Source organism: Sander vitreus, chromosome 12 (assembly GCF_031162955.1).
Source record: "Sander vitreus isolate 19-12246 chromosome 12, sanVit1, whole genome shotgun sequence".
In the NCBI taxonomy this organism is placed as follows: Eukaryota; Metazoa; Chordata; class Actinopteri; order Perciformes; family Percidae; genus Sander; species Sander vitreus.
Window position 1 is genome coordinate 19,948,858 of NC_135866.1, and position 144,179 is coordinate 20,093,036.

At 39.4% G+C, this 144,179-nt stretch overlaps 9 protein-coding genes across 11 annotated transcripts in view; 4 read left to right on the top strand and 5 right to left on the bottom strand.

Annotated features, from left to right (window-relative positions):
• Positions 1-2,243: 2,243 nt before the first annotated feature.
• LOC144526787 (uncharacterized) lies at positions 2,244-11,093 on the bottom strand. Of its 2 annotated transcripts, XM_078264442.1 has the most exons (4): positions 10,832-11,093; positions 7,134-7,287; positions 5,841-6,003; positions 2,244-5,760 (listed from the first exon to the last, which is right to left on the bottom strand). In XM_078264442.1, exons 3-4 carry the CDS (start codon positions 5,878-5,880, stop codon positions 4,538-4,540), a joined length of 1,263 nt encoding a protein of 420 aa, XP_078120568.1. In that variant the 5' UTR covers positions 5,881-6,003; positions 7,134-7,287; positions 10,832-11,093; the 3' UTR covers positions 2,244-4,537. The 2 variants fall into 2 exon arrangements, with proteins under 2 accessions (XP_078120568.1, XP_078120567.1); XM_078264441.1 differs by lacking the exon at positions 7,134-7,287.
• Positions 11,094-12,859: 1,766 nt separating this feature from the next.
• Positions 12,860-54,526, bottom strand: glis1a (GLIS family zinc finger 1a). Of its 2 annotated transcripts, none has more exons than XM_078264695.1 (9): positions 54,426-54,526; positions 36,146-37,288; positions 29,780-29,941; positions 24,406-24,519; positions 22,142-22,250; positions 20,321-20,471; positions 15,410-15,540; positions 15,206-15,304; positions 12,860-14,186 (listed from the first exon to the last, which is right to left on the bottom strand). In XM_078264695.1, the coding sequence occupies exons 2-9, from the start codon at positions 37,046-37,048 to the stop codon at positions 14,044-14,046; spliced, it is 1,812 nt and encodes a 603-aa protein (XP_078120821.1). In that variant the 5' UTR covers positions 37,049-37,288; positions 54,426-54,526; the 3' UTR covers positions 12,860-14,043. The 2 variants fall into 2 exon arrangements, with proteins under 2 accessions (XP_078120821.1, XP_078120820.1); XM_078264694.1 differs by having other exon boundaries at positions 36,146-37,293.
• Positions 54,527-59,264: 4,738 nt separating this feature from the next.
• LOC144526376 (uncharacterized) lies at positions 59,265-62,164 on the bottom strand. Its single transcript, XM_078263805.1, has 2 exons — positions 62,088-62,164; positions 59,265-61,966 (listed from the first exon to the last, which is right to left on the bottom strand). Exon 2 carries the CDS (start codon positions 61,958-61,960, stop codon positions 60,395-60,397), a length of 1,566 nt encoding a protein of 521 aa, XP_078119931.1. The 5' UTR covers positions 61,961-61,966; positions 62,088-62,164; the 3' UTR covers positions 59,265-60,394.
• Positions 62,165-63,508: 1,344 nt separating this feature from the next.
• On the top strand, positions 63,509-68,162 carry cldn1 (claudin 1). Its single transcript, XM_078264428.1, has 4 exons — positions 63,509-63,857; positions 65,733-65,897; positions 66,207-66,291; positions 67,722-68,162. Exons 1-4 carry the CDS (start codon positions 63,635-63,637, stop codon positions 67,882-67,884), a joined length of 636 nt encoding a protein of 211 aa, XP_078120554.1. The 5' UTR covers positions 63,509-63,634; the 3' UTR covers positions 67,885-68,162.
• A 42,072-nt stretch (positions 68,163-110,234) lies between these two features.
• bcl6ab (BCL6A transcription repressor b) lies at positions 110,235-117,306 on the top strand. The gene is made up of 9 exons (XM_078264431.1): positions 110,235-110,295; positions 112,468-112,639; positions 112,876-113,097; positions 113,212-114,075; positions 115,257-115,384; positions 115,508-115,675; positions 115,769-115,899; positions 115,982-116,119; positions 116,321-117,306. Exons 1-9 carry the CDS (start codon positions 110,265-110,267, stop codon positions 116,462-116,464), a joined length of 1,998 nt encoding a protein of 665 aa, XP_078120557.1. The 5' UTR covers positions 110,235-110,264; the 3' UTR covers positions 116,465-117,306.
• Positions 117,307-118,314: 1,008 nt separating this feature from the next.
• cmpk (cytidylate kinase) lies at positions 118,315-123,546 on the bottom strand. Its single transcript, XM_078264432.1, has 6 exons — positions 123,293-123,546; positions 122,115-122,261; positions 121,215-121,367; positions 121,037-121,113; positions 120,691-120,787; positions 118,315-119,137 (listed from the first exon to the last, which is right to left on the bottom strand). Exons 1-6 carry the CDS (start codon positions 123,434-123,436, stop codon positions 119,096-119,098), a joined length of 660 nt encoding a protein of 219 aa, XP_078120558.1. The 5' UTR covers positions 123,437-123,546; the 3' UTR covers positions 118,315-119,095.
• A 987-nt stretch (positions 123,547-124,533) lies between these two features.
• Positions 124,534-126,290, top strand: fam78ba (family with sequence similarity 78 member Ba). Its single transcript, XM_078265036.1, has 3 exons — positions 124,534-124,882; positions 125,081-125,360; positions 126,048-126,290. The coding sequence occupies exons 1-3, from the start codon at positions 124,548-124,550 to the stop codon at positions 126,288-126,290; spliced, it is 858 nt and encodes a 285-aa protein (XP_078121162.1). The 5' UTR covers positions 124,534-124,547.
• Positions 126,291-128,307: 2,017 nt separating this feature from the next.
• slc35a3b (solute carrier family 35 member A3b) lies at positions 128,308-138,656 on the bottom strand. Its single transcript, XM_078265035.1, has 8 exons — positions 138,490-138,656; positions 134,576-134,822; positions 134,209-134,351; positions 133,702-133,824; positions 133,060-133,234; positions 132,015-132,133; positions 131,733-131,866; positions 128,308-129,108 (listed from the first exon to the last, which is right to left on the bottom strand). Exons 2-8 carry the CDS (start codon positions 134,778-134,780, stop codon positions 129,015-129,017), a joined length of 993 nt encoding a protein of 330 aa, XP_078121161.1. The 5' UTR covers positions 134,781-134,822; positions 138,490-138,656; the 3' UTR covers positions 128,308-129,014.
• A 541-nt stretch (positions 138,657-139,197) lies between these two features.
• The window catches only part of imp3 (IMP U3 small nucleolar ribonucleoprotein 3), a 5,985-nt gene continuing 1,003 nt past the window's right edge, over positions 139,198-144,179 (top strand). Inside the window, exons 1-6 of the mRNA XM_078264434.1 lie at positions 139,198-139,436; positions 142,112-142,219; positions 142,936-143,010; positions 143,694-143,773; positions 143,909-143,960; positions 144,128-144,179. The exon at positions 144,128-144,179 is cut by the window's right edge and continues 21 nt beyond it. Coding sequence (XP_078120560.1) covers positions 139,300-139,436; positions 142,112-142,219; positions 142,936-143,010; positions 143,694-143,773; positions 143,909-143,960; positions 144,128-144,179 — 504 coding nt within the window. The 5' untranslated portion in view covers positions 139,198-139,299. The remainder of the gene's footprint in view (positions 139,437-142,111; positions 142,220-142,935; positions 143,011-143,693; positions 143,774-143,908; positions 143,961-144,127) is intronic.

The following is a 144,179-nucleotide window of genomic DNA, read 5'->3' on the forward strand; positions in this document are numbered from 1 at the left end:
AGAGCTGATGTGGCTCTGAAAATGTACAAGCGAATTCATTTAGACCTGACTTTTGTGGACTTTTCACTAATGATCAATCTGCAGATTATTTTCTTAAATTAATAAATACATTGTTTGGTCTACAAAAGGTCAGTTACAAGCTGAACCTTAGTATTGTTAAATGTTTAAAAAAAATCAATTAAACAATGTATCAATAATAATAATTGAAATAATAATGATAATCATTAAAATGAATGTTTATTTATATAATACTTAAACCAGAGATTGCAAAACAAAAAAGAATAACAGAAAGGGTACATGTTACATACATTTCAAACATACATGACCAACCTGCATACACACATACAAACATTTACCCAAATTGAATGAGGTTATAAAACAATATTTTGACGTTAATTAATTCTCATTCGAATTATTATTATTATATTATTTCTCCTAACATGTCTTTTCCAGATGCTACAAAAGTACTTTGGACCTGTTATCTAAGTAAATCCAACGCCCTGCCATTAAATCGAAAATCAAATAAAACACACACGCGCACACACACACACACACACACACACACACACACACACACACACACACACACACACACACACACACACACATATCTTTACAGTGTCAAATGGGTCCATCCCACACATCTCTTAGCCTTTTGTCATTGGCTGCTGTGCTCTACTCACTTGTTTGTTTTTCACATCGTTACAGCAGTCTGTTGTAAATCAGAGACTGCTTTATCTCTGAGTCAGAGATAAAGCAGACTCTGATTTATTTTGCTCTCCCGACAGGATATTTATGAGGCCATCTATCCTCCATCAGAGCCTGGACAAGTGATCACTGTGGACTTCCCTATTCTTCAGCTACAAAAGACTCATGAGCCTCACATCGTCTGTATTCGTAACTTATTGCTTTTATTACCAATAGATGTATGCAATGCATTCATCACAATAAAATTACTCTCTGTGTTTTGATTGGCTGATAAATGTTTTCATTCCAGTCACCAGATGGTGCTCTTGTAAAATGAAGCAGGGCTATCAGCCTCAGCCCTGAGGTCCTACCGTCTGTATTATGAACAAAGACACCTAAAGGCTCTTTTATTGACAGACTTTGCCTTGGTACATGGGGTGCACGCTCAACCAGGTGAGCTACCAGGTCGCCCCTATCCAGTGATATATTATTCTGAAATGGGCCATTCTAACTTACTATTTGTACTTTAAAGGTGCTGTAGGTAGGATTTTGTGAAGATATCCAGCCAAAAAATTTGAACATTGACAACTTCTCAGTCCCTCCCCCCCTTTCAGGTAAAGTCCAAAACGGTCTCCTAAGCCCCTCCCCCACAAGGGAGAATGAATGCGTGTGCATGAGCAGTGATTGACACGCAGCAAGACACCCTCCCTGGCCCTGATTGGTGCATCTGAACAGGGAGCGGTGGATTTTTGCAAATTGCACTACAGGCTGTAGGTGGTGCCAGAGGAGCCAGATTTTTTTTTTTTAAATCACCTGCTTCATGTAGTTCTACTCGAACATAGGGTCAGTTTCAGCAAATATGACAGAAAGTTAGTTTTATAAGTCTTACCTACTGCACCTTTAAGTATATTTTGATGCTTATACGTATGTACTTTTATTGAAGTAAGATTTTGAATGCAGGACTTTTACTTATTAGTATTTCCACACTGTGATATTGCTACTTTAACTTAAGTAAAGGCCTAAGTACTTCTTCCACCACTGTAAGTATGGCACAAAAATATATATTTTTTAACTATTTCAAAAAGAGTTTCAACTTATGTTTGTGTCTCCATCCTGTGCAAATCTAGACTCAGTGGTTGCTCTGTAATCTTGTTCTAGATGAAATAAACTCCCAGATTAGCATCCATGGATACTCCAACAACTGTTTTCTGCTTAGTCATATCCTGGCCTCAGCTACTGGATCTACTGGTCGTGGGCTCAGACCACTGAGAACAGGACAGACTGATCGTTCGGGTAACCCAATTCTGTAATTACAACTTCCCACGGTGAGTGAAATTAGAGCTCAAAGGAAAAGTGGGATTTCAGGTAGCTGGAACAGGCCTGGGTCATTGTCAGGGCAGAAAGAGCTGAGGGGCCACAGAAAAAAAGATCTGGAGCATGCTCTCAAAAAATGCAGCGAGCTAATGACACAGTTTGGATTTTCTTTCCTCTCTATTTTGTGGTGTTTGCCTTCATCATCATCATCATCATCATCATACACAATCCTGAGGCAGAAATCTTGAAAACATTTTTTTTTTAATTTTTCTTTCAACAATATTTAATGTTTTGCAAACAAAAACAATCAAGTGCATCTGCCAGTATAAACATAATGATGAAAATCAGTGCTTTTATTATGTATCATATACCAGTATACCCATTTTGTTTTAACAGAGAAGGATTATTCATGCTACTAGGCCTACATGTTATTTAGTAGCTGTCACTGCAGCAGTTTTTACCACTAAACACTCCATAAGCCCTAATTGTACTTCCAACTTACAATCACAACTATAGGCAAGAATTTTGAAATATCGAGGTCATGGGCCATGACCATGGGTCATGATTTCCAACCTGAAGGTCCTATTGCTCTTTCAAAGCATTTTTGAAGGTTACAGCCAGGTCTCCTATCTCCATCCAAATGATGAACTTAAAAGTAATCAAATTTAAATATATTATGTCTCAAAAGACAAGACAAGTTTTTTTCACCTTTTGCTAAACTCATCCCGCTAACAGCCCAATAATAGCTTAGCAAAAAAAAAGTGTTTATCTGCTGTAACATATCTTTCAATCATTAGCATGTCCTGCTATAGCTAGCTTACTATAGCTACAGTAGGCTAATAACTGAGTGTTACTTTCAACTAAAATCATCAGTTTGTAGGGTTACAAATTACGTTAAAAAAGGCCCTATTCTCGACCACACCCACTATTTATTGTAGTATTGATGGTCCTGGATGCTTTTTGAGATTAAGCTAATGTTATCTGCCTGAGAGTGTTTTCAACAAATTAATGGAACTATTGTTAGTTTAATTAGCTAACCTAGCTAGCTAGCTAGCTACAGCTAATAAAATCTGCCAGTGATCTCAATTTCAGCCAGCAAAATGAAAAAGGTCACCAGCTAGAAATAAATAGCCTGTTGTCAACCCAATTGTTTAAATAAATCACCAATTATAGTAAATCTGCCACTGTTATCACTGTTAACTGCGTATGTGCAGTCTAACAGGCGTAGCAACAAAAGGAACAAACAAACAGAGCTACCCAAAAGGTTGCTAAAAACGTTTTTGCCTAAAAATAAACAAAGAAACAAAATACAGAGGACATGAACTCAGTGACCAGTAGCCACGGTCGGGTTTACAATTACATTTATGTTATTTCTCTGTGTACAAAATTACAAAATGCAACATTCACTTATTTGCTTGTCTTTTGACCTATGGGCTTCTGGCAGTAAACCTTACAATGTTGATGAATAAAGCTTTGATGTAAAATACGTGAAAACCCTTCTGGAAAAAAATACACGTCCGTTGTTTCAAATTCCAGGAAGCTCCACACCCTTATAGCTGCACCCACTCCCTCATCTGTGTCTGTCTCACTGAACGCGAAATAGCATTGAGATGTCTGTTTTCCACACCTGATAATGATCCAGTGTTTGCATTCTGCACCTTTAGCGATGACGCTGATGTTTATTGTGTGTCTTTTGTGTAGGCCGCCTCTCCAGTGTCATTATGTTGTAGCACCACTGTGCAAAATTGCTCTGTATCTCAGTTTACTGAACCGGCACTACAGATATTTTTTATCTTAAACCAGCATTCACCTACATTTACATCTGACCGCCGTGAAAACACATATGCAAGTTTTAGTGTGTGACATAAAGCATGAGCAGGCCTTTTATCCTTGCTTAACAATGACATGTATACATTTTGACTTCTCACCTAAGCATTACATTCCACATTTCACAATAAATTAACTGTGAGCATTGCAATGGAATTAGTCATTGTTCGGAACCTACGTATTTGAGGTGCAGTTTAAGGTGAAGGAACCAGAACCTCCTGTATGCAGTATAATATGTAACAAGTTAAACGTGGAATGCATATAATTATTACATGTGGGTGAGGTACAGGAAAGTACATACAAATGCTTGCCTGTTCTTTGTTAAAGACGTGAAAACAACAGTGTACATTTTCATGGAGTGCAACATTAAATAAAATAAATGTCTTAGTTTTTTTCCAGAGTGAAACAAAGTGGGCCTCTCTTTCAAACCGTCACTGCGTTCCTCAGGTCCCACAGGAAAAGGTCCTGATTAAATCACTTCCTCTTACAATGTGATACCACAGTGGTTGGACCACACATTCTGTTTCAATAGATACTGTAACTTGCTTGCTTCTCGTGTGAACTAACCAAACATTTTGTGTTCATATAAAACCTCATCACTCTGAGAAGCTGATTGAGAAAATAGGTTTTAAGGGTTTTTAACACACAAACATGTGAGTGGTTCAGATCTTCTCATCTGAAAATGTCGAACTATTCCTTTAACATGGTGTCACGAGAGGTCGACGTTCTCATACTCGCCGTGGTCCGAGTCTTCCAGTTCGATACCTGGCACCAGGCTGTAGTATTCTGTTGACTGGGTCAGGTAAGCCTTCTCCCTGTCAGCTGAGTCTTTCATCACTTCTGTCACGCTGACTGTGTCCAGGTCTGTCTTGCTGGCCCCGTCCGGCCCCTGGGGGCCCTGCCTCCCCTCTGTGGAGCTGGAACCGTGTGTGGAGACTCGGGGAAGAGACTCCACTGAGCCCAGCCTAATCTCCACCTCTTCATAGATGTCCCTGGTGCTGCCCAGGAGGGCGGATGATGGGCGTAGCAGCAGCTGGTTCTTCAGGATCCCCTCATTGCCACAGTTTCCAGCTTTATTCTGCTGAGTTGCTGCAGGTTTCTGCTTGCTGTGAGGCTTCTGGCCATTGCAGCTGGAGCTGGAAGCTCTCTTTTTTGAGGTGCTTACAGGTGCTTCCTTCCTCTTCCTCCCACAGCACCAGCAGAGCACCAAGGTGGAGAGGATGAGAAGAGGAAGCACAATGAAGAGTGCGGTGAGGCCAGCTGGGCGGCATGCATCGCTTAGCCTCACCGACAACACAGTCCTGCTGGCCAGGTGCCGGGGAGAGACGCAGGTCAAGTTCCCAACCAGATCCTCCAGCTTAGTGGTCCTGTTAACCTTCCTGCCTTCCTCCAGGGCTTCCATGAACAAACAGGAGCAGTCCCATGGGTTCCCATCCAGCTCCAGCATTTGCAGACTGGGCTTCTGCACCACAGAGGCTGGGAGGAAGCGTAGCTGGTTTCCCTGCAGATACAGTTTCTGGAGGCTGTCTGAGTCCTGAAGAAAACCCTCAGGAAGCTGCTGAATCAGGTTCTCGCTCAAATCCACCTCTATCAGGCTGCGCTGGCTGGCCAGAAACTTCCTTGGCAACGCTGGTAGTCTGTTATGACCTAAGTAAACCTTCTGTAACGTAGAGGCGTCTCTGCCACTCACATGAATAGAAGTGATATTACAGAAGGAGAGATCCAGCGTCTCTATGTTTGTCTCATTGGTAAACACAGACCAGTGCACATGGCTGAAAGCAGAGCCGGAGTAGTTCAAGCAACAGACGTCAGCAGGAACCTCAGAGGGAAACTGGGACAAAATGGTAGCTGCTGGACACACACATCCACCCACCAGTCCCATCTTCACCAGCAATGTTAAAATCAGCAGGGCACCACACATGCAAGCCATCTCTGAAACAGAAAATACATTAACACAGACTATAACTTCATCATGCCATAGTGTCCCATGCCTCTTTCTCAGGCAGCCCTACCTGTCTTCTGGTGGCCCTTTCTCTCAGCCCTGGAGGACATCTACTTTATGTAGGCTCACAGTTGTAAACCTAGCAACTTCTCTGAGGATTTGTTGTTGCTGTGAGGATCGTGGGAGTTGGCATGGTGACACGGGTCAGTAGGGATCAGGAGTCCAGTGTTTGGCTGTTGGAGAGGAAACAGATGCTACAATGACTTTCACGTGAAAGCTGCTGTTAATCGGCAGATGGAAGTTGTACAAACATTACTCAAAGGTAAAGCTGGAGCGTAAAGTAGTTAAACAAGCAGGTTATCGAGTTTACGTTTTAGACTGTAAACCCTCTCAAATCTGATGTACTGTAAAAAAAAAAAAAGGTTTTACTCCAAAAATGTTATTATATATTATTTTACTTCAAATTCCCAGACTCCATTCATTCAATCAGTGTTTTCATCTGCTTCAGTATGAGATTGTGCTCGACAACTAACCTGAACTTTCAAATGTATTGACAGTGTCTTTAAATACAGGTATTAGAATAGGATAGAATACAATTGTATTGTTTTTGAGTTGAAACAAACAAATATGTGACAGGAAACCATCAAGTCAAAACCACAGTAGTACTTGTAAAAAAAAAAAATACAATTAAAATACTTAAAACAATTGAAACAGAATACAATCCTATTGAGAAAAAAATGTTTTTGTTTTCAGTTTAAAATGTTAATTGCTCTTGGAATAAAACACTTTAAAATTTTGGTTGCCAGACAACAGGCCTATATTTTGAATTCTGTTGGGAAACAGAAAAATATGTTTTTTTCATCTCTCCACTCATACATGTTGTTTACTATGGTACAACTTGAATGGGTTGGGCATGTCCAACAAAGTACAGTGCAGTGGGCAGGTTAATGTTAAAATTAAAAGGAACAAACAGGCAAGACACATTTGTACAGTAGAAAATAGCATAAATGACCCTGACAAGGTTTGAGAAGGCCCCTACAATAATGTAAAACTGCTTATTTCATGTAGTAGAAATTACCCCTGTATGACTACTTTAATCTCAGGTTTCGATCCTTCCGTGTGTCTAGTTTGAGCGACCGTGGCATTACAACATTTGGGAAACTCTGCTATTGGAGACATAATAAAACTAATTGATGGTCACTTTCTAAAACTCCTATGTTCTCTGTGACGCTGCCTAAACATAAAAAACAGATGTGGTCGACATATATAGGCCTGTGTTTTCTGAAGGACTTTAAATGTGAAGCAGCCAGGAAGAGAGGGAGAGTTAATGTGTTTGGTCGTGACATCAGACTTCCTCACTCACCACAATAAAGCTGCTCCACAGTTCGGAGGCAGGAATGTGCTAACTCCCCAAACAACAGGGCCAATTCATGACCAGTGGAGGGTTTAAGTAGGACCACTGTTGTCAGCTGGGATCATCTAGACCTCTTAACCACAAAGAAACCTCACTTCACCTGCTAATGGAAACGACACAACTAACAATCAAACAGAGAAACACACATCTGAAACAATAGGTCGAAAGAAAATAAATTTTGATAACGGATAAAATATTTTTCTAAGCAAAAATGCTTGAAATCCACTTGTTTCAGCTTCTGAAAATAAAAAGAATATTTGTCGTTTTCTTAGTAATGGCTTGGACTGTTGGTTTGGACCAAATAAGACATTAAAATATCTTAGCTAGACCAAATGATTATTCAATGAATGGAGAAATGCAGAAAATCAACAATGAAAATAATCATTATTGCCATAAAAACAACATAAATTGTTTGTTGTCCATATATATATATTAACCCTTTTTGGTTAAAAATGTCTAAGATATTTGAGTATTGATGTTCTGTATCTCTATCTAGCAACAGCAACTTCCATTCAAAATTAACAAACTCCATCTTGCAATCAAGTAACCAGTTTTTATACTACATCTATGGCGTCAAGCTCCAAACACCAAAATGTACCTTTATGTAAAACAATCAATGGGAGCTCCTCTTTAAGAGTCCCAAACAAAAAAAACAACAATGGAAATAAGAAGAGTACATGTAGATTATCAGCCTTGACTTCAGAAGAGCAGCAAACGCCTCTCTAACAAATGCAGGAAGTGTGTGTCAAAGGAAAGAAACTGACCCTTTGTTGCTTGTAAAAATTATCTAATATATCCAACATGTGAAGAGCGCAGAGTCTTTGACAGAGTATATGGGAGGATGAGATGTTGTAGGTATGAAGAAGGTTGTATATGTTACCCAGATTTATTTAGACTGCCTTGTGACAATATACTTAACAATAACCTGACATGTGGAAAGTAACTAAATAGGCTAAATGAACTCAAGTAGTGTGCAGAGACAGTTTTATACTACTGAGCAAAGTATTATGACGTCTTTTAAAGGGTCTTGAAAATGTGCCCCTTAAAGCTGCAAGAAGTGATTTATTGGCCACTTGGGAGCAGCAGAAATGAGCCAAGAACACAATATTAACATTTTTTTTTACCTTTTAGGTTGATACCATGCATTTATTGATTGGTATGGCAAATGTGTTAGCAAACTGTTGCTTATATTTACACATCCACCATCAGACACAGAACAACATTAGCATTCACATGAAGTCGTGTTTCTGGCCACCTGCTGAATATAAATCCAGTATTCACCCTCATTTTAGCTCTGTTTTTGGTCTCTACCGACTCCGGAGGTAAATATCTGGCTCTTTGCTGCTAAATGCTCCATTATGTTCTCCAGCTGGTCGCCAAGTTTGTCTCTCTGCTGTTTGATGCTGGACAGGTAGCGTACAGCTTTTTCATTGAAACCAGCTGCCTGCTGCTGAAAAGGATGAGAGCGGTGAGCCCAAACAGTAAAGTTGTGGGCAGTAAAAAACAAAACGAGCTAAAAAATCTCTGTAGAGCTGAGAGGAACTGCGGAGTCGGGTGATAATTCACTATGAGCAACCCCTTTCACATACAAGTAGCCATGTGATCCATTGTTAAAGCTAGAGTGGGGATCTGTTACATATAAATGAACATCCGTTACGTTCAAGCCCTTGCTAAACAAATTCACACAATATTGATTAAGCCTATCGGCACCGGGGAAAGCTCTCTTCATTTCTCAGTTGTGGTGTCTGGTTTGGGTTGTGCCATTACCGCGCTGGTGCACCAGATGTATGCCGATAGTCCGATACAGCTTATTTGTACTCAGAACGAGTAGTTTTGCTCAACAACATTGTTACATGAGCAGTACACGGAGCGCCATCAACCAACCTTGCTCACTCACTTACAGTTCTTCACAGCGTAGCTTGCTCCCTGATAAGTTACACGGTAGGCTATGTCAATTTACCTGTATTACCCAATACTTTGCAGATAGGAAGGGGGGAGAGTCCACAGTGACACGTCGTTATTAGGAATCCCACTGCTTTTCTTAAGCGTGTTGACAGTGTTCATGTAATTACTCTCATTGCCAGAGGGGAAAACTAAAGTTCCGCACTCCAGCTTTAATATAAAAATATTTATTATAGCAGCTTTAAATATAAAATATATGTGACTTTTCTTGTTTTGTGATGCTTTGTTTCATTTCTGTTCATTATCAAGCAGTGATTTATTCATACATCCTCCAGAAAATAAAGAAAGAGCTGATTTTGTTCAGTAGTGAATCAAGTCATGTTTGGGGAAATGTATTTACAAAGCATCTTTAACAATCACTTAATGCTTTGAAGGACATTAATACAGTTGAAGGTGTGATAAAAACAAGTATTTTTCAGATAAGGGGATACAACTAGTGTTTGCTTTTAGTCTTAAACTATAATCTCAAATGTTACCATATGAACTGACCTCCTGTTGGTATACAGCTTTTAATATCCTCTAACTCTGTCATTATTTGCATGCCGCACTGCTCTGTAAAAAGCTTTTGTCCTAACTGATAGCTATCAACAGATAATACATTCAAAGCTCGATGACTCTGAATAGGAAAAGGAAAGGTGTGTGTGGGTGCACGTAGGTTATCATTTTCTTAGATTTGGATGCTTTGGTCCACTTTTTGTAAAAAAAAAAGAAGAAAGAAAGAGCAAATTTAGAATGAAGTAAGATTTTTGTATTCCATGCATTCATCTCAGTGGAGATAACTCACTGAACTTAGTGGAGATAACTTAACTCAGCCTGATAACAGAAGCAGTCTAAAGGTTAGAGTCAACTCACCACTTAACACTTTTCAGAATCTGACAGCTGGGGGAGATCTGCACTTTTTGAGGTTTCTGTAAATTTGTGTAAAGCACTTGACAGATTGATCTTTGGATTTCGAAGTTACACACAACACAAGAGACACTAGTTGACCTTCACTGAGCCTCGGAACCAGAACTAACCGTGAAGCCTCTTCATCCAAACAGAGAGATTTTCATCTCCTCTCAGGGTGTGAAGAGTGCCCACAGGGTTTCAATCTGGAGAACATGGGTGATCTCACTTGCTAACAATGTGAGCTGTCACATCCTCTCTGGCAGCGGAGCTTCCTCTGAAATAACGGCCTCAATTCTCCTTTCATACAGCTTTTCATCATAAAATATTTGTATGTGTCCAACAATTGAAAGTTGTGATGTTTTAAATGCTAATTAAAGGCTAATATCCCTAATTTAGGGAAAGAAAATAAAAATTATTCAGGATTCACTACTTTGCAAGGAGAGGTCTTTTAAACAGCATGTAGGGAAATAAACTTTACAGAACATAATCTAACAGTGTCTAACAGTGTCAATAACATGTAGAAAACCCCCAGTTAATGAGATAATGTCATTCTTTTTTTTGCTGTCTGGTCAAATTTTCTGAAGAGGGGTGTGTTTACATGAGGGAGGACTTGGACCCATGACCTCAGTATTGCTCATTATCTGGCTGCAGTTCTACACAAACACAATAATACCATTATTTGAAGTTAAAACCCACCATAACTACAACTGCATAAAAACAAAATACAGATAAACACCCCAGAACATGAATGCACACCTGTTTGAGATATAAAACGTAAAAAATAAGTGTTGTCTTACCTTTGTTTGGCATGCCTGCTGCAGCCCTGTTGCTCTCTGTCAGAAGATCACGAGGGATCGAGGGTCCAAACATCACCCGCAGCGACGACAGCAGCAGTAGCGTCTTTCTCCTCTCTGCATCACATCAACTGCCCAGCTGAACGTCTTCTCCTCCGGATCTGAGGGTGTGTCTCCCTCCGAGCGGGATGTGGAAATACAGCTTCAAGGGAGGGGGGGTTTCGCGCGCGCGCGCGCGTGTGTGTGTGTGTGTGTGTGTGTGTGTGTGTGTGTGTGTGTGTGTGTGTATATATATATATATATATATATATATATATATATATATATATATATATATATATATATATATATATATATATATATAGCCTATATGTAGGCCTATCTATGTATGTATGTGTGTGTGTGAGGGTGTAGATCATGTTTAATCATACAAGTGCGTCTATCTGCGATTTGAAGCTGACAGATTTGATCTTTACTGAGTTCGGTACAAAGTTGGAACGGAGCTCCTGCAGCGCTGTGAGCGCAAAGCGCCCCCTGCTGGCAGAACTAACTTTCTCACTAAACTGTTACTATTTTACTATATTAAGAGTTATTATTATTATGTTATTATTCATATTTTTTCCTAAAGTAACAGTACAAAAGAATTAGCATTAACATATATTGAAAGTAACAAAAGTAAAAGTAGGCTACTCATTATGCAGAATGGCTCATTTCAGAATATATAGTTGGATTATAATTATTGATGCATTAATGTGTTCATCACTTTAATGTTGCAGCTGGTAAAAGTGAGGCAACTTTTAACTTCGTTACATGCTTGTGAATTTCCCCGGGGATCAATACAGTTTTATCCTAATATATAATATTACATCACCATTTTTGTTGATTATAGGCCTATATTGTATTATTAATCAGAATCTGCAAAGTAATTAAATATATTCAGTGGAGTAGAAGTATAAAGTAGTTGAACATAGAAATACTCAAGTACAGTACATGTACTTCAAAATTGTACTTAAGTACAGTACTTGAGTAAATGTACTTGCCACTACCGATGTACACTAACGTCTGTTAACCCAGGAGTCACTCGGCAGGTACTATCACCATGGCAACCATCAATTGCAGGTGTGGCGACACACAGCTGATTAACGTAAGAGGAATTCATTAGACGTCTTCTCTGATCTCTGTGGTGTCATTTGCAAATATAGCATCATCAACGGCTATTTCAACTCCTTTATTGCTTGTCAATTTGTTTAAATGACTTTGATCGGTTACACGTTTAATTGAATTGATCAATTGCTCATTAACAAGTTCTTTATTTAATCAGTTAATACGTTCTTTCTACACTTCCTCTGATAGTTAGCACTTCCCTGGTTATATATTACACGAGTAGATTGTTTTAATTCTAATATTTATCTTTCATGTTAAGTTAAGTTTCAAAGCCTAAATGTCATTTTTTAATCAATTTATGTTACATCAAAATGAATTTAAACTAAGTATTTATGTATTTATTTTCACACATATTCTCATCAGCTCTCTAATGGAATTGCTAAGTAAACTTTCTCCTTTCACTACAGTATATTTTTCATTTGCATATTTTGACTTCAGCTGTCCCTCTACTCTAGTAGAGTCTACTCTGTTTTTTAAATGTATGACCAATAGATGGCAGTATTAACCAGCACTCAACAAGTTCAAAACATACTCAACATAGATCTACACACTTTCCAACAACACAAGCTGAAATACGCTGAATAAAAAGTTAATTGACAGAGCATTATTTTGATAATCGCCTTATTGTTTCAGTCACATTTCACACAAAAATGCCAAAAACATTCACTGATTCGAGCTTCTCAAATGTGAGGATTTCATTTCATTGTTATTCTGCCAAAACAAGATATTTAAAGGTGTCATCTCGTGCTGATTTCTGACATTCCATAACTCAATAATCAAAACAATATCATCAATAATAACAATAAGCATTAGTTGAAGCCTTAAAACTAATGAACACAAACATATACAAACCAATTTATTTATTTATTTAGATATAAAAGACAGGTGCATTTTTATACAGTCTATATACACTGTTCAATGACACGAATAAGAAAATCTCTGAATTGCTACAAAATCAGTGTAAACATTTGGTTGGTCATTTTCTCTGTGATGAGACAGCGTAGTAGAGTGCAGAGAACTTATTGTAAACAATGCCCCCTCACTGAATATAACACTGATACAACAAACACGTAAAGGAACAGAAGACACAATATAAAAAAAAGGAGATTACGATATTGTCTTGTTCGTTGTTAGATTACATACATTGAACCGATTTGTTGGCACCACTCAGTCTATGACAGACAAATCATAGACGATACATTTTATTGCAGTTTTTGTTGTTTTTGTGTGTCAGTTTTAAGTCCCAGGAGTCATCCACACTGATCTGTACCATAGACGGTAAAGTACATTTATATACAGTCATTCAGACACTAGGTGGCAGCATTGCTACAGGTTCTCCTGCAGTTCCCTTCTGTGCAGCAAAATGTAAATTAACAAGCAGTTGGAGGTTTCTCAGTAACACTTTGGTTACATGCTACAACTTTCAAGAAATAGTTTGACTTTTGGGGACAGGGGCATCGGACTGGGGGGAAAAAGGGGACTGACAAAAATATGCTAGAATGAATAGCTGTGGATGCGGGGAGGGGCCCATCATTTTGTGCTACGCCCCTGTTTGGGGAAATACACTTATCATCTTTCTGGCCATGATACCATTCCATGTCAGCTCAGTTTTAGCCTATTTGCATGGTTTACCAATTTCTCTTGTTGTTTTGACATTTCCTGGAGGCAGAATTTAACCTCACTAGAGCCAGAGAGCTGGCTACATGGCTTTCCAACAGATCAAACCAGCAAATAAAAGCTCATAGCTCATTATATCCAGCTCACAAATGCTGTGTCCATCTCTGAATAAAAAAACTCACTCACTATTCACATTTATAATCCGAACAGATTTCCTCTTTGCCCGCAGCTCTGCCTCTAGTCTACAGCTTGTTTGTACCATTAAAACTCCCACTGACATATTTTCTGTCAAGAAGAACAATTCAACTTCAGCCTTGAATAAACAGTATATTGTTGTTGTGATTGTCTGCCGCCACACATCATACAAGCTGCATTTTGTCCTCAGGAAAACAAAGTGATTACTGATTCAGTTTTGTTTGGTTCTGGGCGGCTCATCATGAGTCCAGGTAGATGGAGTAGATCTGGTTGAGGCAGCGGTCGACGCCTCCCGCCTGGAAAAGGAAGCTGTCGTCTGAGCAGGGAGACATGGAGTAACCGGCCCCAGCCTGGCCCTGCTGGTCCTGCAACAATTCGAACCCTGAGGGGAGGAAAACAGAAAATGTACTTTTTCAAAGCAGCTCCTTTCTTTTCATGTGAAGGAGAGTGGGCCTGTGATTATTTTAAGAATCAACCTTTTACATAATTTTACAAAGAGCTCATTGCCAGTTAGCTACCTTACATTGTGTTGTCATTAACGCCAAATCCTCCTAAAGCAAATTAAACAGATAAGAGAGGAATACCCCAGCAGTCCAGTTCAGAAAACAAATGTACCATGAGATGAGTTTTACAGGCCAGCTAGAAAATAATAAGTTTGTACAATGTGTTATCTATGTGTCCTTACTGTATAGAGAGGGTGGAGACTCGATAATCATTTAAATATGGGGATAACAGAGCACATATTCAGACAGTTTCTCCTGGAGGACGTTCATAGTGTTGCACTCGGTTGTTCACAAAGTGACAGCAATAGTTGAGTCAAGAATTTTAAAAAAGGGAGCCAGAGGCAGAAGAAGAGGGCGCAATGAGATGCCAAAAGCAAAAGACCACCAGTCAGTGATGGGAATGAAATATAGATAACATGATGGAAATATTGTGTTCATGTTTGTTTCATGTATTAATTTGAGGCACGTTACAGTTTCCTCATCACTCAAAAGATCTGATGTTTTCGTCTGCCACCAGTTTTGTCTCTTCTGTGGGCATTCAAGTCACCTGCTTGATGTACGTCATGATTTATTCTCCAAGTCTGTTACCATTGCACTCTCGCATTATGCTTTTATCGATACACCAACTTTTCCACCTCAGCCAAGGTATAAAAAGCTTTTTGTGATATTTAGATTTTTTTTTCTTCATGTGCACCCTGAAAATGTACATAAATACAGATGGATGGAAACGCTCTTAGAGAGAGAAGTTTAAATCCAGCTTACTTTCTCACCAACGCACATCTGGCCAATCACAACGAAAGGTGTGGTGGGAGGAGAGGGGAGAGGTTTCAGACGCTGTCCGACCATCCAAGAAGCACTCTGATTGGGGCACATGGACGCCTTTACTCTGCAGTCTTACCTGTAGAGTGCGACGCGCAGGAGGTTGGGAAGTAACTGGCAGGTTCGAAGCCTTCTTCGCTGACTGGTTGAACAACCTTCCCTTCTCCGTACAGACATCCTTGGAGAAGCACAGAGGAAACATCAAGAACAGCACCAAGAACTATACGTCATTCTGTGTTGAGGCTGCTGATGTTGACACATGCTCGGTGGACTCTGTCAGTACCTTGCTGCTGTGAGAATACTTGTTGCTGGTTATAGGTTTTGTGGTAACCTTGCAGCTGGATGTCCCCTCTGTCTGATGAGGAGCTCCCGGGGCTGACGTCAGCGGACATGAACAACGATGTGGGTCTGTTCCTGTTGGCGACACAACATCAGGTAGCAGAATTACTCCCCAACATGAACATTTATGTGTGTGAAAAATGATATACACAACCATGATGAACATTTAAACTTGATTAATGCATGTTTTATTCATAAATGTTGTTGCTTCAAACATTCAAGCACCAACGCCATCGCAGCCTTGGACTCACTTTAAAAAAAAAATCTACTGTTGGTATAGTTATAAAAAACTAGGTTTCATTAACGTTCAAATCAAACCCAGACCAAGTATTTATGCTGATAACCATTATCTGGCAGCGTAGCAGCAGCTGTGTTATCGGACACAAACATGTAAATATATAAACCTCTTGTACAAACACTGCAGTTTATACAAGGAAGCGTTTCCACCTTGAGGGGGGGGGGGGGTAATGTAGGCAGGCTTTGTGTGGGGCTGTTGTATCCATCGCTACGCTGCAAGAATGTGCTGACTGTGCACAAACACACTGACTCAACATGGAAACGAATGAGTCAGTTGAGCCAAGTCGACAAGAAGAAAGAAAGAAAAGGCAGCCGAATATCTCCCCAAGGAGATATGCAGCTGAAAACCCCCAATATGGTATTTAAACTCCCCCCACCGCTCCTTCAAAGAGCTCGCTCTCAGCATTTCATGTGGCATGAGAACTCTCCTGGATGATGTACTGTAGTGTATTGGTCCCCAGAGAGCCAAATGGCCTTGGATTCTGCTGGAAGGGTTTTAGTAGGCTTCATAAACAAGCCAGGTCTGGTCAGAGATACTCTCTCTGACCAGCAATAAAAAAAGGAAATGTTTGGAGATTTCTTTACATATCTATCATTTATCATCCCCAGGTCTCTTTATTACCCATTTCCCATGTCAAATGCTATTACATTTAATTTAACAGTCTTTGCATTCAGTGAAGAAACACAATAAAAGCCAAAATTAATCAGAAGGACTTTTTGAAACCCAAACTGATATAACTTACAGATGGCTGTGGCTTACCAAGGTAATAAAGACCAGACTTTGTATAGGATTATGTAAACAAAGTGGGCTTTGATATAGTAGGCTACGACTGTTAAAATGAATGTGCTGCGATGACTGTGAGCCCCAAGAATTCAACACTTCTCTGGATTCCCTCTCAGTGGCCCCAGAACCATCAGAGCTGACCTTAACTATAAACAACCGCAGTTGTTGCACGGCTTACATTCTTGCGACTCTGCAACAACATAGCTGGGATGTCTGAGCCGTGCCGTGCGCGGCCCTGCTGGGTCGATCTGTCGTTTTGTGGCCGGTGTACCCAAAACTTCTCAGATGCATGAGCTTAACAGAGAGCCTGCGCCTGAGGGAGTGGCTGTCAGCACCACCTCAGGAAACTGTTTCTCTGATCATATTTTACAGGCTAAACCCCTTCATAATTTTTCTTTTCTTTCTAACTAACTGCAGCCAGCTGCCCTCCTTATAGCTAGAATGAGAAGAATCCTGCTTGCAGAATTTAAGCTCTTATGTTTATATGCACATTATACTGCATTCAACCCATGGCTGCTTTTCTAATAGCAGCATCAGAGGGAATGAGTCGGTTTACCAAAAGGTGCCAGCATGTGCCCACTAAACTGATCCGTTTTCAGTTTTGGCAGAGGAAAGATGCTGTGACATAGATTTACTGGATCACAGAGAGGATCATGTTAAATGTATGTAACACAGAAGGAGATTTAATGTGATCTAAGCGCTACCAATCAAGTACTTAGAGAAACTAGAGTACACTTACTGCATGTTAGAGATACAGTAAATACAAAAATGTGTGGACATGTCAAAACATTTCAGTTAAAGCGTCTATTTGGATCCGATGTCAGTCGGAGCTTCTGCAAAGTAAACTTCATTACTTCTCTTTCCTTCAAATTGTATAATAGTGTTTCTGTGTGAGAGCCATCCCGGTTAGTGTGCCTGTTTCTGATGGAGACGCTGCTGCAAAAAGCCAATCCAGCTCTCCCCGACCGCAAAACACACAAACACTGCACGTCACAAATACTCGCTGATGGACAAGCCTTAGCGCAGGCCTCTGAATCCCTCAAGTATTAAATAATTAAAAGAAGTCGAAATGGCTCCTCTCAGCCAGAGTAAACACGCGGATGGCTATGAGGTCAGAGCCTGATGCTGCGAAGCACAGATAATTTACTTTCACGTGTTTAATGTCTCGCTAAGTCATTTGGGGGAAAAACAAGTGCTTGTCTGGTATTGGCTTTGGCAGGCCGTCGTGTACTGCGGGCACCAGTGGGATTCTATGACATCCTCAGTGTCTATAAAGAGACGTCAATGGACAGATTGTGCAGAGCTTCATGGAAGCTCTGGCTGCAGACTTTGAGGAGATGAAGGCTGAGAGATTCTGCAATAAGACAGATTTGTATTCAGAAAAGAAAAACCCATCTCAACACCTCCGCTAAGATCTAAACATTTGAAAACAACACATGGAAACACTGGACAAATGTAGGTACAATATGTGTATGTGCACTTTGAAATATATATTTTTTAAAGGTCCCATGACATGGTGCTCTTTGGATACTTTTATATAGACCTTAGTGGTCCCCTAATACTGTATCTGAAGTCTCTTTCCAAAAATTCAGCCTTGCTGCAGAATTACAACCACTAGAGCCAGTCCCACAATGAGCTTTCCTTAGGATGTGCCATTTCTGTGTCTGTAGCTATTGAGGAGGACTGAGGGGGGGTTGTTGTCTTGACCAACTGCCACTTTGCTCATTTGAAACCCATGATGTACCTCTCTCATGGGTGGGCCAAATTCTCTGGGCAGACAAAGCAGAGAAAGGGGAGGTAACCTTGCTCCTTATGACCTCATAAGGAGCAAGATTCCAGATCGGCCCATCTGAGCTTTCATTTTCTCAAAGGCAGAGCAGGATACTCAGGGCTGGGTTTACACCTATCGCCATTTCTAGCCACTGGGGGACCATAGGCAGGCTGGGGGAACTCATATTAATGTTAAAAAACCTCATAAAGTGAAATGTTCATGCCATGGGACCTTTAACTTAAAGGACTTTAAATTGACATTGGTTAGTTTAAAACCTTAACATGATTGTCGCCATATAAATCCATGGGAAACCCTTTAAAAACTGCCTATTTCAATGAATGTGTTTTTTTTTTTATCGTCATTGTTATGCGTTTTATATTCATTTAAAAAAAAAAACAGCATTTTCAAAAACATCCTCAGCCAACATACATTTTTAACCAGAATTTACAAAAGACCTTAACCACCCACTTTCAATAATTTTTAAGGCCTGTTTGAGCACTTTTTCAGAAAACAATATACAATACTAATACTAATACTACTAACAGTAACATTACACAACTAACTTTTTTTCATGAGATGTGGCTGAAAGTTTTAAAAATCAGGTGAAAGCTTTAAAAAAAAAAAATCCGGTTTTCCAGTAAGTGGACCTTCTGCTAAGAATCTTTTGTCAAACTGTTGTTTCCAAGGTCAATAACAAACCTTCAGGCTCAAGGTTATAGGTTTGCATTTGTGTTCAGAGAGAAAAACCCATCTTAACTCATCTGCCAAGACCTAAAGCCCATTTGAACACTTGAATACTGGACAATTTCATGTGAAACTATGCGCATTGTATGTGAAGATTTTATATCACTTATTAAACCACCAAAAATGTTATTTTCGCCCGTATCAATTCTCTTTTATTAGATAGACTGCTGTTGTTGTTACTGTTGTTGTTGTTGTTACTAAAAAGTTATTTTACGGGCAATTCTTCAATGTCCAATGATTTGAAGCCATATTGTCCAGAAACTGCTGCCTTCAGCTGTATCTTTTTAGTCTCACATCTACTTTTATACTGGGCTAGACAACATTTGTCTCAGTTTACAGTACACATACGTTCTGCGGCCTCCAACTACCCAATCAGTGTAACCACAAAGCCATAACTCAAATCTCTGGTGATAATGTCTCTGGTTTATTTAAGAATGCACAAGCTCACATCACTCTCTCTGTTCTTGGGCACGTGGTGAGTCCCAGAGAGGCAAAGAAAAGTCACATCACAACAGGGTTTTGATGGCGTCCATGTATTCGAGGTTTAGCATAGCGGAGGCGGGAACAGCTTAGAAGGTTTGAACCGTTAAAAAATGCTTTAGTACATACCAGATCCGTCAAACGAATAAGACTTTGGGGTGAAATGCACAGAGGAGCAGAAGGTCGGGTCAGTTTTCACTATTCTTTCATAGAAAGTAGCTCTGGATGAAAACTGCCAAATGCAAATGGAATCCCATTCAGTTCCATTGTATTGGGCTGGCAGCAGAAGTCCCTGCAGGAGATAACTCATATCCTTGCCAGACACCACCAGGGGTAAGAGGGAAATTGGATGAGTGATTTGGATGAACTGACCATTTAAGTTTGCCTCTGGGTAGTGGGTACATCACTAGTACAGTAGTAGTAAAATACTCTGTTTTCCAAGAAATAAAGCAATTTAATTTCAAAATGCATGACAGTGAGAAAAACATATTTTTTGACATTTATTGTTTAACAGCTGCATCATTTTTCTTAACTTCACTCTATGAAGAAATAAAACAAGCGCATTAAACAGGAACTAAAAATGTGAAAATTAAACAACAACTACTGCTGAGCTGCCCATGAGCAAAGCACATAACATTTATTGGCAAGTTGTACAAAGTTTCAAGGAGCACTGCTGAGGAAGCCCATGTATCTTCTGTTTATTTAATAAACAAATAATTGACTTTAGGGCTGCAGCATATTTAACGTCATTGATCTACTTGCACTGATCTTACACTCACCCCTCTCGAATGCTCCCTGTGCTTGTAATTGAAGATATTGGGCTGTTGGCGTTTCCCTCCAAGCTTCGATACCTGGAGCAGGTGTCTGCTGATGGAGGGAGAAACTCCGAATTTGGCCTACTGTGGACAGAGCTGCTGTTTGAGTACACACCTGAAAGAGAGACATGGATTCATAAAGGATTACTTCACTGAAAATCAGTTGCTTCTTTGTGGAGTTTTGTGCAGCTACAGTTAGCTTAGGTTTACAACAGCAACCCAGTTTTGAAAAAAAGAATATCAGAACGGCCATAGAAACTTCCCAAACTGCCACTGCAGCATATTCTACTTCTACACTGTCTGTCTTCATGCTCCCCATGTCCCCAACGCTTATACTAATATGGCTAAATACATAGCTGCAGTTTGTTGCTATGTTGTTTGCGGTGTACCTTTGTTGTACATCATTCTCGCCACTGTCCCTGTCCAATGACAGCATAAAAAATACCACTAAAAGTAATAATAAAAAGGAAAACAGTTTATATAAACCCATTTTGCTAGACTCTAATTAATATCCTTGCCTCCAAGCTAAGGCTACACCTAATGATTATTGCATTCTCAATTTATCTGTCACTTTTTTTTTTTGTTAATTCATTTATCATTTAGTCTATAACATACTGTAAAGTATGTTGATCAAATTTTTCCAAATGCCAAATTTTGTCTTTCCAACAGTCCAAAACAAACAACAACAACAAAGTGTTACTAATAAAGGAATTATTACAAATGATTGGAATATGTCAATTGATTTTCTGTTCATCACTAATCCATTAATGAACTAATCATTTCAGCACCAAATCAAACACAGAAGCTTTCGTCAAAGCTTACGGCTACGCAACTAACTGCGCACACACATGGACAGATGAAATGTAGATAATCCTGTACAGTAAGAGTAGTTTGACATATTTTTATGGACATTTTAATATTTTTCTCACAGTAAAAGTCAAGTCTTTTGTAACAGTTCAAATCCAAGCTGACTACAGCTGTCGCTCCCTGCAAATAATCAAGCTACAAACTTTCCAGAGACACATTTGTAACCTATTTTTTTAATACTAAAAACATTTTTGGTGGTGCCCATTTAAATCTGTAACACAAATACAAGCAGGATTTTCAACACTTAGCTTTGAGTTTAAGGGCAGCTGATGATGATAGCATACACTATGTCACCATAAATCCAGCATACATACAGTAATGTACATACAAAGGCACATACACATAACAGTTGGAAAGTAACATTTGGCCATTTGTGATAAGGAGAAAGTCCTCTTGGGACATCTTTAAAATTACACACTGACATGCTTGTTTCACCCTGAAAAAAACATAGCTGGTAGTGTGCCGTTTGAGGTTTTTCCCTCAAAGTCTTCTGGGTAAAACTGCAAGTAGTCTGAAGTAATAGACATGGACAGCTCCCCTGGACACTCTCCCCTCTCTTTTGCCAACTGAGCCTCAGTGTACCTGACAGATTCTTGATCCCGGTTCAGCCATTGAAAGGGAAAGAAAAAGAGCTTGGCTGGAAAACCGGTTTGGAGAAGCTGAGGGACGGGCGGGGAAGAGGGCCAACTTGCCCGCAGTCAGTGCCCGGTAATTGGACAAGGTAAACACTGGCATGATGAGCTATCATCGAAGGAATGGGAGAGGAAAAGGAGCAAATGAGGCCATGGGAGAAAATGGGAGAGACAGCTTAACAGCCCAGGTGTTTGGGCAATTACCCTTTTCTTTGTTTTTACTAATTTCCAGATAGGTGTTGGAGACTAAACACAGATTTCCATTTGATTTTGCTACCGTTTCTACCTGTGAAGTCATCTAAGCTGGGTAAAGGTGAGCCGTTTCCTTGGTGGAGATGCTTCCTTGCCAGACAATCGCTCAATATGTCCGATTCCAGCATTGTGTGCACCTGAACCTGTCAAACAGACCAAATACAGATGTTCATATAGAAGTATATCGTGGTACATTTAGTATCATGTTTTTACGTTGGTGAGCATGTGCTGATGCCTGCCTGCGTGTAGGGATGAGAGTAATTATGTTAAAGCTGCAGCTTACTTGTCTTCCAATTGTGTTTTGCAGTTGAGCAACACAGCTCCCATGGAGCTAAGCTTTGAAATGATTAACTTCTCTTTTGATTACATACAGTAGATCAATTGAAAACAGTGAGATTTCTGCAGGCAGTTTCTACTGTTCATTTTTCACAGAGATGATGATTGAACCAGATGCCTGGTTCTAGTTTCGTCTTGCGATCCAGCTTCTTGAGGTACAAAATCCAGAAATCTTGTTAGGCAATCTTATTCCAAGATGTTCTAACAAAGTTAAGGCAAGATAATTTATTTTATTATCCAGCGTTAACAGAGGATCCCCCAGGACTTTCCAAAACAACTTATGGACAGCTCCGGGACTCGCTGAGAAGCTTGCGAAGGACACCCAGGAACCACAAGAGAGGTATGAATAATCAGCGGAAAACATGCGCCTAAACCAGTGTTTATGAAGATACAAACTTCAATAGCTGTGATGCATCAGCTGAAAGAAATGTATAACCTTGAGCAACTTATGAAGTGCATGTTTAATATTTCAAAGTCCTCTTTAGCCCCACAGGGTTTACTGCAGTGCAAGGCGTGTTAGCCATGTCACAACTTACAAGCACACGTGTTTCTGTTTAAACCAAACAAGGCATGGGAATACACACAAAGCCCCAGTGTCACTCAGGTCCATAGAAAACAAACAAGGCCCAGATAACATTGAACAATAGGCTCCCTATTCTGACTTCCAGGGAGTGTGTGTAATACTTTGTTTTGTTGTATTTTATCCTACTGAGTCATAAACATGCTTACTCTCTCCTCCTGTTGCTCGCCAGCTTTCTCTCAGAAACATGCAGAGACAGGGTGCTACCTAGAACCACAGGGTGCTACCTAGAATCTCTGACCCCTGAGAAATTCCTCTTTGTTAAAGAGTTTCTCCGAAAGGCAAGAACCATTTCACTCCTTTTAATTAAACTTAATTCTGTTCTTTCATACTGTCTTCTCGAGTCTACACAATCAGGATCGCTGTCCCTTCCATTTTTTCTCTCATAAACTACTGTGTTCAAACGTCATCCTGTATGTGATATCTAATACTTGTATTTCTGCCCTTCCATAATTAGCAGGTCTGAGTGTAATATTTTCCCACTCTGTGTGTGCTGTCATCCTCATCCAATCAACCTGAGATATGAGCCCCTTATGATCCTCACTGTTAATGTTGTTTATACTTTTGTTTGGTTCCGTTTGATATTTGCACTCTTTCTTACTTTGTACTGCAACACATCAATTCCCATCTTATTTTACATTTATCTAATTATTGAATAAAATTCTCCTCTCTCAGTGAGTAACGCTCCTTCTGCACCTATAATATCCATTTGGGCAAATGACACTGAAGTTGACTATATTTTATAACCATTTTTTTAATATACTGTATATATATATATATCTTTAAATTTGAACATTTTCATGAAATCAATTCAAGTCATGAATTGTGGTTTTTATGTTGAATTATACTTGTCATGGCAGAAAAACTTCTGAAACAGTATTAGCATCATCCTAAAACTGCACTGAAACCAAGATCAGTAAACATCAGCTCACTAATTTAGGCGCTACCATGGAAATGGATCTAATTTCCATACAATATACAATTTTAATAGAATTTCATTGTCAATCTGAGGTCAAGGAGCAAGATGACATGATGTCAATTAATGAAGAAATAGTTTATGGGGGCTTCGTGGTGTCATGGCGGTTAAGGACCCTGACCATGTGACAGCAATGCCAGTGGTTTGAGTCCAGCGGTGTACCTTTGTTGTACATTATTCTCCACTATCCCTGTCCAATGACAGCATAACAAATACCACTGAAAGTAATAATAAAAAGGAAAACAGATTATATAAACCCCTTTTGCTAGACTCTTATTAATACCCTTGCCACATCTGATCTAATCTAGTTTTAGAAACACAGGGAGGTTTTATTAAAGATGTTAGTGATCAGTATTCTGTCCTCAGCTAAATGTCCAACGTGTAAGAACATAACTGCTTTTGTTACCTTGACCTCCCTCTCCTGAAGGCCTTTGGCTGAATGAGCTTTGACATGCTTTCGTAGCGAGCTGGGATCGGTGTAGCGTTTGGTGCATCCTGGGATCTGACAGGCGTACGGCTTCTGTGAACGAACCATGACAAGAAGAGGAAAAGAGAAGTGAGGAAAAAAAACAAGGAGAGAAAACTACGAGGGACATGTAGAAGACAATACTGTGGAGTACTCTGAAGTGTGTTTTCATGTTTCAAAAATATAATCTGACATATAACATATCCAAAACATGTCACTTTCTGTGGATACTTGAAAAACATGCCACCACAACAACAATGCGTCAAATAAATAGAGTGGAGTAAAAAGTATAAAGTAGCATAAAATGGAAGTTAAATACAAGTACCTAAATATTCAGTACAATACTTGCATAAAAAGTACTTGGTTACTTTCCACCACTGGACATATTGGTACAGACTGAACCCTCTATTATTTAAATATACTTTCTATCAAGACTCACACAAATTCAGGACTTTGTAAATCAGGTTACAACATTCAACACATGGTATAGTTTATGGATATGATGTCAAACACAAAATATAATTGTGTTTACAAATAATAGTACATGTTTAGTTGAGTCACATCCGGATGGTTTACAGTAGTCCTGTGTATTATACATACAAACATTTAGGATAGGTGAGGTAACTTAACATGACATCTGTACAAACAGAGAGAGGAAGGACACGAAGATTATGTCAACATTTTACATAACGCACTCCTGAACTGAAAATGGGGTATATTTACCTTTCGTCTGCAGGCTTAAGGAGAGGAAGAGAGTGAAGAGTTAAGAGGAACAGTGCAGATAGACGTCCTCCTGTTCAGCCATACGTTAACTTTTTTATAAGGTCACCTTTAGATTATCATCTACCTGCAATCAGTATATAAATAAAAAAGACCATTTATTTTAGCAGGTAATTTCTAGATGGAGTAAACCCTTCAGGGCAAAGGTTCATAATAAATATCACGGAAGATGCTTTGAAGTTTCTGCTCTTGGAGACTGTGTCGCCTGTATTTCACAATCTCATCAGAGATGTACGTTTAAGTGAATAAGTGAGCTAATTTCCATGAATCTAATTCATTACAGGTTATTTCCCCTTTGTCATTACGTGTTTACGTGTTACAAGTGTTTCACCAGGTGGACTGAATTAGTGCACTTTTTCTTTTTTTTTATTGTCCGTTTGCTTTTTTTGTTGTTTTATTTAATCCCAAAGTGTTTGTTTGTATTTATCTAAAGACAGAAATACATTTCAGATGTGCAATTACTCTAACACAGATCTGGCATCAGAGCAAGGGCTCCTTATAGAGCCTGACGTTACATGCTGGCAATATCCTGCTGTTATGAAACTGTTTCTAAACAATATTCCCTGGGTGGTGAAAAGGATAATGAAGTGTTAAACTCTTACTGTCCTTGTATGCTTAGCGATTGCATGCATAGTGGTTATTATGTCAGCTGCTTAAAAATTAGGACATAAATTGATGAATATACCTGTCAGTGTGCAATTGCGTCATTGTCAAAATGATACAAATATTTAAAAAAAATATATGTTGACAGGACAGATTTAACAAAGCTTCCCTGTGTAGTAATGTTGCAATTCAAGATGTTGTGACTGAAATGCTTTAAGTGATAAAGGAGTCAAAGTCAAACAGAAAAAAGCTAAAGTGTTTAATTTGCTATTTCAATTGGACTTATCAATTCACTACGGAAGCGTAGTGCTGAAAAAAAAAATCAGTATCACGTTATTACGTTAAAAGTTTATTGTAATCACGAGATGTTTTTCACATAATAACAAGATATTTTCACGTTATTTCAACATACAAACTTATCAAGTTATATCTATCACGTTATAATGCGAAAAGTTTCACGTCAAAAGTGCAACCTGATCTCACAGAATTCTGTGAAATGAACACGGCCCCTTAACTCAAAATCTGTGGCAGTTTCACGGAATCGCCGAAAATTCTGTGATGGGCCCACAGAAGAATTCTGTGAAATGAACATGGCCCCTTAACAACAGTGGGACGGTTGGGATTAGGAAAAGAAGAACGGGACGTTTGGGTTTAGGAAAACAATAACGGGGCGCGTGACAACAACGGGACGATTGGGTTTAGGAAAAGAAGAACGGGATGGTTGGGTTTAGGAAAAGAAGAACGGGTCGGTTGGGTTTAGTAAAAGAAGAAAGCGATGGTTGGGTTTAGGAAACGTGACACGCGGGACACGATCCCCGGTCTCCTGGGTGAAAGTCCTGTGTTGTTTGACCCATCCACCACCCCAACCAACCTCCCTACATGGATTTTTGGCCTTTCATACTACTCACTATTGTAGTCGCTCTTAATGCTACGTCATCTTCTCATTGACTTTACGTTGGCATTGTTTTCCGTGATGGACACACGGAATTTTCACACATTCCGTGCCACCACCACGTAATGCGGTGTTAACAGTTTGTCATCATTTCACGGAATTCTGTGAGACCAGGCTGCAAAAGTGATAATTTATTCTTATAACGTGATACCTTTCACGTTATAACGCTATACTTTTCATTTTATACTGAAAATCAATACAGTTTTAAAAATGCACCAGGTGACAAATCAAGCAGAAACTGGTGTGAGGTGGCTGTTTATACTGATTAAAAAATTAAAAAAAACAAGCAAGATTGTCAGGTTATGTAAGCTGCAAATTTGAGTTGAGAGCAGTCTGCATGAGACTGACCTCATTTTGGAAACAAATCTTTCATAGCATGATTGTTATTTATAACATTAGTAACACAATACAAGATATTTAGTCAAACTTAAATAACTTGTATTGACACCAGTCTTTTCTTGGCTGGTTGTTATACTATATTCAGCAAGTATTTACATTCAGACAGTTCTGGGACACATCTGGGGCTCCGGGATGGCGCCAGATAGGTCTGATCCTTGATTTGTGACGCAACTGCAAAGCCGCCATTAGCCAGCGTGAAACCACAAAAAGGAGAAATATAACTTTCTCCTCTTGTTGTAACAACACTGGAGTGCAACGTACAGCTCCATCTCACCCGTGTAATAAGAGATCTGATTTGCTGGATTATTGCTAAGTCCTCATCGCTTGTCAGCAGGAGTAAAAATAACTGTGGTTTTTAGAATAAATCCACAGCAGGTATGTAGTTTCACAAGCCGAAAGAATGTTCTATACTGTATGCACAAAGAGGAGGAAAGAGGGGAGCAGTGGCACTTTAAATTAAAGTGAAACCCTTTTTACCAACAAATTTTATAGATCACAAAGAAATCTGTGTAAAGCCTACAGGAGTGAGGTTTTATACTCTACAGCTCATTTCAGACATGGGATACGTACGTTGCTTCATCTACATGTTAAAGTGACGGCTTATTGTCATTCAGTCATAGATGAGCTTTACGTAAATGTTCCCAGTGACTTGATGCAAAAAGTGATGGAAAGGATTCAGATATTTTACTTAAAAGAGCACTACGCCTATTTAGCACTGCACCAAAATAACCAAATCGATGCAACAGAACCAGAGACATCGTCCTTTTTATTCCACACATTTGTCAACACCTGGTGCCTACATTACCCACAATGCAACTCGGCCGCTGACACAAAATCTTCAAAGTGACTCATTGCTACTGCTGTAAGATAAATGTAGTGGAGTAAAAGGTTCAATATTTGTCTTTGAAATGCAGTGACATAGAAGTATGAAACACCATAAAATGGAAATACAAGTATCTAAAAATTTAGTTTAAAAGTTTGGATTTCAAGGAAGAAGAGTGTTTTCTGTTTTCTCTCAGGTTGCATCAGTGGTGGATTTCATAACTTCTTTTACCGCAGAAGCCTTCATTTATGACCAACCCCTGATACATTTTTCTGTCAGTTTCATATCTGCTGTTTTCTAAAGCAGAAGATGTTGAGAGACTCTCAATTTCATTCCTTAAATGCTCCACTGCGGAATGTAAAGCTCTTTGATTTTGATATTCACTCATCCATGCAGTTGGCATGAATCATAGCTTCTGTTGTCGCCAAAAGCTATGGTTCTGAATGAAAAAAAATTGCACCCTTGTGATTTGTGGAGATCCGAAGATTTTTTTTAGTTTTTTTATTTAAAGGTCCGATATGTAATATATTTACTGTAATAAATCAAAAAATTACCCCAATGCGTCATCATATATTAAGGAAACATGCTAAGTTGAAATACTATCTTTTCTGACAACAATGCTAACGCCAGTATGCGTACAAAAAGGACGCAGAGTTGGCTAATTTCCTCATTTCCGCATTAGCTTCAGGCTAATTTATCACGGCTACAAGGGACGGGCATTTTATGTCATTTCAACATTCGTGTACTCACATTGAATTATATAGAGTACCCTAGTTGGTTACTCGCAAAAACAATTGAGACACAGCCAGTAAAGTAAAGAGGACTTTCTCCAGTATTTTGAATTTGTATTGCAGTAACTATTTTAAACACTAGCAGTAAGTATTACATATTGCACCTTTAAAATTCTACTAGAACCCTGCTTGATTTCTAATGAAACTGTTTTCGGTTACTGTAACATGAAATACAGTAACATGAAATGTTGCTGTTTAACTGAGCTTTTTAAACTTTTTTTTTAACCACAAAGAGCAAAATACTGTATACAGGGAGAAACGACTTGATATTGTCTCATTCAATTCAATTCAATTCAATTCAATTTTATTTATAGTGTCAAATCATAACAGGAATTATCTCAGGACACTTTACAGATAGAGTAGGTCTAGACCACACTCTATAATTTACAAGGACCCAACAATTCCAGTGATTCCCCCAAGAGCATGCATGAATGCGTAAGTGCGACAGTGGCAAGGAAAAACTCCCTTTTAGGAAGAAACCTCGGACAGATCCAGGCTCTTGGTAGGCGGTGTCTGATGGTGCCGGTTGGGGGTATGACGAACAATGGCAATAATAGTCACAATAAAGATATTGTAATAGTTATAATAGTTCGTGGCGTCGTAGAGCACAGCAGGGCGTAACAGCGTGTTGGCCGGACATAGCAAGTCGAAGCCGGACATTGCAGTGCGTAGCAGGTTGTAATAAGTAATCGCAGTTTTTCATGGTTTATTGAATTTCTTTGTGCATCAAATATGTCAATTAACCACAGTGGTCTTAACTAAGTGGACAAGACACTCAATGTATCTCTCTCTGTATGTTTTACTGTGTGCTCCTGCTGACTAAGGATGCTGTGTGCAATACTATAACTGATAGTTGTACACTGGCTTTATATTATACATAAACTTGCATGGTAAAATAAGGTGCTTTTAAAATGTAAAGTGCCATCTTAAAGACGTGTAGTGTGTGTGTGGCTGTGTGTTACTCACTGTGTCCAGATGTGTGCGCTGGTGTTTGGCCCGGTCACTGGAGTTGCTGAAGGCCTTGAGGCAGCCGGAATGCTGGCAGATGTACGGTTTCTCTCCTGTGTGGCTCCTCAGGTGGATCTTCAGGTTCTCCAGACGTGAAAACGCCTTGGAGCAGCCCTCAAACTGACAAGGAAAATATAAACAAACGGGTCTTACTACAACCTGACACATCCATCATTTGAAGAGAGTGATTAAAGTGCTCATATTATGCTCACTTTCAGGTACATAATGGTATTTAGAGGTTGTACCAAAATAGGTTTTTGTGGTTTCATTTTCAGAAAACACCATATTTTTGTTGTAATGTACATTGTTGCCGCTCCTCTTTTCACCCTGTGTGTTGAGTTCTCTGTTTTAGCTACAGAGTGAGACATCTCACTTCTGTATCATCTTTGTTGGGAGTTGCACATGCGCAATAAGTACTGCTACCTTGTCAGTTGCAGAGGATGAGGGAGTGCCACGCTAGCAGCTAGGCGAGCATTATAATGTGTGTTACAAAGTGACGCACGTTCGTCACGGAAGTAAAGGCTGGACTACAATAGAGCTGTTTGGAGCAGTTTGTGAACAGTGTTTTCTCTGGAAGATGGTAAGTTCCTTTGGGGTGGACTTTGGGCTTTTTCACTTTGTAAACCTAGAATGTGCACAAAAAGATATATAACACAATAAAGGAAAGGGGAAAAGCCAAAAACCACAATATGACCACTTTGAAAAGGTTTTCTTGGGTAAGAGTAGGAGGTAGCTTAAAGGTAAGTTAGGTCAGGGCTACGAAGTGGTCTCATGAGGCCCAGTACATTTATAACATAATCAGATCTTTTGTCTTCTTATACAAATCATAAACAAATCTCTTCTGCATCTTTAAAAGCATGTTAGCCTGTAACTAACTCATAATAAAAAACACATTTCCACATAACAGAAGTGATGTTGAAGTCTGATCCAACAGAAATAACTAGTAAAAAGGTAATATATCACAATTTAAATTCATACATTTTAGGTTATTAATATAAACTTCAGGTAATGGCCTTCTCCCAAATAGCAAATTGGAACAAAACCACACACACAGAAACACACATGCAGGCACGCACGCACCCACAAAAGACCGTGGTAGGTTCTGCTAAAAGCGTTTCTTTTGGGCTCAAGCCAGACAAGAAGCAAATATCAGCAGGCTTCACACTGCAGGCAGTAAACTAAAACTTTATAACTTTACTGTGTCACACTCAATCTCAAATCTCAGACTTAAAATGTTTTCATTCGGGATGTAAGTCAAAGTTGAAATGGAAATATGGTCGATTTAAACCTCAGGGACTCTAACAGGGAGTGGTGATTCAGAAATGTATGAGTTCACTTTATGAATGTTATGAATGTGTTTTGAATGTTTTAATTTTTAATTGAGATAAAAATAAATGTCATCTACTAACAAAGAAAACGATAAAGAATAACATGACATTTAAATAAGATGAATGACCTATATACTTTAGAGACATTAAAACAATTTAATTCAGGTACAGCTTTGTTTCTGAAAAGGATTTATACTGTTTTGCTAACGAGTCTTCAAATGAGATCCAGGTCTGATTGTGTAACTAAATTACAAGAATAAAACACATTTTTCTACCCAAAATTCATTCCAGGGGTTTATTAGGTGTTGTTAATAAGACAGTAAATGTCAGTCACCTCGTTTAGTTTAATAAGTCTTTCTATAAAAATACTACATCATGGTGATTAATTAATCCAAAGCTTGAAATTGCCTTGACAAAAAAAGACACATCTTCAGTATTAGCACACAGATAACTGAGGAAACGGAGGACAGACAGCAACATGTTGAAAATGTTGCAGCTTTATGAACAGAGCAGACAAACCTAAACACATTAGTTTAAGGTGTTTGAAAGGAGGAAAGACTTCAAGCGCCTTAATCTTGCTTGTCAGTTTACCCTATGGCTACTGTAGTTAAAACATTTTTTTTTTTTTTTTTTAAATCAAACTAATGTAACCCCAGCCTTATGAATATATATGGCTCCTAAATAGAAAGAGATTCCAAAGTCTTTGACAGAGTAGAAATACAAACACCGCTTCATTTAGTTTATGTACTTTATATCCTTGTCATAACAGCATGTGCATGTACAATATAGTGTCTCTATTACTAAAAGAAAAAAGTTTCCTTTATTTTTACATAAAAATGGGGAGAGGAAAACTGTACATTAATCTTTACTCTGTCAGACATTTAAAGAGGTTTAGGTTGATATTGCCTTTACATTTAGTTTAATTCTTAAAATCTGTATTGTCATTTGTCATGCTTCCCATTTTAATGTTTTTATTGATTACTGTGTGTACACAGAAGTAAAGGCTGGGGATAGTAAACAACAAATCCCATGAAAAGACAAAGACAACAATGTGTTAGTCCATCTGTCAAAATTTTCTGACTTACTGTCTGTGGCTCTGAGCTCCAAGCCCATTGGGTTCTACGTAGATGTCTTATTTTTTATTTTTTTTATTTTAAATGGGTCACAAGTTTTTCCTTTTTTGAAAAGGCCCAGTGATTTCCTTAAACAGCTGGGCACTAGTTTTTAGCAAACATTACTCAGACAGGATGGATACTGCGTTATTTGGGGACCATGTTCAGCTGCGGATTAAAACTCATTTACTGCTTCAGTGAGTATTGTCTATAAGTATTGTCGGAATTGTCAAATTAAACATCAAAATACATTGTTTGTAACCGCCCTTTAGAATGATACATCGGCAGGACGACATAATTTGTCTGCGTCTTCCAAAACCCTTTACAAAAATCACTAGTAAAAAATAAATCACTTTATGATGTGACAACACCATGGTTATGGTTTGGTTAGGTTTAGGCACAAAACAACTTGGCTAGGTTTAGGGAAAGACCATGGTTTGGGTTAAAATTACTGCTTTGTTAAGGTTATGAGAGCTTCTTCTTCATGGAGACAATAGTAAACACTTGGCTAAGGTTAGGGGACAATCGTGGACATACTTTAAGAAACTCAACGTGGACAGTCGGTTGGCAACTTCAGATGTAAAGTTATTCGCTGTCAAAGTGGCACCAAAATGAATGGCAGTCAATGGAATGCTAAAGGGAGGTGATGGCTTGGTAGCATCAAAATGGCGCCATAGGAGCTACGCGTTCTGGGGAGAGGCTTACCCCCTTGATCCAACCACCTCAACCTTTTTCGCTATATGTCACCTGACTTCCTCATTTGCGCCTGCCATATTATGGCTGCTGGGGACTTGAACATTTAAACATTCATCGTCGTTTTGGAGCACTTACTGAAACAACTGATGCTGTCATTTTTCTTGGGAGGACAGTCTTGGCGATGTATGTGGGACTGACTCATAAGAAACTCATAAATATGCTTTCCATGTTTGTTTTTTGACAACGATGGAGGTCTATGGCACATATATATATATATATATATATATATATATATATATATATATATATATATATATATATATATATCAGGTTTGGCTACACAGACAATACTTTTTATAGGATCATTGTTGGTTTTGGTCTTTTCATGGGATTTATTGACATTAAGGTAAGACATCCTATAATTGCTTCAACACATGAATGTCATTTCAGCACCATAAATGATGGACGATGACTCCACAATGGTGGATTTAAAAATGCTTTGAGAACTCGTGTTTACAGTCTGAGTAACACCTGTCTGATCTGAGACTTGACATAACGAGCTGGTAAATGAGGCTGAATTCATTAACACACACTGACTACATTCATGTGAGGGATTCATTTTTCCATTGCTGCACTAGGTATGACTTAATTTACATGTTTTGGCATGAGTGCTGAATGAAAATAAAATTATATTATTCATGTGTGGTTTGGGTTTTTTGGTGTTGATTTCATTTTATTAATCTCTTTGCAGGCGACTCTCCACAGTAATGTATTTACAAGCTGGCAGCATATTAGCTCATTTTAATGAACTAATTCACTTAAGTAGGGAGCGTGTCCCTGAGTGAAGATTTCTGAATGAATTATTAATCGGAGTCTCAGGTTGATGACAACGAAAGAGTCGCTGGGGAATAACGGAGAGAGTTACTTACTCTCGGGGACGGGGATTTGGCGCCGAATTGAAGGTCATCATGGGACAAGTAGTGTTCAAGTAGCAAAAGTTGTGTTTTAGAAAATGACTCATGGCAGAAGTGATGCTCTGCTGGAGCTCAAACGCTACTCTTGTGATGGTCAATGCAGAAACCTCACAGTCTGTCTCTTTTTGGACCTGACCAGGTCTGGTTTTGTCTTTATCTTTAATGCGCGTCTTGAATTTTTCAAAATGCATGTGCTTCTTTTGTTGTATTCTGTCATTTTTGAGTTTATTATCCATCATCTTTATAAACAGCCTGCACTTTTTACTCTACAAGACAAGTTGCTCAGACACATGAAAAGGCAGGAAATGCTCAAAGAGTTTTCTCTGTGGGAACACAGTTCACAGGAAATGCGATGTAGTGCGATGTGTCACTATATTATATACAAGAATATTTGGTATTTTTGCTTGAAAAATGATTAGTCGATTATCAAAATCGCTGATTGATTGATTAATTTTCTGTCAATCGACTCATTTAATTAATGAAATGATCATTGTAGCTCTGTAATAAATCAGATTGTGGTTGCTCATGACATTATGACTTCCTTATAAAGACGATATTAGTTTGTTGTTCACATTAGCTGCTCACCTGTTAAATTTCTGACAAAGTAGAAAAAAGAAGTGTTGCTGCCCCAAAACTTCTGGGACTGTTGTAGTTTTAAACCTCACTTGCTGTTACCAGGGTAACCACAATAGTCACTATTAACCAGGATTGAGGGATTAAAACTATGTGTTCATGTTTCAGAATACAAGAGACTTCAAAAGGCAGGAACGAGTTTTCACAGGAATTAATGATTTGTCAGTTTAATACATCACTACTTAATAACTATAAATTAATTGCATTTGTCAGAATAATTACAGGGCGATCAGCAGGTTTTTGGATGCTCAGTGCTACAGACACATCTTCCATTCATTCAACGCTGCCATGTTTCTTCCTCTGGCATGCATGAGTAAGGGAAAACCTGTCGTAAGGAGAGGAAACCGTTGGATCATCTCTCTGTCTAACAGACTCTTGATCATCGGCTGCAGAGTGAAGTCGAGATGTACTGTAAACATGTTAATGCCTTTCAAAACCTGTTACCCTCTAAACGGCCCATTTGATGTTTTGATTAGGGATGCACCGAATCCAGGATTCGGGTTCGGATTCGGCCGAATATTGGGCTTTTTAAAGGTGTTCAGTTTCTGCGAACCCTACGCTTGCACTGCGCGCGTTACGCTGGTCGACGTAATGTAGGTGGACCGTTCAATGGAGTAGGCTGTGAGAAAGTGAAAATGGAACACACGAGCAGAAAAAGCACCGCCCGGCTGCACCCCCAGCAAAAAGAAAGCGAGTTATTGTGTAACCCCTCAGTTGAAGGTTAAAAGGAAGTTACAGTAAACATAGAGCTTTTATTATGACGGAAAAAACTAAAGTGAATAAAGTGTTGTATTTTCTGTGACTGTGTCGGGGTGGAATAAAGTGAGACATGCAGTGCCGTCTTGGTTCCGGCATTGGAAGCCTGTGTCTTTATTTTAAAGCCAAACCTGAGTCTAGACGATATAAGAAACCCTTAGACACACATTTAACTATTTTAGAGGCTGTGGACGTTGTTTACTTCATTAATGTGTTTACTGTGTTAATGGACTGAGGATGGGGCTAGGATTCGGTATTCGGTTTCGGCAGAATCTTAACCAGTGTATTTGGCCGAACCCCAAAAATCTGGATTCGGTGCATCCCTAGTTTTGATTGACAAAGAAATGATTGCAGCAGTGTTGGTGAAGCTGCGTTGCAGAGGTTGGCAGTTTCATAGTCTCACATTGCCAGACCTTTCTCAACAGTGCTGCGGAGGAGGGTCTGGCTAGTAAGACCACACAGCATTCTCACACAGCCTCAGGAATTAACTTGTTTTGGTGGAACATGTGTACGTTCAAAAGCTGTTTTAGTTGTGCAACAGAAAACTCAGATTCGACAGATAGTCTAGCTAGCTGTCTTGATTTACCCTGCAGTTAACCACAGTCCTCATAAATCGACCGAGTTTAAAATTCCAACATATAGAAAGCGTATGGTAACGGACATCTGGCCGAAAAGAAGGACATACGGCGAAATTTTTGTCGGCAATGGAGCAATCCCGGAAGTGGAAGGTCGTGGATATAGACTAGCAGTTTGATTACTCCAAACACATTGCTCTATAACACCTCTAGTGGTCAGGTATACTCCACAGGGTAGAAACAAACTCACCATGCATTTATTGGGTTTTTCTCCAGAGTGGACCCTCATGTGGATGAGCAGTTTGTAGCGGGCGTTGAAGGGTTTGTGGCGTCGCACGCAGCCGGTCCAGAAACAGGAAAACTCTTCCCCTTTGCGTTGGTCGATGTGCACCTTCTCAATGTGCCTCACCAGCTCCTCCTGACTGCTGTAAGTGGCACTACAGTCGATCCAGTGGCATGGCTGGTCCTGTTGGTCCACTGTGGGGTTGTGGCCTATGGGTCCGTTAAGCCTCGGGAAATTAAGTGAGGTGCTGTCCTGACCTTGAAGGGGCTGGCCCGCATAAAACAGCTCCCCTTGCTGGTTGTTAACTTGAAACGGTTCCCTCTTACATGGCGAGAAATCATCGGCAGGCTCTTGTTTTATTGAGCGATACTCCTCCTGTATCTTTCGCTGTAGATTAGGAGTCTTGTTTCCACCAGGTGCATCAGAAAGAGACAAGGAAGAGGTAAAAAATGAAGCTGATGAAGAGGAGGAAGAGGAAAGAGAGGAGGGTGGCGAGCCAAAGGGGGGCGAAGTGGCGCAGCTAGTGAGCACATAGGATAAAGGGAGGGAGGGCTGTGGATAACAGCTATACCTTTGGGTGTTGTTTTTAGGATCTGTGTGCGCTGTGGTGGCAAAGTCCTCCATAGGCTTTTCTATGTGGGATCCAGCGGTCTTACAGCTGAGCAGGGAGGTGAGGTCCCGGCCCAGCGAGGACAGAGACAGGGAAGACCTTGGAAGACAGCACACACCCTGACCACCTGAATGTATCGAGGACTGACAGAAGCCACTAGATGACAGTGGCGCCTGAAGGTCCTCTGCATCCTCAAACACACTTCCAAAACCAGGAAGAGTCAGCTGGACGTCTGGAGGCCCGAGGTCAGGGGGCCACATCCTGGCCCCCCGCTCGCTGACTTCCACCAAGAGATCCTTTCAGTAAAATCGTTAAGGCCGAGTCTCTTGGAGCAACTTTAGGAATCCATTGGAGGGAAACCAATCTCCATCATCTTTCAATTCTAAAATGTAATCAAATTAGGTTCATTTTCAGCTGCTGGCATCTTCTCATTTCAACCCCAGCATGTGTAATCTTCTGTCATTTGTTCCAAGCTGCAGCGTGGTCAGTCATCTCTCATGCTGCGCTGTTGGAGAAAGAAACCAAACCCGCATGAGTCATCTTGAGAGACAAACAACACAAATACAAAACACTTTCTGAAACATATCACATAACAGCAATAAGAACCAGCAGGGGAAGAAATAGCTATCTTTACTTAAGTAAATGTACTGATATAAAAATTAAAAAAATACTCCATTACAGTAAGTTCTGGATTCAAAATCCTATTTATGTAAAAAGACAGAGGTATTATCAGCAACATGTTCTTAAAGTATCAAAAGTAAAAAGAATGTCTCCTGTGGCTGATATGTCATATTTTACATTGTTAGATTGCTGATACTAGTGTATTAGTTAATTAGCTAATGTGTTAGTTTTAACTTCTTGACATACAGTAAAGTACTTTAATCCAGTGGTTCCCAACCTTGGGGACGGGTCCCTCCTGAGGGTCACAAGATAAATCTGTATTCATTTTTGGATTTTTCTCTTTTCTGTATATATTGAACTTGAACAGTTATTTAAATGAACCCATCTGAGAAGTTTGTAGGGGAAATGTCTCTTTGGTAAAAGAGGTAACAACTAGACATCTGATTGGTACATGATGTCCCAACTTTTTAAGAGCTCACAAGCCAAAGCGTTCCCAAATTATGTTTTTTTATATATATAAGCTTATCATAGCTGAGTACAAATTTGAGGTACTTGCACTCTACCATTTGATGCTACTACTGCACTGCAATTCAGAGGGAAATGTACTTTTTACTCCTCTACATTTTTACTTTTGATACTTTAAGTACATTTCAGCAATAATACTAGCCACAAAAGGCTACTGTATAGTACTTGAGTAAATGCACATAACACATTCCACCACTGTTATTAGCTAAACTCACTCAGGATTTGCTTATTGCAATGTTGCAAAGCTATGACTCAGCTGCTGTGACAACTTGCCATGCCATTCGAAGGGTTGAAATATAAAACCCAAAATGTGTCACACTCTGAAAGTTATTCCCTCATTTCCAGCCATCGGCAACTCTGTTCAGTCATTAACAACAAATGGACCAAGATGACCAGCAGAGAAGGTCCCAGATGAAGTAAAACCAAAACAAACAGTGTGTCCGACCTTCTTGTCAGCAGGCTTCAATCAAACAGCTCTGAGTCTGTCAATGCAGCGAGTGTATATTTGGTTTCCTTTGAGCTGCTGTAACAGTCGGGGCTGATTCATCCCTTCAGGCATTAAGGCCACCCTTGTAGCAAACAGCCAGGCGTTGTGTAGCAGCCGATTGCCTGGAACCTGGTCCAGATGCTTGTTAACAGAGGACGAGTAATGGACCACATCTCTCTGCTAGCTAGTCCTGCAGGACAGGGAGACTGGAAAATAGTGGGTCAAACGGAAGTTCCCCCACCCCTGTCACATATAGAGTAGCTCTACTGTGCAATAGTCATTGAGTGTTTATTAGAAAAAAAACTTATTTCCAGTGTTTTCTGCCATCTGCCAGATATTGATGATCTAATTTACAGGATCCCCGCCACGTGTAATTAGTCATCGGAAAGATTCAATGGGATGGATATTATATGAGCCAGAAACCAGACACAGCTAAGATGATGAGTAAGTTCACTTCTGTAGTTATATTAGCTGACGAAGGAGTCACTAAGTGTAGGTTCATGCCGAAAGTTTCCTGGTATAGTCTGGTTTACAGTTTTATGATTCTTCCCGTAAATCGCTGGAGTTCCCCCCCACCAGAGTCACGTAGCAGAGCAGTCATGGGAACTGTGGTTGACTCTTAATTAGAGAGGTTGCGATGTGTCCGTGTGTCAACAAGTTGAACAGTATTATTGATTCTAGTGTAGCATAAGTGGTTTGGTATGTTTGAAACTTTGCAAAATTGCAACATAGTAGGTGATCTGAGAACTAAAACCAATATCAGAGTTTTTGAGGCCAGACAGTGGGATTTCAGATGCAAACAAAACATTAAATTCACAACAATCAATCATTTGATAAATGATAATGATCTTTAACTGGTACTTTTCAGCAACAAACAAAGACTTGTGTAAACATCCACTCTGCCCTAAATCCGTTTGAATCCAAGTGAAATACAGCAGCAAATATAGCATAAAGGGGATTTTATTTTAGCAGTGTCTGTTCACAAACCACTCTGGTCCTGATCCAGAAAGAAGAGTTAGACAGTAAAACTAAGAAAAATGTCCCACAAAGCCTCAACTGAGCCAGCAAACCTTATAAAATAGCAGGCTCATCTCATGTGGTGTCTTTTAAAGACTCACTTGCTGAGGTTAGCTAAACACAGCTGTGGCATTTTAGGACAAGCAAATGTGTACTTGTCTCAACAATAAGCACTTTGGTTTTTGAATTACAAACTTATTTTGTGCTTTTTGGTTCAAGTTAAACATGGGGAAAAGATCCTTATTGAAGAGAGAGATGTGAACACATCAAAATCCAGTTTCCTAATCCTATCTTTCCTAAATTACCCTTGATGGTATTGCACAAGGCGTCGGAGTGGATAGGCAGGCAACAAGCGGCAACTTCCGTGCCTGAAAAGTGAAGCCAATAAGGTGCCTTAAACCTGCATTCTATCTAATTTCCAGCAGGGCGCGACTCCACAGTCTCCAAAAAAGTAGTCTTTCTATATCTAAGTCTATGGGGAAATTACCCTATTTCTCACTTGATTTATTACCTTAAGAAATATTTTTCTCACGAGTTTATGGCCTTAATCACTAGTTTCAAGTCTTCGTCAATACAGCATGATAGGGACGTGGCAACACGCCGACCTGTCAATCAGGACAGAGGCTTAACAATGTGTATCCATGGCACTGGGTACATTGAAATAGCCGCAAACTTGTTTTGGGGTGTTGCTTTTAAAAGCTTTTAAAGCTGCACTAATCAATATTTTTTTATTAACAATGGATCAAATGACTATGTGTAATGTGGCAGCTTTTGCTCGTAGTGACAAATGGGAATAGATGATAATACCTGTTGTGTTCATAGCTTGATCCGCTGCCCCCAAATGGCCAAAAAACAACAGCAACAACAACAAAATAATGCAGGTTTAATGCTAGGTACCTCTGGATTTGGCACCTATGAATAAAAAATAAATAAAAAACCCTTTTCAAATGCTTTAATGAAGAATTATAAAGGGAGTTCAGGAACAGTTAGCATGCAAAAGAGTTGAGTTTTGTACATTTTGTATTTTTAAATCTAGGGAAGGGCATTGCAAATTAGCTTAGGCTATAAATGCTGTCGTATGTTGGCCCAAGTCATATACATGTTCCTATACAAATAAACAAAGAATTTTTGCAAAGATTTGGTAATCTATTCTGCCAGGTAGGTGATGGTATACACACAACACCTTTACTGTATGTATAGTATGTAATCAGATATGGCTTTATATGCATGCATCGGTGCATGTAAAGGTGGTTAACTATCATTTTATTGAGTATGAAACTTCTCATCACTACTAATAACAGAACCACTAAGACATATGGAATTAGTATCATGTGTTCCTAGGTGCTGATTTGCAATCCTGATGTTGCTTTTTATTACATTTCTATATAAATCATATGAGATTTAATATGTTTGAGAGGGAAAATAAATCTTAGTTCCTGGATTTAAAGAAATACATGGGGACACATTTTGTGGGTTGAAATACTCACAGGTGCAGTATATATTAGGTTATGACAATATGTTTGCAAGAGAACAAACTCTCATACATGTGGCTGGCTGACCATTAAAGAAAACGTGAATTACGTAACTAGTTTCAAAACTGTCGCTTGTGTTTTTATAAATGACATGAGAGTCCCTGTAAGTTCCCTGTAACAGAAAAAGTTGGCTGGAGGGTGAGAGTTTACACTTCTCTAAATAAGTTGTGCCTCACGGTCTCCATTATCAAAACAGGTTAATCCTGTGAAACCAATTTTGTGGTCTATAATTGTTCTAATAAATCACAATTTACTATCTTCTTTCTGGTCATTAATCTTTATTTATCCAAAGGAAATTGAGTTAGCACAGCTGCCTGCTACATTCTTACACACATTCACACATTTGAAACTTACAGAAACACTACAGTTTCTACTGTGCAGGTGGAGTTTAAAAGCGAGAGTAGTTTTTCAGAGACAGACGAGTATTACTTACTCATTTTCCCCAGCCACAATTTTTCAAACATTTCAGGTAAACAAACCTTGCGGATACAATTCCACTTCTCAAAGCTTTAGGGCAACCGTTGCTTCCCCTGTTACCTCCACACTCTTTATAACACTCTCAATATCCTCAAATATCAAGCAACAGCTTTACTAGCATCAATTCATTAATAAATGCAGAAACTATACTAACATGTTCTCATTACCCACCTCAAGTCTCTGACCCGCATTTGAAAAACAATCATCATAAGTCTGTCTATAAAATGCAGACATAAACTTTCATTCTGATTTAAGCCCAACTGATATATCGGTATGGCAAATAAAATCTGCCAATTTTAGATTATTACAGATATGTTGGTATTGGCAAACCATTAAACGTTAGATGGGAGAAATTCCTACACATTGGACCTTTAAGTAACAAGGAGTTACCCTAATGTAGTTTGTATAGCTAAGAGCACTCACAAGTTTATTCTTTTAAATTGTTAAACCTGGTTACGGGGACCAAGACATCTAAGAGATACCTATTCAAATTGTATATCTTTAAAATAATACCGTCCAATATATTTTATATTTCTTTTACACTCAGTACTGGCCCCAAAAGTCTGTTGTGATGAGGTTGCACTTACTGTTGATTTGGACAAACCAATGCATTATAATGTATTGTCAAAATACAATAATCTACACACAAATACACCATACTATATGTCTGTAGCTGTGTCCCAGACAGTTTTCATCACCTAATTCAGTTACACAGAAAGTGTGAAACCACACAAACCTTCAGGCCCTCTTGACCCTCCTAAACAGCAATGCTTTTTTTCTTTCATCCACCACTACAGCTGAGGCTTTTTACAGACAATCTTTTTTATAGCAACTGGTAGGAAATCCCTGCAGATTTAGTTTACCTTATCCTTATCGCCATCAGAAGACACAACTCTGAATACATTAATCTATATGGCATGACTCAAAAAGAAAGTTGCTTCACGGTCAAAGAAGTAATGCAAAGAAAAGATAAACGTCATCTTTTCAAATCAAACACATGAGTTGGGAGCACAATCTGGGATGAACAGCTAGATTTTCTGTTCAAACAATAGGGGGTCAATTTAGGTCAGACTATTATAGGATATGGAGAGGAGTTTGTTCTTCCAAAACAGGCTGTACTTTCTACGTAATATGCATAACAGCTGAGCAAAATGTTCTATTGTTGTTGCGTCTTTGACCACTATAAAGATTTCACAGCAACACAAGCTGTCAAACCGCTTCAGCTGAGAAGAGGATCATGAGGTGGAGCCTCCTGAAACATTTATTTATACTGGAGGCCCAACCTGTAGCTGCTGACCTGACACTCAAAGCTGCAGAGCTGCACAAAGAAACAGACTGTTCATTAGTGGTGAACGATACCCCCCACCCCCCAAAAAAAAACTGGACTGAGTACAAAGTCATTCATGTGAAGAATGCTGAGAACAAACTCAAGATATCTATAAAACATAGGTTTTCGCATGAAGACTGAATGACCTGTGAAGCTGAGTTTCACATAAAAGGTTGAACGAGAACTTAACGTTGACCTTGAATGCAAACAGGAAGTCAAACACCTGTGGACAGTAAGGTCACTCCAATGTCCAGGTGTTCCAGGAATCTGAAGACATTAACGTCACTCATGAGGGGCCTGCAAGTTGCCACCTCGTTTCTGGACATGACGACTTGGTGTGCCAGTCGGATTCCTGCAGCCAAGTCTACAGAAAAAGGTGTCAATGACAAGTTTTCCAGAAATTCAAAGACATACCAAGCTAAAAACCTCTGCACCATCCAAGTGAGTTTTCAGAAGCTGCCGCAATACCATTTCAATGCTGATGCCAATGCCACTAAGACGTGTCTAAATTTGGAGGCTTTTCGCAAAGTCCAGGTGACAAAACCACTGATGACTGTGGAAAAACAGCTTGAAAATGAAGTGAGGAATGTAAAACCACCACAACACCCCAAACAGAGCAGGGGATTACTCTTCCATCCCTGGTTATATCGATACTCCAGCTGGAAGAGACAGACATGATGCAGGAGGGGAAGGCAAAATGTGTTTTCTTCTGAGTAATTCCCTCTGAACAATAAGCCACAAATCAAGATCCAATCGAGGGACGTAGCAAATAACCTCAACATTTACCAGGGGGACAAGGAGACATGTTGGTATTGAGACAATCCAACTTATCTTATCCACATTTTTGAATATATCCAATATTTGTTATATACCATAGTCTTGGATTTTAACATGCATGTGAGTGTAAAATAATTATAATCTCTATAACAAAGAAAATAGTCATTATACCCAATGTTTTATACTCAGTGGTGATTAAAATGTGTTCAGAAATAGCCTTATAGTAATACATTTGCCAAATAAATCATGTAACATTTTTCTAAGCTACATGGTAGTACAGCAGTCACTTTTAAAAATAAAAAGGTATTGGTATCTTATCGATATTAATGATTCTGGGTCTGGCATTACTTGGTATATTTTGTGGTATCGCCCACCTCAATATATCAACAATGTCCTGAAGCATACACACATCCTATAAGTGTTTTAACCCTGTTTGACCTCAAGTTATGTATGTGATCAATGTGGCTACACTCTGCTGAAGACTTTGTAAAACTTAGTATCTGCACTGGTAAATTCTCCTCAGTTATTTTGATAAATGTGATCATTTGTATCATTGATGTGTGAACACTCCCAATTCTATAATACTGCAGGCTACTTTGTTTTTTTCGATTGTTGCCAGAAAAAATTCTTTGGCACTTTCCAGATTTTGAGAGGCAGTTTGGGTCAAAGTAAAATCAGTGGGAGCAGGTGAATAACACAGTCTCATGTTGCACAAAATAAGAATGTGTTATTGGATCAGAAATCATGCATGTCATCTTTGCAAGAGGCTTGAATTGCTGGTAACTTTAGACACAGTGATCCTCCTGGGGCTCTTCTATGGTGAGAGTGTTGATACTCTAAATAACGCTTTTAGAAATGTGAAATCTAGTGTATCCCAGATTACAGCAGAGTTTTTCTTATTGTTTATTTTTATAGGATGTTCTTTCTTAATTTCTTTCACACTAGTGCATTGACCGTTCAAAACATGCCTGTTCAGAACGGGTCAGTTGCTGGTGCCATGTCATTTCTCCGACGCGCCATTGTTCCAACCTCTCAATAACCTGAAAAATTCACTTTGGTCCTACCGCCAACTAGTCCGAAGTCCACCAGCGATATTACGAATCCCACTATGGCCACGCCAAGACCCGCCCTTCAATATTAGGGGTGGAACGGTACATGTATTCGTATTGAACCAAAACGGTACGGTCGTCACGGTTCGGTGCATGAATTTACACGGAGAATACACGGTATAAAAATAAATAAAACTTGCGTGCAAATTAATTAACGTAATGCGGAACTAATGTAATGCGGAACTACTGTTAGATACGTTGGTTCTTTAAGGACACCTAATCTGTAGCTCTGCCTTAGCTCTGAAGCTCTGGAGTGCCGCCAGCTCCGCCTATGTATTCAGTTTAAAGAGTCAGAGGACCCTCTATAAGATCGCAAGTTTGGGAACACTTCGGTTTCCCAGTCAGTTACAGTAGTACAGGCGAGAGAGTGGTGGATAAGACTGCTGTTGTAGATTAGGTTTAGCTTTAGCCAGGCAGGGAGCAGCTTTCTGCGGTGAAAAATGTCCGGGAGACGTCGTGATAACGTTGCATTAATCAGGTAATTTAGTTCATCTTTGCAGAGAACAGAGATGCTGTATTTTCAGTTTTATAGCTGATTGTCTTATTTTGTTTACAAGTTACAGATGGAGTCTGGAGATGATGTGGGGTACTTATTGTTTACTGTTTACATCTTACTTTACACAAACAGGCTGTTGCAGTTAGCTCAGGGGAGAGACTGTATGACACTAGGTGGTACAGCCTGAGACATGCACAATAAAAAAATTGCCTTCTGCATTTTTGTTTTGCTTTTCCCTCCATTGTACCGAACTCGTACCGAACCGTGATGTCTGAACCGAACCGTGACTTCTGTGTACCATTCCACCCCTAGTAGCCATAGAGGGATTCGTAATTTCGCCACCAAAGGGACGTCGGACTAGTGGACTGTAGGGTTATTGAGAGGTCAGAACAATGGAGTGTCAGAGAAATGGGCAGTCCCCCAGTTGCTTGGCCTGATGTATTGCTGCTTGCAGCTTTCTCGAGAATCGCTCATCTCATCAACTTCACACTCACACTGCACTTCCTTGGGTCCTGAGCAATACAACTGCCATGACATAGCTGCGTCACATACCTAAGTCGCAGCAACTCACTGTCAGAAACATCGGTGACATACACTCTGGCTTACGGGAAAAAACACCATTAGGCAAAATTGTTAACTGCCTGTTGTCCTGTGGTAAAAGCGCCCCAAACAGCTATAGATTTTAGTTTAGTTTAGTTTATGTTAGACCCATTATAAACAAATGTGCCACAGCCATTGTCATAACAACCATAAGCAGCCTCTGCAGCAGCCAGTAATGTACATAATACATACTGTAATACTAAATCTGTGTTGGTAGATGGATTTTGTTACCTTTAGACAAAGTCAGGCTAGTTGTTTCTCTCTGTTTCCAGTCTTTATGCAGAGCTAAGCTAACCATCTAACTCTTGGCAAGAAAGCGAATAAACGTATTTTCCAAAATATTGAACTTTTCTTTAAAATAAGACTCGTAACAAATAAATATAACCATGAGACCGAAAGTGCAGGAAATTACTTATGAGTGCCGGATATGTGAATGTTTGTTATTTTCTTAGGTTGGTGTTAACACAGGCTCTCTCATAGTTCTGTCTCAGTGTCAGCAATAGTGCTGTCTTCAAACAAAATCACATTTCCTACACAAACAAGTGAGGTTTTTTTTCATTATTTCTAAACTGAAGCCAAAAAGGTGCTTCGTCCTTCATCAGTGCTCACCTATCCCTTCGTGCTCTCCTCCTGGCAGACGTAAAGATTTACTAGCAGGTGTGCATCTGTGAGAAACTTTGACTGAGCGCAGATGGCAGGAAATTCCAGTGAAATGACAGTCGCTCAGTCCAAACCACAAGACAGTGTGAGCAGAGTCCGTGAACCAGATACAGCAGGGCCAACAGCAGCAGCGCCTATGGACTCGAGTTGGACTCAACAGCCTGCCAACGTCTTGAAATAGGAGCAGCTTGACAAGACGTCTGTTAAAACTCTTCTGCAATGGGTTGAGTCTGGTTTGGTGGGTACTAACTGACTCCTACGTGTCTTTTAAAATAAATTTTGGGTGGTATTTGGTCTGTGGAACCTTATGAAAATAGATTATGTTTTGCATCTAGCAGATTTTTATCGTGCTACGTTCAGATCAGGCAGGACTACATCAAGCAATAATTTCCAGCTCTTCATGCAGCACTCCTCCATATGATGTCATGGGAGAATTCATTTTACACAACTAGCAGACAGGAGTGTAGTAGTGAGGGGAATAGTGGAACTAAGTTATTGTTGGCTGAATGAATAGTTTGACGGACTATTTCATGTACCCAAAATAATATTAGAGCCTCTCAGAAGCCTCCCCCCTCTAAAAGGTTCACATGGTTTAGTCCACTAGTTGTCAGGTGAACGGTGAACTTTGAAGCAATTGTGTCATTAAGAAATTGAGTGAAATACGGCTACCATAAAAGAAAAATCAGCAACAACAACAACAAACATCATCAAAGAGAAAACAATCAGAGGAAAAGCAGCCCTTGACAAAATTGCCAGTAATGTGTCATAGTGGTTTAATATTGGTATGTAACGTGGCTAACTACCCAAAATACTTTCATAATTAGCTTGCTGATGAATGGAGCATTGCCTTCAGTTTGAGAAACAGCCACACAGAGAGTAATCTGGCACTGCCAGCCTTACTCCACAGCGCTGTGGAGTAAGGTCTGGCTACACCACAGATACATTCTGGGATAGGGGGGGAAAAAACGTGCATTTCTTTAAACCAATCGCAATCGTCTTAAGCTCCGGACACTGCGACGGTGCCTCTGCAAAATGGTCTCGGGAAGGAACTTGCCATTTTCAGCGTGTAGCTTGCTAGCTCGAAGTTTGTTGTTTTTTCCCAAAGCGAACAGAGTTTGAGAACGGCTGCTCACATTACTGAGGATGTCAGACAAGGTACGCTCATAAAGTGGCTACTAAAAGTAATTTCAAGCAGTCATTTTCAGCTGTTTACACTGAAAGGAGATTTCTGAAGCTATTCGACCATCCGACAACCTGTTCTGAAGAAGCATACTGGCAGCTTCAGTGTAGAGGTCAGAGTTCGATGGTATTTCACCTTTGTCATACAAAAACATAAGTACAGTATGTTGAAAAGAATACTTTCTTAAATTGCGTTACAAAGACTACTGAATAACCTAATAACCAGTACTGATGCATGCGTTTCCTTGCTTCCTGATTTAGTTATTTGTACAGGTGAGACAATGGATGTATTGAAAAGGCCCTGATTTTGTGCCATACCACTGTTAGCAGACAACAGTAGATTCTAAAAAAGGACAGTTTAAGTTTTGGAGTGATATTGCAAATACATTTGGAATCGGAGGGAGGGAATGAAGCCAAGAGAGTACGGCAAAGGATAAAAAGCTTATTAAATCACTCAAAAATGAATTAATACTGTAAAAATACACTTGTTCCAGGTTAGGGTTGTAACTTTACAACATGTATTCTTGCTAAAACAACAGTTTTCGGTCCGAGCAACACTGAAAACATTTTACATTTTAGTTCCTATTAAACATTTCTCCCCCGTGTTTCCAACTGGACCTCTGAATCCTTTGAAACCCTCTTATTTTTTGTACTAAAACTTTGAAATGTAAATTCGTATTTCCTCTGGGAGCAGATGAAACGAGGAAAGCTATGTGTAGGCTACATCTGCTTTGCTGATTCTGCGAGGCGTCATTAATCTTGACAGATCTCTTTAATTTAACTGCTCCATTTGTTATGCTTGTATGTTAGTTTTAGGTTGTTCCCAGTAATAATATTTAAACTGTATTGCAACAACTCCCTCTGCATGGCCCTCTCTTTAGTGTACGCATCCCAACACTAACTCATGCAAAAACAGTAGCCTACATTATGTTGCTACTGGCTGTGACAACATACTCTGTAAGGCATATACTTTTAAGTTTACCATAATAATATTCTTATTTTGTAAGGAGTATTCCTCTTGGTTGTTGAGTTTATTTACCAATATGTATGCTGTAATATAGTTTGCTGCTGCTGCTGTACTGATTTAATCAAACTGCTGCAACTCTGACCTCCCACTTCAGACCTCATGGGAAAAAAACTAATTAGCTTTATTGTGTTACCCTTTTTAAAAGCTATGCGTCTTCATCTCCAAACCGTAAACTTTTCTAGAACAAAAAACAGGTCTTCATAAAGTAGGATGAAGAGGTTATCAAACTGTCTTAGAACGCACAGGTGCATCTCCTTCTTAAAGCTGTGTTAGTCAATGTTTGTTATATTAAAATGTAAATGACTGTCGTACATTTTTTTACCAACTCTTAGTTTGTTTTCATCTGGTTAGGCTTTATCGCCAACTCTCCTGTCATTTCAGATCTTGCCTTTTCATCAGGCCTGGCTATCTCTCATTTAGTCCCTCACCATATATATAGTCCACTCTCACTTAGTCCTTCACCATACATACCAGTCCAATCTCACTTAGTCCTTCACCATACATACCAGTCCACTCTCACTTAGTCCCTGTCAGATTGTCTTTTGTTTTACTGCCAAGGTCTCTGGTGTTACATAGTTTATTTTCCTGATCTGCCTGTTCTGACCCTGTTTTTTGGACCTGGGTTCTGCCTGCCCCTCCTCGCATTTGTTAGCCTGGGTGGTTTTGAACCTGCCTTAACTGTTTAAAAAAACAGAACTTTCTTTACAAACTCTGTCTCATTGTTGTGCTTTTGGGTTCAAGTCTGCCAGTACCAGTAAACATTGAAGGGGTCGCTCGTAGTTGCAAACCCACAGAGAATGACCACCAACTCTACAGTTTAAAAAGTTTTTATATTTTGAATAATTGTTTCGGTTGTGCGGCCCACATCTTTACTATATTGGTTCACTCGCACCGCTCTCATCAGCACAGTTTTCAGCAGCAGGCAGCTGTTTTCAGCAAAAAAAAGCTCTGATAAACCCACTGTACACTAGCTACCTGCCCAACACCAAACAGCAGACAGATGAAGACCAGCTGGTGAACACAGTGGGGCATTTAGCAAATAAAGAGACAGATATTTAAAAACAGAGCAAACAGGAGAGAGAATATTGGACTTACATTAATCAGGACACCAACACATGGGGCAACAAATACTTTGCAAAGATCCTAAAGCAGAAAATTACACAATTTGACATAATGCGCTATTTTTCACATTCCACACATAGTTTAACACAGGTGATAATCCTACAGAGCATATAACGTTCCTCAGTTTGCTGTTAACATTAAACATTAAACTGCTCAATTCCCCATTTGTTTGCGTTGTCAGTTGTAACGTTAGCTAGCTAGCTGTTTGCCCAATTTTACCTTGTTTTCCTGCTACTTTCATGTTTGATAATCCTCTCTGAAAGATGCCTGAGATCCTGAAAGCCTGTTTTGACCAGGTAGCATCCCCTTCAAAGCAAAAAAGTGTCTTCTTAAGCTAGCTAACATTAGCAATTTTTTGTCCCGGAGAACTGCGTTAAATCTGGTCATTTTTTACCAGCAGTGTTTACTAATCTCAAATCATACTTTTAAATGTGTGCTGTAGAAGATCATCCACATTGTTCATGGTGACCGCAGTTACTCTATTCCTTAAAGGAAATACTAATGTCTGACAACTACTAGCTAGCTAGCTAATGACAACAACAGTACTTGACAATTGCTATTCAAATTGCAGCAGCAGGGCTGAGCAACGAGCAATTAACTTTGGATGCGCATTGTTGTTTTCCCACACTCAGGGCACTTGACACTGTGTGGCAGTTAGTGGTCTCTCGAGCCAAGCACATTTGCCATGCTTGGCTCGAGAGACCACTAACTGCCATACAAATTTCCTGTAGCCTCTCTCTCTCTCTCTCTCTCTCTCTCTCTCTCTCTCTCTCTATATATATATATATATATATATATATCTATATATATATATATATATATAGTTACTGGTTAGTTTGCAGTTAAAGAACATTATTGGTATGGTTACTTTCCATACCAACTATTTTGCTGCTAACACTTTTACTTTTAAATGCAAGACTTTAACTTGTAATGTAATCTTTTTACATTGTGGAATTGCAACTTTAATTAAAGGTCCTGAATACTTCTTCCACCACTGTCCAACAAATCATTTAACCAGGAAGAAGAAAGGGTTTGTCTGCAACTAAATATGGAATCAAATCAAAGAGGCTACACTCACATATAAGTACATGCGTGCACATTGCTTTAATACATTTGTTTTATATTCATGTATTGTGAGAATAACCCCAAGCAAGAGTCTGGAGTTTATAATCATCATGTAGAGATAAACTACCCTCTGTGCATTAATGAAACTTTTCTAATCCCACTCATTTACTGGACTGTGCTAAGAAGAAAAGTCCTGGGACTTGAAATAATTTATCAAGTAAATTTAATTTAAAAATACATTAGCCTACAGTTAACACACACCAGAAACAATGTTGAAACAGTTACCTCTGTTACTCACAGCGGGTCCTATTACCTAGCTCTGTCACCCTTGGGTGTTGCAAAAGAGCATGCACCTCTCAGCCAGGAATAATATTTCTGAACCAAACCAAAATGAGCTCTGCTTGTAGGACAATCACTGTTAATGTCTGTGAAAGGTATGTAGGGGCTGGGCAGCTGAGAAAAACAAGTGACGAACCATTTCATCAGTATGAACAAAGGCACCGCTGTCATAAAACAGCAGTTCAAACTACCATGAGATCGGATGTGACAAATTCAGACTCCAGGCTGTTTTTTTCATGGTAACAAATATTTATGTAAGAGAAAGCAAATGTGTTTCTTGCCTAACACTAATAAGTCCCATATGATTTGAGTCTCTTGACTTTGAGCCCTTAATTAAATACATTAGGTCATCTTTGTAAACATAAGTATTAAAGGGGTATTAGTAAGTAAGCTGTGACTTTAAATGAACTCTATTGGTCACCAGAGGGAATTGCAGTAATAAAGTGCATTCATCCAAATGTTGCTCAAATTTCAATCAAATTTACTAAAAGTCAACAAAAGAAAATTTGTCTTAACAGGTGTTTTCATCAGCTGGTTTTATGCAAGTATATAGTAAGAAGAGGGTGTAACAAGATTACATAATCAAAAGTGCTCCAGTAATCCAACATTTCCCTACTTTCATGAACTTAATTTGTTTCTTCTGCATGTGGTGTTTTGAATTTGCAGCAAAATGTACTTAAACTGTGAAAAGTAAAAATACTCATTATGGCCCCTTTTAAAGTGTGTTATTATCATAGCATATTATATTATTCTGTTTTTATCACTAACAAATCCATGCAGGAGCATTTAAATAATTTTTTGTACCACTAGGTAGATTAGTATTATAGTACTGTATCATATCATAAAAGCATATCATATGTTTTTTTGTGTAAAAAATAGGCTAACTATGTCTGTTAAGTAAAAAGTAGCCTACAGTATTTCCTTTTGAAAAGCAGTAAAAGTATAAAGTACAAGTACCTCAAAACTGTACTTAAGTAAAGTACTTGAGTAATCGTACTTAGTTACTTTCCACAGAGAGTTTTACAGAGAGTTACTGTCTGTAAAATTTCTTGAAGGACATAACGGCTCAGCAAACTCCCGGTGTCTTGCATTCAGACTGATTTTGCCAGACAACCAGTCGAGACCCTAAACATAGGACATATAAACATTCACGTTCATCAAGAAATAGTACAAAAAATGTGATTCCCTTATAACAACACAAATTGCCATTTTTACATATGTATTTTTTATGCAGACAATATACGTGTTAATTACAAAGCTTTGGAGCTGCTTTAGACAGACCCAGGCTAGCTGTTTCCCCGTTTCCAGTCTTCATGCTAAGCTAAACTAACTGTCTGTTGGCTGTAGCTTCATATTTACTGGACAGATATGAGAGTGGTATTAAGCTTCTCATCTAACGTTTACTTTCGGCAAGAAAGCAGATACTAGTTCCCTAATTATTGAATTGTTCCTTTAAGTGGAGGCAGACAAGTATGAATACACTTTTGTTCTAATATTTAGGTCTTTTTCTCTCATTTCTTGTGCTACCGCAAAGATTTTCTAGGTGCTTAAAAACAGGGGATGGGCCATTAGTGATCTGACTACAGGTCCAAAACAGTCACTGAGGGAAGAGATCAGGATCTCAAATAGTATCTAAATAATCTTAACTCAAGGTCCACTTCCAGGTTTTCCAGAGTTGTCACAATTAATTCGCTGATGATGGTTGTGTGGTTGAAAGGTCCAGAAAAAGCTTGTAAGTGGTTAAGGTATTTTTTCGAACTACTATTTCCAAGGTCATGAAGATTCATCTAAACTTGAGGTCCACTTAATCGCTTGTTTGGGAGCATTTGTCAGCATCACACAGTCTTCAGCAGATTCAACAACTGTTTCTAAGGTCAAGAATGAACTGGACAAAAGTGTTGCATCAAAATGTGTGTGCCTTATAAAACTGTGCTTTCTCTGGCAATATGTCCTCATCTCACCCAACGAGCGACAAATTGACTAAATTAATTTAGTCATCAAATCAATGACAAGTAACCTCACAACTCTCTTGTAGGCTCAATGGACTCTGTTTTGGGGTTCATAAATTCACTTCATTATGAAACAGATGTTTACATTTTGAAAAGTCAGCATAGGAAAACAATCCAGTAAAATTGAAATGCTTTTGTTATTTTCTCCCCCTGGTGTGAAATCGAGGTGGACATACACTGCCAGGGCAAACAAATATTTTTGGGGCGAAACAAATCTTGGCTTGCTGCTGTCTCATTGCTCGTAGCTGAGCACTTGAACAAACAATCTGAGCATCTGGTTAAATAATTGCTGAGCACTGATCAACAACCTGATCAACCTCTCAAAGGCATATTTAAGTCATTTTGTGCTTTACGGAACAGTACAAATCTTGTTTATTACCCCCTTTAAATGCCACATATATATGATTAAATGAGGTATATGATGAAATTAGGTGACTCAGCACTTACTGCATACACCTCTGTGCAATGGATGCACTGGCAGAGGCCTGTGAGTATAAACCATGAATCCCCAGCACAAGCTCCATGTTAGTGATACCATGAGACTAATGATTAAAACAAGCCTCCTCATCTGTTTGGCTTCCAGAAAGCCAGATTTCCACCCCCTGCACAGCACTTTTCATTCCATCAACATTACATAAATCAGTGCTCTGCAGAGGAGTGGAATGGAAGAGTCCCATAAGTAATAAGAGGGGGAAAATATCACATTTGGGTAAGAGTTCACTACGGTATAGAGCGGCAAATCTATTAATTGCCTTCCTCAAATCCTTGTTGCACAATCAAAACAAGTTATTGTGTAATCCACGATACAGAGGTACAACTAAACCTGATTATTAACTAAACTTATTTTTAACAACAGTCAAGAGCTATTTCCTCCATTTTGGAAAGTTTTTTTCTCATTTAGCCTATCATAAACTCTTGGCATGCTAGTGGTTGTAAAGCTGTTGCAAGTCCACCAAACAATGGTTCATGCGCCAGCTGGAGTTGCATGTACTTTACAGACAGCTGCCAACATTTACAGTGATGTATACATCTTAATGCTTCTTATTTTTGCTCATTGTCAAAATAGAAAAAGTTGATTTTGAGGTGATCAAACTGAACAGTAAAAACACGAAATCTGCATTAAAACGTTTACTACAAACTAAGATACAACATAAATCTAGTGACATCTTCATTGTCACTTGTCTCCATGGCAACACGGTTTCTAAAACTTTATACATTTAAAACACATCATAAGAACAGTGAGGTGACATTGTGAGGGCTGTTCTTACCGTTTTGCGTCCAGTCATAATTCACAGCTTGTTAGTAGGTCTTTGCCTCGCGCTGGCTGCACGCGGATTGTGCTTCCCACTGTCACAGCAGCGCTCTCTGCACCGCGAGCTCACTCTCTCCATCTGCTATGCGCGCGCGCACATGCACGCACGGGCAAACTTTTTTTTTCTAGTCCTAACAAACTGAAGATGTGAAGCAGCTAATTCACTTAATAAAAGTTGCTGTGTAACTTAGTGGTGCCTTTTTAAGAATAAATTACGGAATATTTTTTTTTATCTGAATGTCTACAAAGCTCAATACTTTGACATCATCCCTATACTTCTTAGCATTACTTTAAGCTACATTTACCTAATGTTTACATAATATTCCAATACGATTTTTGAGACCACTTTACAGTAAGTCACCTTTTATAAATGGTTGATAAATATAACCACATTGAGCCAAAAACTTTTTATTGTAATTATTTGTCAATAATCTGGATAATTATAATTTACTAATGTTGTATAGATCATTAACAGAGGTGGAAAAAGTACAGAGATCTTGTATGTAAGTAAAAGTAGCAAAACCACAGTGTAGAAATATGGTTAAAGTAAAAGTCCTGTATTCAAAATCTTACTTAGTAGTACATTGGTATCAACCGTATCAACATATACATAACATACCAAAAGTACTAATTATGCAGAATAATATATATTATCAGATTATTGATGCATTAATGTATACATCACTTTAAAATTGCAGCTGGTAAAGGTAGAGCTAATTTGAATGCTCCCCCCCCCCTCCCCTATTATTGAACCTTTTATTAATGACTCATTAACAATAAACATAGATGATGTGCTAACATTCGCTGTTGGTTTATTGTGCATCTTGACCTTTAATTAACATTTATAACTGTGAACTGAATGGTTTATTACCTTTTATTAATAACTAACTAATTTATAACTGCAAATGTGATGGCTTAAGAGAAAGTGGAAAAAGTAAAAAAAACAAAACAAAAAAAAACTACATTAAACTTTGAAAGAAGTATCACAACCTGGCAACTGAAAAGTTCTTGTTAACAATGGCTTATAACTGCTCCATAAAGCATTAGTAAATGATTATAACATATCCCCTTCAGACATGTTTTAAGCCATAAAAAGTTAAATTACTTAGTTATAAATTCAAGTCAAGAGCAACGTCTATTATATTTAGTATGTTATTTCCAATACTACCTGTATTGAGGACCCCACTAAGCGATGCCCTTAATGTTATTGTTCTAGTAGGATAATGCAATTATATACGTATATATATACTCAGTGACGGACCGGCCATCTGGAATTTGGGCAAATGAAGGGTCGCCCCCCTATGGACCTCTATCGGCCACTACTGATAATTTGTCTTTGGTTAATTTTGATACGTTTTTGTATGCATGCAGCCACAAATATTCAAGATACTGCGGCGAGGTGCTGTTATACTTGCAAACTATGTGGGACTGGGGGGGTGGGGGAGAGGGGAAGAGGGAAAAAAAAAAAATATATATATATATATATATATATAAGCCCTTATGTTTGTACTGACATTTCCTGTGAAAATCAATAAAAACATATTTAAAAAAAAAAAGAAAAAAGAAAAAAAGATACTGCGGCAAGGTGGGTGGAAAGACTCACTTGGAAGGCAAAGTTACTAATTTCCAAGCTAGGTTATTGACAAAAATAGGGCCGGTGTGTTGCAAAGTTTGTATAAGTCTAAAATCTCATGGAAGTTTGTTGCTTCTCTATGTTTAGTTTGTACTCTGGGAACAGTAAGCAGCCCTTTACCTGATGATCTGAGACGCCGAGGGGGTTGATATGGTAAAAGACAGTCAGAGATGTATTTTGGTCCTAAGCCATTGAGAGATTTATAGACAAGCAGCATGAGTACTTTAAGCTGCACCCTCTGACATGCTGAAAGAGACCTGAGAACTGGTGTGATGTGTTCAGTTTTCTTGTTTTTTGTTTGGAGACCTGAGAAAGACCGTTACAGTAATCCAATCTGCTGGAAATGAAAGCTTGGATTAGGTTCTCTAAGTCTTGCCTGGGCATGAATCCTCTGATTCCTGTTATGGTTCTTAGATGGTAGAATGCAGACTTTGTAATTGATTTGACGTGGTTGTTAGATTTCTGACTTGGTTTTTGGTTTTCAGAGCGCTTAGTTTCAGCCTTCCTTCTTTTGCAACAAATGTATGCATTTATCTGGAGAAAGTCCAGGCTCATACAATCATTTACTTGTTCAATTCCCTTGCAGAGGGAATCTATGGGAGTGTCGTTGCTTGATGACAGGTACATTTGGGTGTTGTATGGATGATTATGATAGTTGTGTTGAATATTGAACAAGACAATGAACCTCAAAATGTATGCAAAAAGATTGTAAGACACTTTAGACAAACCCATCAGGCAAACCAACATAATACAATGTATTGCAATTATTATTTCCAGTGGTATCCCTATAATTTTGTACACAGTGTGTCTGTAGTGCAGTAATACTGACCATATTCTGGTTTTTGGCTTGCAGAATTTCCTATGGTATCTCAGTCAGCTCTGTATAATGCACACTGTGGTAAAAATGAATGCTAAATATTACCCTCATCACATTCATAAGGTGAAGTAAACTCCCTGTCCCTCCCACATTTGTACCAAGCACATCAAAACTTGGACAAACTGTATGACAGCCTGTCAAACATCTGGGCCTTTCTCGCACTGTTAAGATCGACATAAATACACAAAGGAGGCACAGAAACCTTTTATCTGTGTATCTGATTACACAGTGAAACTGCAAGTCAGAGTTGTATTTCTGATTCCTGAGATGATACACAGAGCTGTAAACAAGTCCTCTGGGACGGCGCTCAAAACAGAACCATATGAGCGAAAACAATTCACAAAAGAACATATTCTCCATGAAAAATTGCTACATTGTAGGGGTTTTATCTCCTAACTAAATACAGAAAACAGCTGGTTTTGGTCTCTTTTGCTTGACATCCTTTCTCTTTCTGTCTCTTTTCCTCCTCAGGTGCAATAAAGTTGTTCAGAAATATGAGTATGCCTTTTTTCACACCAAACATTTTGAATTTTCATAGCAGGAAAAGCACAGGTGTTGCTAATAACATTAACCATGGCTCCATTCTATTCAAGTGTGCTACACCATGCACAACACCAGGACCCTGAAATTGGAGCAGCTATGGAATCCAGCCATCATTGATTTTATTATTTCCACCTGTGCTTTTCCACCTGTGACATTTCAAAACGTCTACCATAATAAAGGCATTTGATACTACAGTGACAATAGCATCCATGTGTCATAATTTAGCACAAAAGTTCAAGTGAAAATCTAATTTAATTAAATAAACGTTAAACATTTAACTGTAAATAGCATGCTGATGATGCAGAGACCAATTTGAGACCCACATTTTACATGGGCTTCATCCAGTGTTTTTAATGCATTCATACATTTGCAGACATTTTGACTTTATCACTGTGGTTTCCAACCTTTGGGTAATTCTGAGGGGTCGCAGCGTAATTAACAAGCTGTGAAATAAGAAAGAAAAAAAAACGTCAGGCCTCTAATAACCTCTAAAAACATTCAGATAAAATAATATGAGTAGGGAACTTTCACCGTTTGATGAAATGCTCACAACTCAAAGACATTCAACCTGTGACGAGTGGTCACATGCAGATATTGCTTCATTTTGGAGAGTCACAAGCCAAAACAGGTTGAAGAACTATAACTGTCATTACAGGAACAGCACAGGTGTAATTAATAACATAAATAACGATTGCATTAAAGGTAGGTGTGCCGGTTCCAGGGACCTGGTTGTTGTATGCTTTCTTATTGGGACACTTAATTTGTGTTATTACATTCATGTGCGCTTTTCCTTAGATGACAAGACAAAATGTGTGCTGTGAAAAAGGTGTGTTGTTTAATACCTGTACTTTACACTGGACGTCCTCAGCGAGTTCCCCTCCTCTGTTGCTCACTGTGATTAGCCATCTCCCTTATTGCTTATTTACTTCTTATTTCCCGTGTGTGCATGTAGAAGATTTTTGTCGCAAAGTTGGCAAAATGTGTTACTTGGGTGTTTTAAAAGTAAGTGGTCAAAAACCAAGAGAGCTTTGTGTGAGATAAGATGACAACTCAGCTGACAATACTGACGTCAAAGGTCCTGCACACCAACGCAGTTGTCAGCTATTCTGGTTGATTAGACCTCTACTCAGGCACAGCTATAGGATTAAGTGAGATTATCAAACTCGTTGCATCAATAATGATAAAGGTGAAAGTTGCCCCTCCCTAAAACACCAGTGTGGGTGTACCATGAGTGTGTAGAGGCTATCAACGTCTTGCTAAACTTTATTAAGAAACTTCTTATCTATCTTTAGATGAGGGGCCTGAGACAAGACATTCAGGTCATCTGCTGTCCCACATGCTGCAGTCCAACCAAAATTACACAGCACTGAGGACATACAAGAATAATCAGTATAATCTGTGTATGGCATAGTGGTGGGGCATAATCCTTTATTCTTAGGTTTTCTCGTGGCTCATCAGTTTTGTTAAATATGACTGTCCTGTTCGTATTTTGTAAATGTGGTTTATCAAAATAGCTCCAGTGTCACCATTAATTTATTTTCATAACAGCAGTGTCACCTTCTGACTGTCTGTGGTAATACACCAGTGATCTGTTTAGTCTTTACAAAAGAACAATATATATATGGAAATTCTCTAAATTGTATATAAAAATAAATATTTTTATATACAATACAAATTGATTGATACAAATGAGTTATTTTACATTATACTACACTAAACGTGTATGACAACTATAATAACAGGGATGTTGAGCTCATATGATGTATTGCTATAGGTTAAACTAGCCAACATCATATTAAATAGTTGAAATTAGCTTCAACTTGACCAACTACAACATCAAAATGCTGCATACACATTAATGCATCAGTAATAATAATCCAATATCATAATATATATATAATATAATAAGGAAATAAGCTATTCTACTTCTACTTTTAAGTACATTTAGCTGATAATACTTCCACACTTTTACTCACATAACATTTTCAATTGCTTTTGAGTATTTTTATATTGTGGTATGGAAAAAATAGTTCCTACATATAACTTCTCACAACCGAGTCTGTGAAAAAAAGTGATTTCCAGAAAGAGACATTGCTGTTAAGTTTTTCAAATGTATTTTTTGGTGCTTTGAGCACCACAAGCCGAGTGCCTTCTAGTTCCATTATATTGGAGAGAAGGCAGACATCTCAACACTGGGCAACTCACACCAAAACAATCTAGACTGATCAATACTGTAGCACTAGATGTAAGAGGGAAAATATGTATTTTTGATTTTGGGATGAACTGTCCCTTTAAGTGAAAGATCTGAATACTTCCTCCACCACTGCCAAACACCTCTAGGTTTCCTGCCTTTTCAAAGTGTTGTAAATGTTTTAATTAAACTAATCATTTGAAGAAGCAAATAATACATTGTATTGACATTTTGCACTGGCAGCTGCTGCAAGACTTAAAACTGCAAAAAAAAACATGATATGCCCATAAAAAGACATATTCAAACATTTCTAAGTATTCTGCAATTGGTGTCCTGATGATTTTTTCAGTTTGACAATGCCTATGTACAGAAACAAGGGAGCCAGAAGCATCTACTGGAGATCCAACATGTAAACAGATAATGAGCATGCTACTCACTGATCCTTTTAGCAGTGATCTTAAAAAGTAGTGGGGTGAACTTTGAACTTTACAAGAAAAGGGTTCATCCACCCCTCTTATCAGCAGCATGCATGTTTGCTGGTTATCAGCAGCTGAGTTGGAGGTTTGTTTACAGTATTGACTTCGACAGTCGGAACATATAATATGACTCTCTTTGTATGAAGAAAGACCAAATGTAGAGAACATATTTGCACAGAGAACAAAGTCTGATTAAGAGAAAAAACTACTGAACAGGGATCTCAATCATTGTCTCATTGCTACATTGAGGCTCATTTTTCAAAATATGCTCTATAATGTTGCCGTCATCCTCCTGAAACTGTACCTTAACAGTGAGTGGGGAGCATTTATCCACTTTACAATTGATGATCACAGTGTCATTTGACAATTGTAAGCTGCAGCTGTTAAGATCAGGCATGTCATCTTTAGACACCTGACACACCAGCTGGTCCTTGTCGAAGGAGACGACTGGCCGTCTTCTCAAAAAGCTGGGGCTCGCGCAGAACATCCTGTCAACCATCTCTACGTCTTGGCTGTTTCTCAACACCCAGTCATGCAGGTACCACATGTGGCAGTCACATTTCCAAGGGTTCCCGTGCAGTCTGACTGTGTGCTGGAGGACAAAATGGTCTAAAAGGCCCAATGGGAGAGTTTCCAGCTGGTTGTCAGACAGGTAGAGCTGCTGAATGAGCACCTGGTCCTCAAACAGTTTGGCGTCCACCTTGCTCAGGTTGTTCTTATGTAGGTGGATGGCCTTGATTCTGAATAGATCCTTAAAGATCATTGCGGGCAGCAGGGTGAGCTGGTTTTCAGACAGGTCCACATTCTCCAGGGCTGTAACATTTCTAAAAAGGTCCTCAGGAAGGTCGGAAAGCTGGTTAGAGCACAAGATTAGGTCGGTAAGAGACGTCAAACTGCTTAGAGAAGACAGCTCAGTCAATCTGTTGCCCTTTAGGTTCAGCTCCTTCAAATTTGAGGCCTTGAATCCAAACACTTTATCGCTGAAGGTTGTGAGAAGGTTTCCACGGAGGTTCAGCACCTTCAGTTCGATTAACACAAAGAAGGTATTGTCAACGAGTTTTGATATCTTATTCCCCTCCAAGTGAAGCTCTATTAGCTGAGAAATATTGTGGAACATGTCAGATGTAAGATTGCTGATGAGGTTGTTGTTAATTTTCAGGATCTCCAGTCTCGTGGGACCAGAAAAAGTTTCCCCTTTTACGTCTTCGAGCTTATTTTGGGACAAATCCAGGACACGCAGATTGTGGAGATTTAGCAAAAGAAATGGGGGCAGATCTGATATGATGTTGCCCTTCATCTGCAGTGTTTCAAGCTGTTTGAGAGAGTCAAACATGCCAGGAAGCACGGTCTTGAACCTGTTGAAGTTAAGCAGCAGTTTAGTCAAGTTTCCCTGCTTTGAAAAAGTCCCCAAATATAAATGTTCCAACCTGGGGTTCCCACTGATTTCCAACTCCTGCAGCTCAGTGAGATGCTCAAAAGCCTGAGAGTTAACACTTTGCAGTGGATTATTTAGGAAGATAAGCTTGGCCAGTTGGGGGCTCTCCTCTAAAGTGCGGGGAAACAGGTACGCCACGGATGATTTAATTACAATGAAGTCCTTGACCTGCCTGGACGTGTTCATGGGTAAAGATGCCATCCGTTCATCAGCACACAGTATTTGGACTGAAGTGAAACACTGGCAAGTGTATGGACAAGAGTTGTGTGACTGTGTGTTGACTTTGTGACAGAGAAGCAGCACCAGGAACAGAATCAGGCCAGATTCTTTGTCCATTTTTCACTGTCAAAAACATGAAGAAGGTTTCTATGCATGAAAAGGAAATCAAAGACAATGTTGCCGTTTGTTGACACAGAGAGAAAAATTTGTACTTTTCTATTTAAATAAATGAAATCCAACATACCTCTGTGTGACAGGGATCCCGTAGCATTGAAACAAATTTCCCTGTGGATCTACAAGCCAGCTGACACAAAGTGCAAACAACAACAAGTCTGAATTAGGCAAGACAAAACCTTTGGTCAGCGGCCAGTTCCTGCCACGGTTTCATTTGCTCACAATTCTTGAATTCAGCAAATGAGCTCACAGCGCAGAAAATAGTTGACTTTTATTGGTTGCTATAATATAGGCTGCAACATGTAGAAAAAAAAGCATTTTGTATGTTAGTTGCTATAATATAGGCTGCAACATGTAGAATAAAGAGCATTTGTGTATGTTAGTTTCAGCACAAGTCTGTTAGAGATGAGTCACTATTTGCCAACACAAGACAAATCCAGAGGAAATGTGCTTTCATCACATTCCAGTTATTTGTTTTTCTCTTATGACAGTCAGAAATAACAAATAGGCCTACTACAACAACAACAACAACTACTACTACTACTACTACTACTGATACCACTACTAAAAATCATATTCATTTAATTTATTTATTTATTTAAAGCTTTAGTACGTAACCTTTTGATATTAATGAACGTCCGTTACATTCAAGCCATTGCTAAATAATTAAGACTATCAGCTCCACACAACTCTCTCTGTATTTCTCAGTATGGCTATGTTCAGAATATTTTGTCCTCCGGTGACTTTTGTGCGCAGAAACTCAAGTGAAGATAATTACCTCTTCTGAAGAGTCCATCATGTTTTTTAATCCTTTGTGTTCTCCTTGGCTACGGAAGGCTTGTATCATGTGGACGCGCCGACAGTATTGTTGTCATTACTTGGAATTCCTCATGGGGGAAACAGAAACTACGCAGTATCGCTTTAACCCGGAAGTCTTTTGAGACATCTTTTTTTACAAGAGAGAGCTGGTCAAAACAGCAGAGCAGAGTAGTTAACACACAGTCACATAAAAAAAAAATATACACATTCACATACAGTAGAGCACAATAACATAGGACCAGAGAGGCATAAAGAGGAGAGCTGGGCCGTTTCAACTTTTTTAATGAAAAGCCTGGTGTGACAGCAGTGTTTCCAAATTAAGCTTGTCTTTAAGTCAAGTCAAGGGTGTATACATCTTATACTATACATTATAATAGATATATGATGATGATGAGGATGATGATGATGATGATGATGATAAAATATTATTATTATTATTATTATTGTTGTTGTTATTTATATAATAATAGCACATACATTTTGCTCTAAAAATACAGCACACTTGTGATGTACAGAAACTGGCCCAACCTCAGCTGTAGTGTAAATACAAAATATGAAAATTGTGTTGTCTCACTGTGTTCTCCACTAGGTGTCGTCCTGCTCTTCCTAACCTCAGTCAGAGGGGATAGCATTCCTAGATCCTCCCTCTCCTCTGGGGTGTTCCCTGAGGATGCACAGGTAGACAGCACTGTTTGGCATCAGATCCACCACCCCAAACCTCCAGGAACTACATCGAGAAGGATTTTGGAACTTTTCTAACTTTGATCATTTCCTATTTTTAGTTTCTGACGGGAAACGATGGCCAACACAGGCATACAGCTTCTCGGCTTCACACTGGCATTCCTGGGCTTCATTGGCTTGATAGCATCCACAGTCATGGTGGAATGGAAAGCTTCATCATATGCAGGAGACAACATCATCACAGCTCAGGCGATGTATGAAGGGCTGTGGAAGACCTGTGCATCACAGAGCACTGGTCAAGTTCAGTGTAAAGTGTATGATTCACTTCTCCAGCTACCAGGTAATATTGTTTACATATCATGTTTTCATATATATATATATATTTTTAAGAGATTATTTTTTGGGCTTTTCCACCTTTAATTGTTGACAGGACAGTTAGGGGGAGGACACGCAGGAAATCGTCACAGGTCGGTTTCGAACCCTAGACCTCTGCGTCGAGGCATAAACCTCTTAGTACACGGGCGCCTGCTCTACCACTGAGCCGACCCGGGAGCATTTTCTTTACATCTTTTATAAGATTCCTTTGCAAAGACCAACAACTCATTATCAATCGTATTACCTATTATACCATGTCAGACACAGCATAGTGACCATATAACAATTAGGCCTAAAGTGTATTGCGTCCTAAATCAATTTCTTCTTCTACAAAAATATGGGCGTGGGTACAAAATGTGTCATCGGACAACGAATAGTGCATTTATAAAACAATAACGTTATATTCTTTTCTTTTTTTCTCTGATAGTGACTTCATGAAATTGAAATCATGAATTTATGAGATTTCTCAATCTTAGAAGTTTAAGATTCATGTGCTGATGTGCTGTGAAACAGGAATGTGTAAGTCTCTTTGGTCATTCAAACCTCCCTAGAGGTTTAAGAAAGTGCCCTCATCGCTGCCTTGCGTGCAGAGACACGTCAGTCAAATACCAGCACCTGGCTGACCAAAAAGATACTTCTTCTTTGAAATCAATTCAAACTGAAATACAAATTATGGATGGTGTTTGATCTCAAATACAAATGTATCTGTGTAAATGGATTTTTTATTCATTCATTATTCATTATTCAAAAGGGGGTCCAAGACCCCTAGGGAGTCCTCGGAGTCTATGCATGGGGGCCAAGTTTTTTCAAAAATTAAAAAGTCTGACATAAATCCAATATATTATTAGCAAATATAAATCCCCACTGATGATAGGCTTACTATCCTATAGGTAAGGTAGTCACTAAGGCCATCCACAGATACAGGTAATCCTAAGGATTCACTGTGCCACATGTATGTTAAACATTAAAACATGATTTATAAAATCATGCCAACAATTAGTAGGCTATTTTAATAGCTTAGTATTATATGCAAAAAGGTATGTATTTAGGCTTTAGGCTGCCCTACAAGTTATTGTAGGCCGAGTTCTTTATGCAACTTAATTTTATACAATGTATGTAGTAGGGGGTAGGCATGGGCCGGTTACCTGTTTCAAGGTATACCAGAGTTTGAAAAAGTCACAATTTCAAAACCACTAAAGTTTTCTGTCATATCGTTGCTAAGATATGAACTGTTTTTTAGTCTTAAAGGAAAGAAAGTGCAGTTTAGGAATCCCTTTCCCTGCCAGTGTACAGTGTGTTTCAAAATATAATACATTGTGTTCAATGGAGACATTATTTTTTCCCCCAGACATTTCAAAATGAATACATTTATAGCTGTAATTGCAATACCGTAATACCGTGAAATTTTTTGCTGAAGGTTATCATACCGTCAGTATCTCATACCGGCCCATGCCTAGTAGGGGGTCCCTGATTCATCTCTCTTTCAGTTAAGGGGTCCTTGGCTTAAAAACGTTGTAGACCCCGGTTATATATCATAAAAGGCTGATACCAGCGTCATCAGATAGGAATGTTTTCAGCACACCTCAGCTGGATGTGACTCATGTTGTCTGTGTTGTGTCTGTTGTAAACAAGAAGAAGACCACTGAGAGCCAACAAAAAGATTTTTTTAAGCTTAGGTTTTGTTTAAGCTTTTATTTGAGATACATATGAAATAGAGGTACTCTACTTGACTTTATAAGGTCAAAGGTCAAAGCCAATTAAATAAATAACTTTACCAAGCCCTGAAATTGAATAAAACCTGCTAAAATCAAGCGATCCTGTGCTATGTCTTTGTCTCCAGGGATTGTACAGGGCACACGAGGACTGATGCTGTGCGCCATCATGATGTGCTTTATTTCTATCATGTTGGACATGGTGGGCATGAGGTGCACCACCTGTATGTCAGAACAACCAGAGCAGAAGGACAAAGTGGCTCTAGCTGGAGGGGTTATCTTCATTATCGCTGGTCAGAGTCCATTCACTTCTCACATATACACACACACACACACACACACACACACACACACACACACACGCAAGGACACACACTGCTTGAACATCATCTGGCTTGTAGAGACATTGTTTTTCCCTAGAGATGTTGCATCACACTACTGTATGTTTTGCTTTGACCACTATATTGCAACAATTCTTCAACATGATTTGGCTTGTAGTGAATTTGTAGGATCATAAAGATGATACAGCCCAGGCCTGCACGTTTTAACTTGTATAATGCAACTATATTTAAAAAGAAAATTCTGCTTATGTTTTTTTTCAGGTGTGCTTGCTCTGGTGGGAACGTCTTGGTATGGTCAGAGAATAGCCCAGGAATTCTACAACCCATTCACTCCGACTAATTCAAAGTGAGATCCTCCTTCTCTGCCCCTTTAGTTTGGAATTCACAACAATTATCAGGTATCACTGTGGCAGCGTAATGACACGGAGGACGGACACTTAAACAATTTTGCTGTTGTTCTCCTGCCAGGAGTCGGTATGGTTTTGAGGACTTGTTGGCTGCCAGTCCTCCCCAAGTTATCGTTTAGTATTACACATTTTACAGAATAGTTTGATATTTTCAGTGGTGAATGACATACTCATATCTTTTTTTTTACTTAAGTAAAAGTACCAGTACCACTCTGTAAAAATATGTTTACTTTATACAAGTAAAAATCCTTCCCTGTTACCGAGTATAAAAGTATTATCAGTAAAATGTACTTATAGTATCAAAATTAAAAGCACTTGCTGGGCTATAGATACTTTAATTTATAGCACAGCATCATATTTTATAAATGGATCATACATTTTGTTTGTAAAATCTTAATCTGCAAAGTAACTAGTAACTGTATGTGTCAAATAAATGTAGGCCTAGTGGAATAAAAAGTAATATTTGCCTCAGAAATGTAGTCGAGTAGTAGGCCTATAAAGTATACCAAAACACTAACAAAGTCATAATAAAGTACCTCAGAATTGTGCAGTACTTGACTAAATGTACTAAGTTACTTTTTATCCCAGGATATTTTGGAAAAATACACAGTAATTATGAAACTATAGCTAGCCTGTAGCCAATTAGCTTAACTTAGCATAAAGACTAGAAACGGGAAAACGGCTAGCCTGAAGACATTACCGTGAGGATGGCAGGCAACCAGCGGAGAATCCATGAAGTCTTTTTTTTGTTTTAGATAATTTTTTTTGGGGCATTTTCAGCCTTTATTTTTGCAGGACAGGTGAAGACACGATAGAGGAGAGAGAGGGGAAATGACATGCAGCAAAGGGCCGCAGGTCGGAGTCAAACGCTGGCCCGCTGCGTCGCGGAGTATACCTCTATAAACCTCTATATATGGACGCCCGCTCTACCAACTGAGCTAACCAGGCGCCCGACTTCATGAAGTCTGCCAAGAAAAATTCTGTCACATAACTGTCGTTTTACACTTCAAGGTTAAGGCTCTGTTTCTAGTCTTTATGCTAAGATAAGATAACTAACTGTCTGCTGGCGGTAATTTCATATTTACCGTACAGACTTGAGAAGTGGTAGCAATCTTCTTATCTAACTCTCAGCAATAAAAGCCAGTAAGCAGATTTTCAAAAATGTCAAACTATTCCTTTAATTTTTAAGCATACTCTTTCATGTTAATGTAATTAACTGGACAATAATGGCTTGAAACCACATGTTTGAATGTTTCTGCTGTGAATCAGACAGATTATAATATAATCAGCTTGTATTTGGACTTGAGGACTTGCAATGCTTGTAAATTTGTCCACATAAGTATCAATGTGATGTGTGAATTATTCACAGGTATGAATTCGGGAGTGCCCTGTTTGTTGGATGGGGAGCTGCCGCTCTCATCATTATAGGAGGAAGCTTCCTCTGCTGCAACTGCTCCAGCAAGGGCTCAGGGAAATCTCCACGGTACCCAGCGCCCCGCTCTGCCGGCCAGCCGGACAAGAACTTCGTCTAGAACGATCACTCCATCCAGCCTCCGCTCAAGGAAGATTGCTGTCTTTGCAGGGAATTTACTTCTGTATGTCATTTGGATTTTTTTGCAAAATGTATATTTGCAGGTGTTATATTTGGTGTATGTTAATATTTGTTGGTAAATACACTCCATGACAACAGTTTTTACCCATTTAGTATCTGCTGAGGGTGTGACAGTTTTATTTTTGTAATTTGCTTTGTTTGAAATCTTGCCATTATTCTTGCATATTTTTTAAAATAAAATCGTCATTACTTTCCTAACATTGTATGTTATTTAATAGTATTCAGATTTTGTTTTGTTTAATGTTTAACACAAGGCTGGTGTTCAAATCCCATAAAAGCCCAAAACCAACTATGTGTTAGTGTCTCTACTATACCTGTACCTAAATTCCCAACCCTGTCTGTGTGACTCATACACAAGCCCACTCATTCCTTCTAGGCTATATCTTTAAAACAGGTGAAAAATACATTGACTTATTAAAAAAAATTAAAATAAAAAGCGCTCAGTCATTCCTACATTCACATGAAAAGCTGGACAATAGGAGGACATACAACAGAAATACTATGCTCTACTGTAAATAGGGACACAAAAACAAGAGGTATCATGGCTTATATGCTACTGTTCCTGAGTTAAGGTAGTCCTATGTCTAGGCAAGTGATGCATTAAAGCACATCCCCCCCAACATGTAGCAGTGATGGCTACAGAAATGTGTTGCCTCAGGGAAGACAAAACTAAACCAAAAGCCGGGGAGCGGCTCCTGACAGGCATACCTCAAACCACCAGCTCCTGTCCCAACATGCCTCTTCACAGTGTTGTCATGAGAGTTTATGTATCCAGATTTCAAATCATGCATACCAACCTACACCTCAAACTGTGTGATTCTCCATACGGAAGAATGATAGATAATTTTTAACATTCCCATCCCACCAGTACACGCACACAACATGATTTTATCTTCTATTTTATGAACACACAGTTGTCTCCATTGTGCCACTTAAAACACACACTGTGCAGTGATTCTGCAGCAGAGAGCGCCACCATCTGGTAATCCTCCAGTCTGCTGCTCAAACACCAGGGAGCTGTACGACGGATTCATGAATAAAAAAGTTTATATTTTACTTGTTTATCCAAAAAGGACAAACAACAAAGACAATACAAAATACGCAACTAAGATGGAGAAAGACACATAGCAAAGGTCCCCATCTGGACTCAAACCACGGTTTCTTACAGTTACATGGTCATGGTCAGCTCCTTAAAAGCCTGGACCACCAGGAGGATGATCCTCTATATTACATTATTTACTGTAAAAATATATATAGAAAAACTGTGTGTTAGAAATAATGCAGTTACTTATTTGACATATTTGCCGGTTATGTGCCACAATAATTTCAAAATTATTTCAAAATGCAACCAGCACCCTCTTGCTGATTTTATTCTGAGTTGCTTTGTGCAACAGTAGATTGAACAAAAGATTGTATTCCTTCATGAGCAACAAGCACCCAGTGGTCACTGTACAGCACAGTGTACACGGTCCCCTCTCCAGAGACAGAAATATGACAATAGAAACTCATGTTAGAGCAAACAGAGAGGAGAGGTAAAGACAAGTCGCACATGCGCAGTAAGTACTGCTAGCTTGTCAGTTGCAGAGTATGAGGGAGTGCCATGCTAGCAGCTAGGCGAGCATTATAACGTGTGTTACAAAGTGACGCACGTTCGTCACGGAAGTAAAGACTGGACTACAATAGAGCTGTTTGGAGCAGTTTGTGAACAGTGTTTTCTGTTGGAGATGGTAAGTCCCTTTGGGGTGGACTTTGGGCTTTTTCACTTTGTAAACGTATAACGTGCACAAAAAGATATATAACACAATAAAGGAAAGGGAAAAAGCCAAAAAGCATAATATGAGCGCTTAAATAATTCCTGTTGTTGTGGTGTCCTCATACCTTAGGGGTTAAGATGCTGACCATGACTTTAAAAGACTTTCTTTTGTCTGTTTTTGTGGTCTGCCTTTTCTAAATGCATTTCTGTGGGATTTTAGCATAATGCAGCTGATCCCATTGAAGTTCTCATATTTGATGTGTGACACATGAATAAATGTTCAATTTACTACTTACGTACTTCCAAGAAACTAATCTAGGCTCATCTAACTTTCCATGATACTGCTTTGTCATTTTGATGTACACCTAAAGGACATTCATATTCATAAAGAGCAGAGAGAGAGTGAATTGAAAAGCATTTAAAGAAGATTCACAATATTTGAAATTACAAGCTACAATGTAAATATATGATTCAAAGTGCGATGTTAAACAATATATCCTTTATAGAATGTATCCTTCCTTTATATGATTCACATACATTTCAGAGAAGTGATCATGTGTGGCCACCAGAGGACAACAGAGGCAAACTTTTGGATCAAATGCTCAACACCTGACATGAAACTCAAGAAATTACAGAACATGTGAGAGTTATACACATAAAAGCTATTATCAACACCATCAATGACATAACACAACATTAACACATCTCTTTTACAACCATTTTTACCTTACATAAATCAGCAAAGGAAATCATGTGATTGAAAATTCATTAAACAATCCAATACTACAACAATTTGAATTTTTACGATTAATAAAAAAAACAGTTTAACACAATTTAACACAATTCAATAATAACTGAATACTACTAATTGGATAATGATAACAAAAGAATCAAAGGACAAACAAAGAAATGCACATAGAGTGACCTTATCTACAACCTCAATGAATTTAAAATGTAATTAACGAAATTAGCAAAGAAACTATATATTTGTATTCATATTTCTCTGAACTGTTACGCTTCTACTTTGTGAACCATTTCGAATTTTCTTCATGACACTATTTAGACTTCTATAGTGCTCTGACTCTCGCTCTACTTAACATAACTTTAAAAGCTGGTGGTCCAAAAACAATAGGCTCTTCTGTTGTTGCACTGTTGCTGGTCAGTGTGACGAGGAGAGTCAGAGAAGCTTAAATATAAATGTTTGGGATTCTTGGAGTAGGAGACTATGAGGTCTAAGAAGTGAAATAAGTATGCAAACAATAAACTGCAGTGACCTACAACATTTGACCTTTGCTCTGCTGTGCACTTTACCCTCAGAGAGCCTTAAGAACAGTCCTAAATGAATATAATCACTCATATCATATTTGCCCAAAGTTACTGTATTCACAGCTGCTCCAAGCAGAAAACACTGAAGGCATGGTTGTATGGTAATCTGCAGCACCAATGCTATTTTATGTTTAATTTGCATTCCAGCAAATGGCCCATGAAATATGAGGATATGCTGCAATAAAACCCATTCAGAATGACACTTTTATGATCTTTGTAAAACATCTAGACGTTCAGACTAATGAAGTGCAACAACAGAGCAGCACTTAACTCAGGGGCTTCCCCCCTATTATTGGCTCTGGATCTGGACCAAACTCTAACTCAAACTGCGGTAATCAGCAGAGTGCAGCTGCCAGACATCAGAGGAAAATCAATGAGCGGGTACAAAATCAGAAAAACAGAAACTGAACTGCTGCTGCGAAAATCCTTTCAGTTTTCCAGTACCGTCGGTGGCCTCTTTACAAACTTTACAACCACACTCCTGCTCTCCCTCTGACAGATTAGATAGAAACTCAGCCAAAGGTGGCAGTCTGGCTTGAGCCCCACTACAAAGGGTCTAAAATCGCCCATGATGAAAGTACTGAATGAGGTGACGTACTCATCTACTGTCAACGCTAGAGATCAGCTTTATCTCACACTGCAGAAATCCAAACCTTGTTGTTACAATTTTACAATGACTAACGTTACTGTACACTGACTCTCCCTTTAGATCAAGAATTTTACCACTTTTGTAGAGAGATATATAAATAACAGTGTGTTACCACAGCCTGAATAGCAGTGAACTGTTCCCTCCTTAAAATAATCACATAAGGGATGAAGATTTGCGTTAACTGGATAATACTGTACTGTCACCTCCCGTTTAACTGTCCATTTTTAGTCAATGTTGCACTGTACAGCACCTTGTAACACTGGTTCTGAAAGGTGCTTTATAAATATAGTTTACTTACTTACTGACTTACTTACAGACATACTGACAATGCGTCTTCCACCGCTGTTTATTAGAGCAACGTTTTCCAGTGGCCAACCAGCAGAGGTCCCCTCTCACTTGATTTTAAACTCTGTCAGTATAACCTCCTGCAGTGTGGGCAGAGATCCCCCAGTGAAAGCTGCAAAGCACAGTACCTTCCTGATCTATTGATCCACTCTGCACTCAGTAGCTGCGATACCACAGAAGAGCTGCCTGTTACCCAGAGACAGTCTGGGACCATCATATCATATTATATTGTGAATGTGGAGCAGTTTATTGCAGTGGCCAGTTTGATTATATCCATATGTGATTTTGTGTACATTTGCTTTATTATGATATAAATTGTAAAAAAAAAGAAAAAAAAAAAAAAAAAAAAAAAAGAAATCAATCAATATCATGATATTGATTTAAGCCTTATTGTCCAATCCTCCGAAACCTTAGACCTGTCTGTGACATATTAAATACACTATAAGAACTGCCTCTCTCTCCCACTGATGTAATTTATCTCATGTTCACCTCAGGGGTCCCACTGCTGCATACAGTAGACAGAAAAGAAAACAACCTGACTGCTGACTCACTTGTTAGGATTATTACTGCACTTTGGATATTTTGAATATATTTTCTCTAAGTAATAAGTCTGATCTCCTGGTGAAGGCTTTGCTTGTGCATTTATTGCCCTGATGAGTGGAATTGATTGACACACACACACACACACACACACACACACACACACACAGAACAGTGCAAACAGGGACACAGATATACACCCAGGCCAGATGATCCGTTGAGCTTAACTTAATGAGATCAGCTTAATTTGGAGGTTTTTTTCATTCAACTCGGCAGGAAGTCTAAATCTTTCTTGTGCGTGTCTGTGTACCAAGTATGTGTATGTGTGTGTGTGTGTGTGTGTGTGTGTGTGGGTGTGTTTGTGTATGAACGTAATATGCATGTGTGTGCGTCAGTTCTACTTAATTTACTCTCATTACAACTTATAGCGGTGCAGCTCACAATTCAATAACACTTATTCAGACACAGCTGACCTGCTCCAACACCTGGATCACTTTCTGTACAAAACAGATGAGTGTCTCCATGGGAACCATGGCCTCCTCCTCCATATTTGTCAGGGGTAAACAGTGGTTTTAATGTCTCCACTCGCTGCACCCCATGAAGAAGAGGGAGACGCATGTACAGTGTGTGATGCTTGTGATGCAGGTAAGTAAAATTCTTGATAAACGTTAATAATTATTTTATGAATTGTCATATTGTAATCCAATGTTAAGTTAAAGTGCTCATATTATACTTGTTTGGCTTTTCCCCTTTCCTTTACTGTGTTATATATCTTTTTGTGCATGTTATAGGTTTACAAAGTGAAAAAGCCCAAAGTCCACCCCAAAGGGACTTACCATCTTCCAGAAAACACTGTTCACAAACCGCTCCAAACAGCTCTATTGTAGTCCAGCCTTTACTTCCATGACAAACGTTTTTCACTTTGTAACACATAGCTGCTAGCATGGCACGCCCTCATACTCCGCAACTGACTAGCTAGCAGTGCTTACACTGCGCATGTGCGACTCCCAACAAAGATAGTACAGAAGTGAGATGCCTCACTCTGTAGCTAAAACAGAGAGCTCAACACACAGGGTGAAAAGAGGAGCTGCAGCAATGTGCAGTACAACAAATATATAGTGTTTTTTGAAAATTAAACCACATAAACCTTTTCTGGTATAACCTCTAAATACAATTATGAACCTGAAAATGGGCCTAATATGAGCACTTTAAGCGTAATACAAATCGGTGATACTACACAATGAAGGTTATTAGTTAGTTAACATACAGTATAATAAAATACAGTACAATTAGATATAATAAACCTCAAAGGAGACACTTACATGCACTCTTAATGTAAAACTTTCACTAAAAAGCATCAACATGAATACAAAAGCTGCTGTGCATTGCTCTTTGCTGCTCACTGCATTGAAGTTGTTACCATCGGACACACTTTCCTTCAACTCAGCAACAACAAACTCAAGGCCTTTGTAGTCCAACATTTACACGAATCTCAGTCGACTCCTCACTCAACTTTCAACTGCAAAACATTTTTGCAAATTTCCCTCTCCTTGTATCTCATAACGATTTCCACATTCTCTCTCGTTTTGGCAGTTACAGATTTTGGATCTCTAGCAGGAGTCTCCAAAATATCCAGCACAGCACGGCCAAAATAAGTGATTTAAACACAAAGACACTGCCAGGCGTCGCTGCTCTGGCTCCTTGCCTCCTCCCATCTAATGAAGAGCGGGAGCCAATTGAAATCAAGACCCAACACCTCTGCTTTCCTGAGTAATGCAACCCTACCTCAACAAACCTATTCAGGTAGGTCAATAAGGGTCTCTGGAGTGATATCTTGTCAAGACATACAGTGTATGAGGCCCTTATACCATTTTGTACCTGAACAGAGAGAACAGCATTAATATTTCCTTCATAACCTCAAAACTATCTGAATATGGAATGCTTTTATTTTTCAACGCTTTGGCTTTGAAACAGAGTTTGATTTATATCTTCAAAAAGGCAAACATTTAAAACTCAAAAACATGATCAAAGTAAAATTCAAATGTGCCAATGTTATGTATGTTTACCACCTACATAATTTTTATGCTCTATTGAAAGTGTGGATTTAGCATTTTTGGGATTTTTCTTTGCTCTTTTTTTGCCTTTTGTTTTTAAAATATCAAACAAATTATTTCTCCCTAAGCCTTAAACAAATACAGCAAACCCTCCACGTGGCGGACACATGGTTCTGATCATGAGACACGGAAAGCCAGAAATGATATCTCTGTTACAGACACACGCTGACTTTAGCACTCTTTAGCTGCTGGCTTGTGGATTTTTTTGTTGGGATTTAGTATTTCCTATAATTGTTGCTGTATTGCATATACATTTGTGTTCTAAATGTGCCTATTAGTCTGAATTTCTGAATATTGCAGTTACGGGTGGTGTGCAGGAAAAATACAGCAGAGAAGTCTAATAAATGGCAATGCTCTTGTTTCAAATTGTTTACATTTATCTCTTCCCTGTGTTGCTGGATGAATTTTGCTCATCCCTGCGAACTATGAGTGGATGTTACAGTAAGAGGATGCTGAAATCCATGGACTGACCCCCTAAGACATTTATGCCTGTATTCTGTTTCTGAACAGTTGACTGTACAGTTTGATTACAAAGGAAATAAAAAGGAAGTTCCAAAAAAAAATATGGCAATGCTCAGTGGTGGGAAGCCAGCATGGGATCATGTCAACTTCCACTTGGAGCAATGTCACCATGCAGTACCATGCTGTCAATCCACATGTATCTTCCTTCCATGGCTGTTGTTGTTAGAGGTTCATAAGTGAAATACATTAGGATATGCTCCATGTAAAACTCCTGCTGCTCTCAACAACCATGTTTCCATCAGCAACAAGCAGCAGTTGTTTGTTTTTTTTAGATCAACTTTTTATTGTTTTTTATATTTTTGAACATATAGAACAGACAAATACAATTGAACAAGAACAGAAACCCTCACCCACCCTCTGCAGTCTCAAGGAAAGCAAAACAAACGAATAAACAAAGAAAAAGAAACAAAACACAAAAACAAAAATCACACCTTGCCTAGTCACTCTCCTCTACTTCTTGTGATGCTGAGGTCATTAGGACTGATACTTGTGCTGCTGCGCCTTTCCATAGGTCTATAGTCAATGATTTGGCTTTGTAAATCCTTGCTGTAGAGAGCTCAAGCATAACTATGTCCAGAAAATACGCCAACCACTGTTTTATACAAAGTGAGTGGGGGGAAGCCAGCTTTGAGCTATAATTTTCTCGGTTGCGGTTGAGCTGGCTAACCAAATTTTCTTCTGTCTCCCGAGCAGATGTAATTTAGAGTCGTCATTAAGTAACAAAACAATTTGGTCAATAGGAATTCGACATCCTATCACATCGGATATTATTGATGTTGTTTTATTCCAGAACTCATGCACCTGTTCACACTCCCAGACCATGTACAGGAAAGTTCCAGTTTGTTCAGATTGACAGAATGTGCAATAGGGAGTGGGAATGACTTTGGAGACATATCTCTTCTGAGGCATCCAATATGTCCTATGGCATATGTTGAAGTGGATCTGCTGGTGATTTGGGTTTTTGGAGCAATGGGAAATATTGTCCCAAACTGTCTCCCAATTGATTGCGTTCCCCTCAGGGCTCAGCTCTCACTCCCATTTTCTCACTATTGGGAGTTCCCCTACGGATACTTGCATCAGTTTAGCATATATCTTGAATGCTAATCCTCTCGCAGGAAAATCAACAAACCATTTAATGAATGGGTGCGGCTCAAGACTGTCTCCCCATGGCACTCCATAACATTTTAGGGCTGATCTTAAGTGCAAATACAAGAAAAAGGATGTCCTAGGGACCTCATACCTTGCTCTTAGATCTTCAAAACTCAACATACCTTTCTCATTGTATAGCTGGTCTACCGTAAAAATGCCTCTGTCACTCCACTGCCTACAAGCAAAGGGTTTGTTGCCAGACATTGTGTATTGTGCCAGATTGGGGTGTTCAAATGCCACTTGTTGGTGTAGCCTAGTTGCTCCTCAACCTGTTTAAAGTTAGTCAATGTGTTGGTGATAATAGGGCCATAGGCTAGCATAAATTCTTTTGGACACACACCTGCAAAAGCAAGGTCTTGCAGTCTTAGACTTCCAGTGAGGTTGTGCTCTATTTCTCTCCATGGGACTGTAGATGACAGGTCTAGCCACACTTTGAGGGCCCATAGCTGAAAGGCTCTGTGATACACTTTAAGGTTGGGGAGGGCCAGGCCCCCCCGTGTTTGAGGTACGTTGCAGGGTAGAGTATTTTAGTCTAGGTTGTTTATTATTCCAAATATATTGCCGAATTAAGGTATCAAGTTTCTTCCAGAAATTTATCGGTGGAGGTAAGGGGATCATTGTACTTAAGAAATTCACACGAGGAATTATGTTCATTTTAACAACAGTGATCCTGGAGCGTAGTGATGCCGGCAGCGCAGACCAATTGGCCAGATCCCTTTGAACACTATTTAATACAGTTTCATAGTTCATACTCGCTGTAGCGATCCGTGAATGGTGATGCCCAAATATGTAATTTTGCTTTGGGTTGGTATTGTGACACTAATGGCTGATGCCACATGACTGTTGTTCAATAAAAGATTAGATTTATTCCAGTTAATTTTATAGTCGGAGATTGAGCCAAATTCGTTGAAGATCTTAAGAATTTTTGGAATAGAGTCCTCAAGATCAGCAATGTACAACAAATATCGTCTGCAAATAATGATATTGAGCTACTACTGGATTTAATCTGGATATTACAGATTTTATTTTGCCTTATGGCTTGGGCTAACGGTTCAAGAGAGATTGCAAACAGCATGGGGGAGAGCAGACATCCCTGTCGCGAGCCCCGCTTAATGGGAAATGTCTGAGAGTGCAAGCCGTTGGTTGAGACTATGGCCGTGGGATTTGCATATAAAGTACGCACCATGTCAATGAATTTGGCCCCCAAACCAAGCCTCTCCATTACTTGCCACAAGTAGTTCCACTCTAGGCGGTCGAAAGCCTTTTCCCCGTCCACTGATAAAACTGCTGCCGTTGTTGAAAGATTTTTGGCTTCTTCTATTACATGAAATAGTCTGTGTATATTGTCTGCAGCATGACGCTTGGGTATAAAACCTGATTGGTCGGGGTGGACTAGCTTCTCGATAAAGCGCTCTAAGCGGAGAGAGCCAGGACTCTGGAATAAAGCTTAATATCAGTCCCGATCAGGCTGATGGGCCTGTAATTTGAGCACTCCGTAGGATCTTTGCCCTTCTTTGGCATAACGGAAATCAGCGCGGTGTTGGTTTGTTGGTGGAAAGTACCCTTCTCTACGGCTGAAGTTAAAGTTTGTAAAATGGTAGGTTCTAATATGTCAAAATACTGTAGAAGAAGTTCTGATGGAATTCCATCCAACCCTGGTGTTTTCCCTTTTTTAACTGTTTTTATGCTGATTTAAGTTCCTCTATTGTTATAGGTTGACCCAGTTCTTCTACCTCATCTGGGTGAAAAAGAGGCAAGTTTAGTTCTTTTAGGAACTTCTGGCATTGTGTCGGATGTGGGTTGCAGGAGGACTCATACAGCTTTGAGTAGAAGGATTGAAAGTGGCGCTGATATCCTTAGGATTGGTTGAGATACCTCGATCTGTGCGAATGCTGTTGATAGTAGCTCTGGATTCGCTTTGTTTTAATTTCAGAGCTAGCAATTTGCTTGGTTTACAGCCGTTAAAATAGTAATTTTGCCTAACTCTGTGCATTATGAACTCAGCTCTCCTTCTTAGCAAATCATTTAGCTCTGTTCGACTTGTGACTAGAAGAGTTTGTGTAGATTTAGAAAAACAAGTCTTAAAGTGGCCATATTATGCTCATTTTCAGGTTCATAATTGTAATTTGAGATTGTATCAGAATAGGTTTATATGGTTTAATTTTCAAAAAACACCATATTTTTGTTGTACTGCACATTGCTGCAGCTCCTCTTTTCACACTGTGTTCAGGTCTCTGGTTTAGCTACAGAGTGAGACCTCGCAACTTCTGTAACATCTTTGTTGTCAGTCGCACATGCGCAGTAGCTAGGTAAAGATTACATGAGCTAGCTATCTGTTTCTCCAACTTCGGCCTGTACCAGACAGGATTAGCTGGGAGACTTCTTCTAAATGAGGGCGCACTTCCAACTTTGCGTGGAATACCTGCAGACGAGGGACATGTAAGTAGTTCTATACAATTTATTTTGAAGATTAGGGTGAATTTGTGTGTGTTGTAGCAGTGTTTTGCCATTGAGAACGAGCTAGTTACGTAGAAAGCCGTGCAGATTTTGAACAGCTCACTCAAAACAGCATGGATGTTTTATTTTCAAAGTTTGTATGCGTGTTGAAGCACCAGAGACACAAAATAACACCCAAAATACCAGAGTCGGTTTTCATTTATATAAATTCAACCAGTTTGGTTCTAAATTCTGCATCAAAAGCTGTGTTCTGGAGAAGGGAATTATGAAATTGTCATCTCCTAGATCTTTCTCCTAACATATCACAACGGAATGTGGTTATCAGCGCATTGTGGTCAGACATAATTGCTGGTTCTATTGCTATTGTGTGGAACATTGCCTTAAGTTCACTGGAGTGTGCTCTAATCAACGTGGGAGTGGGTGCGGTGACGTGTGGAAAAGAAGGTGTAGTCCTTGCTAGTAGGATTGTGCATCCTCCATACATATGTAAGATGGTGGGATTCCACAACTGCTTTGAACATACAAGCAGCAGTTTTTGATGTTTCGTAAAATGCCAGAGAGTGTTGGGAGAGACAGGGGCCACTAAAACCATGGGGAACTGATGGAGACTTTAAGTAAGTAAAAAACCTATTGTGGCAATATTATGTGTATTGGAGGAAGAGTGTCTGTCCACAAACTCATAAGGCCAACAGAGGGAGTAAGGAGTGACAAAGATGTAAGTACAGGGGAATCATCTATTTTGAATTAGAGAGAAAAATCAAAAATATCAGTTGCATTTCTCTAAAAACAAGTCAAGTTCATTTATATAGCACATTTCATACGAAAGGCGTCCACTGAATGTGCTTCAACATAAAAAGCAACAACAACAAAAAATAGGCAAAGATACAGGCTCATAATTAGATTTCTTTCTTTTTACTATGCAGTCATATGAAATTCATTCAATCATCCAATTGGATAAGTCTCTTAAGACCCACTTTTTCAGTCTTCTCTCTATTGATAAAACACTTCCTTGCCTTTCTTTTATATATATATATATATATATATATATATATATTTAAAACACACATAATATTTAGAATTTAACTAAAATCGAAGAAAATAAGATGAAAAATGTCAGAAAACACTTAGGGCCCTATTTTAACGATCTGAAACGCAAATAACAAACGCAAAACGCAAGTAGCTTTGTGGGAGGATTTCGGCGCTGTTGCTATTATACCGGCGGGATAAATGACTCTTGCGCCCGACGCAAATCTAAAATGGGTTGGTCTGAAGTAGCTACATTACTCATAGGTGTGGTTTGGTCATAACGTGCAATAAACCAGTCATAGCGTTATCTCACATTCCCTTTAAAACCAGACGTGGTTGTTCCATGGCGGATTGCTATTATAATGGCGGATTTGCTAGGCGCACGCTCTTAATACATCCATGGGCGCACGCCAGGAGCAGTTCACAGCCGAGGAGACCGACGTTTGCTATTGATTTTTCTTTTTGACAAAATGTAAATAAAGAAATGTATCACTATAGACGATGCAGCTCTTCTGTCTCTCCTCTCCCGTGCTGCTGCTGGGGCATTTGGGTTAAGTGGTATCCGCACATGCAGTTCAACATCACATCTCCTTAAGTCCTCTAATATTTCAGATGTCATCAACACATCCATGATTCATGAAAATGTTATGTAAAACAAAGTCATAAACACAACTATAATCAGTTGACTTGTGGCACAGGTTGAAAGAGACTGTGCTAAGATAGGCCTACACATTCTTCGTATGAGATGGCCCACAATAACAATGATAAATGATCACGTTTGCGCATGACTGACGTGTTTCATTTTTACCCCCAAAACGGAATAAAGTGTTAAGTGGGGTCATGCCTGTTAGGTTTTGGTATGTGAGGCAAAGATTAACCTAATTTACTGTCGAGGCTTGCATTTGCCCATATTAAATTGTGATATCACCAGTATCACGTATGGTGATATCACCAGTATCAGTATCACGTATATGGGCGTATATTTCTCTCATATGTTAACCTGTGTTAACTTAGACTAAAAGTCCAATATATATATAGATAGAAATCACAAAATAATTTCAGCAGAGTGTAGTGTAGTGGTATAGATGATGTAGAAGCTGGTTTGTCAACTTTTTTGTCCCTAACATCCAAGGTTTGAATCCCAGCTAGATCTCTAGTGCGTTGTTTCGTTTGATTTTTTTCCGTTCATACAGTATGTGTTGTATTTGTGTGGATAATGCTTGAACGGACATGTATTATACATAAACTGGTGATGTTTTCAGCGATATCCATTATTTTGTCTCACTTGCAAACACTTCGAAAATATGAGCCTCTGGCACTCCAGGGGCGGAGGCAGAGCAGAACGCAGTGCAGGGCCTTTTTGAATATTCACTTATCTCATGCTAATATCACCAGTTAACATGATCACCAGCTAAACTGGTACACCAGAACACACCTCCTCTTTTGGCTCAACTGCCCCCTGGAGCGCAAGTTCATTCCCTAATTTACTGACGTGCATCTGTTGAGGGAAAAGTCCGCTGTGCATCTGGTGCAAAATAGGAATGATACATGCGTCAGTGTACAAACTCAATTGCGCTGTGTGCAAGATAGGGCCCTTAGTTTGTATTTAAAAAAATAACATTAAAATGTACATGATTTCACCCTTTTTAGAGCAGAATCTTGAAAATGAAATAATAATAATAATAATACGTACATTTTCAAGGAAAACTAACACTCTAACAAATCTGAGAGCCCTAAAATGATGACAGGGGAGATGGTCTGAGGTTAAAAGACTTGCTTTTGCAAACTGGTTACAAAACAACGTATGTGTAATGACTTGGCCTGACCAATAGCATTACCTTGTGCCATCTGACAGTCGCTGCAACGCATTCTCATGAACGGGTTCGTATGATATCATACTAAAATCTATGCACACCAAAATGTAAGATATCAAGTGTAAAATAAGCATGTTAAACCACACACACACACACACACACACACACACACACACACACACACACACACACAAAGAACTACATCAGTGTGTTCCGTAAACATCCTCATATATCTGCACCCTGTTGTCCAAGGACCTGTGAAAAAAGCAATAAAGCTCCACTGTACAAGCTGTGGTGCTGACTGTTAGTGGTGTATCCTGAGAATCCCCTTAAAAATCTGTGGTGGAAGTACATTTACTCAAGTACTGTACTTAAGTACAATTCTGAGGTACTTGTACTCTAATTGAGTATTTTGATTTTATACTGCCCAATAGTGATATGACACTACACTACACTTCTGAGGAAATTAACTTTTTACTCCACTACATTTATCTGACAGACTCCTACAGTATAATGAGTATATCAAATAAAATGCATTGTAAATTAAACTAGAACAACAATATCTAAAATGAATAGTTTCATCTCAACCAGCCACAACATTAAAGTGATGCTTACAGTACATGTTAATGAACCATAATAATTATCCAATCACATAATATAAATTGTATGCTTTTAAGTACATTTTGCTGGTAATAATTTTACTTACTGTACTTTTACTAAAGAACAATTTCGAATTGTGCTTTTAATTAATAATAATGATAACCTTTTGGATGCAGGAGACTCATATATAAAGTGTGGCAAAAGCAGTTAGTAAAGCAGGACAATATCAGGAGAGTAAAATTAACATCCACAAATGTTAAGAGCTAAGAGGAACACCACGTCTAAAAGGAACAACAAAAAAGAAACCTTTGAAAAGCAGGAGGGAGGTGACATGCAAAAGACAGTCCAAATCCATGTGTGATGACCTAAAGTGCATGTCCAAAACTTTTAGCGTGCTAAGCACAAAGAGTCCATGATCAGTGAGGGAGCCATTACACATTGGTAACAGTACAATAATAGTCTTTGATACTGATTCTGTGTGTTGCTTTCCAGCTCCATGACAACCTACTGGAGTGCTTTCAAGGTCTACTTGAGTTCAGGAAGGTAGTTTAGGTTCAAACAAAATGGCAGGCACAAATGCAGTTATCCAAATATTGCAACACCATCTTGGCCTTGAGGACAGTTGTTCGCTGGTTTCTACACTGGCATCCAGGTGTTTGATGACATGAATTCCTACTGTGGTCTCCTTAACGGAGAGTCCCTGGATAAGAGCTTCATGATCTGCACCCTGTAGACTGCACATTCACATAATAAAACCCAATGAGTTAAAATAAAATTCATATAGGCACTATTAATATTATACAAATGTCTGCATTTCACAATAAGGTCAGATATAGTCAAGAATGTGCACCTGCAAAACAGGGTGAAAGGGTCTGATGGGAGCCACTTTAAGTAATATTTTCCCATAGCATGAAACATACTCACATGCCATACGCAGTTTGAAAGAGTCAGGGACGTGCACAGACATTTTGGGTGACAGGTGCTCAAGCAAAAAATGGCACTTTAACAGAGATTGTATCGTTTTAAACACGTGTTATTGAAAAAGTATCAAAGCATAGATACTTAGGTGCCCGGATAGCTCAGTTGGTAGAGCGGGTGCCCATATACTAGAGGTTTAAGCCTCACCTCAGCGGGCCCAGGTTCAACTCCAACCCGCAGCCCTTTGCTACATGTCATTCCCCCCTCTCTCTCTCTCCCCTTTCATGTCTTCAGCTGTCCTGTCAAATAAAGGCCTAAAAATGCCCCAAATAAGTAAAGCATAGATACTTTTGTCTTGTGAACACACATCCTCTAACAAGGCTGCTGCTAATGAAAAGAACTCTACAGACAAAACTATCAATTACAATTAGTTCTAATGTAGTCACGGGAAGCTTAAAACATCTCAATTCAAGCCGGGCACAGTGTGTACGCAGTGTTCCTGTCTGATTTAATTTACGAAGAACATGTGAGTGTCACTGAGAGGACAGACAGGAAATCACAGGAAGATGACAACAGGAAGCTGTGAGCACACTGGTGCTGTTACTTAAGTCTGAAATTGGCCAAAATGTTCTATCTGTATCTGATGCTTGGCTTTGACTCCATCCACCTCCAGTATGCCTCAGGGAAACTCATTTTAAACAGTATGTCTCTTTGAGGCAAGCTCATAAAGACTACAGAAGATAACAAAAAAAAAAAAGATATACCACTCTCATTTATTTTGAAATCTTTTCATTGAACTTTTCCAACATATGAATTTGCTCACATCACAACATGACACAGATCACAACACACAACACCATATCTTCCATATACAGAATATACCACTGATCAAATGCACAAATAAGGACACACAGATGTTCAGGGGGAAAAGAGATTTGGGGAATCTATGCTTAAGGTTTTGATACCTCGTCTACCTTTTGCTATAGCCAGCCTATTTGGTTGAATGCTTTGTGAGCATTAAAAGAGACACACATGAGACAGTGATCCATCAGAGATGTATGTATAATTTGTGTCAATTACCAGAAAGTTGCTGCTCTGAGATAAATCCAGTTTGATCAGATGTCTTATAACTTATAACTGCGGTTAACTTACCTTAGCCGGTTAGCTTACTTTAATTTAGCATAAAGATTGGAAATGGGGAAACGGCTTATTTTTAGAGGGTTTTCGTGCAAAAGCAAAAGAGAAAAAGTCATTGTTACACTTGCTTTTTTAATCTAAGCCTTTGTTTTTTCCTTGTTTACAGTCTTTTTGCTAGACTAAGCTAACATTTAGCTTGTGATAGAGTGGAGTGTGTATTGATCTTCTCATCTAACTCTCAGAAACATAAGTGTAATAAGTGTATTTCCCTATTTCCCAAAATGTCTGTGAGCTCATCCGACTGTCCTAATTTGTGTTGGTTACTGGTTGCTCCTTCCGGGCTGTGGACAGGACGATCAGGGGAGACAGCTCGGGTAAACAGCAGGGTGTTCGTTCCCCAGCATTGATTATGGACCCCAGAGAGCGTTGGTTGCTAAGGCTAATCTTGGCCTTTAAGCCACGTGTCACTAAGTGTTCATTCGAAAGTGATTCATTCTTTTGTGGAAAAATCTAAGTGGTTGCTGCTGTGCTGGCAGCCTGTCTTGCTGGTTCTGCAGAGCCAGTGGAGATATTGCACACACAACGCAGCATGACACACTGACTGGTCGGATATGGAACTATTAAGCAACACCTGCAACCATTAGGTCATACAAAGCCAACGGCTCACTTTGAGGGGAGATTAATAATTAATAATAAACTCCCACTACTTCCTCTAACAGCCAAACGCTGTCTGGATTTCTCTGTGGAAACACACACTTGCGTAAGGCTTCTTTGATAAAAATGCCCAATACCTCTACGGTTTAAACTGCTATAATAATTTTATATTAAAATGGATCAAATGACTGTGTAATATTAACGGGGTCACTTAGACACAGATAATTATCACCAAACTGCAGTTCTCCTCAGCACTATGGGGCGTTTTAGCTTTTTTACGCTCATTGTTTTGGTCATACAGACCACAGCGTTACTGTTTTGGTTCATTCTTAGCGCTCTCATCAGTGGCATTTCCAGCAGCAGCAGACAGCTGTTTTCATTAAAAAAAAAATGTGATAAGCCAACTGTACACAACTTGCTAAGCACCAAACAGCTGACAGACACGGTTAGTGACTAGCTGGTGAGCAAATTGGAACATTAAGCAGCTGAAGAGCCAGATACTTCCCTCAGGAGTTGGTAGAGACTAAAATCATCTACATAAGCTATATACATCATCTACTGCAGTCTTCAATGTCAATGTCAGAGACTTTGACGGCTTTAAAATCCACTCAAGCTTCTTCCTAAGAATTAAAAGTTCAATTCTCATCAAGAAACACATTTTGTTTGAAGATTTTATACACATCTAAAACTGTATTTTGGTCATATTTCCATAGATAACATTGAGAAAATGCAACAAAGAGAGGAATGCTTGCTGAGTTGATCGAGACAAATCTGCCAGGAGCCAACTAGAGCCAACTTACCACCAACACTATGCTTCAGTGAGTTTTGTAACGGTGACCTCAGTTGTCAATGAATGAGTCCGTAGATGCGTGTGACATTGGAGGGCTCGAAAGTTTCCACAGAGACAAACTGCAGGAACCGGTTTCACCAGCAACAAAAAAAAATGTACATTTATCTGACCTAATGCTGTGTTGAAAACAACCAGGTATGACCAGTGAATATGTTACATTTGCTGATGTTATGATGCTAAATGCTAAGTGGTTGATTCTCCCCACACCTGACACCGACACCAGCGCACCTGCCATTCATCAGCTTCATCATCTACCTTTAAAGACCAGTCTGACTTTCCTCTCCCTGCCGGATTGTTGCTTACTACCAGTATGCTATTTCACCAGCCTTTGTTATTTGTTCCAAGTTTCCTGTTCTTGTTCCGACCTGTCTGCTCCGTGTTCCAGCAATAACCTATCTTTAAGATCATCTGCCAGTCTGGCCATTTTCGGACCTAGCACCTCGACTGCCAGCCCAGCCCGATTCGGACCCAGCACTCCCTACTGCCAGCTCACCCTCAATATCTCAATAAACAAGATTCTTTTGCACCAACTCCAGTCTGCGCCTGAGTTCTGTCCCCAACTCTGACAAAGTGTAGTGTAAGCATGGCGTAAATCTCATCTAACAGTTGGGGGGGGGAATAAACATAAAATTTCTGAAGAGCAACAAATAATACAGCCACAATTATACTTGTAGAGGATATGTGTACACAGAGGAAAGTCTTAACACTATCATTAGTGTAGCATGGGGACTTTACCATTATCCTTCTTTTCAGTGTTTCTCTTGATTCAATGAAAAAAATATGTTTTCCATACTTCTATAAAGACTAAATTAAGTTAAATTAGCTGACCATAATGTAAATTAGTGAGCCACTGGTAAAGCTCATCTGCTAACCCTGACAGCCACACACCTCCAAAAATATGAACTAAGCTCAACACACTTACCTGAGACTCTACACCTGACTGTCCCTGGTCTCCCTGTTCTTCAGTTCTTTCTGTCTCCTTTGCCTGTGACGTTAGTATTTCCATAAGCATCCATTCTTATAAAGATGTTACCAAATTGTCTTGATATGAGGACTTATTGTACTTGGCGTTTTGGTGTACTGAAAAAGGATCTTAGGTGTGTTTTTCATTTCTCTGTCATTTTATTTGGGCAACAACAACACAAATCTTTAACGTCAGATAACGTCTAAATATGAGTTAGATTCATAGGTTCACCACGCGGTCATATTATAATTATAAAATGATCTTGCGTCCTCCACATAAATATTAGGTTTCGTCTGGGACATGAGGATATATATTTAACTGCAGCAAACCCACTGATCAGCCTCTTAACATCATATTGAGCAAAACACAACTGTAGATCTTCAATATTAACCCTAATGTCAGTTCACACACATTAGGCTTATCAGTGTGTTAACGTTAGTTGCACTTTTTTGTCATGACTAATTTATTAATTACTCAACATCATTTCTATTTGAGAAAAGAAAAACTTCATTCAGTGTTTAATGTGAATAAAATAGCCTTGAACAGCCTACTTACTACATTCCACAACTAACATTACTGTAGCGAATCAAACTTATCCAACTACCAGTACGTTCTCTCGTTCTCTCCCATGGTTCGCCGGACTTGTGTGTGGGTAACGTACAGCAGGCAGTGGACCAAACCACTGTGAGGCAAGGGAGGGGGGACTCAAAATGTTTCTAAACTTAAAAAGCATTTTTTGGGGTTTGTAATGTTTTACTACTTACACAGATATTTTAAGTATACATCGTTATGTTATTTACAATACACAGCATGGTTTTTAATGAAATTTCTAGGGGGGGACAACCCTTAGATGGGGGGGGGGGTCCTGATCCCACGGAACCTCATCGTCCGTCCAAGGGGCCGTCGTCCTTCATTTTGGCCGATTTGACATGTATAATCGGCGGGGCGGGCACTGCCAGCAGTCGGACTCAAATGACCCATCTGATTGGTAGAGTGCTAACCCGGAAACAGGGATCAGAATGAGCGTGACTAGAGTCTCTCAAAATCTGACGAAAATCTTTTAAACTGACCTTTGTTGATCTGAAATGAAGACAGATTCAGCAACTGCATGGCCTATTTCTCGCTTAAAATGTTTTCAGAAACACGTTTCGGTGAACTATTTTAGTACAATATCAGATCGTATTCTGAACAAGCCGCCATGACAGTCTGTCTTTGAATTTCTGGAGAAACAAGACCCACGTGAAGCGTTCGTTCAATCAGCTGCCGGTTTTCATTTTTGAGCGACAATACAGATTAGCGCCGCCTGCTGTTATGGAGATGTATTACGTCTCGTCGCTTTGGTGTGTTCCGAGGCACTTTTTTGACCAATTTGGGGAGACTGACGTTTGTCCGTCGGCTCTGTGTGTCTGAGCCATTAAGGCAGATTAGGAGCTTTAACCTACAATCAGGTAAACCTTTCGTTGGACAGGAATGTGTCTATGTCTCTATCATGTAAGTTGCTAAAGAGGTGTGTGGACTTAAAGTGGCTATATATAACTTTCAGTTTGTGTTGATTCTATATAGTTCTTTTCTTTATTGTGTCTTATTTCCTACTGTATTACTGAGTTATCGTTATGGAGAGGTCGTCTAAGCGCGATGAATATTTTACTATATCTATATACTATTACTATATCTTAAAACCATTCATTTACAATAAAAGAATAAGTTACAGATGCATCGTTGCATTTCAAGTGTTGCATTCGGTAACTTAGCCTACTTTGGATGTCTCGTGAGCTAAACTGGATAACGTTATCACTGTCTCTGTGCGACGAGCCAAAGCATTAAGAGTTTAAGAGTTGCGTGGCACTCAGGCACTGCAAATCGTCACCAATGAAAAGGGAACTCTCTGCTGAGTTCATTGATACCTCACATAAGACTCTACCTTAAACGGGTCACCAGTTATGAAAGGGGGCGTGGATTAAGCATAGGGGGGCGGGCCAAACCATCACCAATGAATAAGGAACTCTCTGCTGAGTTCGATGATACTTCCAGAGGTGGGTAGAGTAGCCAAAAATTGTAAGTAAAGTAAAAGTACTGTTACTTCAGAATAATATGACTCAAGTAAAAGTTAAAAGTAGTCATCCAAATAATTACTTGAGTAAGAGTAAAAAAGTGCTTGGTGAAAAAACTACTCAAGTACTGAGTAACTGTTGAGTAAGGTCTGATTTATTTTTTAACACAAGCATTCAATCAGACAGACAAAAATACAAAATAATCATCTTTAGGCAAATTATAGTTCATCTAATCAATAAAATAAATTAAAATAAATTAATTAATTACAAAATAGCTTACATTAAAATAATCCAGGTAAATTCAAGTACTAAAAAATAGAATCAATAAAATAATAAAAAATAAAAAATAAATAAGCACAAGTAACACAAATTTCCAAACCTTTATACTTTTTTTACCAGGCTCTGCAGGCAGAAGAACAAGGCAGCCCACTGCCTCATAACGTGTGTGTGTGTGTGTGTGTGTGTGTGTGTGTGTGTGTGTGTGTGTGTGTGTGTGTGTGTGTGTGTGTGTGTGTGTGTGTGTGTGTGTGTGTGTGTGTGTGTGTGTGTATAAACATGCAGAAACAAAGCAGTGAGAAATAATTTCTGTGGTTCTCTAGTAAGTCTGTGTACTTAGACAGTTTGTTGGGGTGAACCCTCTGTGGATAAAAAAAAAATCTGTGAGGCTACAGGGAGATCAAGACATTAAAAGAGACTTATCAAATTTGGATGGATATATAGATATACATATACATAGGAAATGTTTAAAACATATGTAGCTAACCTAAAAGACAAACATTCGCCTATCCACAGCAAAAATGTCCGTTTGTTTTGGTAGACACAGAAAACACCGCATAATGTAGCTGCTGTTTCGCACTTTTACTAAGGTAAACATGCTTTCAATATGAGGCCAGGGGTGTTCCTCCTCGTCTGTGTCTCCATTGCCGACGGTTGATTCTGACATTTTTGTTTTGCTACGACTGTAAAGCTAACCCGTCCCGCCGCTGAGATTGAGTATGGTCACGTGACGAGACTCACAACTACATTTGATTGGTGAAACACAGTCACGTGGCAGGGACCTGGTTCCTTGCACATTGTCCAGAATTCCTTTGTTGAAAACGGCTTTAGTGAGCTTTAGAGGTGCTGGTAGGCCAGTGCGGTGCCATGTCATTTCTCCGACGCGCTATTGTTCGGACCTTTCAATAATCCGAAAAATTCCCTTTGGTCCTATAGCCCACTAGTCCGACGACCCTTTGTTTAAAAAAAATTAAATACTCTGCTCCAACATCCCATTGTTCTGACCATATAGGCTTTCGTGGATCACCTCCCATAAGGTCTCTAAAACATAGAAATGAGACGTATGCGAGGGGGATAAAAACAATGACGCATAGAATACTAAAAAGAAAAGTAACGAGCTCATTGTAGCCTAATGTAGCGGAGTAAGAGTACAGTTTCTTCTCCACAAATCTACTCAAGTAAAAGTAAAAAGCATAGTGATTTAAAACTACTATTAGTATAATCTTTTCAAAAACTTACTCAAGTAAATGTAACTGAGTAAATGTAACTCGTTACTACCCACCTCTGGATACTTCATTCTCTGCTGAGTTCAATGATACCTCATAGGCTACAAGACTCTACCTTAAACGGTTCAAAAGCCATAAGAGGGGGCGTGGCCTACGTGCATGGGCGTGGTCAAAGTATAGGGGGCGGCTCAGTACCACATGTAGACCACACATTATAAGTTTCCTGTAAATCGGATGATGTTTGTTATATAAAGCGGATTTCCTGTTGCCAGCGGGGGGCGCTATAACCAAAAGTCAATTTTGCCCTGTAGATGTCCTCAGGCATGGACCCTTGTCAAACGTGAGAAATTTCGGGCAGCTATGACAATGTACACTAAAGTTACAACAACTTCTTTGTTCATTGATAAATGCCCACACCGTTTGACGAAAAGTTTTTATTTTAATAACTTTTCATCTTTAAGGTGTTGAGATGGTACAGACCAAATTTGAAGTCCATTGGATGAAATCTCTAGGAGGAGTTTGTTAAAGTATAGCACTTTGACTTTTAGTTCTACTTCCTGTTGCCACTAGGGGGCGCTATGACTTTGAGCCAATATCGGCCTGTAGATGTCGTCAGGGTTGGACTCTTATGAATCCTGAAAAGTTTCGAGCCAATTGGACAATATACACTCAAGTTACACCCACTTCCTGTTTCAATGGCGAAACGCACAAAATGGCCGCCCTGCCACGGTCATGCCCTATGACGAAAAGTTTTTCTTTTAATAACTTTTCATCTTTAAGGTCTTAAGATGGCATAGACCAAATTTGAAGTTGATCGGATGAAATCTCCAGGAGGAGTTTGTTAAAGTACGACGTGGAAATGGCCAAAATCGCACTAATTTTGAACTTTCAATTCAAAATGGTGGACTTCCTGTTGGGTTTAGGGTATGGCTCCAATGAGCTTTTTTGTACGTGTTGACATGCTACATATGTATTCCAAGTTTTGTTAGTCTACGTTAAACGTACTGCAGGGGCTCAATTTTTTTACTTTTTGTAGCGAGCCATTTATGTGCGCCTATTCCCGAAACCCTTAAAATATGTAAATTTTCACCAGGATTGATGTGACCGCCAATTTTGGTGAGTTTTTGTATGTTATGTTATGTATGTTAAGTCCCTGAAAAAGGCGATTAATTTGCCGGAAGAAAGAAGGAATAATAATTCCTTCAGTTTCAATAGGGCTTTCACCGCTGTCGGCGCTCGGGCCCTAATAAAGCTGCAAGCAGCGATGAACGGGCCCTCGCCCCTCCCAGCACGTCGGGGGTAATGGCGGACGCCGCTCCTTGTGACACTGCATATCGTCACCAATGAAAAGGGAACTCTCTGCAGCGTTCAATGATACCTCACACATATAATGGCCGATTCACTCAAACTTTGGCATGGATGCTCACAGGAAGTTGGTCCCCCTAACTTTTTGTCACGAGGGTCCATAGATAGTACCTGCAAAGTTTGGTGAAGATCGGAATCACCGTCTAGTAGGAGTTTGAAAGAATGTAAAACACATGAAAAATTAAAAAAATTAAAAATGGCCACCTTCTGGTTGGGCGTAGCTAATGAAGGTAAATTGGAAATATGTCCGCAATGATTAGAGCAATATGTGTAGTAAATCTGGTGATTATTGGAGCAACTATGTCCAAGTTAAGGTTTTCCACGCATTAAGGGGTGCTATGGAGTAAGTAAATAAGTATGGGCCTAAAACCAATTAGGGGGCGCTATAGAGCAACCATACCACTCTCAAACCTAAATGTGAACTCAGATCAAAGAATTTCCTATTATGCACATGCCTGCACAACTTCGAGAGTTTACGTGCATCCTAAAGTCCTAAAACACCTGTTCGTAAAATGAAGAATTTCGCACAAAAATTAAGATGGCCTGTCCGGTGGAAAAATTTCAAAAAAATCCTCCATGGACTTCAAGATGAGACCAAAGCCCGTCTACGGAAAGCCGTTCCACTCCCTATTCAGCCCCATTGTACCAAATTTGGTTGCAGTTCCACCAGAGTTCCACTGGGGGTGATCGCGGTCCAGTGCTAAATGAATGGGACTCTATGGAGCTAGACGGCTGAATTTGTCTCTTTCGCCCGATTGTCGTTGAGAAATCTCAGATTTGATTGTAGTTTTTGCAAGTTCAACATGGATTATAGGTCAAAAGTTGAATGAACGAGTACTTGTGTCCTTTCGATTTCTTACAGGTTGAGTCGTTGTTGCCCATAACACGCTAGCATTCTGCTAATGAATGCTGATTGGTCAGTGAAGGACTGATTACGATTGGAGATCCCGCTTGACGGCATCCAAAGCAGAACCAAAATGTCAGAGTGAATATTTCGGCGTGGTCTTTAAAACATTAGCAAACCTCTTTCTAGCATGTGTATTAACAGGGAGAGCCTAACCTGTCAGCTGTGTTGTCGATGCTTCGAGAGAACAAAGGAAGCGACTCAGAGCTTGCCGTAAAGCAGTATCTCTGGCCGTATATGTGTATGACGTCATTTACATTTTAAAAGGCTTTTTAGAACAAAAAAGCCACTTTAAAAAAATCTAACCCAGCAGTGTGTATTTTCTTAGCCTCCCCTTTCGAATGCAACATTCAAATTACTAGACAAAAAATTATATCCTGAGAAAAGTGGATTTTGAGGGGTATAGCTCCATAGAGTCCCATTCATTCTGCACTGGCCTGTGAGCACCCCCTATATGGAATGCTGGTGGAACTGCAACCAGTTCAGAAGCCAGAAGTAACAAGAGAGAGGAACTTCTTTCCTTATTAGAAATTCTTTGATGAGACCTATGTTCCCTCAAAATTTGGTATGTTAACTTCTTTTTTAAGAATTCCGAAGTTCGTTAGGGGGCGCTATGGAGCCCCCTGGCAACGCGCGAGCGCAATCACTACAGAACTTTGTAGTTTTTGCCAGGTCTGACGTGTGCAAATTTTTGTGAGTTTTCAAGCATGTTAAGCCCCTCAAAAATGCGAGTGATGTCGCGGAATAATAATCCTTACAAAAACAATAGGTTGCTTCGCACTTTCGTGCTCGGGCCCTAAATACCATAATGCCTATACAAAGAAATCTCTTCCTTCCTTTTACCTGGCTCAACTAGCTGGATACGCTAACACAGGCTTTTCTGGTGTTCCAAAGAAATCTCTGACCCATCAGAATGTGTTACTGTAGCGCCATCTATCTGCCGCAAATCATTCTGTGATCGATTGTGCGGGAAAAATCAAACCCGGGCAGAGGCCTTACTAAAAAACTATATAAAAACGGCGTTCTATTCACTTTTAATCTCATTTTCTGTTGGTTACAGGTCATTTAAGACCATTGTATGAAAAATTATAGCGCTTCAGAAACATTAAAAAGATACATATAGTCACTTTAATGGAGCACACCATCCACCAGAATGTATCACCTTGACAAATGTTGCAGCAATGACTTTAATGTTATCTCACACTACTGACACTCACATTATATATACAGCCAGAACAAATGCCAGTATAATATAAAGTGTGTTTTCAACCCATCTGTCAAGCAAAGCAAGATTAAATGTGATGGTTCCCATCCTCTCTTGTGTCCTGGCATAGGAATGTGAGCTCTCAATCCACCCGCATCTCCTGGGGCAGACTGTGAACTGTGTGCAAACTGTTTGACCTGGACAAGGATCATCAGCTCTCACAGGTCTCACAGGACCCAGATCAAGAGACCCTCAATACATTTCTTAATTCCTAGCAAGAGTTTTAGTTTACATCTAAAAGATTCAAAGAATTTGTTTCACCCATACCTGTTGTAAAGATAAAGTTATGTATTTTTTTTGCAAAAATCTAATTATTATCCAAATATTCAACCCCATATTACTTTAAGAAAATATTCATTTTAAAACAGACTACTACATATTTAATCAATATTTGCATTTAGGAGTTATAGTAATGGATTAACACTAGAAAATGTCTGCTGTCTCTCTGTGATGCCTTGATTCCAACCTGTGGATTCAGCAGTCATCGGCCACGATTACAACCAGAGGCCACTTGTGATGCTATTATATTTACTTCCTCTTGTCTGTCGTCTGTGTAACTGCAACTCGGAGCAAACTGATCCAGGTGGTGGACGCTGACTAGTCCTGGAAATCTGTCACTTGCAGGTGGCCAATGCAGGGCCGAGACAGCGGGGCCCTCCTACGACATGGCCAGTACTCAAATAACCCCTGATGATTTGTCTCATGTACGGCGCTGCCCTCTTTCACACCTCCCGGTCGCCTGTGTGAAGCAGTTGTTTACCTCTAGCTCGGGTTACACTTGTGGTTGTGCCTTGGCGAGTCTTGTGAAACCAAAGCGATGACCTGGAATTCTATTCCTTGACCCCTGTGTGAAAGGTGTGGTTGTGATTGTGAATTTTTTCTTTCTTTTTTTCTTAAACCCCAACCCATTTATGGGTAAGGAATACATGCAAAAATAAACACAGTTTACAAAATAAAACCACAATATTCAATACTATAAACATATTGTAATTAAGAGAGAAATCCTTCATTCACCACTTCAGGGCACTGCTATATTATATTTCAGGTCATACGTCTCAAAGTCAATTTACCATCTCAGTGTATAGTCCGACCTTGAATGGTGAGCCATAGTTCACACAAGGCAAACAGATTGTATATCATTAAAAAACCAGGTGGCCTGTGAGCAAAGGGTTATATCAGTTATGCAAAAAAAAACTGTTTACAGCACCATAAATAATCTGCTACATTAAGAGATTACAGAGCAACAGATAAAACATATTTAAATTTGTATGACCACAACAGGAAAAGTGACAATTATAGCACCTTCCAGTTACTTAAACGCTTTGTTTATATCAGAGTGCGCAGGAGAAATCCAGGACAGAGTGAGATGAACAGAAAGTTAAAGGTCAAACTACCTCACTGCCAGACAGTATTGATGCAACAATAAATATTTGTTCATCATTGATTTTTTTAACACAGTCTTCAACTGCAAGTGCATTTCATGTCACAATAAACAATAACTTAATGTGCCGTGCCTCCTAATCCACAACATTGGACCACAGCCTGCATGCTGCACAAGTTTAATTTTTTTGCTGCATGTTTGCTTCATTGATTTTGGTTGCTGGGATCCAATTCTTCAAAGTGCTATGTTGTTATCCATGGCTTCGGTCTGCTCAGATTTCCATGATTCTTTTGGACCTCACTTTCTTCATGCTTACATGATTGTTATTTTGGCTTACAGAAACAGTGGACTCATCACATCACTGCAAAACAACTGCAAGCCTGGAACTCTGATGATAGTTTGCTGAAAATGAATGTGTTCATGATATAGTGAACTATAGAAATTGCTAAGAGGATTGAGTCTAGTGCAACACAAAATACAACACGATTAAAGGAATAGCTCCATATTTAAGGAAATACGCCTGTTCGCTTTCTTGACGACATTTAGATAAGTAGATTGATACTCTTATGGTTGTCTGCTGAATATAAAGCTACAGCCAGTGCCGGCTATCTTAGCATAGCCTTAAGACTGGACTGGCCGGGGACTGCCCATTTCTCCAACGTTCCATTGTTCTGACCTCTCAATAACCCGAAAAATTCCCTTTGGTCCTACAGCCCACTAGTCCGACATCCCTTTTTTTCGAAAAAAATAAACCCTCTGCTCTGACATCCCATTGTTCCGACCATATAGGCTTTTGTGGATCACCTCCCATAACAGCAGCCGCGGGCAGGGGCAGTGGCCGGGCAGCGGCACACCAGGCCACCGGGTGGTGTTGCTAAGAACTTGCAATGTATAACTATTATCAGACCGGCCCTCGCGTCACGGCCTCAAAACACTACCGGCCCACCGGGAAAAGTCCCGACTCTCCCGATTGCCACTCCGCTACTGGGTTGGGGTTAGGCATTTGACCTTGAGTGGTTAAGGTTAGGATAGCCGATTGGTCAGGGGATATGACCTGTACAAATGGGGGTTACGTTACCTTATGGGAGGTAATCCACAAAAGCCTATATGGTCGGAACAATGGGATGTCGGAGCAGAGTGTTTAATTTTTTTTTAAACAAAGGGACGTCGGACTAGTGGGCTATAGGACCAAAGGGAATTTTTCGGATTATTGAGAGGTCGGAACAATAGCGCGTCGGAGAAATGACATGGCACCGGACTGGCCTACCAGCACCTCTAAAGCTCACTAAAGCCGTTTTCAACAAATGAATTCCGGACAATGTGCAAGGAACCAGGTCCCGATATTGTTCCGAGATCCCATTTCACACATGTAGCACAAAAGAGATTGTCTGTGTCAGACGCGGTCTCGTTTACTGGAAATATTCAGTTTCGTTTAGGCGAAGGGTGGTGCTGGAGAGCGTGCAGAAGGCTGGACATCATGCGGATGACACCGCATCATGTAGCCGGTTCGTAATTTGGTCATAAACCAAGTCTCTTACCTTTCTTGAATTTGTCTGACAATTTTGGGGTTGACCCTTACCAAATAAAGTTCCTGAATCTCGTCATCTCTGCAGTTAGACATTTTTATTGCAGTGTTTGTGTAAATCACCCTTGTTCTTAATCCTTGGATGTTTGTTTTCTTCCGGTTTTGCACGAGCCGCATGAAACAGCATCAACACACCCACTCGCTTGCTGTGAATTCTTAAACTTTGGGCTCAATCGGACATTACACAGACTTAGTATTAGGGAGCTGGCAGGGTAAAACCTAATAATTTCAGGTTTGCAGTGCATGTGTGAAATGGGCTTAACCAACACGTTATATCTCTTTTGTTTAATCTTACAAAAACAAAGTTTGAAAACGACAATTCGCTGCTAGCCTTTGGTCTGAGCCAGGCCAGATGTTTTCCCTGTTTCCAGTCTTTATGCTAAGCTAAGCTAAATGGCTGCTAGCTGTAGCTGTAGCTATCATACAGACATGAGACAGAAATGGCAAGAAAGCAAATAATATTTCCCAAAATGTCAAAATATTCCTTCAACTGTTAAATTGCAGGGACAAATGTAAAGAGACATAGCAATAGTAATTGCAATTAATACAAAATTGTTAACAAATTGCAAGAAATCCCACTTTTTTCAGTATTTTATTTAAGATGGTACATCAATAAGTTTGTAAAAAAAAGTCAAGCTTGGTTTTACTAAATAACATTTTAGAAAATATAAGCCTATAAAGCAAAACACCCGGGTGGATTTACCTTTACGATCCTAGTAACCTAACATTTCATTGATAAATTATATATATATGTAAAATGCACTCAGTTTTCTCTGCAGATTATTTCTTTAAAACAAGTTGGACGATAAAAAACAGTGGTATTCGGTGTGTAAGAAAGAATCCAAGTTCTAAAACATGAAAAGCTTCAGAGCAATATGGATGATTAAAAGCATACCATCTGCTCTGTGAATGACACTCCCTTTTTTTCCATGTTCCACCAGCATTCCTGAGACTAACAGCACATATATTTGAACTGTCAGACAAATAAACAAACCATGTGTATCTCCCACACAACCCTGCAGAGAGGGGCAGATACCCACTGCTGGGGAATATCGTATTTTCTGAGCTGCAGTTAAAAAGTTTAAAATACCCATCTGTCTGACATTAACACAGGTTATACAATAACCTGTTTTAAAAAAAATACAGAACCAGCGTAGCGTTCTGTTTGTTCCCTCACCTGTTTTTCGAGGCCAGATTTTTCCCTTTTAGAACAACAACAAAGGTTGAAAACCAAACAACACTCATATTCCAAATCTGCTTTAGTGGGCGATAATGTACCATCTGGGGGTAACTAAGAGACCCCCCCCTATAATAGAGTTGTCCAACATTAGCATGCGTTTGGACTGACCTCCTGGAGACATCCAATGACTGGATAGCTTGCACATTAACATCATGCAGTGATGTTGTGTGGTTTATGCTTCAAACGCAAACCCCTGCTTAAGGTCAAGGGCAGATCTGTGGCATGAACATGCGTGAAATGTCGTCTCATGGTTACCAGCAGGCAGCTAAAGCTGACAGCGATTTCCACAGACAGCAAGAACAGGGGAGATGTAAAATATGAAACGTGGAAATGTCAGATATTATGTTGAGGTAACACTTGGGGAACGATTGCTCCGGTTGCAATGTAATTTAATTGTGTTTTTCTCCTCTTCTCAGAATTTCAAAAGAGAAGCTGATGATGGTTATGGTTATGGTTATTACATTTATCATGTGTGCAGTACTTTCGCATAATACCTTGTGTTGCGTACTTTTTTGAATGCAGAGAGCATGTATTAAAGAGATTTATTGAAACTTTACATTAGGGACTGTACAAAAATGATTAGGAGGGGAGGGGGGTTGAAAAAGCAGAAGGGTAATGTATGTTTTCTTTTTGCTGAAGGGAGGGTTGTCTAAGTTTTTTGGATAAGAGATGTTGTTTGGGAAAAACTCAGGAGCAGGAGTCTGGATATGTAAAGAAAGTTTGGGAGACTTTAATGACTTAAACAGAAGCATTTAATGAAATATCGATCAAGAAGATTTACGATTAAGCAGTACAGTTTAAAGTGCCCATATTGTGAAAAAAAATCACTTTTTATGGGACAAGTTATTTTGTGTCTCTGGTGCTTCCACACGCATACAATCTTGGAAAAAACAAACATCCATGCTGTTTTGAGTGAGATACGGGTTTCTGAATGTGTCCTGCCTTCAGTCTCCGGGCGAGCTGTTCAAAATCTGCCTTCTACGTTTTCTACGTCACTAGCCGAAACGAGCTGGCTAACCGCAACCGTTAGCATGCTAGTGCTAGCATGCTACCTCGTTCTCAATGGCAAAGCACTGCTACAACACACACAAGTTCACCATAATCTACAAAAGAACTACTTACATGTGCATCCTTGTTTAGAATAAGTCTCCCGGCTAATCCTGCTTTGTAATTGACCAAAGTTGGAGAAACAGCCTTTCTTTCACTGTCTGTGGAAACAGCTAGCTAACATGATCCTTACCTAGCTACTGAGTGAAAAGAGGATCTGCAGCAGTGAGAGAGCGCTGTGCAGTACAACAAAAATATGTTTTTTGAAAATTAAACCATGTAAACCTATTCTGGTACAACCTTAAAATACAATTATGAACCTGAAAATGAGCATAATATGGGAGCTTTAACTACAGTGTAGTGTCATGTAGTGCCATCCTAACTCTTAAGTTCCTGTCTTTCTAAAGGAGTACTGTATTTGAACTCATGCTGGACATACAAGATTAGATAAGGTATATCTTCACTCATCTATGTGTGATGCTACTGGATCATTTACAACAACTATTCTTACCTACGTAGTCTATATCGGCGCCGTTACATTTCCGGGATTATTCAGGTGCCGCCGGAAATTCCGCCTGATGTCCCTCATTTTCGGCCAGCTGTCCGTCACCTTCTGCTTTCTTTGTGTTGGCATTCTAAACTCCAGTCAATTTATGAGGACTATGGTTAACTGCTCCTCAGATCTCTGCAGGGTAAATCCAGACAGCTAGCTAGACTATCGGTCAAATCTGAGTTTTCTGTTGCATGCCTAAAACAACTTTTGAACGTACACATTCCACTAAAACAAGTTCCTTCCCTAGGCTATTTTGCAGCGGCATCGTGGCTCTGTTCGGTGCTTAGCACCGCCCAAGACGATTGTGATTGGTTTAAAGAAATGGCAATAAACCAGAGCATGTTTTTCTCCCATCCCGGAAGGTTTTGTGGACTAGCCAGACCTACCTCTGGAGCACTGTGGAGGAAGGTCTGGTAATGTGAGACTATTACCTACGTAACAAGTCATGTTGTTGGTACCCCAGATCACATGCAGCACATTCATCTGTGACCGTCTTGGTCAAAGAACATCTTATCCAGTGTTTTTGTGTGTGCGTCACTACTGCAGTTTCTGTGTGTATGAAATGAATGCTAGGTGTGTGTGTGTGTGTGTGTGTGTGTGTGTGTGTGTGTGTGTGTGTGTGTGTGTGTGTGTGTGTGTGTGTGTATGAATCTGTAAGTGTGTATATAACTTCCTGCCCTGACCTTGGGGGGATGGGAGCGCTTGAGGCAGCACTGTCTTATCATACAAGTGTTACGTCTCCCGTCATCAATGGAGACAGAGTTGAACTACTACTCTGCCTGAGACAAGTTATGACCTACTGCAGTTGTGACAGTAACCAGAATGAGACCAATCAATAAGATTAGTAATAAGCTTGTCAATGCATGGTCATAAAATTAACAATAAACAAAATGTCACAATCATTCTTTATTAGAAGCTTGAATTTTTGTTCAAGCGTGTGTTATTTTTAAGTGGAGCTTTTTTCAATTTCAGGTTTTTTAATGCTACATTTTCTTTTCAATGCTAAAATGTAAAGTCACTGTCCTGGCTCCTTACATTTTACGATTTGGTAACTGTGAAGATCATTATGCCATTAACATGTTAAAGTTTGAATTGGAGTACACCATCATACATTCTTTGCACATTTTATGTTATCAATGCAAAATGAATTGTACTAATTCAATAGTGTTATATTACTTTGAGATACTGTGTTGCAATGTTTCTCTTAATCACCCCAATAATTTTCGTACAGTTCCTTACCTAAAATTGCCTGAAGTAACATAAGTCTTTGACTGACAATAAAGACAGAAATAGCTGTTGTATAACCTTAGCAAATCTAGAATAAAGGTTTGTTTGTCCTCAGAGCTCTGTGTTCCCACTTTTCCTCTTCTTTGGTATGCAGACTTCTGCCAACTCTATTCAGATTGTCTGCTATTTTTCACTGATGCACCAGCCTGGGACAAGATGAGCCTCTGGCTTCTTCAAAGGTATCTTATTCACATGTCACATCCGGATTAGCTGCTAATCAGCGTGTTGGTCATATGACAATTGCCCCAGTGGATAAGCTATGCAGCCAGACTACAACTAATATTATTAGCTCCTTGCTCTCTATGAGTAAGCTCCTAACCTTAAAGGTACAATCAGCAACTTCTCTGCCTTTAACTGGTTTGAGTGTGCTCACTTTTGATACAGTGGATAATATAATATATATATATATTAATGCATAATAATAAAAATGATGTCAAAATAATACTACTTACTATTACATGCTGTAAATCCATGAAATCCAAATGTTTGTCAGGAATTGTGAATGGGTGTAAATATTTTATATGAATGAATCACTGCACAGCAATTACTGTACGTCTCAAAGGAGGGCACCCACCAGACTTACACACAAAAAAGGATGTGTGTATTTGCAGTCTGGTGAATTGTTCAGGGAGCAGGCACAATAAAAACATCTCAAAAATATCACGCCAGGAATACAGTTCAAGCCTTCCTTTGTGAAGCTTCTAATGTCCACTTTTTTGTTTTGTCAGAGAGGAGCTGATTTAACTCTTTGGGAGTTTTTGATACCATTGTTGGGTTTTGCTCATTCTAGATCATATTCTATTAAAAAATAATAAAATCCAATAGCATCAGAACTGTAAATGCTATATTGGATATTGGACGTTATGAAGCTCCATACACTGGAACATATTTAAGCTCTTCTTTTGACATGTGAACCATTTTATCATCAATTAAGTTGTCTGATATAATTTTTTTTAATCCCCTTGTCTAAATGAAATTATACATTTATATTGATATTGAACATAAGGCCGTATATATCAACTAAAGACCTTCTGCCCCTTAATTATATTTTCTCCTCATTATAATTTCAACTTCTTTTTTTCCTGCAGTCCCACATTAGTGTTTCTCCTACATTGTCTACAAAATGTTGAGCATGCATGCACAAAAACCAGCAGATTGCCTGCCCACATCATCTAGAGCCACTATTTATACTTCAGTGACATTCAAACAACTGTCCACTTTGGTTGGTGTTGTGCTTTTACAGTATCTCTGGAAAGTAGAGGACAAACCAAACAGGTTTTTGCCATGTCAATGGGCAAAAACAGCACATTGTTGAGAAAACAAAAATGTAGGGAGACACACTGCAATCAGACGAGAGTCACGAGACACATTTTCTAAATAGAAATAATAATCATAATGCATTTAATGTGCATGTGATTGGTTGGTTGACTGACTGCTGGCACTTCCATATTGCCACAGTATGTAGCAGATAAGGACAGTGTATAGTGGTGGGGTATGTATAAAACCGATACACACACATAAACAAACATGCACTGCAAGCATTGTTTTTGTTACTCCTTTAAAATGTGTGCAAACGTTATTATAGGAAGATTGCTAGAATCATTTTTAAATGAAACTACAAGTAACAAATTAAAACTTTTTCATGACTGCAACAGAGGCAGTCTGGACCCCCTGATCTACATGCTTATTTCAGTAAATACACCTTTTCAGCAACATGCCATCTCCATACACTTCCACATTGATGTCTGGGAGGTGCCCAGTGCAACAACAGTCTTCTTCTGTTACCCTGTCAGGACGTTCTCCACTGTTGGCCCTGAATTTCTACTTAAACAATTTAAGTACTGTTTGTAATGTCACAGTTTGTTAGAATATTTATCCTCACCTGAAACCATCAGAAGCAGGGATCATCCTGGAAGGCAGTGTTGTCATGGATAAACTGAAGAACCCACCTCTGGCAATGTGGTCCAATTTATTAACTGTTCCTAGAGTACTCAATAGCCGCTTTCCGACCAAGTAGTTACAGGAACTTAGTTATAGGAAAAGTCCACTTCTAAACAGATCTACTAACTACTCTTCCCCAAAACCATTTTTTCCAATTGCATTCGCACTGGCCAAGTGGCCATAGGGACTATAGGAGGAGTAAGGGAGTGATGCAAGCACGGCAACGGTCTTTATAGCGTTAAAATCAGAAAACAAATACACCAAAAAAAGTATGAAATAAATACTAAATCTAATGTATATAGCATATTTGTCATAATTTAAACAAGTCTCCCGAAGAGAAACGGGTATCTCTCTCTCCCGCCTCTGCCTGCTGCGCTGTGGACGTGTGTGTGTGTGTGTGTGTGTGTGTGTGTGTGTGTGTGTGTGTGTGTGTGTGTGTGTGTGTGTGTGTGTGTGTGTGTGACAGCCGGCCAGCGAGGTGGAGTTTAACTCCGAAAAGACAGTTAACCACAGGTTCCCGTTAATCTTATGATGGACATGTGTTATGTGATATTTAAACAAACGAACCATCAATGGCGAAATAAAAGCCTCTTATTTACGAGACCGGTCTGAGAGACCTCCAGCTTACAGCGGGGTCTCTGAGCATGACTGAGCGAGCGACGAGCTAGCGGCCGGGACAGGCGCCTGCTGGCTGTCGCCCGCTGGCTGTCGCCTCACTTCATGGAGCTTCTCAACTCCGAAAACTTTGAAGCAAATTGTCAATTCGGCATCAATTTTCGCAAGACTGCCTATATTCGAAATCTAAACAGTTCATTTCTCACCTAAAACGTTGTCAGAAGTGAATTTAGTGATGAATAAGATGGCGAAAATTGTTAAAATGGTCCCGTTGTTGGTCTGACTGTACCGGAAACCCAACCCTCGTTGACCTAGGTACCTATGCTGAAAAGGGAACAGCGAAAAGACCCTGCCCTGAAGTAGGAGCTGAAAGAGTTACAGGAACTGTGGCCAGAGGAACTTAAAAATCCCCAAATTGGTCAGTCGGAACACAAGAAAAAAAGGGTTCTAGGAATGTTATGTTCTAGGAACTGCAAAAATCGCTCCGGTCGGAAAGCAGCTAATGTGTATCAACAACTTGTTTTACTTTATTCAACAGGTGATCTAAAAAATCAGCTTCCAAGTGTAGGGCTGGCCTGCGCTGACAAAATATATACAAAAACATATTTTTAAGATGGAAAAGGATTTGTTTGTCAACAACAAACAATGTGTGTTTTATTATTATTATTGCTGGTATGTCATTTTAAATGTTCATACATGGACTGCATTGTGTACACATTATGAAACACTTCTCAACTTAAATATTTGACTTGACACAAAGAACACTAAATGAAACTGGAAAATGTAGTAATTGTAACTTAAAATACTGAGTTGAATAGTCGGGCAATAAGATGATTTTCACTGCAGAATTTTAGTACAAATTATTTGGCTTCTAGTGTGGTACTTAATGTGTTACTTCCAATCTATTAGCATTAGTTTCTCCATTCAGTTTTTGAAGTAAAGTCAACTTGTCTGAGTTAAAAGTGTGGAGGTAGTTGTTGAGGTGAAAGACATCATTCCCCATTCATTGGCCTCATCCAAATGTTCTAAGCTGCTCTATTGTGAAAGTGAATTTCCAAATCTAAACCACTGGAAAGGCACCCACAATCACATCAATAATGTCCCTCATTCTCTCACATGCATACACACAAACATACTCTCATAACCACACACACACACACACACACACACACACACACACACACACACACACACACACACACACACAGCCCTGCCCCCTCCTCATCTCCTCCATGAGGCTTAGTTGTAAAACAACAAGGGAATCCGCCACAGTGACACGGTGTCCCCTGGTACTTTTCCACAGATATCATGTAGAGTGTTGCAATACGTTTAGATTTACTTTGTACACGTATTGCCTCACATTCCATGTATGCTCAATTCTTTTTTTAGGATAAAACAGTAGAAATTAAAGCAAATAAAATAAAGATTTAAAAGCAATCTTGTTAGTGCTGTCAGATGAGCCTTATGGTGACAAATCTGGTCTGTCCATTAATATATTTTCAGTAAACTTGGACTACACAAGAGTATGTTGTCCAGACAAGCCCCAGGCAGTGACACATAACTTTCCATATGTTTCAATGAACAGAGTGGTCCTCAGCACTGACCTTTCCTCTGCATGTACAATCCATTTAGACACCTACAAATACAAGGATGCATTCTTTGAGGTGCAACAAAGCCACCATTCATGTATCCCCTCTGAGCATTTTATTTGAGGTCGGATCACGAGTCCATGAGTCTCTGTCCTCATGTGACCTGAAACCAGCGAGATGATCCAAAATACTGTGATTTATATTTTGGTCAGCGTTGAGAAACACTGCAAACTGGCCTGTTTTTGGTTCAGCAAGTTCTCAGGAACTCAATGTAGAGTGGAAATGTTGACCCTAAATGACTGTTTTAAATGTTATTGAATTGTCACTGTTAATAACTTGCTTGATGTAACATAAAACGTTTGCTCTTTTTAATTCATTGCTGTTATGATCTCGATGGAACAGCAATGCTCTGCTAAAATCCACAGCGCACAACAACAAAAGCTGTAGCTTTGACAAAAATAAAATGTGGTGAAGCCTTTTAGCAAAAAAAAAAAAAAAAAAGAGTATGATTATAAAACAAAGGATTTGTATCACAAGCACTGAGAGGAAACTCAATGGCCTACCATGAAACGTCCCATCTCTGGTGCCGAGCCAGGCTGTGGAAACAACAAATATGAAAGTAATAAAGAGCAGGGTTTCCTGTTTGATGTTGAAGGAGCAAAATGTACTTTTCACGAAACTTAACTTCACACGGAAGACATGCAGATGTGTTCTGAAATATTGACAGATATACTGAACCATGTTTCACTTGACAGAAAGCTGCCAGTCTGGTCCATCAACATTAAAACATGTTTTAATGTTGCCAACTGCATGTCAGAATGCTGCCTACTTAAATTCACACTAAACTGGTGACCAAATCATAGACCAAGATGTCATCAGGTTTTCGGAATATCACTGATATGAGTTCTTTTTACATTTTTACAGTGTCTTCAGACAGCAATTAACAATTATGTTATTTCCCCAATTATTTTTTAAAATGAATCAATAATTTTGGGGTTCATAAAAAGTCAGAATGTATGTAAAATAACTTACCCCCCCCTTATCTGTGCAGCAAAGCACATTATTGGCAGTTTGACACGGTGGTATATTTGATGCAACCGGGTCACCTAAAGTTCACCTGTTATTATGTTAAAACTACATACCACCAGCAGTTTAAATATACAGTATACTTCTCACTAAGTCCCACACAGGCTGCATGAAAGCAGTTCAAAGTTCACTATGGGAACCCTTTTTATCAGTGTTTCATGGGTTGTGTGCAGTGTGTATACTTCTTCAACAGCTGCTGAAAAATGACACTGAACTTTGTGCTATAAATAAATGAGTCATGTATTTCCATGCATCTTGTTTCACCCTTATACACTTTTATCACAAACAAGCTTCATATTATTATTGTTTTGTTGCCTTTCTGTGGCACTTTTGTACTTTTGTGGTATGGAAAACAACAGTGTCATTATCTTGCCTTTTTTTTTCTCTCATGCATGCTACTCCCCAAATTCAAGTGCATGCTTCTGGTTCAACAGAAATGAATACTTCCCTCTTTTCGCCCTAAGGCTATGTGTCTGCAAAGACTGAGCTAGTTTTAGTTTCATATTTTACTGACATGACCTTTGATCCCTGCCAGGCAACCATGTGCCTGGGTCTTGTTGGACAGGCACATTGATATCCGTCTGCTTCTCGGCCCCGGGTCAGCGGAGTTCACGAGAGGGGGTGGGGGAACGCTTGTTAACACATAGCACAGCCTCTTTCGCCAGCCCGAGAAGCAGAGGAGAACGGCAACAAATTTGTTTCAGGGTCAGTTGGAAAAATCCCATGCAGTGTTGTTTTCATTAAATGCATTCTTCAGATGGGCCCCGCAGAAAGTGAAAAAGGACGTCTGTTTGATGTATAGGACACAGGCACACATGATCAGAAACAATGTGTTGTTGAACATGATCTTTCTCCAACGTTTGTGTTTTTAAATCTTTTTAAAGGGGCATTCCACCAATGATATCACTGATATTAGTTTACTAGTGCTCCTCAGTCAGTGAAAACTTTTAAAGGGGCTTATACTAATAAAACATCCATGGGCTTTCAAAAGAAAATAACCCTGATGACGTCATAGTGATGGCATCATGGTTATTTCGGAGTGGGCTCGGAGATTACAAATTTGGAGGAAACTGTAGACTTTGAAATAAGTGAAAATGTACCTGGCAAGGAGTGTCTAACTGACTATCGAGTTGCATTATGGGAAATGTAGGATCCAGTATTTTTGGAACTTGACCCACAAGAGATTAAAAGTCTGGATATCTCAGCCTCTGCTGCTTTGGTTTTTACCATTCTTTTTTACTTTGTCTCTTGAAAGCCCCAATACATTGTGGAAGTACAATAATAAGTCACTGGAGTGGAGAGTTTAATTGACACATTTTTTTCCACTTCCAGCAGATTGAGGTGATATATTTTTTTTGTGGTCCAGAAAGAATCAGACCTTCCTTGAAAGGAAAACAAACTGGCAGACATTCATTCTGCAAATCAAATTAGAAGCACCATGTTAGTGTGATTGTGTTGATTTGAGTCTTAAATGTTTCACATCTGCTCTAGCTTATCTACTATTGCACTGCAGCTAAACCCTAATGTGACGTAAATATGCTGCATCAATATGAGCAGAGGAAAGGCTGACTGATCAAATCTATGCATCGTCTTGCCTGCAAATAAACAACTAAACCAGGAAATCAAGGCTCCCCTACTGACTGAACATGTTTTGTGCCTTCTCATTTAGATCAGAAACTATTGCTTCTTTCAAAGGATGTGAAGATGAACAACCCACAGAAACTTGGGCCACTAAAGATAACCGCAAGGGAAAAAACATCTAGAGTGAAACCATTAACTAGAAATAGACCTCTTTGTTGCCATAGCCACCTGAACAGCTGTAATTTAGACCTGTTGAGCTGCATTGCACATTTATTTCACAGGGGAAAATTCAGTCTGAGCATTTTTCTTTTCTGCAACATATACAGTAAAAATAATGATGGGAAAGGTTGCTGTTTTTCTCCTAAAAGCTTATTTTGGACAGTTTTATGTGTGGCTGATAATTATAGCAGTAACATAATATATGTAGAAGACTTCTACGAACAATAGGATAAACTAATATAATTAGTATTGTTACTTGTGTTTAATGTTGCTAAATATGACCTACACATTGTACCCACTTCTGGCCCTGATTATGTTCATTGTAGGATTTTTAAAATTTAATTGAAACTTGAATTGGAAGCTAGTTTATCAATGCATGGTTAAAAACAAAGGTGTTTGCAGTGGCAATATGAGCTGTTGAAAATATGCATGCACAAGACCACTGTTGATAATTGGCATGTGGTAATATTAGCAAAGCCTCACTGCAGCTCACTGTGAGGGTGAAAGGGGATGCCAACAGATTGTAATGCTAGCCTATATATTCAAAAACACAGAAAACCCTTTTGTTTTTCACCAATAGATTAGACTGAATCAGGAAGGTAAAATAGGGGGAAATCATCATGTTGTATGTGCTTGCTTGAAATGTGCTATAATTCAACACAAAAGTACTTACAGAATATGTTTTCATTCAAACAAAAATTCAATTGAAAAACATAAATAATACTTCATAATTTGTTAGATACCGTATGATAACATGCACTTGGCTAAAGAAAAAGCCTGCTGGCTGCATTACCAGGTACAGTTTAAGATACTGTGCAGGGTAGCTGAGGTTATATGTACAATTAAACAGGTTACAGAATAGATTAAGGTAACACTTTGCATGAGGCACACACAATCCTGCGTAGTTACCAAGGAACTAGTAAGGACCACAGCATTTTTCTTGAAGGACACAAAAAATACTAACAAATATATATATTATATATTATATATATATATATATATATAAGTACTGGTTTTGTGACATTTAGCAGCGGATTTGGTGTTAATCAGGAACAAGTCATTAGGAAAGTGGTCAGATATCTAAGAACATGTCATTACACACTGGTTCATTATAGCTAACATAGCAGTCTGTTCTTCATCATCTTATCATTATATTGGTTTACATAATTTATTACATACATTAGTTCTTGATGCAGTTTTTCAGGAAAGTCAGTTGTTCATTAAAGAGCAGTTAGTTCCTGATTTGTTGCCTCATTCATCAGTAAGTATACTCATAAGGATTCTGTGTTACGAATAAATATACAGCTGTGATGTTAGACAGGAAGTGGTGCGAACATAGACAAGTACAAGTGAGCCTTTTGGAGAATTGAGGACTTTACACACACACATACACACACACACACACACACACACACACACACACACACACACACACACACACACACACACACATTGATATCTATAACCTGTGTGACATTAAAAATAGGACGCACATACTCTCAGATGTGAGATCAATTTTAACACAAAGTTAATTGTCAGTATTGCAGAATTCCCCAGGAGGCTAATCAAATGTTTACTGTAAACGTAGGCTATATAAAATGTAGGCTACTTTAAGAGAAAGTATTCCCGTAAACATATTGCCAGGAAATGTATTACTTTTAAGTGTTCTTAATCAATTTAAACAGACGAAGCATGGCTCCAGGCCAAAGCAGAAACTATACAGTTAAATCAGCATTGCAACTTTAACTGCTAAAAAATGCAGCTGTCAGAGCGAGCAACGTTTAAATCAAGCACAAACGTAGTGGGGAGATGTTAAAGAAGAAAAACCTAATATGGGGGAATTCTCTTTTAAATTCTTAGAAGATAAGATGACTGCCTTTTCTCAACTCTTTATAGCACCTCAGGTAGGTTTACACATGTGGTTTACAGCGACAACATGCTCTCATATCCCCCACGGTATTTATAACTGGGTCAGCTGACCTTGCACTTGGACCCATCCACTACAAAGGGAAGATTAACCAACTAGGATAATAACAAATAAACTGCTGAAATCTCAGACATATTCTGTACCAACCCTACAAATATGGTTAATTAATAAGTATAATAATTGAGCAGCCATATATTATGCCGTACAATACTGACGGCAGAGGGTTGAAAGGACACAGATGGCGGTAAGCAGCTCCCCCGCCCAGCAGATAATGGTACGGCCCTCTGTTGAAATTCCGAGAATTGAGCTGCTCTGTTTCTTAGAACTGGATTCTCAGAACTGGTGATGGACAGAGTTTCGAGGAAACTTTTACAAGGTGACTTTTTTTCCTTCCTATTTTCTCAGCATTAGGTCAGAAGTGTTGTGAAGTAGCAGATGCTCATGTGGCTGCTCCCGGGCTGGACTATTTTTTAATATTTTGTGATAACTTTTAGCTGGAAGTGAACTAACTTTAACAGATTTGAACTATGAGAGTTGATTTTGACAGCTGCACTGTCTTTGATTGTGTTTTAGACGGAAGTGCGGAATAAATTTGATCACTTGTATGTTACATAGCAGCCGTTAGACTGAAAGCAGCAGTTTTGCGACATTAACCTTTGCTGTTCGTTAAGGCAGCAGTTTTTAGTTAACGTTATAGCTCAATATTACTTAGACATGTTATTGTTATATTTGTATATAGCATTTGTCAAGTTACGCTACAAAAGTGGCGCAACGGTTCTGTCACATCTAAATTTCTCTGCGCATTTCTTTTATCGAGAAACAATCTTTTCACTTTACTTAATGTCTCTAAGACAGCGCCGATAACTATCCTTATTTCAAATCGAGCAAACACTCTTTAAAACACATGATTAAAGTACAGAACAGTCCCCAGACATGGCAGCTTAACACTGTTTCTAAACTTGAACGGACTTGTGCTGGCCTGCTCGGTGGTTTAGAGCCAAAGTTACGCAGCAACAAAATAACCACTCCTTGGAGTCACATCCTACGAAATCATGCTGTCTCAGTTTAGTCTAATATTTGAAGTTAAGAGATAACTCGATAAATTAGTTGAGTAGGAGGAAATAAATGTTAATAGGTTAAATGAGATGAGTTCTACTTATATCGGGGAACAGGAAACCTCTCTGTGTACTGGCAACCTAATCTGAACAGCCAGGACGGAATGTGCTCAACGTCAAACACGTTTACAACCTACAGGCTGCCAGCACTTTGGTCTGCTGTTACACGCTGTGAAACTGCAGCGAGCGCAGACATGAGAACATTATAGGCTACCCACATTATCGGGTTTCCATATATATATATATATATATATATATATATATATATATATATATATACATATATATATATATATATATACATATATATATATATATATATATATATATATATATATATATATATATAGATATATTATAATAATGTCTGTGGCTAAGATTTGTTGTCGCCTCAAAATTATGATTAGCGCCGTTTTAAATTGCATACAGATGTTGACCAACTAAAAAAACATAAATGTTTTCAATAATAGCATGTTTAAAATATTAATCATAGCCCATGTAATAACGCCATCATTAAAGATGTAGTGTAACTCCCTTTCACTTTTCTCTTTGCAATGGCGCCACTCTCTGATAAAACACTGTCAAGACACTTAAGGTTCAAAGCTTGTTTTTCATTATAACCTCTGGAGGCAGATGTATTAGAGAAGTTTATCATTTTATATAATGAGTGTTCATTGATGTATAATTTACTGACTGTTAAATAGGCTAACCATGTGAGTTAAGTTTGGCTTAACTTCTTGGGTCTTAAGATGATAATCCTCAGTGTACCAGAATTTAGCAAAGTTAAAGTCCATATAGGCTGCAAAATAAAACTTACTTGTAATGTCTTTGTAGTGCATATATTCTTTTTATCCATAGTAAAGTAATGTGACTTAATTAATTTTTCTGAAAATCTGATTGAGTTATGCTTATATTGGTGCCAATATGCAAAAAAATCCATTCCATTCCATAATAAACTTCATGAGATTCTTTTTCTTTTTCCACGATGCTAACAAGGTGGTAAAAGGAGAATCAAGAATTAAATCATCAATTTTAATTGTATAAACCATTATAAACTAATCAAACAATCACAACTGTAAATTCCATATACATCTGGTGACTAATGAACAGTTATTTATGTAATATATATATATATATATATACTGTTTGTATTATTGTTCACCTGCCCAGGGACTGGGGATGAAAATAGCTTTTAACTATATCTCTTTATAATGCATCATATTTCAAGTATTGAAATTTATGTTTATTATACCCGTTCCCTGTTAATAAACATATATAATAAGTATAATAAATACAATAAAAATACCCACATTGTTACTTTTCTACTCTGCCTACAGTATGTGCACCTCTCTTGTGTGCCTGTATTTAGCAGTGGATCAATTTTAGAGTCATCAAAATGATCAAACGATGTATTATTTTTGTCCCTTGTTCAGATTGTGACAGCATGGCCACGACTGCAGATGGCTGTATTCAATTCACACGCCATGCAGGTGACGTCCTGCTCAACTTTAACCGCCTCCGCAGCAGGAACATCCTGACTGATGTCACCATACAGGTGGACGGGCAGCATTTTCATGCTCACAAGGCCATCTTGGTGGCTTGCAGGTATGCACCATCACAATATCTGACAGTTTGGCAGCATGATTACCTATAGACTATTTTTTCTTCTTTTTTTTTAAATTTTGCCTTTGGGACCATTTTATATATATAATTATATAATACATATTTTTTGTGACTCAAGTGAATCACTGTCCCTTACACAGCCACACCCTATAATCTATACCTCCTAGCAAAGAATATTTTCTCTCATCTGTGCAACCCTCTCTCTTATTGTCTTACAGCGGCTTCTTTTATTCTGTGTTCATGGACCCCAAAAACGCAAACCTTAGTGCCATCAGCTTAGACCCCAAAGTGGACCCCAAGGGTTTTTCTATCCTTCTGGACTTCATGTACACATCCTGTCTGGACCTTAAGGACAGTCTGGTCCTGGCCACCATGAACACAGCCATCTACCTCCAGATGGAACATGTGGTCGACACCTGCCACAGGTTCATCAAGTCCAGGTAAAGGAAAATAGAAAATGTGACAAGACACACTCTAATGTCTTGGTAAAAATGAAAGGGATCTGAGTTGGAGTTAATAACTACATAACTTTGTCATTGAAAATGTTTCTGCAGGCATCCGATTGAAGAGGTACAGATCAAGTCATCACATCTGGCTGAGGAGATCCCTGCTTTAAGGCCTGTTGATGAGAAAGAGCCAGACTTTAGAAACAACCACAAGTCATCCTCATCCCCTCTCCAGGAATGCAGGAGCTACATCCCTAACGTTTTCAGGGGGATCAACACCTCTGGTTCCTATCACGTCTATGGTGATCCCCACGTCCCTGCTGGGAAGCTAGAAGGTTCCCATAAGGTCAGCGACCTTCCCAGAGAAGGGGCTTTGTCCCAGAAACGATGCTCGCAGGTACCCAGCACCAACATGGCTCACAATGAGTCCACTATCATCATCTCCCACCATGTGCCATCTCACCCAAGTTTCCCCACCACTATCATCCGACCAGATGGAGCCCACAGGAGCCTTCAAAGGCCTGTCTCTCCTATGGAGGAAGATAGCATTCAGCAGCCACAAACCAGCTGGCTAACATTGTCTCCAGGGTTTAGCAAAGGTGTGATTTGCAGCCCTCAAAGCCCCCTCAGATCTGACTGCCAGCCCAACTCGCCCACTGAGTCCAACAGCAGCAGAAACGCCACGCTGAGCTTCAGACAGCCTTCAGACTGCCCCAAAGATGCCAAGGCCCGCAATTGGAAGAAGTACAAGTTGATCGTTATGAACCAAACTCCTGATGAGAATGAAAAGGAGGCTCAGAATGGCAGCACTGAAGCTATATCCATGTCGCCCTCACTGAGCCCCTGCAGGAGTGGTGTAGCAGGTGGACACAATGAGGTCCAGGTAGAAGAGGGCGTCAACGAGCATAGAGAAGAAATCCTCATGTCTCAGAGTGTCGACAGCTGCAGCAGCAGCACCTGTAGCACCATCAGGTAAAACTCCAACTCATTGTGGGATTTATTTTGGTTTTAGACTAAATTTCTCTACCACCACTGCCCTTCTAAAACTCACAAATGATGTGTTCTCATCCTTTGATAAAAGCCAACTCACAGTCGCAATTTTTATTGATCTTTCTAAGGCTTTTGATAGGGTTGATCACTATCTCCTTCTGGATAAGCTGTACTCTATTGGTTTAAATTAAAATGCTCTCCTGTGGTTTAATGCCTATCTTAACAATAGACTTCAGTTTGTTGTTTTTCAAGGTTTTCAGTCTGAATAGCAATTGTGGAAAAGGGTGTACCACAAGATTCCACCTTTAGACCCCTCCTTTTTTATTTTTATTAATGACTTACCTCAAATATGCTCTAACTGTCATGTTCATCTTTAGGCTGATGATACTGTTATTTACTCTGATTTATTACAAATCCAGAATTCCTTACAGTTTGACTTTAATTTGGTTCAAAACTGTTTTTATAACAATAGACTCTTATTGAATAAGAAGAAGTCCTGCAGCATGGTGTTTGGTACACGACACAATCAAACATATCCTTTTGATTTGCATATTCATTTTCATGATGATTGGGTCACCCCTTGAGAGAGTTCATTCGTTCAAGTATCTTGGACTTTGGATTGACCCTGAACTCTCCTTTAAGCCCCACATTGATTTTATTATTTTAAAAACATATGGCTGTCTGAGTTCATTTTATCGCTCAATTAATTGTTTTACATTTCAAGTTAGAAAAATAATCATTTCCCAGTTGATGCTGCCTATTATTGATGACGCTGATATTGTCTATCAGAACACCTCTGACACTAATCTAGTCCTCTTAATGTTGTTTTTAATTCTCTATGTAGATTTATTTTGAGGTGTCTATACTTACCACTTAACTGGCTACAGCCTAAATCCAAAAGGCAATTTCATTGGGTTGAGTTCATCTTTAAATGTATTTATTTCAACTGTCCTTGAAATAGTTTTTGTGGGTGAGAGAGTGTGAGCAAGCTGCCTGTATCTGTGTATTTGCAGTGTATGTTTGTTATGTAATGCTGTTCTGTTTGTACGTGTTTTATAACTATATATTTGTGTTTATAGGACCCCCTCGAAAATGAGATGCTACATCTCAAGGGGCTATCGTTTCAATAAAGTTAAACTCTGTGGTCGTCTTTTTGTGTGCAGCTACCACAGATGCTCCTCTTGTGGCTGCGACAGCCCTCAGTGCATGGAAATGGGTCACCTTTCTCCTGACTCTTACAGCCGAGATGACACCACCAAAATGCACTCAGAATATTCCTCCTCCAGCTGTGGTAAGTGGACTCCACAAGTACCATACTATATTTAAGTTATAACAAATGATTTCACAGGATTATTTTAAACAAAACAACAGAGGTGTGTTAAATTTACATTGATTTTTTTGCTTCTTTGTGCAGAAAGCACCATATACTTCTGCAATGGGTGTGACTCCAAGTTCACAGATGAAGATTCCCTGAAAGAACACATGGCCCAGGTGCACAGTGACAAGCCATACAAGTGTGACTTCTGCCAGGCTGCCTTCCGCTACAAGGGCAACCTGGCCAGCCACAAGACCGTTCACACCGGTAAGATTGAAACTTCCTTTATAAAGTACAATCAAGTTTACTTCCTGGATGTGACTGTTTTGGTCATTGCACAACCTGCTGATTTTTCTCCAGGTGCGAAGCCTTACCACTGCAACATCTGCGGCGCTCAATTCAACCGGCCAGCCAACCTCAAGACCCATACCCGCATTCACTCTGGAGAAAAGCCATACAAATGTGAGACCTGTGGTTCCAGATTTGTCCAGGTGAGAAAAAAAAAGCTTTGCAAATGTCAAACCACTGCTTTTAAGTGTATGTGTTTTGATATATGTTTTAATTCTCCTTCAGGTGGCCCATCTTCGCGCCCATGTGTTAATTCACACAGGAGAAAAACCGTACCCTTGTGAGATCTGTGGAACTCACTTCCGCCACCTTCAGACGCTCAAGAGCCACATGCGCATTCATACGGGAGAGAAGCCTTATCATGTAAGGTTCCTCGTCAGTCCCTTCCTCCTTATCCACTGTGTCTGCTGGCTAAAAAGAGAGTAATCCCTTCTCCATGCGCCTATCAATAGTTGTAAATCCTGAGTAGTAATCCTGGAGAGCTATGAACGGTGGCTGTGGGGGTTGGGGGATGAAACCGTCCCTTTAAATAGTGATTCTAAATTTTTTGTCTTTTATCCTTAGTGTGAAAAATGTGACCTCCACTTCAGACACAAGAGTCAGCTGAGGCTTCATCTGCGACAGAAGCACGGCGCAGTCACTAACACCAAGGCTCAGTATCGCAGGATTCCCAGCAACATCAACACAGGCCTGGTGAACTCCTGCTGAGCCCACTACAGTCTCGCAGGGTGTCATTTTTTTTTTTTTTTTGCGTCAGCTGCCAAGTTGTCAAAAGATGTTTATATTTTTCAAAGAGAAACCAAGTTCTCTCTTCATGCATTCGTAAATGATGCACATTACTTTATGTAAGCTCTTTGGTATTTCAAAGATTGTCGAAGTTTATGCTTTCGTTGTGATTGTCTAACAACAAAATGTACATTTTGAATGTGAAAATTTGAGCAGGCATTTCTCTTTAAATGCAAATATCTTAAAAGAATGTCAGCATTGAAGGACAGTCCTCTCTCTCATTGGATTGTGAATCACTGTTACAGTTTTGCTTTTGATATTGGTATGCATTTTGCCCAATAATGTGGTCACAGTTTATGCAGTTATTTTTCTTTCTTTTTTTTTGTAAATAAGATAATATATATTTTCAGATTGCCATCTGCTGGCAGAGTACGAATATATTTACGTTAAGTTTGTCATTAACACAAGGGCTTGTTATTTTGCCATTTCATAGTTTGTGGTACGTATTGTAATATGTACATATTGTCATTCATTTAAAAAAACTGCTATGTAGATATTTTCTTTTTTTCAATCATTTCTAGCCTGATGGTATTTTGCACATATTCATAATGCTGTAATTCATATATTTTCATACTTTTCATTCAAATATTTTTACTTAAAATGTTCTTGACATGTTAAAATTGTTTGTTTGAACCCATGCCCAGCACTTGCTATTCTTTTATTTATATTCTAAATTTTTCTTTGCTGTATTCTATTACATTTTGGTGCTGCAATGATGCATGTCAGCTGGATCATTAAAATTTGACCGTATTTTATCAACTATATGTATTATAGTTCACTCATACAAACCAGTGTATTAATAGTGCCTTACATTCACACTTCTCTATTTGCTACCTTCCCAGACTAACTATTAATGCGTTATAACTTGAACTATATGTAAGCCCCGGTAGTTATAAACTGCTGTTGTGCTGCATTTCACATTTGGTACGTTGCCCTGTTGTCAAGTGCACCCATGTCTGGTACTGTTTTGGAAGCTGACTATCTGTTGAGTGTAGCTCTTAAAATGCAGATTCACCAGGCCTCAAGCTAAAAAAAACACTCAGGAATATTAGTAATATGTAAGCAAATGTCTTACTGCAGATTATATACTGTGCATATATATACATGAAATTAAAAATGAATTATGCAGCACTTGTTGCTATAAATGTGTTCATTATTTTCAAGTAAAGATGTGTCTTGACTTGACTTAGCATTTGGAGAAGCACCGATGGTTTAGTTAGCCAATCGATTAGCTTCTATTTGTGTGTGGGGAAGTGGTAAAACTATAATAAAACTAATATGCCTTATTCATCAATAAATACATTATTAAATAATACATGAACACTGAAATATATGAATTAGAAATTTGAATAAGTAAATAGCATTCTAAATATATGAATAAATGCTGACATAAATACAGAAATGCTTCACTTACTTATACAGTCAATATTTATTTCAGCATTCATTTACTTATTTACTAAGGAGTCATTTTCCATCCTCTGTAAAAAGAATCCAACTGACAGTTTTTTGAAGAAAAAAAACTAAGATAAATGTGCTGGCATTATACAGTGATGCCTAGCGCACCCTGCTGGCTAATAATGTTGAAAGTGACCAAGTGCATGGGGTTTTGTGAATTTGTAAATTATTGTGTAGCAATTAATAACTTGATCCAAATCTTTTTAAGTACTGGACTGCAGCACAATACTACACAAATAACAAAAAAAGCACATAATATATAAATATACAACCCTCACATATTAAATAAATGTTATAGATTAATTAAGCAAGACAAATGAAAAAAAATAACTTTTTACTTTTGAGTTTTAGCCCCCCTCCTTCAAGCTGATACAGTACAGATTTGACAAAATGTTCATTTTTTTTTTTTTTTTTCCTTTAGGTTTTCTCTATCATTAGTCCCAATTGTCATAGCTGTGATGGAGCATGTCGAAACGTTCAGGTACAAAGTCAAATATGCATTGAAGAATGGGACATCTACCACAGAAATACATACCGGATAACTCTAAATGGCACAAAAGCAACAGCCCCTGTAGTACTGCCCATTAAACATGAGACAGATGTTTTATGCATTTTATTTGGAGGCTATTGGATGTTCAGTCAGTCTTAAATCAATCCCAGCCGGCCATCATCAGGTCAAGCTATTTGGTCTGAAGCATTATGGCTGCTTCCAATGACATGATACTCTGAAGACATTAGTGATATACAGTATACCATTTTTTTTTTTTTTTTTTTTTAAAGATACTTCCACTACTGTCTTATCTATGCTTATGATACAATTTGTTCCTATGCAAAGGCCTCAAACTATGATGAAAGAGTGCAGACGAGCTGTGAGCTCTTCCGAGCATGGCATGTTGATCACAAGTAGCTGCTAGGCAACACTACTTCTCATCCATACCAATACATATTGTACACACATTCACAAACAAACAGTGCAACATTTTACAAAAGGGATGGAAAACAAAAAAAAGTATTAACCAAAAGTATTATAGTGTACTGGCAGTTGATAAAAAGAAAACTAAAAAAAGGTAAATGAATGCAGTTGGCAGCTGGAGAAACTCAACCTTCTTTGTCTAGAACGGCTTTCACATCAGCAAACACCTGAAAGACAAACATAGGTGTACTCAAACAAAGTCGTTATTTCAGCTTCAGCCCAAGTCATTTTTAAAACTTGAACTAACCAACGTAAGCTGCAGTGTTGCCTATATTACGAACTCTGATCACAAGTAAAACACATAGAAAAGGATTTGAACATTTCAATTCGGGCACCATTCTGATTAGTTATAACATATCAACTTCACTGGTGAGATTTGGGAATGAGTTGACTCGGCTATAGAAGTTGTCATATCATCAGACGGATTTTAAATTCCCGTTTGACAGTTACAGCCCCATTTTAAGTAGGGCTGTAACTAAAGATTAATTTCATTAAGGATTATGATTATTTGATTTATCATTAAGTTTATAAAAAGGTGATGTTTATAGACTGATTGCTTTGTTTGACAAACTAAAAAATATTCAATTTACAAAAAATACCAGAGAACCGGTGAATGTTGGGCACTTTTGCCTGATAATAAAAGCAGTTAATCAATTACCAAAATAGTTGCAAATGGATTTTCTGTCAATTGACTACTAAATTAATAGTTTCAGCTCTAATCTGAATTATGTGTCTGGAAGTGAAAAACAAGTTCAAAAGCCCAAAATGTCACCATTATCCTTGGTCACACTTCCAATGTCACACACCACTATAAGTGTGGAAGCTAATGTTAACGTTTTCCTGCTAAATCTGATGGACGTTTACAAGTATGAAGTTGGGTAACCATTTAAGTATTAAGCATTAAGTGAGATGTCTCACTCTGTAGCTAAAACAGAGAGCTCAACACACAGGGTGAAAAGAGGAGCTGCAGCAATGTGCAGTACAACAAAAATATGGTGTTTTTTGAAAATTAAACCATCTAAACCTATTCTGGTACAACCTCTAAATACAATTATGAACCTGAAAATTAGCTTAATATGAGCACTTTAAAATAAAATGATGATAATGATATGTGGATTTGTTTAAAGACCTCCTCCAGACAAGTTTTAATACAATATAAAATAGTTTTTTTCACAAAAAGGTTTGATTACCAAATTAAAAAAGTCACCCACTTCTTTTTCATTTCAGAAGTTTACCTAGACAAAAGATGTCTCCTACTTTTGTAAGTTGCACATTGGACCACGATTGGCTTCGAAATTAGTTACTAACAAGTCACAAAATCAGCTGACACACACACACACACACACACACACACACACACACACACACACTTAAGGTGAGCACAGAGAAACTTTCCCCCCCTTCAGCAGATGATTGTGAAAACAGCCTTCTAGTGTCAAACGCTGCACATGCATCGTTCTGCACAGATTAAGCATCCAAGTCGATAATGGAGGAGAATGTACATCCAGTAAACCAGACTACTCGATCCCCAGATCTCAGCAATTAATAACAAGTAAAATGTTAGAACTGAAAGGAGAGATGGTCAAAACAACAAAATAACATCCAGGTAAAAAACCTTAAAACAAACATAACCAAACTGTTATGTTACACAAAATGTCCCTTCTGAAATCTATGGGTAGCACTCATAGATGCTTTCCTACAGGCGATGCTATTTACTCACCTTATCCACAGAGCGAGAGGCGTCTACAGTGCGCACCTTTCCGTGTTTCTCATACAGTTTAATGATTGGCTGCGTGGACTGCAGGTAGGTTTGGATTCTGCAAGAAAAATATGCCTGGTTATTGGGGTCAGATGACACAGGGGACTCAAATGAGACACAAATGAGGTTAAAAACATGTGCAGGCACCCAACAGTCAGCTATATGGGTCAGATAAATCTATATCTGTTACGGACAGAAATCAGTTCATTAAATCAATTAATGGTTAAAAGGAAGCAGTGCGTACTTCTGGGGTTTAGTACTGTTAAAGCCTAAAGTGACATCTTTTGTTTATGTTGCAGGATGGTACCTTTTCTCCAAGCTTTCTCTGTTGTCATCAGTGCGTCCACTGTTTTTCCCTCTTTCTAAACATCTGTCAATGCAAACCTGTGGACAAAAAGGACAGAGATTGTGTGCTTGGTGTAACAAGTCTCTGAGGATATCAGCTCAGTTCTCTGATCTAAAAACAGCTAGTTTCCATGACGCACCTCATTGCCGCAGTCAAAGAAAAGCACAAATTTGACATCTGCTTTGCCATCCATGACATTGTTCCACCCCTGAAGGTTGTCCTCGTTGCGGGGGAAACCGTCTATGAGGAAACGGAACTTTTTCTCATCTTTCTGCATGGTCTCTTCCATTGCCTTAACGAAACAGAACAACACAGAAATATTTTACTCCTAATGTGAATTCATTGAAATAGATGTTTATAAATGACACAGACCAATCAAAATACACAATGACACACAATATCTACTCTATTTGCTAGCATTGAAAACTGTTTCAAAACACAAGAGACATTTAAACATTAGCAAGTATCCATGTCAGACAATAAAATGTATTATTTTGTCAAAAACAAAAATAGAGTTGCAACTACTGATTATTTTTTGTTATTCATTGGTAAGACTTTCATTTAAAAAATAATGACAATTGACAATCACACGTTGCCAGTTCCTAAAGTTGTCTTTAAATTATTTATGTCTAACCAACAGTCCAAAAAACAAAACATTTCAATCTAAAGTATATGAAACAGGAAGAAACACTAACGAGGATAGGAGAAGCAAATGTTTTGTGTATTTACTTAATGAATGACTTCAAAAATGTGTTGATTGTCGCTGTTTAATATCCAGTAAATTCACAAATCGCCTTGGTTGTTTCAGCACTAAACAAGAGAAGTGCTGCCCAGATATATTGGCATGAATAGACAAGAGAGTAGAATCAAATTCAAAGCACTTTTTTCTCAAGTCCTGTATATCCAAAAACAAAAGATGAGTTACGTTGAATTGTAAACAGGTCCTGAATAAAAGTGTCTGACCCCAGGCCGACTGATCCAAATTTGTCTCTTGCCAGGCAAACACAAACCTGATTTACAGCCTGGATTTGGTGCATACCTTCTTGAGTAAGTTGATGGTGATCTCCACAGGGACAATCTTGCCCTCCTTGATGTAGTTGCCAATGAGCTGTCCAACCTCTGACCCCTCTCTAGCCCGCTCTGCCCTCAGCAAATCCCCAGCTGACAAATGGGTGTAATTGTAGCTCTGAGAGACACAAACATTTTTTTTTTTTTTTTAAATATAATAAGTTGACCTCATGGGATGAAAATGGTATTTGAAAGCAAAGCACTTTATAGCTAGTAATCAAGAATTACTGGGGAGGAGAAAGCGCAGATGGTCATTTTAAAAAAAAAAAGTTTGTATATTTCTATTGACTCTAAAAATCTGCATTTGAGAAGACAGCCTTTACAGACAGGCTAACATCTTCTCACTCACAGGCTGGGAAGAAGTCAGACCTTGTATAGTTAATGAAAGGAGCCTCTATGCATTCAGGCCTCAGCACCGTACTTAAAGCACGGCAGCCAACACTCAGTAACATCCATAAGTAGTTATAAAGTCTCTCTTATAGAAGCTCTATAAGAGAGACTTATTGGCCCCCCAGTAGAGCTGCAGCTTCATGAGCTTTCATGAGTTTGACTTTCAGACAAAAATCAAAGTAGCAACCTTAAGTGAGTTCTGGCTTTTCAAACTTTTTTGGTGGCTTGTTAAAAATAACTTTTTGTCAGACCCAGACCATTGGACTAATGACTCAGCCAGTACATGTCTACGTCACCATCTGTTTGTTCAAAGTCGACGGTGGAGTGACCAAGCCCACTCCGCACGTATACTGTATATACTGTATGCAGCGAATTAGACATTAATTAAGCGTTTACCTGTAACGTTACAATATTAAACAGTGGGCTAAAATACATTGCATGTTTTACTGGTTTGACTCGGTACATGAATACTGGGGAGTTTCTGAATATTTTTAAAAAATATATATAAATGGTAATTTGTAGCTTCTGTATTCCAGCACATAAACCCTGTGTGGCTAACTAACGTTAGCTGGCTACACAGGTTCATTTTAGAGGACAACCGGAAGTCACTGAAATGTAGACATTACTTCATAAAAAAGGCTCTACTAAAAGGCACAACCATCCTAAAATCTACTAAATACCATTTTCACCACGACATGCTAAATCATAACCATCAAAGTCGGTAGGTTTCATTGTCCTTTATTTTGCCATCTCTCATACCTCCACGATTTTGGAGCATTGGGTCCCTTTACCGGCGCCAGGCCCACCCAGCACGAACACAACCTGCGGCTTCATCATTAGCGACACCCGGTACAGCAAGCTCGGCACCCTCTGAGACACGTTACCGAACAAACGACCGATCATAAAACAGCACCAGCAACTACAGACGTGAACCGGCGGGGTGGCGACAAAAATAATAAGCCGAGCTGGCCGGTGAATGCGTGTCAATTTCGGGGGGTAAGAAGTGGATGAGCAAAATGACACCACTTCCGCTGTTGACTTCAGCGACCAATGGGGTTTCACATAGGAGTGATGCATCATGTAGCCACGCCCACTTGCACTTGGTTTTTTTTCAATGCAGAGGTCGGGTGACGCCCCTCCCCTGCCTCTCTAGCATCAGCACCTCGGAACAAGGCGACCCGCGGCTGGAAAAGGATGCTCTACGGTCCGCGATGCACACCAGCTCGAGGAGACATAACAATGAGACGACTAACCGAGAGACGCTCGAGCGGCTGGGTATAGTCACTGTTTTCTGCACGTTTATGTTGCCTCGCTGCCTCCATTCATGATGCACCATTAATGCATCCCCAAAAATGGAAGCACATCGCGAGGAAAACGTTAAAATAGCCTGTTGTAGCCCTGTTCTGTCGCCTTTATTAGACACATCCTCGCTTATTTGATGAAGCTTCTTTTCATGTAGGTCAAGGTGATGAAAAGCCAGCTTTTGTCTTTTGAGGGCGCCGCGCGAATGTAGGGCTACAGGAAAGCCAAGCAAACAAAAGGCATCCAACCCCCCTCCTCTGACGCACCTGCTGCCCTGTCGCCACTTGACATGACAGCGCAGAGCCGGGAGCAGAGCAGCAGGATCAAGGGGCACCGACGTGCAGCCGGGCGTGTGGACTCGACAAGGAATAGAGGAGCCTCCGGACGCACGGCGGAGAAGCAGCAGCAGCCCAGGGGAGGTCGGATTGCAGTTTCTGGGGACGAGCGCCAAGGGCAGTGCGGCAGTCAGCAGGCAGACCGGGGGGAGGAGGCTGCGGAGATCTGTGATACTTCCCCCCAAGGCCCCACTGCGCGCTCACCCCCATATCATCCTGAAAATATGACGGTGGACGCTTTTATGTTTGATCAATGGTGACTGTAAAACTTCCCATCACTTTCTGTCCTTTTTTTTCCTCCCCAACCAATCAGTGATGATGGGCAATTAAAAGATTAGATCTGCTCTTCAGGCAAGGGTGGACCCCGGAGGGGACTGATGTGCATACTGGCCAGGTATCATTTGCTCCCTTCTTCTCTGGTTTTGCTCATTTTGCTTGTCGCCTGCACTATGGGCTGTATTCAGAGCATCGCATGCAAGCCCCGCATCAGACGGGAGAACATTGTGGTGTACGAGGTGTCAGCCTCTATTGACCAGTGTCCTACCATCATTGAGGAGAACTCACCGATTGTGCTCCGTTACAAGACGCCTTACTTTAGGGCCTCAGCAGGTGTTGTGATGCCACCAGTGCCCCGCAATGAAACCTGGGTGGTGGGCTGGATCCAGGCTTGTACCCAGATGGAGTTCTACAACACCTATGGTGATATTGGCATGTAAGTGTATCTATAAGACATCACCATTGTGCCACTGAATGAGCTCAGTGTGTGTGTTCAGGTGGGTATAGTGTTTGAATGTGCACACCTCTCTACTTATATCACACACTGAGGACATCTAGACCACAACCCTGCACCTGCCACTGCCAAAAAAAAGCCTCATCCTCTCACTATGTCCTCTTCCGTCCACTGCCGCAGGTCCAGCTGGGAGTTACCGGAGCTGCGAGAGGGCCGGGTCAAGGCTATCAGCGACTCAGATGGCGTCAGCTACCCCTGGTACGGCAACACCACCGAGACAGTCACACTGACCGGACCTACGTCCAAACCGTCCCGTCTGACAGTCAGCATGAATGACAACTTCTACCCCAGCGTGACCTGGGCAGTACCCATCAGCAACAGCAACACGCCCATGCTGACCCACATCACCAGGGACCAGAGCTTCATCACCTGGCTGGTAGCCATGAACTCCGTCACCAAGGTAGAACAAAAACACAGAGAGCAGCCTGACATTGAAGATGAAACAGTTTGTTCCCACATGCATCAAATTAATATCTTATTTTTTTCCAATGTTTTCAGTTTAAATGAAGAAATTGGATATACATCTTTAGACACTGCTCTTGCATTACACACACACTGACAGTGATGTAATCATCTCCCCCTGCACTTTTTCTTTCTGGTGTAAAGTTACAAAGTTCCTCATCATTGCCTTCAAATCTGCTCAATAAAGCCCCTGCAATGACCCATCCAGTGTCAGTCAAGCTTAAAATGTGTATCTAAATTCTTACAGTATTCATGTATTGGCATGTTTTGAGTTATTTTCTTTTTAGGATATTATAGAGAAGGTTGTCAGGCTTGTTTTCTTAATTGTTGGTTAATAAGTTAAGAGCAGAAGAAGAGCATACCTATCTGAGCATTCAAATGATGTATCTACGCCAAACTTTCTTCTGTGTCAGTTAAGCTCAAACTATATTTACAAAGCCGAAGTAACACACCATTTATTAGGATGCACATTAACTACACTCTATAAGCAGTATAGGACATGATACACAATCAACTTAAGCTTTAAGAAAACTCTCCTCATGTACTTAAAATAGAAGACTGCACCATGCATACACATACACATATATACAGTATCGACCATGTTAACATTGCTCTCCTCTTCCAGGAGCGCATCGTGTTGCAGACGGTGCGGTGGCGGATGCGGGTGGACATTGCTGTGGACCCTGACATGCCTCTGGGCTCTCGGGCCTCGTTGGTGGGTCGTCCCTACCAGGAGCAACCACACATCCTCAACTACCAAGAGCCCATCCCTCCCAACGCGCTGGGGAGGCCGAATGCCAACGACGCCCAAGTGCTAATGTGGAGGCCACGGAGAGGGGCGCCACTAGTGGTCATACCGCCAAAATAAGAGGGTCAAATGGTTGCACAGACAAAAGTATAATTTTTCCCTCTTGCAGAAAAGGGGATATGAAGGTGATGAAGTCATGAAGCTTATCAGAGAAGAGAGAACTGATGGTTTCCCTGACCTCAAGATGCCAGTGGCTCATTATCCCTGAAAGATTTAAGTGGACCAGTATAACAAGCCAGAGTGGATATTACATCTGGGATCTGACACAGCACGGTGTCAGAATGGAAGTCTACAACAAACTAGTGTCAAGGGCCTGGGTTGCATCAAGGCTTTTTTGGCCACCACGTTTTGGACTGCATTAAAGAGTTCTGCCTGCTTTTAGCAAAGAAGGAACGCTGTTTTTAGACGTACCACAGAGGTATTAGACCACAACGAGAACTGCATCCTGCATCCTTATGTAGATCTTATTGCATGAGAGAGTGAGAGAGACACAAGAAAAAACTGTCCTTGAGAAGTTTAAAGTTAGCATTTTTTTTGTATAACTTGATACCTGAAGACATTTTGATTGAAAAGTCAGCCAAAAGAATCCCTGTGGGCTGGTTAAACCTCGATAGTGCCATCAAAGGCCTTCAGCACACTCAGTACCAGAGTTAAAGGATGTATTCAGAGAATTTAAAAGAGACAAAGTATTATATGAATCTTTTTAAGTTAAGATAAACTCATGCATCAATCAGATTGTATTAAGAGCACCCACCTTGCATAAAAGTCTGGAAGAAAAACTGTTGTAGTTTTCACTGGAGTTTTGCTAATACACCAAACTTTTTTTCTTTTATTTTCAACTCCCTTGCCTTTGTTGTGCAGCAGGTTTTTTATTAAGATGGGTGACAAACTATTAGAGAAAGGAGTTGGATCTGTTAACACATTAAATAAATAATGTCAGCTATGCTTTCAATAAGTGTAATGACTTGGAAAGGTGACATACAACACATTTAAAACAAGAGGGTGACAGCTGGAATGGGGTCAAAATGTACTCAGACCTAAGGTAGATTTGATGTGGCACTAATCAGGCCATGTTGCACTACCAAGTTACATAAATCTTCCTACAATCAGGGAATCCTAAATCTACTCTTAATAGTTTCCTTGGTGTGGAATTAAACCAGACTGCATTTTTAAAATGACTGAGTTGAATTAGTGCCATTATTTAACACTGGATGTACTGTATATCACAGCTTCTCCTCATATCGTTAACATATATTATTTTGCAGTAGGCTTCTGCAGATAATCAAAGATGAAGGTTTCCTGTGTCATGGCTATGGTCTGTCCTGTGGCTTATCCTGGGCTCACTCCAAGACCCTGCCTGCCACTTCACACAGGACTCACGACTCATCCTCCATCTGTGCTTCTCTCCAGGTTCACACCTCACCTTCCCAATCTGCCTGCTCATTTTCTCCCCCTGTCTGTCCACATCATCACACACACAATCTCTGTTCATATACACTCATCTGCTCTGAAATCCACAACTATGCAAAGATTATCTGTGACTGTAAACGAAACTAGAAGGAGAAAAACTGGCATAATAGGAAAGATGTGTATTTTTGCTCATCTGCCTCGATCTCTTTTATTTGTCAGGGTCATTGTTGAATAAAAATGGCTATTGTAAATGTGAAGTACTCAAAGAGGTTAAAATAGGTTATATTAATACAGTGTGTCTTCATTTGTCGTGGCACCGCAGCTCATTCAGCCATCTGTTGCTATAGAGACTGGTTTGGTTTTTCAGAGTGCACTGCAACTGGAGCTGAAAAGAAGCCTAGCTGTGTGAATGCATTAGTGTGTGTGTGTGTGTGTGTGTGTGTGTGTGTGTGTGCGTGTGTGTGTGCGTGTGTGCATGTGTGTGTGTGTGTGTGTGTGTGTGTGTGTGTGTGTGTGTGTGTGTGTGTGTGTGTGAGAGAGTGTGCAAACATACACACTTAGAGCTCCAATGTAGCCATTCATTTCACTTTGAAGTAAGAAAAAAGATCAAGGCAGAGCTGGTTGTTAAAAAATGTCTTAATTTAGTAATTAGTTCTTTCATAAATACCTTTATTTTGCATTTAAATAACAGTAGAATGAGTGCTTCTGTCAGCAGCAAGGTCAAATCAGTTATTCCTATCTTATCTGATCTCATATTAAAAAAAAATGACATTCAGCATCTTTGACCAAAGATAACACCTCCTCTTTGCGGCAAGTTTGCACCTCATTCCACCACTAGATGGAAGCTCGAGGATTTTGCTCTTTTTGAGGCAGGCGCCGTCAGCACCATAAATGCCCTTTTGTATTGTAAGTACACCCCTTTCTGCATATCTTACATGAATAAACATAGGCATACAGTATATTGAACTGTTTTTTAATACTTATGAGGCCATTCATCATAATCTCCTCCTTGTCCCTGTAAATTGCACTCACAGTATGTTTCAATGGGATAATTCAGTCAACAATGTCTGTTGACATAGAAAGTTAGCTCCACTGTACTCATGTACTTTATAAAAACACCTTAAAAAATACAAAGTAAATGTATTTTATATTATTCACCCCCATCTTTTGTACAAAGCAGTATTTCTCCAGAGGAGTAATGGTAAACATTCAGCCTCAACAGCCTTCAGCTGTTGTTGTTGTTTGGCAGTAACAGATTAAATCACATCCAAATTTCCCGCATTTCTAATTTCTGCATGCCAAACTCAAACTCAAGTCTATGTTGATTGCCTGTCATCACTTCAGTCAGGGAGCCCATTTCACAGTGGTCTCTGTTTATACTTTGATGGCGCTGCTACTGGCAGGTTTGCGCTCATTGCTGTAGAGAAATGTGGCAGCAATAACCAGCACTGCCCCTAGGAAGAATACACTGCGAGAAAGGCGGGACAGGAAACAAAAGAGAAAATAACGAGGCGTTAAAAGTGAATTCAATAAACAAACAAACAATTGTGTACTCAGCTCATGTCATGTAAACAAGTCTACAACCATGCTAATGGGCTCCGTCTCCGTGAGGCTGTGCTTAGCATAGACAGTATATAAACTGGACCAACAGATCCCGTTGCTCTGGATGGAGACCAGTGAAGGCCATTAGAAGCACTTTTCCAGTGAGCGTCGAGCGTTACTGCGCAGCCTCCAACTGAGAGAGACGCCTCTAGTTAACTTTAGTAATTAAACTTAAACAGCTAATGTAAGTCGAAACTGCCTGCGAGCTTCTCCTGTACCATATGGTAATTCCTCTACTATGCGACAGTAAGTCCCGTGGTTATGACACAATCGTTAGCCTATTTTTACAGAAACGTCAGAGCCATAACGTGAGATACAAGGTAATGGATCCTTTTATACAGTGTTGTGTTTCTTTAGAAATAAACAATGGACAAATAAAGCCTTTAAACGCTTCAGATGTAAAATTATTCGCTGTCAAAGTGACATCAAAATTAATGGCAGTCAATGGGATGCTAACGGGGGGTGAGTGCTTGTTAGCATCAAAATGGCGCCATAGGAGGTACGCGTTGTGAGGAGAAGCTTACCCCCTTGGATATTAGAAGCACTTTTCCAGTGATGGCTGAGCGTTACTGCGCAGCCTCCAACTGAGAGAGACGACGTGAGCAACCTGTCTGAAAGTTGTAATAGTGTTGACGAACTGACCGAAGAGCCGGTTAATTAACCCGACTCGTGTCACCGGGAGAATCGAGTGCCATACGTCAATGAACCGACTCACTCCTGTTTTCTTAATACATCCATGCATTCGTGCCGTTGTGTGTAGCTGGTATTCTTTTGCTAGACTGCTACTGTGTGTGTAGTAATCTAGATCATTAACGCCTCCAGTGGAGTGGTGGTAGAATTAATCAGGAAATCGCCTCGACCGCGCACCAGGCTACTGAACAAGACCGAATGTAACCGTGCCACCGGCCGCTGGAGTCTAATGTAATCAAGCGGTGTCTTGGTTCTCGGCAAGTTTGAGATACAAACCAAACCTTGTTTCTGGTGCATCTTAGATGATTGTGTTCATGGCAATTCACACATTATCGATGGGGAAGTACATCACATACAAATACACGTCATGTTATCTTGGTAGTTATGTTAAGTTAAATGTTAGAGAAGTGAATGTTGCTACATGGTAGGTAGGCTGTCACGAGGAGATAGCGCACCAGGCTACCGAATGTAACCGTGGCCAGTGCGTGAGTCCAGTGTCGGTCAGTATGAGTGTGTTAATAGTATGTCGAGACCGAATGTAACCGCAACCGCTCGAGTCTAATGTAATCAAGTGGTGTCTGGCGGGGGAAGTAAACGCGCACGCGAACCGGTGACCGAATCTATTAACTCGGTAGGCTAACCTACGACCGTCCGGTTGAACCGACTCACGTAAAGAGTCGGTTGTCCCATCCCTAAGTTGTAAGTCTTCTGGTAGCTGTGCCAAGAGAAATCTCAATCATTCCGAATCTTGCAGAGACGGAGAGCGTAGGTATATGTAAGGAGATACCATAGGCACAGGCTAATTATTGCTAACTTAAATGCTAGTTAACATTAGTAATTAAACTTAAACAGCTAATGTAAGTCGAAACTGCCTGCGAACTTCTCCTGTACTATACGGTAATTCCTCTACTATACGACAGTAAGTCACGTGGTTATGACACAATCGCCTATTTTTACAAAAACGTCTACTACGGAGCCATAACGTGAGGTACAAGGTAATGGGGTCTTTTATACATTGTTGTGTTTCTTTAGAAATAAACAATGGACAAATAGAGTCTTCAGATGTAAAGTTATTCGCTGTCAAAGTGGCGCCAAAATGATTGGCAGTCAATGGAATGCTAACGGGAGGTGATGGCTTGGTAGCATCAAAATGGCGTCATAGGAGCTATGCGTTCTGGGGAGAGGCTTACCCCCTTGGTGCTTAGACACTTTGAGCTAAACGCTAAAGCCAGCGTGCTGACATGTTCACAATGACAATGACTAAAGCTGAGGCTGATGGGAAATCGTTTTTTTCCAAATGTCGTCTGGAACAAAAAAAACTACAAAAAGTATCGACTCGAACAAGAAACAATTTGACCACCTCACGGAAAAGGCAGTCTTGTATCCGGGGCCAAGAACTCCTGAAATATTGTCCATTTCCCCAAGAGGCTAAATCGTGGTATGGATAGACAATGGGTTGTGGAATTGACCTCATAGTGGCACTGGAGGAAAAGTCAGGGGATCATCAAAGTCTGTAGGGGCACCTAGGGACCACAAGTGTCCGTTCAAAATTCAACGGCAATCAATTCAATAGCTGTTGAGATATTTCAGTCGCTACCGAAGTGGTGGACCAACGAACAGACTGACATTGCTATCCATAGAGCCACGCCGCTAGTCTGGCTTAAAAGTAGTAATTATTATTAATGACTAATTATTCGCAAACCAAAATTAAGCCTTGTGGGAGTGCATAGATATATATACACTGACTGTATCAGTATGTATATCTATGGTGGGAGTGTACATGAGCATGTATGTGTTTACCCTGTAGGTTTAAAGTCCTCCAACAGGAAATATGAAATGAATGTGGACACGATGATGGACAGAGAGGTAGCGAATCCTTTGAGGATGTTGTCTGCATATTTAATGACTACTGCTATGACCAAGCCGCCCAGAGCCTGCAGACAAAGTTGGAAAGTATTAAGACAAACACACAAAACATGAAGACAACCTGTACAACAAAAACAAGTATAAGAGCGTGTACACCAAATGCATTTCATTGACAATTAGTAAATATCAGAATGAAGAGAAACATAATGATCAAACCTGTAAGGCAACAACTGTGCAGGTGATGGTGTTGTAGCCCTGAAACATTCCAGACTGTCTGACCCTCTGGCCATCATACACTATCATTCCTACAAAGCCAAACACAAAGCCAAACAAACCTGGAGGACACAAGGAGAGACAGAGAAGTGAGTTTTTTTTAAATTGAAACTACAAGGTAAAGTAATGTTTTAACTGATGTTGTTGAAAGGACAGGAAATTAGAGTTTAGGTACTTGATGTTATCTTTAACCACATTGCTGTCCTAAGAAATTGTTTCACTACACCTAATTGCCACTAGAGGTCACCAAATAGCGGGTCATCTAAGGAAGCGTGCAACTAATCTGGCTTGTGAGGCTACGAGAAAATAGGCAATGACACTGAAATAATTTTTTTAATAAATTACTTCAAAATTATTTTGTCAGCAAATGAGCCATTGTAAACTATGTCACACATTTCAAATGTATTATTGATCAGTGCCATGTAAGAATTGGATCCCATTAATTGGTTGGTGTTCATATGTAAACAGTATGTTTCGCCATTTGAGTATTCATATTTTTTTTTCTTCCTACTGTGTGACTCTTATAGCAGTAAGTATTTTAGTTTCACACAAACCCTCCCGCAATACACAGAATGTAAAGCACATGAAGCAGTAACATCCAAAACAACATGAACAATAACAAGAGATAAAAAAAAACCCACACGCGAAAATTAGCCTAATATGAGCACTTTAAAATAAAATGATGATAATGATATGTGGATTTGTTTAAAGACCTCCTCCAGACAAGTTTTAATACAATATAAAATAGTTTTTTTCACAAAAAGGTTTGATTACCAAATTAAAAAAGTCACCCACTTCTTTTTCATTTCAGAAGTTTACCTAGACAAAAGATGTCTCCTACTTTTGTAAGTTGCACATTGGACCACGATTGGCTTCGAAATTAGTTACTAACAAGTCACAAAATCAGTTGACACACACACACACACACACACACACACACACACCATCGTCTCACCTTTCCAAACCAGGAGAGGCCATAGTTACTCACCCAGTTGTATGTTACGGACCCACACGCTCTGTTTAGTCTCCTTGAGGATTTTCTCAAAGTAAACTCCAGCAAAGCCACTGGACACACAGGCCATCAGCACAGCCATCAGTCCAACAAACTGAGAGCTTGCAGACAAGATCTTCTGCTCAGAGTCACCTTCAGACTCTGTGGGCCACTGTGGAGTTTAAGACACTGACTAAAGGAGTGCATTTTCTGTTGACCGCAAACACAACTGCAACTTTCACTGCGAACGCAAACTTCACCACATCCACGTTCATACACACACAGTATTTTTCATGCTACTGGATTTTGTCGTTTTTGTTTTTTATTGTTTTAAAATGGACAATAAATCTTTAAACGCATATCACGGAGTGGAACTGGATTATTAAAACGCCGCGTCATACAGGTGTTGATTGTTCCTTGACTCAGCCTTTCAGCAGCTTATGGAGGTTTCAAAGAAGGCGCTACACTGATCATCACACGCACGGATAGGCACAGGACTAAAAATCTGTCAATTAGAGTAATATACAGAACTAAAACATCTGATGAGCCAGTTAAGTTATATTCCACATTCGTGCAGCAGATAAACCTGTGTATTTGTAAATTGCTCAGGGACTTTGCAGGAGCAGTGTCTGCTGGTACCTGCACTAGAGTGACTCCGGCCATGAGGAAGAGCAGGGAGAGCCACTGGTAGAAGCCCAACCTCTTCCCCAGCATGGAGACAGAAAACAGTGCTGTGGTGAGGATCTTTAACTGGTACGTGACCTGTGTAAAGCACAACACAAACACACCACTAAGACAGAAAGTAAGATAGTAGTAGATATCAGGCCCGCCAGCCTAGTTAGCTTCAGCTCCACTTGCCTCTAATGGAGGGGTTTGTTTCTCTCTGAAAATCTGAAAGCTCTCTGATAAGGGGTATCGTAAAATGCCTCACCTCATTTTAAACAAGATTTTTTAAATTATTGTAAGGAAGGCTACATATTATGGCAAATGCCAAACCACACAGACATCAGTTCAATTCCACTGGATTGTCTGGATCACACACACACACACACACACACACACACACACACACACACACACACACACACACACACACACACACACACACACACCCAGTGAACTTGAACCAGCACATTCATGTGTCACCTGATAGGTGGCTGCGTCCAGGTTGGATAAGGCAACATAGAGCAGATTGTTCTGCAGTGTGTAGATCACTGCAGGAATAGCCAACTTCATGGTCTCCACGGGCTTGTTCACAATCTCCTCCTTCAGCAGTTGTACACTGAAATCTGGCAGAAACAGTGTGTTGTCAGTAATTTAATCAAAGGACCACACATGGAGTGAAGAGACAAAGAGAAGAAACAGAGAGGACCAGTCTGGTATTAAGAAGATTGGGGGCCATTTATATGAGATCTTGTACCCTGTAGCACCAAATCTATCTTCAAATAGACTAAGAAGAGAAAGAAAAACAGAGAAAAAAGCTTCCTGTCACACCCCCACTCTTCCTACTCACTGTTCTCAATGAAGACGAGGAGGGTGCAGGCGAAGATCTTGAGCACCTCGGCCGACACCACAGCGGATGAGGCCAGGTAGCGGGGTCCGTCTTCCTTCAGGGTGCGGGAGTAGCGCATGGTGAGCACCAGGGAGGTGGTCTGCAACACCAGCACCCCCAGAGACAGATACTTCAGCCTGGAGGAGTGTGGCCAGGACAGCACCATCGTGGTGAACTCTGTGCCTGAGTCAGCAGACAACCAAGGAGTCTTTGGGATGGACGGAAAGAAAAAGAAGAAAAAGAGAGATAATGAATGAGTGAGTCTGGTTCAGCAGAGAAATGAGGCATACCCCTGCAGCTCATACCAATATCAGGGGTTAATAAAGAAGCCCTTGAGCAAGAAACCAATTTCTACTTTGGGAAATCTGTATACTATCACAAAACTAAGAATAAAACTATGGAGAAATCATGAAAGTCAAATGCAAAGGAGAATAATGGAAATGTTCTCTAAAGAGTCAGAGAGAGGAGAAATTGATTGTAGAACAAGCAGGAAGGCTGGTCCGTAGTTAAGTTAAAGGGTAGTTAATCAGAAAGTCCAGCCTCACGCAGTGTCGGGCATTCCTGTGACTAGCCTGCAGTCCTGGAGCACATAAAACGATTGAGATCAAAGATCAGAACAGAAATAAGAATAATGCGGACAGGCAGCTTTATTTGTATAGCAAGGCAGCTTTTATTTGTATAGCACATTTCAGCAACAGGGCAAATAGGGAACAGGGGGAAATATGTGTATTGCAGTACAACTCAAAGTTCAAAACAGCTGTCATCTTCTCTATACTATAGCATAGAAGTCTGTCCTCTACCAACAGAAACAAACTGCTGCTTCAGGAAGGGATTGGTAAATCATTGGTGAAGCTGAAACTTCAAGTGACCAGCAAATACCCCAGCCCCAACAAAATTTTAACTAAACTAATGTCTGTTATATTGCATTTCTTATCTGATTAATGATATACCCATTGTAATCTAGTTCTGCATATTTTAATGTTTGGAGATTTTTGTGTACTTGTGTTTATGTGCTTTCTTATATCCATTTAAGGTGAATTTGTCCTCTGAGGCAATAAAGGTGAACTACATTTTAGTATCTCAGAAAAATATGTAATTAAACCAAAAGACTGGCTGCAATTAGTAGAAGTACTTGCTGAGTATTCATAGCTACTATTTTACAGGCCTTAATTTAATATATATATATATATATATAATATTTCAGTATGGCTACATTGCCGTACAGTCAGTGATGGAAGAAGTACTCAGATCCTTTACTTAAGTAAAAGTATCAATACTGCTGTGTAAAAGTATCATTACAAGTAAAAGCCCTGCATTTACAATCCTACTCAAGTACAGAAGTATTATACATATTTTACAGAAGTAAAATAATCCAATATTTCACAAAAAAGCAAAGATGAGAGAAAAGTACAAAAACCTTTTTGTAACAGAACACATTGTTGCATGTGTCAACAATCTAATAATGTAATGTAATAATATACCACTCCACTAAACCATTCAGCTTCTTTTTTCTTATGTTAAACAGCTATTTTGTAAATACTTGTTGCTGTATTTATTGTTTATTTCATATTACATACTTTAAATATATTTTACTGATAATACTTAAACCCTTTAACTTAATATTGAATGCTAGACTTTTACCTTGACGTAATAGAGCATTATTGCACTGTTGTATTTGTACTTTTACTTAAGTAAAGGGTCTGAATACTTCTTCCATTACTGGCTTCAGTAGTCAACAAGTTCCATGGTTTGTATCTAATCTATTAGCCCTCAACAAAGCATGCTGCCGAGTATTTAGTGTCTAGTTGTTTTTCATAACCCATCATGCATTAAAAAGGTTAGGTTGAGAGGAATGAGATAATTATTACCAGTCTTGTTACTACGTGTCCTGGAGGTTTACATTTTTGCCTTACATTTCCTGACTGAAGCATCTCTTCTCTGAACAGCCACTTCCACTTCCCCGCAAAAGGCAGAATATGAGAGGCAAACCATACTAAACGTCTTCAGCAATGTCACTTCTAGAGTTAGTCTGCTTCAGCCCCCTTCAAGTGGGGGGAAGAACTGAGGGACCTTCGCTGGTTTTCATAAGGTAAAACTGAAGCGTGTGCACCTGGATCTGACAGACCATAATACATAATTCAGAGTCCACTGAGCCATGTCATAATATGGTTGTATAATTTGCATATGCATGCTATGCATCCCGCTTTAGTAGAAAGAGCATTTACAACAAGCCACGGAGGCCAAAGAAATGTTAACAGAAAAAGAGGTGTGGTGTGTTCAACACACTGACCTCCTTATGTAGCAACGCTGCTTAGCAGAGGGGCACGGCTGCACAATCCCTCTCTGTTTGTGTGTGTGTGTGTGTGTGTGTGTGTGTGTGTGTGTGTGTGTGTGTGTGTGTGTGTGTGTGTGTAAATAAGTGTGAAGATCCTTGCATGGCTGGCAACTGAAAATGAAAGTCAATACTGTTCTTAAAATGTGCTTAGAGAGAGTAAGAGGGGAGTTTGTTGTAAAAACCTAAAGCGGGATCTTCACCCTCATTTACACTGAGACAGCTGCAAGAATATTGAATATTTAAGCTCTTAATAAGCAACTACCCATTGGTGAGTCCGCTATTACAAACTCATTCTGCACAGCAGCCAACCATTGTTTAAAGCTACAGAGCTTTATTTTAAGTTCTAGTTTCCAAACAAAACCAAGTAGCCTATGTCAGGTTTCATTTGTGAGATGTTGCAAGTGGGTTTCTGGACAACATAAAAAATACCTGCATCCAAGCCATGTCGCCAAAGTGAGGTATAGTACTCCATCACTGCCATCTAGAGCAGTGGTGAAAAGTACATCTATTCAATAACTGTACTTAAGTATAGCTTGTGCTTGAGTATTTCCATTTTCTACTACTTTATAATTCTACCCTGCGTTTCAGAGGGGAAATATTGTACTTTTTACTCTTCATTTATTTGACAGCTGTACTACTACTAATACCTCTGTACTTTTAGGTTGAGGTATTGCTACTTTTATTTAAGTAAAAGACCTAAGTACATCTTCCAACACTGCCACCGAATATTTCACGCACAAAGTGCACACAGAAAGAAAGACCATGTTGACAGAGCTACCCTGTCGCCTTGACTTTACTTGACACTTGTGCTGTTTTATCTTGTGGCGTGTGGCAGATGTAGCATCATATAGAAAACAGATATGTGGTGGGCTCAGGTCAAAGAAAGCAATGTCTAATGTCTGCTCCACCTTTGGGACATTTGAGACGAGTAGCTCTTATTCTGATAATTTAGCAGGATAAGTTAACACAACACTACTGAGATAAACAGGTCTGCAAAAATGTTTCAGGACTAAACTGAAACGCTGAGATTTTTGGCATGTGCTAAAAATTAATTAATTCACATGAGCCAGCCTGCAGCTGGTGACGTGGATGTGTATAGAAAGAGCAGAGTTGATTGGCTGTCACCGCTGGGAAACCTTCTATATTTGTTTTAGTGGGAGTTGACCTGAACAAAAATTACCGATCACAATAGCATCAGGATGTGGATCCGTCAGGAGACAAAGTGGGAAGGAGAGGAGTGAGTGAGTGAGTGAGTGAGTAAGTAAGTGAATGAATGAATTAAAGCCCACATATATATTCAAAGGTCCCTCTGGTGGTTATTAGTTGCTTTGCTGCTGATAATACAGTTTCATTTGATAAAACTGTCCCTGAAGTGGTCTTGACAAAAAAAATATAAGTAGCATAGCAGGAGGTAGCCTACATACGAATAAACCTATAGTCTCTGCAGACAGGATAAGATCATTTAGCATCTCATCTGCTTCTTCTTCCCTCCATGCCTGAAAGAGCCCCTTCCCAAACTCTCCATCACACAGTAACTTACCTGTCGGACTGGATCTCAGCTGAGTAGATGGATAAGGTGTCCGGACACTCATTCGCTAGTCTTCTTCTTTAAACCTCCGACCGCTACAGACAACTCTCTCACACGCTGCAAGTTGGAAAATGTTGCGGTAGGCTGTAGCCTGAATAGACATACAGTCGGGACGGAGTCTCCCTCTCTGCTGAATGAAAAAAAAAATCGACATAATGCTGACAACATACTCTAAACGTTTGGTGACTCCTGCTGGACAGGAAAATAAGTAACTGTTGTTATCTAGGGTGTAATTTCCACTGGGGACAGGGGGGACCCCACAAATCCTGTTTGTGCCCCCTATATTATCGGCGATCGGCCCCTATATTAAACAATAAAGAAAGTAAGACATATTTTTATTATAGGCTACATAGTTTAGTAGCTACTATTCTTTCTGGCATAATTTATTATTATTATCAACTTAATTATTTCCTGGATTTTGTAGTCCCTAAATGTATGTAGAAATGCAGAAAATGGGATTCAAAGAAAAAGAAAAGAAAAACTAATTCGGGCGGAGAACCCCCAGATCCCCTGTTTTGTGTCCCCCCCCACACTTCTCAAAGCAAAGTTACACCCTTGATTGTTTTGATTTAAAATAAAAAAAATAAAAATAAAAAATAAAAAGTGTTGTAGATGGCGCTGTAGCTCACATTGACTTCACCTTCGACCTTAAACGGATGCCGAAGAAGAAGAACACGTGTTTCATGTGTTTCCTCTTCACCCTGCATGGACAGGAGTCTGCCTTGTAAATAAATTGTATTCAGCCAGGGAAAGGTTTTAAAAATGGTGCGTAAATTAAAGCACCATGAACAGAAGTTGTTGAAGAAGGTGGACTTCATCAACTGGGAGGTGGACAACAACCTGCACGAGGTCAAAGTGTTGCGGAAGTATCGCATCGAAAAGAGGGAGGACTACACCAAGTAAGCAACAGCGGCTGGTTACTGTCACTAAACCTTATTGTTCTGCTGTGTTTAGTCGTGAATATGTTAGCCAGGGTACCATGAAATACACCTTAAACGCTTTTATTCATTTATTTATTTAATGTTTTTACTTTGTTATAGCCAGCTACACTAACGTTACATGATATTTACAAATACTAGATACAGTGGCTTGCGTAATTTTACACACCCATGCTAAAGTTGACTAAAAAGAGGAATAAAAATCCATCTTTTGGAAATTGATCTGAATGCCTTAATAAAAAAAAAAAAAGGAAAAATCCAACCTTTAAGGACACCAATTTTCTTTGTGAATGAATAATGTATCGTAAATAAATAAATGTTCTTCCTTAAAATACAGGGGGCATAAGTAAGTACACCCCTATGTTAAATTCCCATAGAGGCAGGCAGAGTTTTATTTTTAAAGGCCAGTTATTTCATGGATCCAGGATACTATGCATCCTGATAAAGTTCCCTTGGCCTTTGGAATTAAAATAGCCCCACATCATCACATACCCTTCACCATACCTAGAGACTGGCATGGTTTTAGTTCAGTCAGCCTAATAGCTGGTTTGATTTGCAGTGAGAGATGATCTTATGGAAAGTACCCCATGCCAATCTCTAGGTATGGTGAAGGGTATGTGATGATGTGGGGCTATTTTAATTCCAAAGGCCAATCCTTTTTTTCCACAGAAAATGATTTATTGCCAAGTAGGTCACACTTACAAAGAATTTGCCTTGGTGGTTGGTGCATACATACACATATTAAACGTTTACATAATGTAAACAATAAATACAGAAACAATGTATACAAAATAGCTGTTTAACACTAAAAAGAGAGGCTGAATGGTGGAGGACGTGCAAAAATGTTTAGGATATACAGTTGTGTTCAGAATAATAGCAGTGTGTTTAAAAAAAGTGAATAATGCTCAAAATCCTTAGAATAGCTTTTAATTCCATAATATCAATGCATTGGGAACACTGCACATTCAATTCCAAATCAAAACATGACCAAAATTGATCAAGTTTGTGTTATACCATTACAGAAAGTAAAGAAAAAGGAATATTAGTCTGTTAAAAAAAAAGCAGTATTTGCGTTTTTCTTTACAAACTCAAACATTTACTGTATGAACTGAACAATGTCTCAAGGGTTTGCTTTACTTTGAATCACTGCACTAATATTTAGTTGCATAACCATTATTTCTGAGAACTGCTTCACATCTGTGCTGCATGGAGTCGACCAACTTCTGGCACCTGTGAACAGGTATTCCAGCCCAGGACGATTGAACTACATTCCACAATTCCTCTGCATTACTGGGTTTTGCCTCAGAAACAGCATTTCTGATGTCACCTCACAAGTTTTCTATGTGATTGAGGTCTTGGGATTGGGCTGGCCACTCCATAACATCAATCTTGTTCATCTGGAACCAAGATTTTGCTCGCTTACTGGTGTGTTTTGGGTCATTGTCTTGTTGAAAGACCCATTTCAAAGGCATTTCCTCTTCAGCAAGTATTTTGATGTATTGAAACTGATCCATGATCCCTGGTATGCGATAAATAGGCCCAACACCACAGTATGAGAAACATCCCCATAACATGATTTTTGCACCACCATGTTTTACTGTCTTCACAGTGTACTGTGGCTTGAATTCAGCGCATGGGGGTCGTCAGACAAACTGTCTGCGGCCCCTAGACCCAAAAAGAACAATTTTGCTCTCATCAGTCCACAGAATGTTGCCCCATTTCTCCTTTGGCCAGTCAATGTGTCCTTTGGCAAATTTCAACCTATTCAGTACATGTCCTTTTTTCAGCAATGGGACTTTGCGGGGGCTTCTAGCTGATAGCTTTGCTTCACATAGCCTTCTTCTGATCGTAACAGTACTCACAGGTGACTTTAAGTCTTCTTAGATTTTCCTGGAGCTGATCATTGGTTGAGCCTTTGCCATTTTGGCTATTCTTCGATCCATTCGAATGGTAGTTGACTGTTTTTTCCCACGTCGTTCAGGCTTTGGATGCCATTTCAAGGCATTTGAAATCATTTTGGCTGAGCAGCCTATAATTTGCTGCACTTCTTTATATGTTTTCCCCTCTCCAATCAACTTTTTAATCAAAGTCCGCTGTTCCTCAGAGCAATGTCTGGAACGACCCATTTTGCTGAGTATTTCAGTGTGAAATGCGCTATAACCAGCATGCACAACATTTACTTCCTTCCTTCCATAAATATGGGCCATAATTGACACCTGTTTCTTCACAGAGTCAATCACCTCACTAATTGAACACAACACTGCTATTATTTTGAACATGCCCCTTTCAATTACAGATTTAATTACACAGAATGAGCAGCATGCGTGTCATGACTGTTGGGTCTGTTGGTTTTCTATGACTCTACAACACTTACTAGTAAATTATTTGCCATGTAGAAATATCATTTCTACCAAAAAATTTGATTTATGAGGTTAGTGATGTTGGACTGCTATTATTTCGAACACAACTGTATATAGTATGGGCAGGTATGAAGTACAGGATGTAGGTTAATGCAAAGTCTACATACACAGTCTAGTATACAGTCAATGGTAGCAGCTGACAAGTGAATAGTACATAGAAAAGCAAATGAATTGTTATTGTAGTGTATTTTAGTGTTTATTTCTCCTCTGTCTCAGGTACAACAAGTTGAGTCGCAACATCAGAGATCTCGCCCAGAAAATCAGAGACCTGGATGAGAAGGATGGCTTCAGAGCTCAGAGCACACATCAACTACTGGAAAAACTGTGAGTTTCTCGATGCGTCAAATGCATTTTTCTATTAAAGCCATATAGGATATTTAATTCATAGCTTTTCAAGCTTCAAAAACAAAACATTCTGCAGTGCTCTAATAATAAATAAATTGGATACATAAAACTACAGCACTGAGCACATGGCACGTCCTGAATGTGCAAAACATAACGGAATATGTAAACCGAAAGGTTATTAGGCATACATTAAACAGAAATAATCAATTATGGCCCGGCCGATTATCGATGCAGCATCGTCCACGATTCGATGCATCGATTATTTGATTAATTTCCACACCTCTATACAAAACTCATGCTTACTGACGCATCACACACACTCTGCCTTCAATCAAAAGAAAATGTTCTAACATGGCAACATATTAGACAATAAAGTTTTTTGAATCTTGAATCTTAAGTACTCCCCTCATGGCTCTGATGTTGTCACTTTAAATTATCAACTCTTTCACATGAGTGGTAGCTGAACAGGAAAACCCAGAGTTAAAAGACCCGGTTGATAACCAGCTTCATGATATCGGCTATTGTGGATCACCAATGTTAACCCAAAGAGAGCTAGAGTTGAACTTGCTTCATAATACAGGCTCCTGTACTGTCATACAGTGGTGTTTGTTTTCCTTTGTTGTTTTGGACAGTCTTGGTTTATCTGTTTAAAATCACAATATCCCACTGATCTTTTTTTCGTTTCTTCACATAAGGTACAGTATCGGTCTCATGCCCACCAAACAGAATCTGTCCCTCACAGAGAAAGTCACAGCATCGTCATTCTGCAGGTAAATCATCCCAAAAAACCCATCTTATACTCTAATTATTACACAGCTTTGTTGAATTCTCAGTTGTGATTGGTCAGTCACGCCATTCTACGGTCTGTTATTTCTGATCGTAGAATCTCGAGGACCATTTTGTGTCAAATTATTGATTTCATTAGTAAGTAGCCTTCTAATAAGCAGGATAATGTAGAGAGAGCTGGTCATTACTAGAAATTGAACCCTTTCAGGCTGATTCTGCCATCAGGGAAAAGATTTCGTGTGCCGAGATGTAAAACAAACAGGCTTAAGCTATCGTTTATTCCAACATCTATCAAGCTTCTGAACTCCAACAGTAAATCTTAGCACAACAGAGCAAAAGTGCAATGAATACACCAGCACTTTTTGCACTTTGCTTATTACAGTTTCTATTTAAGATGTCATATTGTCTGTACAGTCATATGTGTCCTTCTTTTGTGTCCTGAGAATGTTTTGTGGATCTTATGTTTATGTTTTTATGTTGATTTTAAAATGTTTTTTTTTTCTGTTAAATGTTTGTGTTGTGAAGCAACAGATTGTAGCACTATGCCTAAGACAAATTTCCCCTTGGGGACAACAAAGTGTATTCTATTCCATTCCATACATTATCCCTTACTGGAGCCCTTGGATGCAGTTATATATCATTGAGTTTACCCTTGTGACCCCTGCAGGAGGAGGCTGCCCAGCATCATGCTGAAACTCCGTATGGCTCAGAACCTGAAGACGGCCATCACCTTCATCGAACAAGGACGTATCCTTCATTACTGCATTATTGCAAGAGTTTGTTTGGGAGTGATGTCTTGAATTTCCTTTGAGAAATTGGTTCCTTTTGTCTATGTGAAAGTGTAGAAAGTGTTTTGCAGTATTGACCTTGACTCAGTATCAGATGTGCGTGTTGGCCCAGACGTCGTCACAGACCCAGCTTTTCTCGTCACAAGGTTAGATTTGACACTTTGTTTTGTCTTCTCATAATTAGTTTGAACCACTTTATGCCGCCTTTCACACAAACTGTCCATTCTGCAGAAACAGGAATAGGCAGTATAGACACATGTGAAAAGCGTCTGAAGTGATCAAATATTGACACTGTTACTGTGACTTTTTCCAGAAATATGGAAGATTTTGTTACTTGGGTGGACTCCTCCAAGATCAAGCAGCAT

Excerpts from the sequence above, each read along its gene's own strand:
- fam78ba (XM_078265036.1), top strand. The coding sequence starts at position 124,548 with ATGTGCATACTGGCCAGGTATCATTTGCTCCCTTCTTCTCTGGTTTTG. Across the intron at positions 124,883-125,080 it reads ACCTATGGTGATATTGGCAT|GTCCAGCTGGGAGTTACCGG; the intron begins GTAAGTGTATCT and ends CCACTGCCGCAG. Across the intron at positions 125,361-126,047 it reads CCATGAACTCCGTCACCAAG|GAGCGCATCGTGTTGCAGAC; the intron begins GTAGAACAAAAA and ends CTCCTCTTCCAG.
- slc35a3b (XM_078265035.1), bottom strand. The coding sequence starts at position 134,780 with ATGGTGCTGTCCTGGCCACACTCCTCCAGGCTGAAGTATCTGTCTCTG. Across the intron at positions 132,134-133,059 it reads GGTCCGTAACATACAACTGG|GTTTGTTTGGCTTTGTGTTT; the intron begins GTGAGTAACTAT and ends TGTGTCCTCCAG. Across the intron at positions 129,109-131,732 it reads GAGGACTTTAAACCTACAGG|TGTATTCTTCCTAGGGGCAG; the intron begins GTAAACACATAC and ends CCTTTCTCGCAG.
- cmpk (XM_078264432.1), bottom strand. The coding sequence starts at position 123,436 with ATGATCGGTCGTTTGTTCGGTAACGTGTCTCAGAGGGTGCCGAGCTTG. Across the intron at positions 121,368-122,114 it reads CCATCAACTTACTCAAGAAG|GCAATGGAAGAGACCATGCA; the intron begins GTATGCACCAAA and ends TGTTTCGTTAAG. Across the intron at positions 120,788-121,036 it reads AGAGAAAGCTTGGAGAAAAG|AATCCAAACCTACCTGCAGT; the intron begins GTACCATCCTGC and ends TTTTTCTTGCAG.
- LOC144526787 (XM_078264441.1), bottom strand. The coding sequence starts at position 5,880 with ATGTCCTCCAGGGCTGAGAGAAAGGGCCACCAGAAGACAG. Across the intron at positions 5,761-5,840 it reads AAAGGGCCACCAGAAGACAG|AGATGGCTTGCATGTGTGGT; the intron begins GTAGGGCTGCCT and ends TTTCTGTTTCAG.
- glis1a (XM_078264695.1), bottom strand. The coding sequence starts at position 37,048 with ATGTGGCCCCCTGACCTCGGGCCTCCAGACGTCCAGCTGACTCTTCCT. Across the intron at positions 29,942-36,145 it reads AAAAACCCAATAAATGCATG|TTTGAGGGCTGCTCCAAGGC; the intron begins GTGAGTTTGTTT and ends TTTCCTTGTCAG. Across the intron at positions 15,541-20,320 it reads ACAGGGAGCATTCGAGAGGG|GAACAGACCCACATCGTTGT; the intron begins GTGAGTGTAAGA and ends TGTCGCCAACAG.
- bcl6ab (XM_078264431.1), top strand. The coding sequence starts at position 110,265 with ATGGACAGAGTTTCGAGGAAACTTTTACAAG. Across the intron at positions 110,296-112,467 it reads TTCGAGGAAACTTTTACAAG|ATTGTGACAGCATGGCCACG; the intron begins GTGACTTTTTTT and ends TCCCTTGTTCAG. Across the intron at positions 115,900-115,981 it reads GTGGTTCCAGATTTGTCCAG|GTGGCCCATCTTCGCGCCCA; the intron begins GTGAGAAAAAAA and ends ATTCTCCTTCAG.
- LOC144526376 (XM_078263805.1), bottom strand. The coding sequence starts at position 61,960 with ATGGACAAAGAATCTGGCCTGATTCTGTTCCTGGTGCTGCTTCTCTGT.
- cldn1 (XM_078264428.1), top strand. The coding sequence starts at position 63,635 with ATGGCCAACACAGGCATACAGCTTCTCGGCTTCACACTGGCATTCCTG. Across the intron at positions 63,858-65,732 it reads TTCACTTCTCCAGCTACCAG|GGATTGTACAGGGCACACGA; the intron begins GTAATATTGTTT and ends CTTTGTCTCCAG. Across the intron at positions 66,292-67,721 it reads TTCACTCCGACTAATTCAAA|GTATGAATTCGGGAGTGCCC; the intron begins GTGAGATCCTCC and ends AATTATTCACAG.